The sequence below is a fragment of the Anabrus simplex genome, chromosome X (assembly GCF_040414725.1).
Source record: "Anabrus simplex isolate iqAnaSimp1 chromosome X, ASM4041472v1, whole genome shotgun sequence".
Taxonomy (NCBI): Eukaryota; Metazoa; Arthropoda; class Insecta; order Orthoptera; family Tettigoniidae; genus Anabrus; species Anabrus simplex.
Window position 1 is genome coordinate 125,376,533 of NC_090279.1, and position 144,179 is coordinate 125,520,711.

General features: G+C 39.6%; 1 protein-coding gene and 1 long non-coding RNA gene across 2 annotated transcripts; both read right to left on the bottom strand.

The window, feature by feature from the left end:
- Positions 1 to 47,714: 47,714 nt before the first annotated feature.
- On the bottom strand, positions 47,715 to 105,897 carry LOC137503102 (uncharacterized). The gene is made up of 4 exons (XR_011019050.1): positions 105,882 to 105,897; positions 100,877 to 100,972; positions 65,418 to 65,500; positions 47,715 to 47,806 (listed from the first exon to the last, which is right to left on the bottom strand). It is a non-coding gene; the product is annotated as an uncharacterized lncRNA (long non-coding RNA).
- On the bottom strand, positions 53,088 to 53,705 carry LOC137503142 (zinc finger protein 248-like). Its single transcript, XM_068230616.1, has one exon. The coding sequence runs from the start codon at positions 53,703 to 53,705 to the stop codon at positions 53,088 to 53,090; it is 618 nt and encodes a 205-aa protein (XP_068086717.1).
- Positions 105,898 to 144,179: the final 38,282 nt, after the last annotated feature.

Below are 144,179 nucleotides of genomic sequence, written 5' to 3' on the forward strand. Positions count from 1 at the left end.
TAGCGATTTAAACGAACACACAACAAGCCAAGCTGGTTTTGTGTAAAATTGTGGCGCAACAGGAGCAACACACGCTGCAAGGCTGTTACGTGAGAGGTATTTCGAAAAGAATAAGAGGCTTCATCATGACTTTCTGGACCCTGATAAGGACTTCCATCCGGTACATAATAACCTAATCAGTCAGCGCTACAAGAGCATGGCATTACAGAGCACTTTGTTGAGAGGGAATAATTGATCTATGTAGAACCGAGGAGTTATGCTGAAGCTGTCGCAAGAGCGTCTGATGACGTCCGCGAAACTGTACAATTCCACCAAGGCCCTTCCGTATCACCACTGCTGTTCATTCTTTTGACGGACACCATTACATAAGACCTGCACATTCCAATACCATGGACACATCTGTATGCAAATGGTGCGGAGAATAAGCGCCAAACGGAAGATTGGAACAATCCACTAGCGCAATACGTCCCGCGTCTCAACAAAAAGGATAGAGAATATATGACATTACATCGCCGAGAAGTTGGAAGCATGCATGATGACGGTGAAAATATAGTACGAGAAGAGAAATTTAAGTATCTTGGTTCCAAAATCTCTGATGATGGCCGATTTACTGATGAAGTCAACTTAGGGATAAGCAAACCCTGGCTGAAATTGCGAATGACAACGGGCGCCCTTGCGACCGTCGGATGAAGGACCACCTGAAATCTAATATCTACTGAACTGTTATCCGTCCTGTCGTTTTCTATGGCAACGATTGCTGGCCAGCTAAAGAGGAGGTAAACGCCAACTAAGCATCATGGATACGAAGACGCTTAGGTGAACGGCTGACATAACTAGACTAGATCACATTTCAAATGATGTTATTAGAAAACGTTCCAACATTGCACCGATAAAGAAGAAAATTTAGGAAAGGTGTGTGCGCTGGTTTGGGTATATTTGCGTGCAAAGGACGATATATTGAAAAATTTAGCGTATACACAGAAAGTAGGTGAAAAGAGGCGCAAGGGACAAACAAGACAGCATAAGACGAATGACCTGAAAGCTGTGAGACTACATAGAAACATGGCCCGTGACCGAACTAACTGGAGACTCACACCAGGCAGGACTAATTTTAAAAGAGCAGAATAACAAGAAGCAAGTTGATGAATGATCTGTTATAGAAATGGGATACAATGGATATTTTGCACATCCTAACATTTAACTTACTATGTTCAAATTTTCTCCCTTAAAGCCTATGTCTAATATCTATGTTCTTATTTTCATTAAATAGTGTTTGAATGACAGAGCACCTCTGGATTACGTGTTTAAGGTATTCATAAACGTTTGAAATGGCGTATTTAGACAGAATTTTTACTTTTTCATTTTTGTTTCCTGATGAAAGATTTATTCTTCTACTTTAAGAAAATGTATAGTACTTATATCTTTCGTGCATAAATATGCTCAGAAAATTGATATAAAGGGAACAGTGCACCCGTGTCTCGGTCTAAGAAGGGCGTGGCTTCGCTGCACGGAGAATTTCATGGTTCCTTTCGATTTAATTCAAGTTTGGCGCTCGTTGTTACAGAATAGCTTTCCATAGATGGCTCCCCATGCGTATTCTTTGTATGCAGCAGTAATACTATTTGGTATTGAGAGCTTCCATGGTTTCCATAACTGCGTGTTTTTAGTGAAAATATTGTCATGTTGCCTGTTTGCCTGTGTGCCTTTGGATGTATATTCGTTGTTGAGATAATGTCCAGAAACTGTATTGGATGTAAGAAGCATTCAAATGATTATATGCATTCCCCATTCTATTTAGGTTGGAAAGCTGGATCATGCTACAGTCTTTGCCAAACATTACAGTGAGTCTTCGCCTAATATGGAACAGTAAAAATATTTTCTCGCTCAGGTGAGAGTAGAGGTCTGGTGTATGTAGATTTCTATGGGGATGGGGATTCCAAAAGTTACAAGATAGTGTGTGATTCCAATCCATACAATGGTAAAGAAGTCAATAAACTGGAATGTGTGGGCCACTATAAAAAAGCATTTAGGAACAGCTCTTAGAAAAATTGTACAACATAACAAACCATGTGTGGTAGAGGCAAATCAACTGGAACACTGAGAGACAAGTGTCAGAATTATTTTGGAATTGCTTTGCATTCCAACTACAGTTTCATAAAAGATATGACAAATGCTCTAAGGGCAACATTGTATCATTTGACTGCCCATAAAGTGCCTCCCCACCACAGGTGCCCTATAGGAACAGACAGCTGGTGTTTATACCAACGAGCCACAGCTGGCAAACTACTTGAAAATTATAAGCATAAAGCAGGAATACCACTGGAAGTCCTAATGCAATGGTAAGGTAAGGGTTATTCTGCCTAAAGGCAGGTTCGAACCTCCGCAGAGGTGTTCCTGAGCTGGAGTTTACATGCAGAAGAGGGTCCAGTTCCTTTCTGCTCCTCCATTCTCTTACCCCCACCAACAGCGTGTGACACCCCATCCAACTCCTGACCACGCCCAATGTTGCATAACTTCGGAGATCGTACAGGATCTGGGGCTTCAAAACGGCTACGGCCGTTGGCACATGCAATGAAGCCTGTGTATGAAAGGCTCTGTAATTCAAAAATGTTATTGAAATGTTTTCATGGTTTGACTCAAAATACCAATGAGTCATGCAACGGTACGGTATGGAAGAGGTGTAGAAAAGATACATATGTGGGGCTATCCACTCTCAAACTGGGTGTAATGGATGCTGTTTTACACTTTAATTGTGGATACAAGGTTCAAATAGAGGTTTTAGGAAGAATTAAGTTTGTGCCTGATATGTACTCAGCATCAGGAGTGTCACAAGCTGATGAGGCATGTGTATGCATAAGTCAGCCTCAGAGCACTTCTGAACAAAGACAGCGGAGAAGGTACCTCAGGGGAAGAAGAAAACTGAAATAGGACAAGAAACTTGAAGGGGAAGGTCGCACCTATGCAGCGGGAGAATTCTAATACTTTCAGGTGAAAAGAAAGAGGTCTAATCATAATACAACCCTTTAAATTTACTCAAAATTAAAAGCTATGTTTTCTTTTTAGGTTCGAACAACGAGTCGAGTTCTAAGTCAGATATCTACCTCGAAAAGGTCTCAAATTGATGATAATTAATTTAGGAATATCTTGTACTAGGACTGAGAAAAAATATATCCCCGTTCAAAAACTGAGAACGAAGAAATGAAAAATTATTTTGGAAATTTTGAATTTTTGAAAGAAGGTGTTAAAATTCTTTGTGAAATGGTGATAAACTAATACATTTACTAGGAGACATCAAGAACACTAACGATGATAGTTCGGCGAAAGAAACATTAAAATAAATGCATTTTTGTAGTTGCTAGATAGTCTCAAAAAAGTGCCATTTTTGTTAACAAAAAATTCTTGGACAGCCCTTGAATGATAAAGTGGGCAATCCTATAGTATAACAGTCTTCATTTACCTTCCTGTTAACTACTAACACAATTTTAAAATTTTTGTGTAAAATTATGGATTTTGTAATGAAGCGAACATGAATACCGGGGACAAACAAGACAGCATAGAACAAATGAACTGAAAGCTGTGAGACTACATAGAAATATGGCCCGTGACCGAACTAACTGGAGACAATGAATCACAACACCAGGCAGGACTAATATTAAAAGAGCATAATAACAAGAAGCAGGTTGATGAATAATCTGTTGTAGAAATGGGATACAATGGATATTTTGCACATCCTAACATATAACTTACTATGTTCAAATATTCTCCCTTAAAGCCTATGTCTAATATCTATGCCTTATTTCCACAAAATAGTGTTTGAATGGCAGAACACCTCCGGATTACATGTTTAAGTGACTCCTATAAATGCATCATAAAAAATAATATATAACTAACAAAATAAAAAATCAGGAGTATCTGTTTTTATCGGGAGTGACAGATTGAATATCCGGTGAAATTGTACGAGTAACAACAAGAGGGTAGACCTTCAGTGTATTCTAGCCTGATTGGAATTTTGCAATTCATATTTCTGCTGACATCCGTCATAGATAGCAGACGATCATAATAATTTATTTTCACCATAATCACGTCTATAAATATGAAGACTATGGAGGAGAGACAAAAAGAGGTCGGCTCAGGGCCTTGTGACACTCGACATCTACAAGTGAAAGGACACCGCATCACTACATGTTTAGTTCAGGACTATGTGTCTACACAAACTTAAGTTAGCCTCATCACTAATTATTTATTTCAGGGTGATGTGTTGTTCCAAAAATGGAAGGAAATCTCATCAGTAATTGTAAGCTCATAAACATGTGCCTTTCCACATGTCAGGAATTAGGAAATTTTATGAACCTTAAAATCTGTTCATATGTAATTCAGTACCAAACTGACAAGGCAAGAAGTCATTAAAGTTGCTGCTTGATATTTGTAGAATGCTGAAATGAGTCAGGATAACATAGCACATGAGGTGAGATATAAAACAGAGTGGTATGCAGTAGATAAGATCCGGTCAACTGAATCATTCAGAGCCTTATATACCAAGGAAAAAGCATACACACAAAATGCTTGTCGCTTTGCTGGTTCGAGACTGCATCTGCACAATATATATTTAGGAAGAAGAAAGCTATTTAAACTCCATCCAAAAACAGAAATGTGCATTTTGCATGTGAAAAGTATTCATAAGGAACATTTTTATTGGTGGCCATAATATATGATTGTTCTCTAACAGCCTATTGTGTCCAGTCACACAAAAATTACAAAGAAACAGCAGAATTTCCTCCTCAAAGAGTTGTATTTGGGCGATCTTCAGTTGTGTGCATGGTTCTACTCTGACTAATGAAAGCATGTAAGCTGGTACTGGGTAGTTCTGAGGACTGAAATGAATATTTTTTGCTACTGGTTGCAAATGTACAGTAAGAAGAAATCAATGCGTCATATAACAGTCAAGAAGACTCTAACCACACACAAAATAAAATAAACCTTTCAGAATTCATAGTTTCCATCACTAATCTGGTCTGAAGTCAAATCATAGGCTATGACTAGCCATTGTATGACCTGCCGATACAGGGGCTCAGTTAAGATTACCAATCCAAGATTATACCATCATCTCCCAGGTATTATCAAAGATCGTTGCGCACAGTAGCGAACAAAGGTGTGACAGCACAAAATTAATTAGCATATAGTCCAAAGGCACACCTACAGTTCAAACAAACTACTGCATTAAATGTTTGAAAACAGGATGTACACTTGTGCTACTTTTTAACCTCAGTGATAAAAATTACTATTTTGAAATAATATTATATCATTGCATTATTATTTACCTACTTTTATGAGATAATAAATTCACTTACTTGAAGTATTCTGAATTCTTTAGGCAACCTGCACAAATTAATGGTTAACTTGTAGCTGTCCATTTTATTAGTTCATACTAATTGTGTAAATGTGTTTGCAATCAACATGCTACAAGCACTTGACTGACAATGAGCACTAAAATGAAAAGTGGGAATTGGCAACAAACACCTAGTGTGACCACAAAACTGGAAAAAACATAAATTAAATGCCACAAATTTCCTTTGTTTACAAAAATGTGGACGTTTTATTTGAAAATTATGATACCTAAGATGTAGCACAACTGACCTCAACGTTTCATTCCTACTACAACTTATCTCTTTTGGGATCTACAAATGGAGGAATCTTAATTAACACACAAGAGAACAGAAAAGATCATTAGAAAAGAATCTATCCAAATAAATACTTGAAAATGGAATTTTTGAGTTATCACATTAATGAACTCAGGCATCATTATATTGATTAATGAACCTAATTATGTTGGTTTAAAATTATTTTACTGTTTACAATGTACATAAAACTTAACAGCTTCAAATTTGTATGTTTAGTTCATAATCTACAAAAATGGCTATTTCTGTGTGTCACTGTTAGTACTGTACCAGGAAAAATTAAGGATATGGGCATAAAAAACTTGTGAAGGGGGCAACGGTCCTTAGGGAGCAGATACAGAGAGATTTAGATGCAGAGCGAAATAATGGATATATTTTAAAACTTAATGTATTCACCTGGAGAATTTGATGAATAAGTTCCCTATTATTTCTTTCTCGTAGCATTAAACCAAATTAAAATATTGTCTGAGCAAGTTCATGTCGCCTGGCTAATTGAAACAAAATAAATATTTATGATCGTCAATCTTTTAACATGAAACGATTATCTTTCGTTGAAAATCTATAAGTTCTTTCCTGATAAAGTTCATAAAGTTCTTCAAGTATTGGTTCAAACGATAAAATTTGAAAATGAATGTAACACCCTTACACGTGTAAAATGAATTTCCCTACACCACTTTCAATATTTTAACACTTCAAAATTTGGCAAATTTTATCTTCTTCTAAAGTTCGGTGCTATAGTCTATTTTATAACTGTCACTCAACATTTATAAAATTTAATGTGGAATCCAATGAGCGAAATAGTTTGTTGAATTATGAATGAAATCACTGATTCTACAGTTCAACTTGTAATATAGTCTGTTTAAATCTCAAGTTTGTTTACAGTGGCACTCATGTCACCAGAAACATCCAAATATCAAACTGAAAAAGTAGAGAAATGCGGTTCAACGAACATCATATGAAGTCCTCGACAGCTGGTGTTGTGATGCTATCCCCACGGTACCACGTCTGATTCCCGCGTAGTAACCACGTTCCGAAACGAACCTCAAACCGCGTTCCATGTTCCGCGTAGTAACCACGTTTAAATTCTATGAAGTCACCACGTTCCAACTCCCACGTAGTCAAAATGACAGCAGCTTTATATGACAAAATAGGCGATGTCAGGGTTTCAGATGTAATTATAAAATTTATAAACATGAAAACGTTCAACTGACAAGATTAACTTCTGAGTGTTCTATGCTTGTAAGTCATAAAATTGGCACTGTATTTTACTACGTGAATATCCTCTAATATTTAATCACTGGTAGATAATTGTTATTGCTCATTAGATTGGATTCACTGTTTATGTTGAAGCACAGTTATAACATATTTACACACGAAAATAAGTCTTGTCCACCATAACGAAATACTTAATTCGCGGATATTTACAAGTTCCTATGACGGCAATGTCATACAATGTCAAATACTGTTCACTTGTGATGAAGGTTTAACCATATTAAAACTTCAACCAGTAATTATTACACACGTACTTAAGGTAACTTTATGAAATAGATTAGTTTGACAGATTAAATGTTTAATTATTTCACTTGAAAATCGTCTTAATATTTATACGCTTATTTCTCTTGAATGTTTAAAGTCAGTTTCATTTGAATATGAATAGAAGTTTAAATCAATTAAATTTGTTCGATTTGCAGTGGAAAGTACTAAGTCTGTACAGTGATTAAATATCATAAATCTTTGACAACACTTTGAAATTATTAAGTTAGTATCATATCACTAGAAAAGTTTCTAAGTTCCAACACGAGTTATTGTTTTATAAGTCTTGGCGAAAACTTTACCGTAGAGTTCGTACGATGTGATGTTTCAAGTTCGAACCTCGCGAACCCGTTCATGTGAGACAGCATGACTACACGACGGCAGCGATTTGAGAACTGAACTGACTTGACCTAGCAAAACCCCGTTCTTCTATACCAATCTGCCGAGCTCAGCTTCCTCCTCTCGTGGAAATATCAAGTTTCTTTATACCTGAATTACTCTTTAAGTCCGTAGGACGACATTAATGAAATTGCAGTATGTTTGCCTTCAAATAATGGGCTATACGATGGCGTATCTCATTAATTGATATATCAGAGGGTTCCAAAGTTAGTACAATTTCTTGTTGTATGTTCGACAATATCAGTCGGTGTTCACGTGATAGCTGCATCACGCTCTGCGTGACGATTCTTGATTGCTGTATGCATGCTCGAACCGTTCTGTTGCGCTACATCGCATGCTAGGGTCCCCGCGCTGCGCTGACTTCCATTAAATAAAATTATGTTCCAGGCCACACAAGTTCCTGGTACAGTACGAACGTACAAAATTACTGAGACTATCTGGAGGTAATAGTTGCAGACGGCATTTCAGATAATAAGAATGTGATGAACAAATGATGCATTGACAGTGAAGGAAAGAACACATTTTACATGGTTGCTTAAAGGTATTGTAAAGAAATACACTACAAAAATATCTAGCTTTCCCAGAGATTATTTTTGTATACATATATATCATCATTTAATATATATTAATATATATTCAGTATAACTACATGACGGAACAAAAATATGATCTTACATTTCCTGAATATTGTAGATAAACATAACCAACAGAATTTTAAGATATTAGCATTTAAATGAAACTTTGTAAAGAAACGATTAAACTGATGAAAATGGCCAGCTTTTGGACATAAACCAACCACTACTGAACACAACTGTGAACAGGTACAATATATTCCATATAGGATTCGTAGTGCACGTACTTTGTTTCTTCTTTGATGTACGGCAACAGCTGATCATCAGTGTGTTCTTCTATGAATATTTCCTCCTTAATATCTTCAGAAGGCTGTAAGCAAGAAATAAGAAAAGTAGAATAAAGAAGTAAGGGAATAAAATATATAGGCCTAAACAAGAAACAGCTGAGAAAATAAATTTCACAGTGGCACAAGGAGAGTATAGTTAATTTATCTCCCATTTAAAAAAATATAAGAGCGGAAATGAACAATCAAATCAAAATCACTTCAAATGCAATGGAGGTGTCTACCTTGGTGGCAAATGGCACACAAAAATACCTTACTATCAAGCATTAAATTGTCAATGAACAGACAGGAACACAATTTCCTAAAATACAGTATTATACAATTTACACTAACTTTCTTCTTTTAAACACACAGCTCATCATTAATAAATTTACAATATTTACAAAATTTAACTCATGATGATGATGATGCTTGTTGTTTAATGGGGCCTAACATCGAGGTCATCGGCCCCTAATGGTACGAAATGGTATGACAAATTAAAAGTCCAAAATTCTCCACTGACCAGAACTCAATACGTGAGGACGAAGAATGAATGAATGGACATGAATTTAAAGCAATCAGTGGATGCGACCCGCAATGCCTTACTTTCACAGAAACTTACGTAAAACAATAGGATTACTGACCAAGGGACTGTTGCTATAGCGTAACACTGAATGGATGATGCTTGCAGTCTAAAGGGGGTCGAAAATCCAAGTTATCGGCCCCGCATAACGCTACTTACCTCTAGGAAGGTAGAATATGGTATTTGTCATGTTGCGATACTAATCAAAAGTAGCAGAGACTTGCGGTATTCCACACATTATGGTACTACACACAGGTTATGAAACTCGACATGCAATACAGACCTATGGGTTTTCTCACCTTGCGGCGCCATTTACAGGCAACGCAAACCTATGGTGTTCATCACATAAGAGTACTAGCCACAGGGACCTGCACTATCCTGCGGTGTTCCTCATAGAGTGAATACTAATTACAGACAATGCAGGACCATGGTAGCTATCATCTCATGGTCCCGCTCATATGGTGGTACTAATCACAGGTACTGCAGAAGCCGATCGCACGGTGCTCGTATGATACTAATCACAAACCTATTTGGTACCTAATATAGTGGTACTACGCGCAAGTAAAAGCGAACCATGATGTTCTCCGCATGGTGGTACTAATCACAAGTAGTTTCGTGGTTCCTTGGTCGCCCCTTACGACAGGCAGGGAATAACGTGGGTATATCCTTCGTCTACGTCCCCCACCTAGAGGTGGGTTGTGTGTTTGGTCCGCGAGAGGTATTTTATTTCCCTGAAGTCCGCCAGCAAGCCGCTTATGACCCCCTATCCGCCACCTGGGACGCGCCACGTGGGAGTATCACATCTCCCCCTGCTACGCCAGCGTAGTAGGTTCGTGGAAATTTTACTCATAATATCCTCTGTATTTAAAAACATTATCAACTCATATACAACATGTGGAGTTATTTCAAACAATAATATACAACTGCTATTAGATTAAAATTTACGTTGCATTTATATTTTTATCTCATACTTTTTGGAACCTAAATTGCATAGCGACCTGCTGCGTCTTAACCCAAGTCCTTTCGCCACTGCTTTTTAGACAACTGATAAGAGATAGGAATGTGAAAAGGGACACACTGTAGGATAGCACTAGACAACTTAGCGTAGAAAAAGCGGAACATTTGTAAGTATGTAAATTTAAAATTACCTATATATTTGTGAATATTCAGCAGAGAATATGCACACATACATACGGGGATGGAGGCACTTCCGTGTATTTGTACATGTACAATTTTAGGAAAATAAATAAATAATAGTATTAATAATAAATACTATCCCCAAAATATTACCCAATACTATTCCTTGCTTCCTTTTTCCTTTCTGCTTATCCCTATTTCAACAATGACTAGCTATTTTATTTATCCTCTTATTACCGGAGTAATAATGTATATCCTCTCTGTGAATACTTCAGTGCTGGCGGCATGGCCATTGAAATTCGTGTATTTAATGTGGTTTGCCGCTGCGTTATTCATCAAGTGATTCATGGTCACAGATACTATGGTTTTCAATATTTATAAACATTAAATTCCACCGGCTTTAAAGTTATTAATGAGCCCATCTGTGGTGTATGGCCTTTTCCAGTATTCTTCTGCATTCTAGTGTCGTCGGTATGAACCATCTCGCCACTCTCCCCCCCCAGCGAGCGAGTATGCGCACGTAAACATTGCGACTGTGGTCTGACATGTAGGCTTCTGGGTTGTCGCCATTAAGGTTTTGCTGTGATGGAAGGACGGCGTGCTTCTCGCTTGGCGGGGTGGATAGAGTGATTATCATGGACCCAGGGTGACGTTGGTTCATAGGGCTTACGCCCTCGTGAACTTTGCAATTTCCTTTCAAATTTTGTCATCATTTAATGCACCTCGCCTGGAATTTTTGTGTGCACTCTAAGGGTTACCTTTACCATACGTAAGTAAGTACATGATGCTGAAGCGAACTGACGACTACGGCAAGATACTACACTGTAAGTGGTTTTGAACTCATCTTTAACTTGTTCCAACTGGTGAACTGAATATTTCTAAATGCCTTGTTCCGCCATTGCGAGGCAATCTTGAAACGTGAAATTTCTGAAGCTATTTCGAAGAATATAAGGATTACGGAATTTCATGAGCTTGTATTATCAAAATTTATCCCTTCTTTAGCACTGCAAAATTTGTTTCCTCAATATTGTTTTAGGACTCAACTATATCTTAGACTCGAGGTTTTATTGCATGGTATTTCGAATTTCGGTGCCAGAAGAAGAAATGGTGGCACATATTCTGAAAGGTTTTCCTCCCTACAACCGATCCTACCTCTTCCTCAGGAAGAGCCCGACTAATTTTGTGGAATTAGAGGCTGCTTGTACCTTTGCTGAATATGTCAAGCACGGGGACGCGGCCAGACCCATCTGTCACCCTTCTCCTTTTAACCCGGCCTCGCCTCAATCTAGGGATAGTGGAAATCTTAAAAATGGTATAATTGTGGATTACGTGACCACCTTCGGAATGCTCGCCCGTCAATAAAGCGTAGTACTGGTCCTTGTTCTTATTTGTGTGGGTCGAGGCAGCACATTAAGAATAATTGCCCAACCTCTTTCAAAAAACGCAATCAATGACTAAAGGTTAATAGTAATACTTGTGAATCTTGCCCCTGAATTTTCTGTGGATTCAGAGAGAGTTATTTGTCGGCAGGAATGTAATAAAATCTCCGATTTGGTTGAGTCTAAACGTACCTTCGCGAAGGCAGAGCTGAATAATGAACCGATTGTTGCTTTAAATGACTCGGGTAACGTTGTCACTTTAATATATGATGATGCTTGTTGTTCTTTTCTATTTGCTTAACGTCGCACCGACAGAGATACGTCTTATGGCGACGATGGGATAGGAAAGGAACCCACTATCTCCCGATTACTGGATACTGGCCGCACTTAAGCGACTGCAGCTATCGAGCTCGGTGCTTACCGTCTTTCACCTCCTCACATCGAAGGTCAACGGCCCACATTAATTGATGCCAGTTGGTATGATGAAATAAGGTCCTCTTGTAAACTGCCTCAGTTGCAGAAAGTCAAAATTGCATGTGTCACGGCTAATAAGGATAATATGGAAATTTTTGGATTTGTTGACGTGATATTCCGTATTGGTAATTTTACTTGGAAGGTTCGTTGCTCGGTATCTCCGAAGCTAGCTTGTAGTATTATTTTAGGCACTGACTTCTTGTCAAGGACCGGATTCGTTTTAGACTCAAGGCTAGACAATTCTACTTTAAATTTTCCTCAAATTGTAACGTCGATATTATTGATGCTCCTTTGGGTACCTTCAGAATTTCTTGTGTAGGTAGGCCGCAACCAGGGAAGAACAATGAAATCGATCAGTTGGATCTTGATCATTTGGATTATCAACAAGCTAATAAAGTCCGTAACTTGTGCCATCAATTTCCTGAGGTATTTACGAACAAGTTAGGACTGACGGATGTATTGGAGTACGATACTGAACTGTCTGACAACCAACTTGTTAGAACTCCTCCTTACTTCTTTCACCTCCTCGCATGCTAGAACTCTAAAGGATTATCGACCAAATGCTTGCCAATGGTGTCATCAGACCGTCCATTTCTCCTTATGCCTCTCTGGTTTACCTGGTACCTAAACCCTCTGGAAGATACCGTGCCGTTATCAATTACAGATTCCTTAATCGCACAATCATCCTGCAATCCATTCCTTTGCCAGATTTACATGTTTTGGGTGGTTCTCCGCCCATGTTCTTTACCGTGTTAGATCTAAATCAATCGTATTATCAGATTCCGCTCTCTAAAACTTATATTTCCCTGAACCGCCTTCATCACGGACTGGAATATTTAGGAGTACCTCAGGTTGATGTTCGGACTATCTTGCGGAGCAGCTGTTTTAACTAGATTTCTGAATTCTATTCAAGGGGATATCTAGTTTAAGTTAGTTTTCAATTACCTTGATGACTTGTGATCTTCTCGAATACCTTTGAAGAACACGTGGATCATGTCACGGAAGTCGTTGAGCGTTTGAAATAGGCTGGTCATACTGTGAAACTATCCAAGGTAACCTTCACCAAGCTATATATATCCTTTCTTGGCCATGTCGTGTCGCCCGACGGAGTCTCCGTTGATCAATCTAGGACCCAGGCTATCAGGGAATTCCAACCACCTAAGGACGTAAAAGGTGTTGCACGCTTTGTGGGTACGGTAAATTTCTTCCGCAAGTTCATCCCGAATATTGCTGTGGTACCTCACCCCTTAACTATCAGAGGCGTAAGGATGTCATGTTCATCTGGGTCCCTCCCAGCAAGAAGCCTTTGAAACTCTGAAACTTGCTTTATCGAATGCTCCTTGTTGGCCATACCCGACTTTAGTAAACGTTTCATTGCACAAACTGATGCCTCTGGAGAAGCTGTTGCTGGTGCACTCTTTCAGGACCATGACGAAGGTCGTAGACTCGTTGCCTATGTGTTTAGGATACTCAATAACCTGGAGAGTAAGTACTCAATCTATGAGTTGGAATGTTTGGGCGTGCTATTTGCACTTGAGAAATTCGGACCACTTAATGAACATGTAAATTTCGACCTTGAACCGACCCAAAAGAACGGGCAGAATCACTAGATGGGCACTTAGGATACCCGCTTTTAGTTTTCAGGATAAGCGTATCAGAGGTTCGGAGAATGTCACCGCTAACAGCTTAAGTAGAATGTTTGACGGGAGCTTTTGCCTTGATGTAAAATCTGAAGTTGAAGACATTGATGAAACTAATATTGTTAGTGTGGGCGCCATTCTTCCGGATCTACCTTTGTTATACCATGAGTTTGGCGATCAAAAAGCTGATCCTGAGTTGTATGAAATCACCGACAAGATTAGTGACGGAATGGTAGTAAAACCTTATTCTCTGGTGAAGGGTGTTCTATGTTGAAAAGGTCGAATTGATGCTAATTTCATTATTGTTGTTCCCAAGGTCCTAGTGCCAATCATCTTCAAATATTATCACTGTTGACGCATTGGTGGTCACTTAGGCACATTTAAAACTAGGCAGAAAATTAGAAAATTCTTCATTTGGAAAATGGTTAAGTCCTGTAAAACTTGTGCTATCAGTAAACCCAACCGGAAGAACCGTGTTGGTTTATTTTCATCTTCAGAAGCCTCTCGGCAGATGGAAAGGTCATTCATCGATATTGTAGGTCCGCTCCCTCGCTCTACCTTGGTAAACATTCATATCTTTGTGTGTATTGATGCGTAATCGGTTTTCCGGGATTATTCCCACTAGATTTATGACTTCTCGTACGTCTATTAAGTTGCCTTAATTCTATCTTCGCATCCTTTGGTCCTCCCAAGTTTCTGGTTTATGACAATGCCAGGGAGCCACTTGTTTAAGAAGTACCTATTCGAGTTGAGCATTTCCCATGCTACTACAACTCCAAACTATCCAAACCCATCTTACGCCGAGAGAATGAACAGGAACCTGAAATTTTCCCTGATTGCATATCATCACAATAACCAATCCAAGTGGGATTATTGCCAATACTGGTTAGCCCATGCCTTCAATTCTGCCACACACGAATCTAATAGTAAAACTCCCATGTTTCTTATGTTCTGTTACACCCCGTATTCTCCTATGTCCAACGAACTTGGTATTGATAATCTTCCCGACCTGTCTAAACCCAACTATGTTCAGAAGAAGAAATTGTCGGTATCCTGTAAGACAGGCAGAGATAAGTACAACGAATGTAGAAAGTCAACTAGTTTGAAAGTTGGTAATCAAGTTTTTGTCAGGTCCTATACCATTAGTAAAGAAATTAACAAATTTTATGCTAAGCTTGCTCCTACGTATCAAAGTCCCTGTACTATTTTACAGTTTTTATCTCCAGTATCGGTACTGGGGAGTGACCCCATCACCAAGTGGATTAGGCGAGTTCAATTTTCCCAGTTAAAATCAGGTTATGTGTGATCCCTCTTCTCTCTTAAGGGCTTCTTGAAAATACGTATGGTATGTAGTTCGGACCTGCGGATGAGGGCTACATTTCAGTGAGAAAATTTGTTTAATTATCTTTAGATTATTTTGTAACTATTCTGGTTGCGTGTGAATTTTATTTAGTAACTTTTCCATGTATAGTATTTTTGTTTTGAGTATTGCTTCCTGACCGTATGACCTTTTTCTCTCCAGAAATTGTTGTTTAGTAGTGTGCGAATTAATTACAACGTGTTATGATTTTCTGCACCAAATCTTCTGCATTCATGTCTCATGTGAATCTTAATATCACTGTGTAGTAGCTTACTACCGTGTACTTGTTACCATTGTATTTTAAAATGTGATTGTGGTTCGTGGCGTGTGGAAACTTTCACTTGTGCTATTGGCACCTATTTATTTAATCGTTAATATCTCATTGCTCCTTTGGTTTGGGCGCATGCCTGCTCTGTCCATCATAAATTGATTCTATCCTGATCATTGAAGATTACTAAATTTTGATCATTAATTTAATTATGTTATGTAGTAGCCTTTGTCTTGTAGCAAATTTTGGAAAATTGTATATAATATTAGGTCTGTGCATTGTTGTTCACTGGTATGAAAACTGTTAAGGCGTCCTAACCTGGATTTATCTTGTAACTGTTCTAGTATTCTATTGCCTATGTCTTGTTATCCGACTTTAATTTGGTGATATAACTGTCTATTCCGGTTGTGGTATTGTTAGGTGTGCATTAAACGAACCGAGTAATCTGTTAGGTTAGTTTCTTTATTTGGGGGGTTGACTTGGAACTGGATAGTACCCGGTGTTAGATCCTATTTGTTGAGTTTTGGATTTGCCTGTGGATATTGGTTATTGCGGAACTCTGTCGATCGGACTTGGTGGTGGTTGGCTGTTTGCCTTTACGGCATGGACTTAACTGTCTTCACTGCTTTCGGTCTCCAGCTTCTGGTAGTACGATTTCCGAATTTCCGATTGGTCTCATGCTCAACTTTTAATCATTAATCAGTTGTGAATTACCCGTTAACTGAGTGATCTATTTCTAGTCATTCCTGTCCTTTTGATTTTCTGGTGAGTAAAATTTTACCCAATCTACCTTCTCAGAATTAGGCATCAGGGTTTTTCTTTCTAGTAATGGTGGTTAACAACGTTGTTATTTGTTGTATTTTCGGGGCGCATGTGGTATAAATTCTGCATTCTTCTACAGAACTTACTTGCCTGGTTTCTGTCTCTAAATTGGTGTATTATTCATGAAGTGTGTTAATCTATTGAGTTGTAACGTCCATGTCGTCCTACCTCGTCTACTTGTTATGGTGGTGTTATTTTTCACAAACTTCACCAATGGATCCTCTCCTTTCGAACCCAGTAGGTAATGGTTTTGGTCCTGAGTTAGTTATGTTGTAACGGTACGTGATTTTGTTTTAAGCTTGCATTGTGAGGTGGCATGATTGCTTCACGACATGTCGTTGAGGATAGTTAGTGCTCCCTTCCCCCCTTTTTTGCTAACGCATGTCCATTGAGAATCATTAAGGTTGTATTGTTATTGTGTTGTATAATTAAATGGTTATAACACTTCGGTATGGTCGGTATTGCATTTAATTTACCCCTGTGTGCCCGTAGATTGGGAAATAAATCCTGGCATGGGTTTACCACTCTTCTTAGAAAAACCTGGTCTGCTTGCATGTAATTTGTGATTCCTGTATGACCTGGTCTATTCTTGTTTTGTTTTAATTTTCTGCATACCCAGGTAATCTGACGTCATCATGTATTTATCCTGTACTATAAAGTTCATTTTGGATTAACCTGCCAGTCTATTGGTCCTTTTCTCTCCAGAGTGTTAGTATCCGTTGCTATTAATTTTTGGTCATCTTGCCGTTCTGCGGGGCACCAGTTGAGTATGGGATTAACTAGTGGTTCATAGGTGGTATTGAAGCCCCCTACTATTCGATGATCGGGTCTTTTCGTGGTGTTTTCTCCTTCTTCACCGTTCTATTGAGCGTTTTCCGTCGTCCTAGTTCAAGATCTAACATTTAAATTTTATTTACCTTGTTTCATATATATTTCGCAAGGTACCTGTGGTTGTGTGGCTACAATGTGAGTCTATGGATGTCACTTGTTACTATTCCGGATTTGTCCGAGATCCCTTGTGGATAACCGGTAGGGAATTGTGTCAGGTCTCTGCTCTCATTTCCAAATTGGCCACTTAATTGAGGGATATTTCTAAACCATTTATTTAAATGAGTATACCATTGTTGATGTATATGTTTGAAAATTCGGTGAAGTTGTGAGGAATATAATTTAAGATTGGGTGACACTTCTGAATTTCTTTATGCCATTTTCTGTCCTGCTCCACCATGGTGTTAATGATTGTGTTATTATGAGTTCCTATATCCTAATACTAATCTTGACTTGGTGTTGCTGATACGCGTATCCACCATCTGAAAGATCTTGAAGTCTCGAACTGCAGCTAACTATATTCATCTTGCCTTGAGTAATTATTTACCGTAACCCATGGATTTTGATCTTTTTCTCATATCCAGTTTCTCAGTGTTTCTCTTATTTGTGAGTATAACTATATCTGATCTTATCTCTTCTTTAGACGGGTTATGCATGGAGTGTATACGTAGCATTACAATTGATTAATTGCAAAATATAATTTCTAGATTTTGGTCGTGTATTTAATGGGTTTAAAAATTTATTTATTGGCTCACTGATAAGTGATTCTACTCCACTGATTTAAAAAATTTATTGTAATTTTAATTAACTTGGATTACTGTGTAATGTGTTATTGCTTCGCAACATGTTCTCCCTTGGTCAACGTCTGGTTATTTTGAAATTATGTGTGGATTGCTGTTCTCTTAGTATTTCAATTCTGGAAATGATTTGACATCTCTGGGTAGGTTATCTATATGAAGAGTACTGTCGGTGTGGCTGTGTTCGATAATTTGATGTGTTCCTTGCTGTGTTGTTATCATGCATTGCTGGATCAGCTGTTATGATCTGTAGCGTGTTCTTACTTGATTGATGTCTGGACTTATTGAACTTACCATGTTTGTGGTTTGTTGTATTCTGTCAGTATCTTCTTTCCTAAGCTTAACTTATTTCTGTGTATTGTGTATGTTTGAAGTTGTATGTCTATGCAACGGTAGCTTCTCGTTTTCATTGTTGCTGGTGGTGTCTTTATTATGTGGCATTCCGATAGGGTTGCTGACGTGCACAGAAAACTAATTTGAGGAGATGACTATCTTTAATTTTCAAGTTAATTCTTTTCCTTATATGTTGTGCATAAAATTTCTGCGATATATTTAATTTTAGCATGATATATTTATGGTTATATATTACTTAGTACCTGCTCAAGGGTTGTTTAGGTAATTATTGTATTCTATTGCAATCCTGTTCTCCTTTTGCTCTTACTAGTAGTTGTATCCAATGCCATACTGTAGTCTTAAGTCAAGTTAATCCAATTTAAGATTATGTAAAGGATTTACCTGTTGGATCTTGTGATCTTATTACACGCTCACCAATTTTGTTTTCCTATATTTGTTCATTTCTTTTCCTTGCCTTTCTGGGCGTTTTTAATTTGTTAAATTGGTTTATGCCACCCTGGCAATAATAATAAAATTGAAACCAAATAAAGGCGTTTCTTAACTTACGCAAGTCCGATAAACAATACTAAAATGAATGTATAACATGTGATAATCTCAGTTTGGGTGTATAATCGCGTGCATTTAAATCTAAGAAGGTTTATTATTCTACCAGTGCACATTTAGGGAGTTGTTCAGTTGTGTGTGTGTACCACAAAGTAACGAAATCTTTGAACAGTTGATACATATGAACTTGCGATACTTGTTTATTGGAATTAAAACTTAGCAAATGATCTGGAGCATGAGTGTCACCATTTATCTAGAACATTAACAGATTTACCTGCGACTTGCGTGTAGCACCCCTTTAATGCATGGGACTTCTTAATGATTGAATGTAACTGGACAGCTAGTGTCATTTAAATGCACTCAATTGTTTTTTACTCAATTCATGTATGTTTTGGTTCCTAATTGACTACTGGATTCATCTTGCTGGTGGTGCATAAACTGGGACATGTGATCGGTGGTCATTTTCTTATTCGGACTATTCCATCAAAAACTCAGCTTGTATCCAGACCACTACCTTATGAAAGTAATTATATGTTGTATATGTGGAGCTTCGGGGAGGGAGACTATTACCGGATTAAGAATTTATACCTCTCTGTGAATACTTTAGTGCTGGCTGCATGGCCATTGAAATTCGTGTCCTTAATGTGGTTTGCCGCTGCGTTATTCATCAAGTGATTCATGGTCACAGATACCATGGTTTTCAATATTTATAAACATTATCTTCCACCGGCCTTAAAGTTATTAATGTGCCCATCTGTGGTGTATGGCCAGACAGTGCCTTTTCCAGTATTCTCCTGCATTCTAGTGTCGTCGGTATGAACCATCTCGCCACTCTCCCCCTCCACCGAGCGAGTATGCGCACGTAAACATTGCGACTGTGGTCTGACATGTAGGCTTCTGGCCAGTCGCCATTAAGATTTTGCTAGTGAGCTGTGATGGAAGGACGGCGTGCTTCTCTACTTACCGGGATGGATAGAGCGATTATCATGGACCCAGGGTGACGTTCGCTTGATACGGCTTATGCACTCTTGAACTGTGAAAGTTAATTTTCAATTTTATTACCATTTAATGTACCTCGCCTGAAAATTTTGAGTGCACTCTAAGGATTACCTTTACCATACGTAAGTAAGGATATGACGCCGAAGCGAACTCACGACTATGGCAAGATACACTGTAAGTGTTTTTTCATCTCATCTTTAATATGTTCCAACTGGTGAACTGAATATTTCAAAATATGAAGTGCGTACCACGACAGGATGTAACTTTGCATCAACTTAACTCTACGTTTTAGCCCTGCGGTGTTTGAACATTATTCGAGTCAAAAAACTTATATGAAAACTATTTTTGTTTACCAGGGACTTGCACCTGCTGTGAATTAATATTAATTCTAGTAGTATAATTGGACAGTTCGGCCGCCACCGCCACCGCGGGCTCCCAGAGGCCTCCTCCACCGCCACCGCAGCCAGAGGCCACCCAGAGGCCACCTCCAACGCCACCACAGCCAGAGGCCTCCCAGATGCCTCCTCCACCACCACCGCAGCCAGAGGCCTTCCAGAGGTCTCCTCCACCACCCGCGGGAAATTTGAATTTATAAACAAAGCCACGTGATTTTTGACAGCTAGCATCGACAACAACGCATCGCTAACCTCACTACTGCCATCTTGACGGGCCTAAACCTCAGTAGTGCCAACTTAATCTAACTAGCGCGAGGTGAACAAAGCCACGTGTTTTTTGACAGCCACGTGCTTTTTGACGGACAACAACGCATCGCTAACCTCAGTACTGCCATCTTGACGGGCCTAAACATCAGTAGTACCAACTTAACCTAACTAGCGTGAGATAAAAAAAGCCACGTGCTTTTTTTGACAGCTGTCATCCGCCATCTTTAAACCACAGAGCACTGTGCTGCCCTCTTTATCGCAGTAGCTGCAAATTCGTCACCTGTCATCCGCAGTGCTGCCATCTTGGCGGACCTAAACCTTAGTGCTACCAACTTAACCTCACTAGCGTGAGATAAACAAATCCACGTGCAGCTGTCATCCACCATCTTTATTCTATAGAGCACAGTGCTGCCCTCTTTAGCTACTTACCTTTGAAATGTGGTGGCGGATAATTTGAAAAATGCTTCTTGACAGCAGCCATCTTTGAGCACCGTGCTGCCCTCTTTAGCTAGATACCTTTGAAATGTGGTGGCAGGCAATTCCACATGACAGCAGCCAGCTTTAATCCAGAGAGCACCGTGCTGCCCTCTATGTGGTGGCGGCAATTTGAAAAATTCTACATGCTCCTGTTTGGAAACAAACTCACGCGCTTTTTTGACAACTGTCATCCGCCATCTTTAATCAACAGAGCGCTGTGCTGCCCTCTTTGTTGTGGCGGCAAATTCCACGTGCTCTTGTTAGGAAACAAAGAAACAAGCTCTTTTGAGAGCTGTCACCCGCCATCTTTAATCAACAGAGCACCGTGCTGCTATCATGCGGGCAATTTCATCAGCTGCCATCCGCCATCTTTAATCCACAGAACACCGTGCTGCCCTCTTTATGGCTACTACCTTAAGCATGTAGTAGCGGGCAATTTGAAAAGTTCTGTTAGCTATCATCCGCCATCTTTAATCAAGAGAGCACCGTGCTGCCATCTTTAGCTAGATACCTTCGAAATGTGGTGGCGGATAATTTGAAAAATGCTTTTTGACAGCAGCCATCTTTGAGCACCGTGCTACCCTCTATGTGGTGGCGGCAAATTCTACATGCTCTTGTTTGGAAACAAACCCACGCGCTTTTTTTTGACAGCCATCATCCGCCATCTTTAAGCAACAGAGTATGTGCTGCCCTCTTTGTTGTGGCGGCAAATTCCACGTGCTCTTGTTTGGAAACAAAGCTACATGCTCTTTTGACAGCTGTCACCCGCCATCTTTAACCAACAGAGCACTATGCTGCTATCATGCGGGCAATTTCTTTAGCTGTCATCCGCCATCTTTAATGAACAGAGCACCGTGCTGCCGTCATGCGGGGCAATTTCGTTAGCTGTCATCCACCATCTTTAATGAACAGAGCACCGTGCTGCACTCATGCGGGGCAATTTCGTTAGCTGTCATCCGCCATCTTTTAATGAACAGAGCACCGTGCTGCCCTCATGCGGGGCAATTTCGTCAGCTGTCATCCGCCATCTTTTAATGAACAGAGCACCGTGCTGCCCTCATGCGTGGAAATTTCGTCAGCTGTCATCCGCCATCCTTAATCAAGAGAGCGCAGTGCCGCACTCTTTAGTTGAAATGTGGTGGCAGACAATTTGAAAAGCTGCCAAGAGAGCATCGTGTTAGCATCTTTATTCTTCGACATGTGGTGGCGGCAAATTCCACATCCGCAATCTGAGAGCACCGTGCTGCGCTCTTGATCGTAGTAGCGGGCAATTTAAAAAGAACATGTCAAGGAATACCTTTGTTCTAAAAGAAAACAAGACTACAGTTCTGAACGGCTTGCGTAAGATAGCGATTGTTATAACCTCCTTTTCCCTGCTCTGTTAAGGCATAGCTTTATCGAATACTTGAAGATTATATTACAAAAGAAGTGATTAAGAATATAATCGATACAACATATGATCAGAACATTGAATGATGTGTTTGCAGTGAACCTTCGTTCTAAGAGAATCGAACCCGAGACTGCCGGGTGAGAGGCAAGCATATTAAACCATAACGTAGGTGCTGGCAATTCTCTTTCTATATAATAATTTCGTGTGGCTATTTCTAGCCAAGTGCAGTCTAAAAATAAATCCTAGTCTTGTTACATCAGGAAGGGTAGCTGGCTAAATCCTGGTCTTTCAGCGTCAGGAAGGACAACCGGTCATACCGTGAAACAATAGTGTATGATGTAAGAGGCTAGATACTGCTTTTTAAAATCTAAGAAGAGCATCTAGCTGTAAAACCCCGATTCTCGTGTTAGAAAGGGCAACTAGTTGTAAAACAGATTCTTAATCCCAGTTCTTTGACGTCAGGAAGGGCAACCGGTCGAAAACAATAGTGTATGATGTTAGAGGCTAGATACTGCTATATAAAATCCTAGAAGGGCATCCAGTTGTAAAAAAGATTCAAGTGATTTAAAATCTCACGTCAGGAAGGGCAACCGACCGTAAAACAATAGTGAATGATGTAAGAGGCTAGATACTGCTATTTAAATTCCTAGAAGGGCATCCTGTTGAAAACAGATTCTTGTGATTTAAAATCTCGCGTCAGGAAGGGCAACCGGCCGTAAAACAGATTCTTGCGATTTAAAATCTAATGTTAGGAAGGGGGTACTCGGCTGTAAAACATTTTTAATCCCGGCCCTGTTACGTTAGGAACTACATCTAGCTGTAAAACAGGAGCTCCAAACATTTACAGTGTTAAGCTTTAGTAGCATGCTATGGGTTACATTTTTTGTTCTACCGCATAGAACACTATCTTTGAAGTTGTATCGGCGCAGTCATTCAGAGCGATGTGCGGAATGCATGTGTTGACTGAAATTGTACACTCGTCTTCCGGCTGCACTAACCTTGAACGAGGACACTGCGTGCTTATAAGCCACTTGTAACTCACGGGACGTTTTCTTAGCTGTGTAGCATTTAGCTCGTGTAAGTTCCTAACATAAAATATTATTATTGTATGGAGAGGTTAAAACACAGTGCCAGAACATAGCCTACCCCTATCGAAAGAGCCTGCACGTTGCCGGCATATAGACTACTCCTGTTGAAGGAGCCTGTACAAGGTTTAACGCCCCCATCAACAGCCCTTACTTAATGCTGGCTTTTTTGCACGCCCTCGAAACTACCTAAGATAGTAATATACTACAGTAGGGAGAGGGTAAAACTCGGTGCGGCACATAGCCTACTCCTACTGCAGAAGCCTGCACACAGATTAACGCCTCCATCCGACAGATGAATCACCCTCAACATCTTGTACTCACAATCATTTACGAAGGAGTTTGCACAAGGTTTAACGGCCCCATCAACAGCCCTTACTTAATGCTGGCTTTTTTGCACACCCCGCCTCTTAGATCATACACCATAGTTTCATGACCGGTTACCCTTCCTGACGTTAAAGGACTAGGATTTTAAATCGCAGTATACGTGATAAATCTGTTGTAGCGGGTTTTATAACTAGATATCCCGGTACCGGCACATAGCCTACTCCTACCGAAGAAGCCTGCACACAGCTTAACGCCTCCATCCGACAGATGAATCACCATCAACATCTTGTACTCACAACCAGTTTCGGGGAAGCCTGCACAAGGTTTAACGTCCCCATCAACAGCCCTTACTTAATGCTGGCTTTTTGCACGCCCTCGAAACTACCTAAGAATGTAACATACTACAGTAGGGAGAGGGCAAAACTCGGTGCCGGCACATAGCCTACTCCTACCGATGAAGCCTGCACACAGCTTATCGCCTCCATCCGACAGATGAATCACCAGCAACATCTTGTACTCACAATCAGTTTCGGGGAAGCCTGCACAAGGTTTAACGTCCCCATCAACAGACCTTACTTAATGCTGGCTTTTTGCACACCCTCGAATCTACCTAAGAATGTAATATACTACAGTAGGGAGAGGGTAAAACCCGGTGCCGGCACATAGCCTACTCCTGCCGAAAGAGCCTGAACACAGCTTATCGCCTCCATCCGACAGATGAATCACCATCAACATCTTGCACTCACAATCATTTTCGAAGGAGCCTGTACAAGGTTTAACCCCCCCCATTCAACAGCCCTTACTTAATGCTGGCTTTTTGCACGCCCTCTAAACTACCTAAGAATGTAATATACAATAGTAGGGAGATGGTAAAACCCGGTGCCGGTACATAGCCTACTCCTGCCGAAAGAGCCTGCAAAATGCTTATCGCCTCCATCCGACAGATGAATCACCATCAACTCTCTTGTACCCGCAATCATTCTCGCTACTTCGGGAGATATAAGGTTCGAACCCCTACTGTCGGAAGCCGTAAAAAATAGCACATGCTAGGCGAGGGGCCTGCGCGATCGTCATAACGTGTAATTACATGATCTAGCTAAATGTAGTTTTAGCTCAATACCTTTAAGTGCCTACAGGTAAGGAATACCGCGGATGTCGATTTCTTGCTTAGCTTAGTTCCCTCCCGTTTAAGTCCGGAGGTCGAGGATCGCGCGCTAACTTTCCAAGGCTTGATCAGCTGCAGAACTCTTAAATTCTGACACCTCGGCAACAACAGCAGGCTCGATCCCGGCTTAAATACATCAGCCTGCGGAACTCAGCGTAAGACCCTCAGGAGAGCTCTTGTTGCATAAACATTTCGTTCCGACTGTACCGCAAACGTCTGCAATTCTTGATATACGCTTGGCAACAAGGAGCATATTAACTCACTGCAGTCTGCGTGAAGCGCTCACAGTTCTCTGTATGCGATTATTACGTGTACATCTCCCGTCTAAGTACTGTCTGCTGTGGATATTATTCTGCAGCCTTTATCTTAAGGTAAGCTAGAACTGTTAGTTACTGTTTGCAAAGCAACTTCTACGCTAGGTAATAGACATCTACATTCATATATGTTTGTTCTTTTCTTTTTTAGGAACCGTTCGAGTTACAGGCTTGAAAGTACGCATTTTATTCATCCAAGTAACAGTTTGCAGTGCGAAGATTTTAAGGTATGTCTGACCTCTATACGTTGAAACTTGGTTTCTTCCGAACATCTTAACTTTAAGCTAATCATAAATAGTTCTTCTCTTCAATCCTCATGCTATAGACGAGGTTAATCTTATAATTATCGGGCGAGATGGCCGTGCACGTAGAGGCGCGTGGCTGTGAGCTTGCATCCGGGAGATAGTAGGTTCGAATCCCACTATCGGCAGCCCTGAAGATGGCTTTCCGTGGTTTCCCATTTTCACACCAGGCAAATGTTGGGGCTGTACCTTAATTAAGGCCACGGCCGCTTCCTTCCAACTACTAGCCCTTTCCTATCCCATCGTCGCCATAAGACCTATCTGTGTCGGTGCGACGTAAAGCCCCTAGCAAAAAAATCTTATAATTTCAAACTCACAGCAATGTCCGACCTCTATACGTTGAAACTGGGTTTCTTCCGAAAATCGTAACTTTAGTCTATTGATAAATAGTCGTTCTCTTCAATCCTCGTGCTATAGACGAGGTTAATTTTATAATTTCAAACACACATAGCTATGTCTGACCTCTACAGGCTGAAACTTGGTTTCTTCTAAAACATCGTAACTTTAGTCTATGGATGAATAGTTATTTTCTTTAATCTGCATGTCATAGAAGAGGTTAATCTTATAATTTCAAACTCACAGCAATGTCCGACCTCTATACGTTGAAACTTGGTTTCTTCCGAACATCGTAACTTTAAGCTAATCATAAATAGTTGTTCTCTTCAATCCTCATGCTATAGACGAGGTTAATCTTATAATTTCAAACTCACAGCAATGTCCTACCTCTATACGTTGAAACTTGGTTTCTTCCGAACATCGTAACTTTAGTCTATTGATAAATACTTGTTCTCTTCAATCCTCATGATATAGACGAGGTTAATCTTATAATTTCAAACTCACAGCAATGTCCGACCTCTATACGTTGAAACTGGGTTTCTTCCGAACATCGTAACTTTAGTCTATTGATAAATAGTCGTTCTCTTCAATCCTCGTGCTATAGACGAGGTTAATTTTATAATTTCAAACACACATAGCTATGTCTGACCTCAACAGGCTGAAACTTGGTTTCTTCTAAAACATCGTAACTTTAGTCTCTTGATAAATAGTTATTTTCTTTAATCTGCATGTCATAGAAGAGGTTAATCTTATAATTTCAAACTCACAGCAATGTCCGACCTCTATACGTTGAAACTTGGTTTCTTCCGAACATCGTAACCTTAAGCTAATCATAAATAGTTGTTCTCTTCAATCCTCATGCTATAGACGAGGTTAATCTTATAATTTCAAACTCACAGCAATGTCCTACCTCTATACGTTGAAACTTGGTTTCTTCCGAACATCGTAACTTTAGTCTATTGATAAATAGTTGTTCTCTTCAATCCTCATGCTATAGAGGAGGTTAATCTTATAATTTCAAACTCACAGCAATGTCTAACCTCTATAGGTTGAAACTTGGTTTCTTCCGAACATCGTAACTTTAGTCTATTGATGAATAGTTATTTTCTTTAATCTGCATGCCATAGAAGAGGCTAATCTTATAATTTCAAACTATATAGGTTGCAACTTGGTTTCTTCCGAACGTCGTAACATTCGTCTAATGATAAATAGTTGTTCTCTTCAATCTTTCATGCTGTAGAAGAGGTTAATCTTATAATTTCAAACTCACAGCAATGTCTGACCTGTACAGGTTCAAACTTGGTTTCTTCCGAACATAGCAACTTTAGTCTATTGATAAATAGTTGTTCTCTTCAATTTTTCATGCTGTAGAAGAGGTTAATCTTATAATTTCAAACTTTCAGCAATGTCTGAACTCTATAGGTTGAAACTTGGTTTCTTCCGAACATCGTAACACTAGGCTAGCACACTTACCCTTTTATATCCTATTATTACTATGTGTGATGCAAGTGCTAACGCTACATTTATATATTTGTTCTTTTTAGAAAATCCATGGAGAAGATTAACCAGCTAGGTCATATTTCATCTCCAACTACCAAGCCGCTAACAAGTCTACCGCTAAATGAGCAATTTAAAGTAATTTCACTACGAAGATTAAAAACGAATTTTGGAGAAAGGATTTTATGTGTCTGCAAAGACTTTCAAGTTTTTTTACCTAACAGATTTAGCGTGCTAACTGATTTAGAAATAGAAGAACTAAATCAACGTTCTATTTTCATTATATATCGCGGCATAGAGAACAAATCTTGTGTTATTAGTTTTACTGACGCGTAAAAGCATGTACATACAAGAATTACATCGAGAAAGCAAAAGTACGCAAACATCACTACAAGTAAAATAATTCATGATAAAACTAGTACATACAAGATGTTAAATAAATACTGTAGAATTGGCATATTCTTTTATTTTAGATGAGGTATTACCTTCTCCTCCTACTCCTTCCTCTCGAAGAAGAATAAGAGCAAGAAAGAAGATGTTGATTAAATTCGTAAGTATGTTATCCTCTTGCACAGTAAGTATGTTGAGACTGGGCGAGTTGGCCGTGCGCGTAGAGGCGCGCGGCTGTGAGCTTGCATCCGGGAGATAGTAGGTTCGAATCCCACTATCGGCAGCCCTGAAGATGGTTTTCCGTGGTTTCCCATTTTCACACCAGGCAAATGCTGGGGCTGTACCTTAATTAAGGCCACGGCCGCTTCCTTCCAACTCCTAGGCCTTTCCTATCCCATCGTCGCCATAAGACCTATCTGTGTCGGTGCGACGTAAAGCCCCTAGCAAAAAAAGTATGTTGAGAAGAGATTTTTTTCCTAAACAGTGCTTGATTCTCGTCTTGCAATGTAGTGTACTACAACATCGCACTATAGTATGTGTATATATGGTTTTTTTTCGAACGGTAGTATGTATTCAAGTCTAAACTTGCACACTCTCGCTTTGCAATGCATGTTCGATAAAGATGTACCTTGGCAGAGTAAGTAAAGGTAAAGGAAGTTATACACATCAATTAATGTTCTGATGTCCGACTCGTTGGCTGAATGGTCAGCGTACTGGCCTTCGGTTCAGAGGGTCCCGGGTTCGATTCCCGGCCGGGTCGGGGATTTTAACCTTAATTGGTTAATTTCAATGGCCCGGGGGCTGGGTGTTTGTGATGTCCCCAACATCCCTGCAACTCACACACCACACATAACACTATCCTCCACCACAATAACACGCAGTTACCTACACATGGCAGATGCCGCCCACCCTCATCGGAGGGTCTGCCTTACAAGGGCTGCAATCGGCTAGTAATAGCCACACGAAATTATTATTATAATGTTCTGATCACATGTTAAAGTTAACAACATCGAGTACAGTGTTCGATTCTAGTCTTGTTGTGTTTCAATCTGATTTTCTTAGAACAAAGGTATCCCTTAACATGTTCTAAATACATGTTGTATCGAGTACAGTGTTCGAATCTAGTCTAGATCACTTATCTAGTGTTTTGAACACATCAATTAATGTTCTGATCACATGTTAAGGTTAACAACATCGAGTGCAGTGTTCGAATCTAGTCTTGATCACTTATCTAGTGTTTTGAGCACATCAATTAATATTCTGATTACATGTTAAGGTTAACAACATCGAGTGCAGTGTTCGATTCTAGTCTTGCTATGTTTTAATCTCATTTCATGTTCTAATCACATGTTGAAGTTAGCAACATCGAGTGCAGTGTTTGATTCTAGGCTTGTTATGTTTTACAATCTTGTTTTTTGCAAAGCATGTTCGATAGAGGTGTACCTTGAAAGAGTAGGAAGAGTTCGATTCTAGTCTTGCTATGTTTGAACCTGATTTAATGTTCTAATCACATGTTGAAGTTAACATCAAGTGCAGTGTTCGATTCTAGTCTTGTTATGTTTTACAATCTTGCTTTTGCAATGCACGTTCGATAGAGATGTACCTTCACTGAGCTGGAAGAGCAGCTCAGTAAGTATGTTGAGAAGAGAATTTTTGTTTTTCTAAACAATGCTTGATTCTAGTATCGCAATGTTGTGTTCTGCAACAACGAACTATAGTACGCGATTCTAGTTGTAATAGGTTTTAAACAGAAGTATGTGTTCAAGTCTAAAATGCATCACTCCAGTTACGCGATATGTATAAAGGTATTCTCAAACATATCGTATAGTGTTCTATTCTAGACTTGATCACTTATCTAGTGTTTTGAACACATCAATTAATGTTCTGGTCACATCTTAAGGTTAACAATATCGAGTGCAGTGTTCGATTCTAGTATTGTTATGTTTGAATGTTCTAATCACATGTTGAAACTAAGCAAACAATAGCTATGTTACGCAAGCTATTCAAAACTGTAGTCTTGTTTTCTCTTAGAAAAATCGATGTTCTGATCATATGTTGTATCGAGTACAGTGTTCGATTATATACTTAATCGCTTCTTTTTAAATGGTTCGCTACTACGATCAAGAGCGTAGCACGGTGCTCTCAGATGGCGGATGTGGAATTTGCCGCCACCACATGTCGAAGAATAAAGATGCTAACACGATGCTCTCTTGGCAGCTTTTCAAATTGTCTGCCACCACATTTCAACTAAAGAGTGCGGCACTGCGCTCTCTTGACTAAGATGGCGGATGACAGCTGACGAAATTGCCCCGCATGTGGGCAGCACGGTGCTCTGTTCATTAAAGATGGTGGATGACAGCTAACGAAATTGCCCCGCATGAGGGCAGCACTGTGCTCTGTTCATTAAAGATGGCGGATGACAGCTAACGAAATTGCCCGCATGATAGCAGCATAGTGCTCTGTTGGCTAAAGATGGCGGGTGACAGCTGTCAAAAGAGCATGTAGCTTTGTTTCCAAACAGAGCACGTGGAATTTGCCGCCACAACAAAGAGGGCAGCACTGTACTCTGTTGCTTAAAGATGGCGGATGATGGCTGTCAAAAAAAAGCACGTGGGTTTGTTTCCAAACAAGAGCATGTAGAATTTGCCGCCACCACATAGAGGGTAGCACGGTGCTCAAAGATGGCTGCTGTCAAAAAGCATTTTTCAAATTATCCGCCACCACATTTCAAAGGTATCTAGCTAAAGATGGCAGCACGGTGCTCTCTTGATTAAAGATGGCGGATGATAGCTAACAGAACTTTTCAAATTGCCCGCTACTACATGCTTAAGGTAGTAGCCATAAAGAGGGCAGCACGGTGTTCTGTGGATTAAAGATGGCGGATGACAGCTGATGAAATTGCCCGCATGATAGCAGCACGGTGCTCTGTTGATTAAAGATGGCGGGTGACAGCTGTCAAAGGAGCATGTGGCTTTGTTTCCAAACAAGAGCACGTGGAATTTGCCGCCACAACAAAGAGGGCAGCACTGTGCTCTGTTGATTAAAGATGGCGGATGACGGTTGTCAAAAAAGCGCGTGAGTTTGTTTCCAAACAGGAGCATGTAGAATTTTTCAAATTGCCGCCACCACATTGAGGGCAGCACGGTGCTCTCTGGATTAAAGATGGCTGCTGTCATGTGGAATTGCCTGCCACCACATTTCAAAGGTATCTAGCTAAAGAGGGCAGCACGGTGCTCAAAGATGGCTGCTGTCAAAAAGCATTTTTCAAATTATCCGCCACCACATTTCAAAGGTAAGTAGCTAAAGAGGGCAGCACTGTGCTCTATAGATTAAAGATGGTGGATGACAGCTGCACGTGGATTTGTTTATCTCACGCTAGTGAGGTTAAGTTGGTAGCACTAAGGTTTAGGTCCGCCAAGATGGCAGCACTGCGGATGACAGGTGACGAATTTGCAGCTACTGCGATAAAGAGGGCAGCACAGTGCTCTGTGGTTTAAAGATGGCGGATGGCAGCTGTCAAAAAAGCACGTGGCTTTGTTTATCTCACACTAGTTAGGTTAAGTTTGTACTACTGAGGTTTAGGCCCGTCAAGATGGCAGTACTGAGGTTAGCGATGCGTTGTTGTCTGTCAAAATGCACGTGGCTGTCAAAAAACACGTGGCTTTGTTTACCTCGCGCTAGTTAGGTTAAGTTCGCACTACTGAGGTTTAGGCCCGTCAAGATGGCAGTACTGAGGTTAGCGATGCGTTGTTGTCGATGATAGCTGTCAAAAAGCACGTGGCTTTGTTTACAAATTCAAATTTCCCGCGGGTGGTGGAGGAGACCTCTGGGAGGCCTCTGGCTGCGGTGGTGGTGGAGGAGGCATCTGGGAGGCCTCTGGCTGTGGTGGCGGTGGAGGTGGCCTCTGGGAGGCCTCTGGCTGCGGTGGCGGTGGAGGTGGCCTCTGGGAGCCCGCGGTGGCGGTGGCGGCCGAACTGTCCAATTACACTACTAATTCTTATTCTTGGAAATAGTAAATTTAATACTCAATGTTTGGTAGCGGCTTTCTAGCCCTAATAAGTAGGGGTTAATGCAATGTTTTGGCAGGGTTATTAACCAAGCGAGTTGCTGCAAGGATGTGGAACAAACGTTCGTTTTCCGTCTTAATTTTCCTACTTCTGGGTTATATTATTAAATTAATTTGTTTGGTATTTTCGTGATTTTTCGACGTCCTGTTTTTCTTTTGTCTCTTAATATGTACATGCCTATTGTTTGGTGGCCTATGATTGGCCATTTTCCTTAACTACCTAGCGTGTTTTTGTTGCCATGGGAATATTATGTTAATTGATGGTGATGCTGATTGTTGATGGATGATGGTGGAAATGAATTGATTTCCCTGTTATGAATTTAGTATTGTGAGTTGTTTAACCTGTTTTTCTTTTAATTAATTTAGGCATTTTTGTCTCCCTGTTGGAATATTTTCCTACCCTGTGTCGTGGACGTTATTATTATTATTTTGGGGTAAACTAATTCTTGGAAAATTGATCGTAATATTACACCCTTCCTTGTGGGAGCTCCTTGGAATATACCCCAAATAACGTTTCAGTATCAAGAAAATCACTATTTAAGTACAACTATATTACCATTCTCTAAAAGAGGGGGTGTTTCACTGACATGGACATGACACATATGAAAAAGATTTCAAAGAATTTTACGACTTACTGGAATCAAAAATGATAACCTCCATAAAACCAGTAGCTAATAATAATGAAACTGAAGCAAAGATTTATTTAAATCAAGAGAATTGGTCAGACAGACAAAGGTCTGCCTTCCTAAAATTAAAATTACCAAGTTTCGACAGAGACATAATGTTGTGACTATACTTCAAGGGCAATTTTTGAAATAAGATCACTAGAAATTAAGGCCTAACTGGAATCAAATGTTTCAAAATATCACCTTGTCCCTGAAAGTTTAGACAAAGAAAACCCTAGAAAACATTGCCATGATTGAACCAAATATAACCATACTGTAGAACTTAATTCATAACCACTACCACTGCCCTAAGCTGATTGCATTGGAGTATGCGAAGCACATCTTTGAATGTATAAATAAGCTCTGCCCCACTTGTAGCATTATAATGAAGTTAGACATTATTATCAGCATCTCGACATGTTCATTAAGGCTCGGCTCTACCCCATTTAATACTTCTAATCTGAATGGGTTGCATCGACCCAGATTTAATATTCAATTGCTTGTAACTGACAAAATATGAACTGTATATGCCAAAAAACTTATGTATTTTTTCATCTCCTTTAGTAGGTATTGACATGATTTAAAAATATTTTTCAGTTGCTGACTACTCTACCAGTTCAAAAAATTACATATATGATGAATGGATCAAATGGACATATCCATTAATATCAATGATGCCCTACCTGCTGGTCACTACACAAACAATGTTCAACTACCTCCACGACTAGGGAGTGCTGCATTGTTTCTGTGATCAAATATGGCTGGTCATCAGCGGTTAATGAGAAATCTATATGAAATATATTATACGAAATTAGGTGAGAGTAAACATGAAGAGGAAGCTGATGATGCATTGGCTGATCCTTAATTTGTGTTTTCCAAAAAACTGATGACGATCACGTTTCTCTGGAGGGAGAAGAAAATGACGAGCTCCAAGTATCTGGTTATAAACTACAAGATGAGATTGACTCTGTACTAAAAGAAGTGTACATATCTCGAAATGGGACGGAATGGAGAAAACAACCATATTGACAATCAGGTGTAAGGTACGTTCCACATTCAGCAGAACCCCTATTTAACGTTTTTACAGGGACCTGAATTTTTATTGTTAAATGGGGGTTAACATAAATTGTGCCATCATACATTATTTACACAATGACAGCAATAAAAGATGGAGATATCTACATTATACACTGTACTGTAGTTACAGTTTGTGCTTCATTTTAACAATTTTCTGTTGGTGAATGCAAATCTCTTCAGTTTAAGGTTTTTCTTATAAGGTTATGCATGATTTTTCATAAAAGGCAGGAAAGATACTGAACTCACACAAACCTATTAAAATTACTACAGAACAGCAATCAGTTTGTTTAAACATTATTGCGGATGTTATCCAAGCAGCAGCCGCCTGATTAGCATGTATTTTCTAATTCCAATAGACTGAACACCCATTATACATTTCCTTCTTAAGAACTGCAATAGCATCAGTCCAGAGGATTGTTGCAAACATTGCCAGTTTCCCATTTCAAGCGGCATCACCTAACCTAGGTTTCAATTGCAAGAAATCAGCTTCATTTCCCGTATCAAATCCTATTTACAAAGAAACAGTAACAGTAAAAATTTCCACCTATTTGATACTTATATTTGCATTAAGCAAATCAATTAATCACACACAGTACATGTTTCATTCCATTTTGAAACATCTTAAGTATTTACCTTTTTAAGAACATCTCAAGAGTTAACAAGTGCTGTCATTGCACTTATTGCAAAAATATGTTATCCTGATGTTTAATACACCAGTCTGTGTTGTGAGAAGACCTCAGACTCACTCAAGATCAATTCACTCATGCGTAGCTATGAATCAACACAGAAGAAAATTGATCGCATTCAATATAAACCCTGGAGTAGAGTGTATGAATACTGGTAATGGATGAAAACTAACATAACTGAATTTGCCTGTGATAATGGATGAAACGGTAAAAGGATTCTCATTGTATTGTAACTAAAGGATATTCCACATATTAATACCGGAATTTTCATAGATTATAATAACATTGTCATTAAAACGGGGGTTCTGTTCTACTACATCGGCCGCGAACAGATGTCAATCAGAGTCAGACATCTCATTTTAGCTGTAAGTGCCCATGCTCCAAATTCCTCTTCTGCCTTGAATCATCCTTAGCAAGCTTATGATGTCTTTTGCAGTGGTTCTTAATGTCCCATAACCAAAATATAGGAAAATTTTAACATTTCCTTAATGCTGAATGCGAGTTTTGCCCTACAGTATTTTGAATTATATAAAATTGAGTATAAAATTGCATTGCTCTTATGGAATAATTTTCAGGACCTGAAATTTCTTCCATTAAATGCGAGTTTATGCTAAAACGGGGTCACACAAAACTGGGGTTACACTGTAATATGAACAATGCTATTGCTTCATTTACATCATGCACCTATATCTATAGGCCTATATGCTCTTCAATATTTTAGTTGTTTATATTAATGATACTTCAGAGAAACGTAAATTTCAATTATGCGTATTCCAAATTGACTAACATAATGAGAATTGCACCTGGACCCACGAGATATGCTCTTCAGAGGACAGGTGATCCCAGATGTTGGCAATGAAGTTATTCATCATTTATAAAATGCTGGAAACCACTTTATGGGAAACAAATTTTGAAATGAAGAGGGTTTTTGCAGATAAAAGGAAAGCTACAATCCCATTGCTTTGATAGAGTTTGAAACATTTCTAGATATGTACGGTTTACACAATTTGGAAACAATAGCAGTTTCTGTCTTTTGTTAACTGCTAATAATCACAATCAACAATAACAAACAGTTATCTATATTTGCAGGCTTGATTTTGCAGGAGTCTACAAATCAGTGGGCAAATCACTTCGAGAAGTATGGAATGAAGCAGACGGTCACCCTATCCTTCGAGCTACAATATCTCTTCAATGGTCCCAAATGATAACCCAGTTTTGAGCTTCGATAATAAGGAAGAGAGACCAGCCCATAGATGTAATGGCAAGTTAACAACAAGAAGAGATGTTCATGACATGTTCGTTTCACAACTACCTAAAGTGTTTGTTCCATTTGAAAATAATATTGTGGATGAACATCTGGCTTCCTTTAGGGAAAATACCTCTTTAAGCAGTATTTATCTACCAAACCAAGAGGAAAATATGGAACAAAATTATGCCTCCTCTCGGATTTGGACACGGTTTATGTGTGCGCCTCTGCAGTTGACAATGCTACATCAGTAAACAGAGAGAGAGAAGTGAACAATGGAAGGAATGTGGTATTGAGACTTGTCAAAGATATTGAGGGAACAGGGAGAAACGTCACTACAGACAATTTCATCACCGACTTTACCCTGGCTAGTGAGCTTCTGAAAAAGAACCACAATTTCAACAATGCCAATTTCCTACCGGAACATTCCTAGAGACTTAACACTTGGTGATCCCATTTTGCATACTCCTCAAATGGACCTATTCATAAGAACTCAAATTTTCATACACCATTTAATAATGTATCAGCAAACTCATAAAAACTAACCAGTTCTCCAAAACACAAAATTGAGATGAATCTCTGATGGACAGGTTAGTACAATTACTTACGAAAGATAAAAGGTAAACATCAAAGAGACATATGCACGTGCTGGCCAAGAAAGGTTATACTATGGATTGTACACAGGGGTAAGATATAAATAATGCACAAGCAGTCAGGAAAATACAAGGACACTAGTGCATGAACAAGAACTGGCTACTTCAGATATATTGAAAGCCAAGGCACAACAACTTACAAACAGTACAACACAAAAAAAAATCAAAAGGTAATTCACAACCAAACACAAATGAAATACTACAAAGATCAGTGAGAGTGTCACCAACATTTACAATTAGTTACATTAAACAGAACAGACATTTCCTAACCAACAGCCTTTCTCTTGACAAGACTATTCAAAGAAAACATTAAAGGCTCCCAGTTTGAATTTGCTAAAGATACAAATGAGTGGCACCATGTGCCGTCCAAAGAGAAACCCGCTGACTTAGTGTCTCTATAGAAAAAATATATGAACGGGTGACTGAATAAAAGATCAGCATTTTCAATTACAAAATCTGGGCATACCGTAAGAATTGAAATGACTAGAAAATATGAGCAAAGCAAGTTCAAGATAAGACTATTATGCAGTTCAGGAATGTGAACAAATTTTTAATTCCGGGATTTTGGGGAAAATTGACACAGAAAGTTCATTTTCACATAAATTCCAAAAGCATTCCAAATAAAGGAATTACACATGCAGCTGCACCTTTATGGATACATAATCAAATATTACCATTCATGAGTCTTGATGATGATGATGGTGATGATGATGATGATGATGATGATGATGATGATGATGATGACGATGCTTGTTGTTTAAAGGGGCCTAACATCTACGGTCATCGGCTCACTCGAGAATCAAGCGCAGTTTACAATACCTTATGGTCACGAATAAGTCCCATACCAGTGTGAAAATTTACACCAGCATAAGACAAAGATTTTGCCCTCTGTCCAGCAGCCAAAGAGTGCATCAAGGTAACAGGTAAAGACAAATACTTGTATAGACGACATGAAGAGGGGACGTAGAGGAAAAGTCATGACACATGGCACTAGAAACGCCGAAAAAATCCATGAAGAGTGTAGAGTGTACAATCTAAACGGAAGATGCCATCCATGTTTGATGCAGGTAATCGGCTGACTGCAGCAGTGTGCACATGTCAAATGCCAGGAAGAAAGCAGTGGTAAATGACGAATGCGCCAGAGGTGAGTTGACAAGATAAAACCTATGCCTCATCAATCTCTACTCGTATGCAACCTACAAAACAAAATTCACTATTTTGGATAACATAAGAGAACAACACCAATGGAAAAACAGCATGAAGCAAACTTCCAGCAATACATGATGAGAGACACGTCAGTTAGATACACTGTATAACTCCCTGTGAAGAAATGCTTTAAAACTTGGTTGATCTAAACAAATGGAAATTAAGCATGTCCTGTCCCTGGAAAGAAACGTCTGAAAAATAAGAAGTTTTGCCAGGAATATATTAAATTCATGTTAGAATTCAAATCACTTGATAACATGAGAGGAATGTGAAAACCTGCAGGAAGAAAACACTATTAAATTCCACATTACCCTGTCATAAATCATTCAAGTAAAACAGCAAAAACACTTGTTAATATCAATGCTTCAGTCAAGACTGACAATGGCATTAGTCTCAACTGCATACACCATTAAGGGTCATCCACTCAAGAACATCTCTTCTCTATAATCATCTGACTGCGGGCTCAACAAATAGCATTTACGTGTGCATGTCAGATTGTTTAGCAATAAAATGTTGCTCTGTGCAAAATGCGAGGCAGCAAAGCTTTAAAAACAAATTGGTTTTTCATAACTCTCCCTTCAAAGTCTGAGATTTGCAGAGCCTTTCTCTTGACAAGACTATTCAAAGAAAACATTAAAGACTCCCAGTTTGAAGTAGCTAAAGATACAAATGAGTGGCACCATGTGCCGTCATAAGAGAAAACCGCTGACTTAGTGTCCAGACGACCACAAATGAACACAATTGTCAAGAATACAGTTTGTTGGCATAGTTCTGGATGGATGAATCAAGATCCTATGAGAAGGAATAAATGAAAACGTGATGTTCGAATTAATCTCCCAGTTCAAAAAATGCTACAAATGCTTCTTAGAGACTTGATGATGACTTATTCATAACAAAAGTTTCAAGATTAAAAAAGGTACAGAGAGTAGCTGCATATTGTTTTTGATTCATCTCAGATTGTTATAAACAAGAGTGAAATTCAAGTCCACTGTTCATATCGGAGTTGAACCCTCCACTCAAATGTTGCATTAATGTTCTGTAGAAAATATTAAAACATATTGATTATAACCATAATAATAGATCAAGAAGCCATCTCCTTGTCGGCAGAAGACTGCACAATATCTTAATTCTAGTGGGGAGGAAATATTAGATCATTCTGTATATATATCATCATCTCACTAATCTAATTATCATTGCGAAACAACTTCGACTACTTCATCATGGCACTCAACCCTTAATCACATCTCTGAGAGTCAAGTTTCGGATCTCTTCAGCAAGGGGGGCGGTAAAGAAGCAACATTTATGCACGTCTCAAGGGTCATAAGTTGAATGCATATACTTCTGAACAGTTAACGCGAAATACACAAAGTGTGCGTGTACCCATTTCTTAACACTAGAATAGACTATGCTGGCTCAATTCTCATAAACATTGGCGTGAGATGGAACAAGACCAGACTGCCTAGCTACCTAGTCTCTCTACATAGACATGATACCTGATCTCACAACAACTACATTGCTCGCCTCTCTTTGTTCACTTATTTTCACAGAGGTCACCCCCTGAACATTTAGAGTGATAATGGCACAAACTTCTTCAGAGCAGCTAAGGAAATCAAGGCCTTTCTGAAAAACAATCCTGAGAAAAACCAGCTCTTCCCTGCAACTGCAGGCATGGGACTGATATAGCATTCCATCCCTCCTGCAGCACTACACTTTGATAGAAAACGAGAAGCAGCTGTCAACAGTCTGATATATCACCTTAGAAGAGTGATGAATTCTTATTTCTTGACCAACAAAGAATGGACCACTCTTACAACACATACTCTCATCTCCTCACTAAAGTTAAATGACGACCCTTTTGACACTTCTTACCTAACTACATCCAATTTCCTTGTAGGAGAGAAAAATACTACACTCCCTTATCATGATTATACTTCCTCTCTCATTATCCAGATGGCTGTATATTGAGCAGTCAAGCCAGAATTCCTGAAAGAGATTGTCAATTAAATATCCCAATAAATAGCCCATAACAACACAGTGGACGATGGCAGTGATCCTAATGTTCAGGTGAGTAATGGGGAACATACAAAGCCTGTCCTTTACCACACATGAAACAGAAAGGCAAGATCACTCTTGAAGGGCTCATTTATTCATTGAAAGTTATAAGTCACCATAGACTAGTATCATCACAGACCACATTAGGAAGGATAAGAATGTTTTCTACTTGTAAGTGAATTCTGACAGTAAGCAAGCAATCACCTGCAACTTGTATCTACAAATAATTGTATTATCTAGAAGTCAATAATTAATATAATCAACAAGATTACAATGGTGTTTCATTTGGAACAACTAGTAAAATACCCAGGAACAGTAACAATAAAGTGCTCCTTATAGCAACTCCGTGTTTGAAAATATTCACTAAGTCAAAAATATTAGTAGCAATGATACCACCTCCCAAATGATATACAGTAGAGGTCTTTGGATCTATCCCAACTGCTGCGTGATACATAATGCAAGATCTTAAAGAACATGAAGGAAAGGTGAAAATTAGGTAAGTAAACAGTCAATCTCATAAAAAAGTGTATCAATCATATGTATTGAAATGAAGGGTCAACCATTGATATCTGATCAGCAATTTTCTATTTTCAGTACCTAACAATGGCTTATCAAATTATGTACATTACTTCAAGTGAGTTTTCCTGCATTGGCCCTGGCTCTGTTATCTCTGATTTGGCTTCTTTTTCAGTGGTATCATTTCTGATACATTTTCAATATTTTCCTGTGGAAAATAAGACACATAAGTCATGCACGTAACACACATCTACAAATACTGTCACCAACAAATGAGCATGATAATTTACTACTTCCAAGTATTACAGTTACTTTCAAAATTTTACTACTGTTTAAGAGAGATTTCTACCAGCAGAGGATTTCAAAACCAAAGGCTGCACTGAGAATGGTGTTATCATCCTTGTTCAAACCTAATGTCAGAGAAAGCATGAGACTGAGAACCAAATATAAAGTGAGAAGCATTTTCTAGCCATATCAGAAGATATCCCACCAGAGATGGAATTGGGACCATCTCGCACAAAATTTTGGAAGGAATCTGCCACAGACATAAACACTAAATTATATTAAATGACTTTATATATCCAATTACGTCTATCAAATCATTGAGGTTGTTTGAATCAAATCCAAGTATTAAAACTGTCCTAAATCTTTTGCCATACAGTGAGAAATATTAATACTCTGCTCTTAACATACATTTTGTTTAGACAGACAGATCAAAATCCCTTGAAACATTTTAATCACTTTCTATAATCTGGTTTTGCCAAGCTCACAGGGGATAAACACTGCATTGAGACAGTTCTGTTCATCCAAGTGTAAAAATAAAAAATGAACATGAAAGAAGCAGGCTTATCACAGTCATAGACCAGGGAAAGATGTGATGCAGGTCAAACATAAAGCAACTACAAATGAAATGTTTTACTACTACAAGGATGTTATGCAGTGTTCTGTGAAGAACTGTGGGGATGAGAACACCATCAGTGTTGGAGTGTACATCTGCAGTTACAGAAGCTCTTTCATGATCTACGAAGGTCATCCAATAAATAAGTTTCCTTATTTTTTCTCTGCAAACCACATGTTTTAGAATTAAGTTTGCACTGTAGGAACTTCCACTGGCATATGGCTGGGGTAAGGTGATCTTCAACCGCACGTGCTTGCTCTGTGTTCACCAGTACGGCGCTACCTGCCATGAAGCTACCACTTGAAAGCGTTTCCACTTGTGAACTCTGTTCTGTTATTCGCTTTTCCACGGCAAAAAATGAAATGGCTACCAATATTCATTGCCATTTGGTGTGAGTTTATAGTGAAAGATGCATTCTGGCATTCATGGTTCCTGGAACGGCAGCAAGATGTACATGATGACAAGCGCAGCGCCAGGCCCATTACAGCCACTGTTGGTCAGAATGTGGTGGACAAAGATTAATGCGTCAGCACTGATGAGATAATGAATCTACTGCCTCCCGGCACGGAAACTGGGCAGTCCTTTATTGCAATGATATTGTTTAATGTCTTGCAGTATTGAAAAGTCTGTGCAAGATGGGTCCCAAGTTTTCTTACTGATGCTCACAAGCAATAACAGAACGAGGTAGCCTGAGCTTTCCTGCAAATGCTTCAAAGAGAGGGAGATCAAATGTTTTCCTGCATTGTTACTGGAGATCAAAGCAGGGTGCATTATTCAACTCTAAAAACAAAACCACAAAGCATGCTATGGAAGAAACTTGGCGAACATGCTCATAAAAAAGGGCCAAGACCTCAGACCCTTTTTTACAATTTACTTTACATCGCACCGACACAAATAGGTCTTATGTTGACAATTGGAGAGGAAGAGCCTAGGAGTGGGAAGGAAGCAGCTGTGGTGTTAATTAAGGTACATCCCCAATACTTACCTGGTATGAAAATGGGAAACCACGGAAAATCATATTCAGGGCTGCCGACAGTGGGGTTCGAACGCACTATCTCCCAGATGCAAGCTCACAGCTGCGCGGCCTTAACCGCATGGCCAACTTGCTCGGTTAGACCTCAGCATCTGTAGGCATAGTTTTGGCTACTGCCTTATGGGACTGTAATGATGTTGTATTGGTTGACTGACTGCCCCAATGCACTGTGGTCACACATGAGAGGTCCTGCACGGTCCTCACGAAGCTCAGAGTTGAAATCCAACGAAAACGTTCTGGTCTTGTCTCAGAAAATATTGCCCATTCAGCTCAAAGGACGCAGGATTTGCTGCAGAACTTCAAAAGGGACCTTTTTCCCCATCCACCTTATTCTGCGGAACTTACCCCGAGTGATTTCCACCTCTATCCACAACTCAAGTTGCACCTTGTAGGTAAGCGGTTTGCAACTGATGAAGAGGTGGAAGAGGAAGTGCACCGATGTCTACAGAGATGGGACCCGACCCGGTATGATGAAGGTATCAAGAAACTGCTGCCAAGATAACAAAATGTTTGGACTGAAATAGTGACTATGTGGAAAAGTAGTGTACGAGTTGTAGAATGAAAATTAAATATATCTCAAAGGTAAATAAAACCAAGCACCATGGGGCAACAGCCCCCGTAGGGCCATGGCTTACCAAGTGACCACTGCTCAGCCCAAAGGCCTACAGATTACGAGGTGTCATGTGGTGAGCACGAACAATCCTCTCCGTCGTTATTCTAGACTTCCTAGACCAGGGCCACCATCTCACTGTCAGATAGCTCCTCAATTTTAATCACATAGGCTGAGTAGACCTCCAACCAGCCCTCAGATGCAGGTAAAAATCCCTGACCTGGCCAGGAATTGAACCCGGGGCCTCTGGGTAAGAGGCAGGCATGCTACCCCCACACTGCAGGGCCAGCACAAGTGTAAATAGCCTGCTTGTATTTTTCGTAAAATAGGGAAACCTATTTATCGGATGGCCCTCGTACTACGAGACCTTTAAATTTTTCACTTGGATTCATGAAACATTTTGACACTACAGGGGTGCAGGAGGGACTGTGACCAAAAGCTTACATTCTATTCCAAGTTAGTTTACTAATAAAAGAGAATTAAATTATAAAATTCCAGAATATACTCACTTATCCCATTTAATACAGAATAAATCGAACAGTAGCTGAACTAAGGAAAGGAAGAAAAAATGACGCACAAAATGGAGAGTTTGTTGAAGATGAAGCCATACTTTCCATTGTAGACTTAGTTAAATGTAACAAAAAACGTTCTAGTTTGTCAAACATACAATTTTACCATAAATTATTACACTATAAACATACCCGTAAAAAATAAACACTCTATTATACAAAGAATGACATGTTTCATTCTACAAGAACATCCTCAGATTCTATGAAATCACACAAAATATGCATATATGTACAGCATTGTTTACGTTGCATAAACTTGTCAACGATAGAGAGTTCAGTGATAATATGAGCCAGTACTGACAAATAAGAAATTTTCAAGTATTAATATATCGAGAAAACTCCCGAACATATCTAGACTGCCAATATCAACTTTGTTGTCACCAAATACTATTTCGGGACTGTGGTCATGGAGAGGTAAATGGAAAGTTTTGAGTATAGCACAAACCTTACGGAGAGGGGAAGGGAAGCATGAGAGGGGAGTGCAGAACATTGTGGATCCCTCCTACTGGATGTTAAAATCTAGTACACAGTACCATAGAGAGGAGAGGGGGAAGTAGGATGGAACGAGTAGAGCACTGTGGAATACTCTTTCCACACTGGAGAAGGGAGAGAAGGTTATTAACCTACTTCATGTTATAATGTACTTTTATGTAAGATGGATGAATGCAACTGAATGATTTTAGATGAATAATGTATGGAATTGAAATACAGAATATCTATAGGATATTATTGTGATAAATGCCAATTTAATGAATAAGTATGGTCCAGATATTATGTGAGTAGAGCGATGTGCGGGGAATTTTTTAAGTGTGTATGGTCATTTAAGTTGGTTACGTTAGCACTTTTTGCGATGTAGATCTCGATTGCTTCCCTCATATTCGAAGATTTTATTTTATTTTCAATGTGTAAAATTTTTAGATCTGTGTTGCTGTCTGTGAAATAGTGTGAACTGTCGTACATGTGCTCCCCAAAGGCTGAATGCTGATTATATCTGATCGTTTATTGTGTTCTTTGAATCTTGTGTGGAAATTTTGTTTTATCTGACCTATATAGGTGGCATTGCAGTTAAGTTCTTGGCACTTGAGTTCATAGAATCGTGACTTCGAGATAGGGTCTTTTTTGTTTAGGTGCACTTGTTGATGTGTCTCTGCAGTGTGTTGTTCATCCTAAAGGTTAACTAAAACCCTGTTTCCTAAAGATATAACCTACTTTTTATGTGTTATTATTAATGTAGTTGAGAACCAAGTTTGGTGGTTTTCCAGGGACTTTCCTTTTGTTTGTTTAATATTTTATCTACTGTGCCTGGAGGGTGGTTGTCTTCTTTCATGATTTATTTAACAATTCGTGCCTCTTCATTGAAATCCATTGTGCTCATTGGTATGGAAACAGCTCTGTGTATCCTTGTATTCAATCCTGCTATTTTAGTGTGTACGCATGGTTAGACTCGTCAATATCATGCAACACCTGAGTGGGCTTGCTGTACACTTTGTAAGACAGGTTGCCATTATTCCTGCTGATTGTGGTGTTATTTTCTTATTATATTCTTGCTCCATTGTGAAGCTGGTGGAATTTTGTAAATAATTTAGTGTGTTTAATAACTGGTGTGCATTAGTGAAGTCATTATCATATGCACATGATGTCAAATACATACCTGCTCCAGTATAATATTCCTTTTGAATGCTGATACGTTCAGAGGATGTTTTCAAAGTCATTCAAAATAATGTTTGCTATTATACCTTATAATGGTGAACCCATGGCTAACCCTTCTTTGTGGCAATACATCTTGTCAGTGAATGCAAAGCTATTTTGGTGTATCATTGTTCTAATAAGGCTAATTATTTCTTTGGTTTCCTGCAGTGAAGTATTTTCTTTATGAAGATTTTCGATAATTTTAATGGATTCATCTATTGTTACGTTGGTGTACATGTTAGTGATGTCAAAGGGTATCTTTAACCCTTTACCACCCACATTTTTTCTCAGCTTATCCCCAGGTTTCAACCTATTAATTAGGAAACATTCAAACAGAGCACACCGTTTCAGAAAAGGTTAAATATTATAAAAATTATTGATCACAATGTATTCACATTTTCAATAATATTAGAAAGTATGCAATCATTTACAACATTTAACATACCATCATGTCCATTTCTCTATTCATTGAGTCATAAGTTTGTCGGTTCAAACCCCCACCCGTGCTGGAGATACTCAACACTGAGGTAGGCTGTATTTGTCACATTCTCATGTTGTCTAAATCCCCCTAAGCCAATACAGATGAGATTCTGGAAGTGTAATGGTGACCTTGTATATCAACTTTCATTTCCTCTAGCAAGTGTCTTCCCATTCTATTTCTATTTTACTGAAATGCACCTGTTTAATTGCTGCATTGATATATACGCAATCGGTAATGTCACTGAATAGATTGTCTCCGCCTAACATATGTAAAAATATAATCTATTTCTCATAATACTCTTTTGAAATTATTGATAGGTTCAACATCATCCATATAATCACTGAGTAATGAAACAAAATGTTTGTGTTACCTGAATTGCAGCCGCATCATCATCAGGTCCGATTTCTAGATATCCGTTTTCACTTATATCACAGTTATCAGTAAAATTATCTTTGTTGATATGTTATTTACTCACTAAAAATTTACCTCCACCCCTGCTCAACAATTCTGTGTCATTTCTTATGCCGTCATGTTTACGAACTAAACAGCTGACCAGCACTCGCGGAAGTTCAAGACCGTTGCCTAGACAACTTCAAGACAAATTCTCACTCTTCTTTTACTTCTTTTATTTCCTAAGGCTAGTATATTGTACTGCATGTTCATCAATGCCTAATAAACAATTCACCACCAAAAAATACAAAACTATTGCATAGATTGCACACGTATGCAGATAATGCAGCTGGGTGTTTTCGGGCAATAAGGACCGTAAGGCAAAGTGAACAGTCGGGCGCTTTCGGGCGAGAAGGGGTTGATTAGTTCTAGGCTGGTTTTAATTTATCTGTCTTCTTTATGTGAGACTTTCTCTTTTAGGATTTTTTCAGTTGTTAGCTTAAATTGTAATTTGGCACATCATAATATACTATTGGTCTAATGGGACATGAGCTTTTGTGTATTTTGGGGATGGTTCTTACTGTGGGGAGTTTGGGATTTGTTGATGGTGAGGCTTTCTTTTTCTTGTTCTGTGAGAATGAAGTCTGTTTGCTGGATAGCTTGTTTTATTTTGTTTTTAAATTTATTTGTAGGGTCACATTGTAGTTCTTGAATTCTGAGGTTGTTGATGACAGATATTGTTTCTTTCTATATACCCAAGAATAGAACATAACAAGAAGTGTCAAGAGTATAGATCTTGAATAGCAGTGCACTCGCATCTCAGATATGTTCAGACACCGTTCTCTTCTGTAGTGTCTGTAATTTAGAACTCAACCAGCACACATTTATTCAGAGAACAGTTTGCATAAGCTGCAGAATTTCACCTTTAAGCAACTCCTGGACAATGTCACATCTATAACTTAGCAGTTCACAGTGTTGGGAGTAGATTTTTGCTGTCGAGTCACAATTATTCATTGAATATCCCTCTTCCAACTCTCAAGGTTTTCCAAGACTCTGAGGTGCAAGAATGATGTGCAGGAATTCACTTTTATGCCAGTATAACTACAGACGTGTGCTGGGATATTCAGCTTCATCAAATACCTGTAGAATGGACCCAAATTACACTCGCCAACATGAAAGTAGAATGTTATCACATCACCATGTAAGCTATCAGATGAAGAGAGACTGAACTGTAAGCCACACATTCAGAAGATTACAATTTACTGTGTTAACAGTAGCAACAGACAGAGCAAGGAAAGATGATGACAATAAGTCGCTTCTTCTCCAAAATTATTTCACAGCTTCTCCGCCAAGGCAGAGTTTTACTATGAGATCACCCAACATTAGTAACATTGTAAAGAAGTTTAAATGATGCAAATCTTACCTGGTATCTCTTTTGGAGGAAAAATATGTTCACTATGAGATTCAAAGACCTACTGGCCATAACCGAATTAAATCCAGCACCCACAATTGTCCTTCAGTTCAGCAGCTACTAGCACTAAAATTGGATAATGTATGATAGGAGATGATGTCAATCCCACAACGATACCATTACCAAACCATGGAGAATAAAAACATAACCATACAACCTACAGAACTCCACTTCAATAAATGCCAGAGGTAATCAATAAACAATAAACAGTCATTTGATGGGTACTTAGCTCATGAAATGTCCTGATGCCTCGATCTTGAAACGCTGCCTGTCACAACTTCATTGGTAGCTGGACCTAACCAAGGTTCCTTCACTATCAAGTCCACAACTTTAATTCAGCTTTTTGCCACTATCAAACATAGCATGCACTGCCATCTCCCTAGTAAATGCTAGAGGCCAATTGTCCACTTGGCGACCATAATCTGGGGGCATGTGCCACCAGAACCCCTTTCCTTGCCCCATGAACAAAGTTTCTGTCACTAGTTGGACCTATAGATGTATATAAATACTGTTGTTTGTACTTCCTAAGAGTTGGCTGCCTTGCGTAGCATATTATCACATACTCCCAGACAAAGAAACAAAAGAGAGACATACTTTGCCTAGATGCCCATGTAGCAAATGGCGACTGCTGGGGTTAATATTGGGGAAGCACATAGTAAATTATGCCCCTGCCAAACTTATTCAGCTACTAAGGGTTAAATTCTGATCTCTATAAAGTTATTTGCCATGAGACTCACAAGTGATGCATTTGTTATTCTTTCAAGCCAGGCTGGTTCCTCTTTGATTTTTACTTGCAGGTCCATTTCACACTGCAACTGAAGTAGTTAGAAGGTAGTGGGGTTCTTGATTACTTCCAATGATTTTACACTGAAACATAGCCCAGAGAAATATATTACCTTATTGCAGTCATTGCTACTTAGGTTATCTGTCAACAGATTAAGCAATATGCTTGAAATTTTACATGACTGTCAATATTATGAACATGCCAAGAAGACTCAAAATTTTACATGACTGTTAATATTGTGATCATACCTATTGGACCTCAAGTTTTCTATGACTGATACTATGCAGAAGAATCTCCATAACAACACTGATAACCATAACAAGAATTCTACATATGATATCCTAAACGGAAACTTCTCAAAATTTCGAACCGTACTAGCATATGTCACAGCCTACAATGTAAGGAACAACTCAACATTCACAGCGTCACTATTAAATTGCAAACATAGGTAAATAACACAGCAACACAATCATTAAAATTATGCAATACATATTGTAATTTCTTTCTGAAACTAATATCCGCAATTCTTCACCTGCGTAGCCCTTCAGAAAAATTCTTCACTCCAAAAAATTTTGATAGGTAAGGTAAGTTACGTTATATTGCTACAACACACGAGGAACAGATTTGCCGGCACTTGTGACACAAAGGCCAGGAGTTTTCAAAAATTATGCCAGTTAGATGTGTATACAGTTTTAATGCTTAAGTAGAAATAAAATTTAAGAAAATTAAAAATATTAAATATTAAAAATATGTAGAATGCTGAAACTGAGAAAGATTAGTATTAACTTCTTACTCTTCCCAATTGAGATGTATAATTTTCGCAAAAGTAAATTATAGAACTTGAACCTTACCGACAATAGAGATTGTGGACACAGTGTAAATGATAGAAATCACAATTTCTCAATGAAGAAAATCTGTAGCACAATAAATTAACGGAATAGGCTGTACAAATGGGTAATACGCGTCTTATGTATCACATACCTCACACCTAGAGACAAAACCTGATATTTTAATTCAGTGTAATCACTTAAAACAAACACTTAAAGAACGGATTTGATTTGTATCAGTCAGTAGAACGGGATGAATTTAGGAAAGGATGAATTAACAGTGACAACTCCAGAGTACACGACACTTCTTGAAAACAGCACTGGGTGCAATGTCCCGTTATATTTCTAACTATCAACTATCAATACAGTCCTGCTCTAGTGGGCTTTACGCGTGGTCAAAGAGAATGAGTAAGAGATGACTCTCAACGTTATTTTTCACTTCTGTACGCAACGGCTGCGCAAAGATCGCCAGGAATTATACACCAGCGCCTCTAGTGTAAACAGGGCTGAACTAAAATTACCGGGCGGGTGATTTAAATCGTTTAGCACGCGGAGGGTCCACAGGTTCTCGTCCCCCTCCACTCTTAAATATTATATTAAATATATTTTTTTCAGTTTTTCTTTCTCTTCTATTTCTCATTCATTTCCTTTTCTTTCTTTCCTTCTTTCTGTTACCTTTTTCTGAAATACTGCATTCTGAACAACAATACACCTGGAGGTTGGGCTGTGCTTTATTATTATTATTAATAAATTTTTGCTGGAGAAAAGAAGCTTACCAGCTTGTGCTGCTTATTATAATTATTTCAATTATGGAGCTATATTTTATTTTTATTAATTCACAAAGCCTTGAAGGATCGGAGTGACTGGCCTTGCCTGTGCTGCTTTTGTTTTTTTCTGCTGAGGAAAAAGGAAGCTAACTCACAAAGGGAGCAAGGAAGTGACCTGAAGGTGAGTGGGATTGGCAATCCTTATCTCAGATTAAGACCTATGACAGAAATAGACACTAACATCCCCTCGTATATCAGTCCTCTTTAACACTACTTAAGCCAACTGTAACAGTCAATAGTATCAAGATATGCCACTTATGCAGGAAATAAAATATAAATACAATGTAAGAAAGAAAACCATATACAGGAACCAAAATGATGAAAGGAAACTCATATGCTAAGGAGGGAGTTTGTAGGATTCAAAGGTAAATTGTAATGAAACATGATCTTCTGATTTATGGAGCTATATTCTACCTACTATCCACAGTGTTACAGGTATAAAATTGTGTAGAAATTATATTCAGCAGTGTTAATCATCAATTAATATTCATCTGCCAGAAAACTATTCAATACAACACAAATACAAGATCATTCATTTATGAAAGAAAGACTGGAACTGCCAAGGTACAACATAATACTTTTCTCTCTTATTGCAGTTTAACGTTGCACTGACATTGCAAAAGTTTTCAGCAACACCATTTGTATTTTCCCAAGGAACTTACTATATGATACATCTTTCAGTCTGTCAAAAGAGACACCTTGGGCCACACACTGAAAAATATTGAGATTTGTACTTCTTTTGCATCTACTAGAGGATGGCAAATCTCTGGCAGAGTAGTGTTTGAAGAAACCAAGACATGATAGCACATACTCTGTTCCTACATACTGCACCAAAACACAGCATATCATTCAATCAGTCATCTGCATTTAGATGATAAACAATGTCAAGCTACAAAATTGTATGCATCCCTTGTATTCATTGATCTACACTATTTAAAATAAAAAAATGTTCTATTTTATGTTACAGTAGGATATATCAAAAATTTTCTGCTACATGGAAAAGGATGGAATCATGAATATATTTGAGGGTTTAAAAGACAAGAGAGAGCTTACAGATTCTGTGATTGCTCGCTCTTACAACATGCAGGAGGTACAAATAATGCTTCCTTTCAGTCCATCCGCAGGAGAGTTCTAATAAATTTACAGAAATATGTAGCATCAGGATCTACATACAATAATATGGCAGCTGATCCAGCACAAAACATTCCCATGCCAAGTCACAACATAGCTCCACCTATTAAGAGCTATGTCCAAGGAATCGCTTGCTAATTTAGTACAGTATTATGAACAATATGCTGCTACTTCCACAACATTACGGTGTGCAAGGGACTTTGCTGTGACCTAGACGAAATGCCAGTTGAAGACAGAGGAAACTCACTTCAGACAGTGCCATTTGTACCTACTGTATATCGAAGGCAGAAATGTATGTTGGTGGTTGCAGAGTAGGCTGATCTGTGGTCTGAGAGCATGCACTCCAACTGGCTAACCACCGTGTTTCTACACCTCTGCATTTGGGACACAGAAACGGGCTGTTCCCCTACCACCGGCTGTCCTGAGATTGGTTTTTCCTTTCGCCTGCAGTAAGGCGAATGATGGGACAGTTCCTAGTATATGTCATGGCCACCAAATATCTTGCCCTCACCACAAATCTCATGCTTAAGATGATGATGCCTGTTGATTAAAACTGCCTAAAATCTAGTTCATTGTTTTAAGAGAAAGTACAACTAGGCAACCATCCCCTATATATATTAGTAATCAGAGAGAAGAAATGGTAGGGGGCTGACACTAGGAAAAATGATGGTATCAGCTAAGAAGGACCATGCCCTTTGAGGAAAATAAGACTCCCTAGGCCTCCATACATAATACAATCGGGGGAAGAAAAGAACAGGTCGTGATCGAGGTAGATCAGATAGAATAGATGAAAGTGGGGAGCCTGGCACAAGTACGCGGAAGCAGTGCCAAAATTCAATTTAAGGCTCCGTGATCGCCTACCCAAGCTCCCAAGTACAGAGCCCACATGGGACCCCTTTTAGTAGTCTCTTACAGCAGGCAGAGGATGCTATGGCTGTTATTCTACTGCCCCTACCCACAGGGGGACAACTATGATAAGGCTAGTTGCTTTACGTTGCACCGACACAGATAGGTCTTATGACGATGATGGGTAGGAAAGGCCTAGGAATGGGAAGGAAGCAGCCGTGGCCTTAATTAAAGTACAGCCCCAGCATTTGCCTGGTGTGAAAATGGGAAACCACAGAAAACAATTTTCCAGGCTGCCGATAGTGAGGTTCGAACCTATGTTCCGAATACTGGATCCTGGCCGCACTTATGTTTCAAATTATCCGAAATTCATTTGCATTGGTGTGGTGTTTTCATGTTCTGGCCTCAGGAGATTAGTAAAACAAGACCAGTAAGGATGCTTACCTGAAATATCTTGTAATTTTTCTTCAAACACGCAAACGAAGATAACAGATACACGCATACAAATCAAAGTAAAGCAAAATGTCACACACGTCAAAAACGTGGTCGTCCCACGTGGTCCAAGTTGTCAAACTCAAATCGACCTATAGCAATGGGGAGATGTTTCTACCAATAGGAGCTGCCGTATTCGTCACGTGGGCTTAGGGTCAGTGACGTGATGTACAACAGCGCGCCCACGCGAGTGGAGGGCAAAAGTATTCAGTCTGAGCCGGGCCCTCGGAAGGGTAGGACCTATGCCGTCGTCAAACCCTTTCACGTGGTAGTTGTGGGGGTAAGGTTCGGCAGTTCGGTTCACTGCCGTCTCAATCCTACATATATAGATTGAGACGGCGGTGGTTCGGTTATTGATGTTGGGGAGGAAGGGACGTTATCGTTGAAGGAGGGATTGGATATGGGTGGGGTATAGTAGCCATTACTGAATGAAAACAGCTCATTTGCGAGCTTTAATCTGAAAATGCAACAACCCGACAACATTATAGAGATCATTTTGCAGTTTCTCACAATATTGTAACTTATTTATTACTCTGTACAGAATAACATCATCTGCGAAAAGCCTTATCTCTGATTCCACTTCTTTACACATATCATTGATATATATAAGAAAACATAAAAGTCCAATAATACTGCCTTGAGGAATTCCCCTCTTAATTTTGACAGGGCCAGATAAAGCTTCACCTACTATAATTCTCTGAGTACTATTTTCTAAAAACAGAGCCACCTATTCAGTCACTCTTTTATCTAGTCCAATTGCACTCATTTTTGCCAGTAGTCTCCCATGATCTACCCTATCAAATGCCTTAGACAGGTCATTCGCGATACAGTCCAATTGACCTCCTGAATCCAGGACATCTGCTATATCTTGCTGGAATCCTACAAGTTGTGCTTCAGTGGAATAAACTTTGTAACAGTATGGCTTCTCGTCTGTGTGTGTCCGCATATGAACAGTTAGGTCGGACTGCCTTTCATTGTGAATGATTTGCCACAGACATTGCAGCAGTCAGGCTTCTCGCCTGTATGGGTCCGCATAAGATCGGTCAGACTGCTATTCCTTGTGAATGATTTGCCACAGACATTGCAACTGTAAGACTTCTCGCCTGTATGGTTCCGCATATGTTCGGTTAGTTTACCCCTCTTTATAAATGATTTGCCACAGACATTGTCGCTGTATGGATACGCATACGATCGGTCAGACTGCATATCTTTGTGAATGATTTGCTACAGACATTGCAGCTTTACGACTTCTCCCCTGTATGGGCCCGCATATGTACGGTTAGTTCGCTTCCCTTTATGAATGACTTGCCACAGACATTGCACCTGTACGGCTTCTCGCCTGTATGGGTCCGCATATGTTCGATTAGTTTGCCTCTCTGTATGAATGATTTGCCACAGACATTGCAACTGTATGGCTTCTCGCCTGTATGAGTCCGCATATGTTCGATTAGTTTGCCTCTCTGTATGAATGATTTGCCACAGACATTGCAACTGTATGGCCTCTCGCCTGTATGAGTCCGCATATGATCGGTCAGATTGCTTTTCGTTGCGAATGATTTAACACAGACACTGCACCTGTAAGGCTTCTCGCCTGTATGGGTCCGAATATGATCGGTCAGACTGCCTTTCAAAGCGAATGATTTGTCACAGATATTGCAACTGTATGGCTTCCCGCCTCTATGGGTACGCATATGGCGGGTCAGACTGTGTTTCGTTGCGACTGATTTGCCACAGACATAGCAGCTGTAAGGTTTCTCGCCTGTATGGGTCCGCATATGTTCGGTTAGTTTACCTCTCTGTATGAATGATTTGCCACAGACATTGCAGCTGTATACCTTCTCGCCTGTATGGGTAAACATATGAACGTTCAGACTGCTTTTCGTTGTGAATGATTTGCCACAGACATTGCACCTGTAAGGCTTCTCGCCTGTATGGGTCCGCACATGATCGGTCAGATTGCCTTTTTTTATGAATGATTTGCTACAGACATTGCAACTGTAAGGCTTAACACCTGTATGGATACACATATGATCGGTCAGACTGCCTTTCATTGCGAATGATTTGCCACAAATATTGCAGCTGTATGGCTTCTCGCCTGTATGGGTCCGCATATGTTGGGTTAGTTTTCCTCTCTGTATGAATGATTTGCCACAGACATTGCAACTGTTTAGCTTCTTTCCTGTTTGATTCAGCTTGTGATTAGATAAACTGCTTTTCTTGACAAATGATTTGCAACATGCAGTGCAAAAGAGAGGCTTGTTGCCTGTGTGAATGCTCATGTGACCGGCTAGTTTTTTCGAGCTGAAGGATTTTCCACAGACGTTGCAGCAGTTTCGGTTCTCGCCCGTGTGATACCACATAACGTCCGGCCTTTTCCTGAAATTTTTATGAGATACTGAGCCTTCGTATATAATTCCACCTTTATGCAATCGCGTGTCCCCAGTCAGCATTTTCCTCTTTGTAAAGCAATTATCAGAAAATCCGCACACTTGGAGCGGGTGGATCCTGAGGTGTTCTGACAAGCTGCTTCGGCTACGTAACACCTTTCCGCAGTGATCGCATTTGAAGGGTCGATTTTCCTTGTGTTTCTTCAGATGTTGCAAGAAGTCCAACTTCCTAGCCAGGACTTCACTGCACACACTACACTTAAAACTAGATGATCCACCGTCCGGAGGTTGATGATCTCTATAGCTCACCTCGGGTCTCGATCTACAGTGACAAATTAAAACCATGTGACCAATAGTTCAACAGCCAAATCCACTACAACTCTCACACAGGGGATTTGCTACTGGACATTCCAATCACTGATATCCAGTGCAGAGAGCTCGTTACTCATAAACATTACATTCCTGAGAGTAAACATCATCTGAGGTTAAATTTCAAAAGCTCTCACTTGTTACGAGAATATATTACGTCTTTTCTTAATCACGATATCACGCGCAAGAAACTTGTCACGGTTTAGAAATGTACGAGTTAATTTTGAAGAAAGCATGAGAAGTGGTCCAGACTAAAAGGGTAAATACTCGCACAAGATCTTTAATCCAGCACATATTATTCTATCGAAATCCGTAGTCTGTTCTCCTACATAAAGAACGGCATATGCTTTGGAGTTTTGATCTTGTTGAAGCAGTCTGCGCTTTGTTGCAGGGAAGTAATAATTTTTGTAAAGGACCTTCTTCTTGAGGTTGTTTGAGAGAATGTCTGTGCTGTAGATATTAATAAAGTTGAGAACGTTTGCCGACATTCAGCAAGATCTGTTGAAACACGGCTAATCTTTTGTGAATGTTATTTCACACAAATACACATTTTGTATTTGTACATTGTCATATCACTATAGCATTTTATTATGTCACTGTGTCGCTTATCCGAAATATGTATCTTTGATGTGCAATCAAACATAGCCAACCTATATATAGGACGGCAGGTTTATACAAGGACGTTCATACTTACTACCATGTACTACAACAGTCTACGTCTTAATTCCTGTATTTAACACGGTAGCCACTAATCCTGATGGAATCCTGGCAAAGCTGAAATATAACAAGTATACGACGGCTCTCTCGCTAGCATTGATACTGTCTTTTCTCCTCAAGACACTGCTGTTAAAGACATTATGAAGGCAACACAGAATATGGCATTGGTGGTAGCGTTTTATTACAATGTCCTACTATCCTAATTTTGAAGCCAAACGCAACCTATCATGCCCCCTGAATATTCTTACAAGTATTACTTTAACAATACGGATAGAAGGAGCATGAAAATCAAGGCTTGAGCCAAAATTCGACATGACAAGACGTTGAATTGCACCTTAGTGGATATTGCTGCTATGTAAAAGAAGGAATATTATTCTATTTATTTCAAAAGATCACCGGCAACGTGATTATTTTTAGTGGATTCATAACATAGTTGGATAGCATCCCATTCTGAGCCTGTCTCCCCACCACAGAGTAGTTCTACATATTCTACGGAAGAAGGGCGGGAATTGCAAATTTCTTGGTTAAAGGTGAGATCCGCTTACAACAGCGACATGGGAAAATCGATCACGCAGGCTAAAATATATCGTAACATGGATTGGTACTTTCCAATTCATGCTGTATGAACTGAATTCACATGGCCCAGTCGAATGCATGACTGGCTCACAAGCAAAGTAATGGGAGGCTCGAACATGTATTGTTACTGCACTCTTTGGAGAAAATAAGTGGACAAAGGAAAGGGGGACATTCATTCCAGATATGACAGACTAAATCTCTTGATCATCAAACAAGATATTGATGTTGACACCACTAGACAACAGGGGGCAGAAAATACGACACTGGATGGTATGTCATGCGTTCTGTGGCATATCACACCAAGCAAAGGTGCAAAAGTCTGTAACCCTTCTTCTTTACGTGAATACTTGATTCCTGTGACAAGTAATTTATCAGGTTCACAATTAGTTTTCAGTAAAATAATGTTTCATTTTGCATTGATAAATATTCTACACCAACCAGCTATACTGCTGTAACACGTGGCGCTTCCCAGGTGACGGATACGGGTTCCCCGCTGGCATGCCGATGCACTTGAGCAAAATATAAAAGCTCTCGCGTACCAAACATGTACAAAGTCTTTAATGGCAACTTTGGCGGAGATGGAGACGTTCACTAGGGATCAGATTGCGGAAGAGGTACATTAAATTTCTGGAAGTATGCAGAAAAGAGAGTAGCGTTTCTTCTCTAGAGGAGTGGCTGCAAAAGGCATCTGTTCTCCATCTCCGCAACTGCGTTACTACCTTCCGTCATGAGCACCTAAATGCTTCAAGACAAGCCGGCCGTAAAATAATGCCGTTACATCATTACAGAAATATGTCTCATGGTATCGGAGCCAAGGTTAGTGCAGCCAATGGAAGGGACGCGCATTGGCAGTGCCCAGTCAGCATGAAAACTATGCTAGGGTTACCGTCGCACGGGCTGTGACGGCTAACCATGCTAGTACTCCCATTTTGTACCCTATCATTGAATTATGCCTGGGTGAAGTAGCGAATACGCCACTGCACTTGAGAGAAGGCTTGTAGGCATCTGAGAGGTGCGGGAAAAAAGATGGAATGGAGAAAAGGCATGTGAAAAGAGGTGTGGTTACTAACTGGTGTACAACAGAAACCGAAGAACAGCTCATGGTGTTGACATTGTCATATCAGCTAAATTTGACGGTTCAGTTTCCGAGGTGCAAAAGTTTGACAATCGCTTGATGTAACTCGTCCGCATTGGGGAGAGAAGGAAATTCCAATTATTCAGCGCAACGCTCCACAAACTGACGTGCGCATGGAAACCAAAGATGCGTTCTGGGCACTGCCTGACAAGAATACCGCTGACTATCTTATCGCTGCCGCTGATCTGAATGGACGTGTCAGACCGAGGAAAGAAGAACTAACAGTCCATGGCGTTCATGGATATGGAGAAAAGAACGACGATGCCCAACAAATTCGCGATTATGCAGAAACTGATCACCGCAAACACACGGTTCAAAAAGAGTGATATTCATCTACTCTGTACTACAGTGGCTCCCATCCGATTCGCATTGACTACATCCTTGTGAGACGGTGAAATCTCAAAGATGTTCTAGAGATAACAGTTGTCCCTTATTAAATCCTTGCGATGCAACAACGACCAGTCATCTAAGCTGTGGATAAAGTCACCAAGAGCCCAATACTTCACAGGAAATAGACAAATTGGGATCAAATGGTAGCCCCTGAAGGAGACTAACGTCGTTGCAAAAGTTACAGAGTCACAAATCACCATAGTTGAAGTGAGCCGGACTAAACTGAAAGACGCCTTTCGCTCTATTCCTGGAACAATTAAGTCAGGGCGACGACAACGAAGGATTAAACATGATATATGGCCAAGGAATGAAGATGTTAAATATGCAGTACGCTTGAAGAAGCAGCTGTACTGTACCACGAGTTTCTTGCTCCGTGGAATGCCTACAAGGCAGCCACTCGTAAAATGAAGGAGGTATTTGCCGTAACAAAATCAAACCGGTAGGCAGGTCTATATGTGAAACATGACATGCGCGAATTCGAGCGGAATTTTTAACGGCTAGTCCAATCGAGCCATCGCAAAACATCAGAAGACCAACGTTTTTACGGCATCAATGAGGAAACAGACGATTTGCTACTGGACAGGCGGGAAGCGCGAGTACACTGGTGGAACTATTTTGACAACATTTCAATCACGGAATTTCCGTATCTACCAATCCTAATCACCTCCGCTGTTGAAGGTCCAACGTAGGAAAATGACGTCACTAAAGTCCAGACTATGCTGAAGGAAATGAAACCAGGGAAAGCCATCTGTCCCGATAATCTTCCAGCAGAGTTTTGTTTCTCTCAATGGGGGGATGCAGCAGTGTGGCTAAAGCAAGCTTTTCAACCATATCATCAAAGAAGGTCAAAATCAAACAGACTAGCGACGGAGTATCAATTCAGAAATAAGGGAAGCCCTGCCAATTTTTCTAATCACGGCCCGAACATACTTCTGAGCCTCGCAATGAGACACTTAGAACAAATCTTCGACAAAAGGATTAGCGATTTAGACAAACATACAACAAGCAAAGCTGGACTTGTGTAAAATTGTGGCGCAATAGGAGAAACCCATGCTGCCGGACTATTACTTGAGAAACACTGTGAAAAGAATAAGAGGCTTCATCACAAATTTCTGGACCTTAGAAGCCCTTTTATCGGGTACTTCATGACCTTATCAGTCAGCCATACAAGCACATGGCATTCGAGAGCACCTTGCTGAGAGGGTATAATTGCTCTACAAAGAACAAATGAGTTTTGTTCAAGCTGCCGCAGGAGCGTCTGATGACTTCCGCATAACTGTAGGAGTCCATCAAGGCCCCGGCTTATCACCACTGCAGCTTATTCTTGTGATGGACATAATTACCACAAACCTGCGCAGTCCAATACCATGGACACTTCTCTAAGCAAATGATATCATTTGGCTGAAGAGAATAAGCTAGACCTGCAGCGTCAAACAGAAGACTGGAACAATCGACTAGCGCAATAAGCCCCGCGCCCCAACAAGAAAAAGACAGAATACATTGCATTACATCGTCGAGATCTTGGAACCATGCATGTTGACGTTGAAGATATTGCACGAGTAGAGATATTTAAGTATATTGGCTCCACAATCTATGATTATGGCCGACTTACTGCTAAAGTCAACTTAAGGATATACAAAGCCTGACTGAAGTGGAGAATGACAACAGGCGCCCTTCCGAACTTTGGACGAAGGGCCATCTCTAAACTAAGTTCTTCCAAACTGATATCTGTCCTATCGATATCCATCCTGTCGTTTTCTACGGCAACGAATACTGACCAGCTCTAGAGGTAGAACGCCAACTAAGCATCATGGATACAAAGTTGCTTAGGTGGAAGGCTGGCATAATTAGGCTAGATCACATTTCAAATGATGTTATTAGAAAACGTTTTGGCATTGCAGCGATCCAGAAGAAAATTGGGGAAAGGCGTGTGCGCTGGTTTGGTCATGTGTTGCGTGTAGAGGACGATACATTGGGAAAGTCAGAGTATTACACAGAAAGTCGGTGAAAAGAGGCGCTAGAGACGAACCAGACAGCATAGACTGATAAAGTGCACAACGGCCTGATAGTTGGAAGACTACATGCAGACATGGCCCGAGACCGATCTAACTGGAGTCAATGAACCACAACACCGGACCCTGCCACCAGATGCGGACTGATGAATATTCTGTTACAAAAATGGAATGCAATGGATATTTTACACATCCTAACATTCAAATTAGTTTATTGTATGTTCAAATTTTCTCCCCTAATGCCTATGTCCGATATCTATAAAAACTTATTTTCACAAAATAGTGTTTTAATGTCTGGACGCTTCTGGATTTCGTGTTTAAGTGACTCCTATAAATGCATTGTGAAGAAAAACTTATAACTCAAAAAAATAAAAAATGGGTATATCTGTGTTAAATGGGAAGGACAGTTTGAATATCCGGTGAAATTCTACGAGTACCTACACCGTCAGTGTATTCTAGCCTGAATAGAATTTTGCAATTCATATTTCTGCTTACATACGTCACAGACAGCAGACGATCATATTAATCAGTTTGTTATTTTCACTCCGATCACGCCTATAAATATGAAGACCATGGAGGAGTGGCACAAAGTGGTCAGCTCAGGGCCATGTGACACTCAACGCTCTAAAGCTGGAAGGAAGCCACATAACTAAGTGGTTAGTTGAGGACCATGTGTCTCTACACAAACGGAAGTAAGCCTCATCACTATTTAGCTCAGGACGATGTGTCTCTCCACAAATGGAAGGTAATCTCATCACTAATTGGTAATCTCAGAAATACGTGTATTTCCACAAGTCAGCAATTAGGAAATTTTATGAATCTTAAAATCTTTTCTTATGTAATTCAATACCCAACTGGCATGGCAAATAGTTTAGACATTTTAAAGGAAGTCATTTAAGTTGCGGCATGATATTTGTAGACTGCTGAAATGAGAGTGAGGAAACAATAGCGCCTGAGGTGAGATATAAAACAAAGTGGGAAGTAGCAGATAAGATCCAGTCGACTGAATCCTTCAGAAGCATCTAAAATCTATGATGTAAAATGGACTAAGCTACGTAGACAATGGACTGTCCTCTGACATATATGCCAAGAAAAAAGAGGACACATAAAATGCATGTCGCTTTGCTGGTCTCTGCACAAAATATGTTTAGAAAGTAAAAAGCTAACTTAGACTCCATCAACAATAGAAATATGATTTTGTGTGTGAAAAGGATTCATAAGCAACATTTTTACTGGTGGTCATAATACAAGATTGTTCTCTAACGTAGCCTATTGTGTCCTGTTACACATCAATTACAAAGAAACAGAGAGTGTGAGCTGGTACTTGGTAGTTCTGAGGACCGACATGAATATTTCTTGCCACTAGTTGTGAAAGTACAGTAGGAACAAGTCAGTGCATCACATAAGAGCCGAGAAGACTCTAACCACTCACAAAATCAAATAAACCATTCAGAATTCATATTTTCCATCACAAATCTGGTTTGAAGTCAAACCTTAGGCTATGACTAGCCATCGCATGACCTGCTGATACAAGGGCTTGGTTAAGAGCACCAATCCGAGACTACAGAATCATTTCCCAGGGATTATCAAAGATCATTTCACACAGTAACCAACAAAGGTGTGACAGCAAAAAATTAATTAGCAATGTCACAATTACAGTTCAAAAACACTACTGCATTAAGTGTTTTAAAACAGGACATACACTTGCGGTACTTTGTAAGGTCAGTGACAATAATTACAATTTTGAAAGAATATTATATCACTACGTTATTTACCTATTATTATTATTATTATTATTATTATTATTATTATTATTAGCATAGGCCAACAAGTTAGATACATATATACAAATATATAGTATTTACAAATGTACACAGACAAGAAACATGTTTTATAGCAGAATGTCCAGTTGAGTGATCCTCTGTATGGCTTCCTCTGTTGGTTCCAAAAAGTCACTCGGGCTACCTGTGTAGGAACGTCGTGTACATTCACTTACAATATGGGGATCATCTGTCGAGATGCACCACAGTCGCACTCTGGTGATGAGATATATTTCCACTTATAAAGGGCATCCCTGCGTCGTCCATGATTTGTTCTCACCCAATTCAGAGTGGTCGAAATCTTACGTGGTAGATGATGTTCACCAGGAAGATGTTGTGTAAGGAACTGTCTGTGGCAACTTTCCAGCGACTTCTCCATTCTTCTAAAGGGTGAAAATTCCCATCAGCCAATGCGACAGCATCATGCAAAGATGGATGCCGTGACTCCAACCTCGTTACCTTGAGAACAGGAATACCATCCAAAACAGGCAGTTGAGGCTTCATTTCTATCTTCTTGAACTCTCGGATGGGAGCATTTTATCTTTCTAAAACAGGTGGCATTATACCTGACAGAATTGGGAGCCAATAAAGGGATGTGGACTGGACAGTACCAGATATTAACCGCAAGCTAACATTCAGCTGAGTACCAATTAGTCTTGTATATGGGCTATCCAGCCAAACTGGTGCACAGTACTCACCACACGAGAATACCAGTCCCAAAGCAGATCATAAAGTCTTTGCTGATGAACCCCAACTTGAGCCATACAATTTCTGAAGGATAATGTTACGTGTTTTGAGCTTTTTTGACAGATTCATAAGATGTTGTTTGTAAGATAGTGTGCGATCAAGTGTAATCTACAAATATTTGGGATAGCTGCTATGGCGAAGTTCTTGGTGACAAAAACGTATGTGAAGTTTAATGCCAGCTTGGCGATTATTCAGGTGAAAACATGACACTTCTGTTTTGTTAGAGTTAGGACACAGTTGCCATTTCTTGAAGTACGTTTCAAGTGAAATCAGGTCTCTTTGTAGCACTTCTTCTGTCACACTAAGGTATCGATTTTCAGTTGCTAGTGTTATGATATCAGCATAACAAAATGTTTGCGATGATGTTTCTGGGAGATCGGAGATATACAAATTGAACAGTAGGGGAGACAGTACCGATCCTTGAGGTAATCCATTTTTGAGCTTCCTTTCTCTACTCATACTATTTCCCATACACACTCGAAATCTTCTGTCATTGAGCATATTGCTTATAACCTGCACGATGGGCCTACGGGTTGCAATTCGGAGAAGCTTGTAAATTAATCCTTCCCTCCAGACTGCGTCAAATGCTGCTGTAAGATCAATGAATACAGCTGAGGTCTTGAGTTGTTTCTGGAAACCTGCTTCCATGTGGAATGTCAGTGAAAGCACTTCATCGCGGCAGCTGCGATTTGGCCTGAATCCAGCTTGATCAACTGTAATACGCTGAAAAATAGTTGGGCTGATTCTGTTGTGGAATGGCCTCTCAAAAAGAAGGGCAACTGGTCTATAACTGCTTGGGTCATTGGCAGGCTTACCTGGTTTCAAGATGGAAATCACTTTCGTTCGTTTGAATTCTGGTGGGAGTTGTCTGTTCTGTAGAAGGTCGGTAAAAAACCTTAACAGCCAACTTCTTGCATTCTTCCCTAACTGAATGCGAAATTCTGGATGAATGTCGTCAAAATCTGGAGCTGTACTTGGTTTAACGTCTTTGAGAGCAGCATTGATGTCTTGCACCGTAAGCGGTTGTGAATACCTTGGCGTGCGTGGTGTTCTTGATTCCAGAGTTTGGAGCTGGCGCCGTATGTATTTGGTATGTTTCTTATCTGATGGAGTTTGGGAAGTTGTGACGATGTGAGATGCTACTTCATCCGGAGTAACTCCAGGCTGTTGCTTCACCAAAGGTGTCCTTCCTCCAAGTTTTCTGCGGTGCCCCCAAGATCTTCTACTGGAATGAGTTAGGTCAATATTCTCCACTGTCTCAATCCACCGTTCTCTCCGGGTAGTATCCATGCTGGAAAGAAGTTCATCAGCTATGTCTTCATCACCAGTATGCCGATATTCGTTATAGAGTGCATCAGTCTCTACATTCCAACCAGGGATGTATTCTTTTCTATGGCATACTCTTCTTAGCCGCCATCATAACTGCATCTACGAAACGCTTGTAATTGTGCTTGGGAGCAATCCACCGAACACAAATATCCAGTTCAGTGGTGAATGTTGATGAATTTGCTTTTCTGAAGTTCCTCAGAGCATGTGGTATTGACCGTACAACAGGAATGTTGATGCCAATGTCCGCTATAATGTGGCGATGTTGACTGTGGGGAAAATGTATTACCACTTTACGACTGGTGTGTAAGGACTGTCCTCCCTCATTGCAGCTAACAAAACACAGGTCAAGGTTGGAATCCCTATTCCATGTAGCTGATTGGAAACTACCAAGATCTTTTGGGTCAAAAATCAGATGGAGATTGTTCATTTCTGTCCATTCTATGAGTTTCGTTCCACATTCACTGTTATTCGAGTACTTCCATAGTTTGTGATGGCTGTTGAAGTCGCCTATATAAAGTGCAGGGTGTTGAGCAGTAGGTAGAACGGTACCTGACCACTGTGCGTTTGGGGGTTTATAAATGTTAAAAATAGTAACATCTGCCACTCGCACAGCAACACAATGGAAGTCTTCGTCTTCGTTTTGAAAGAGCAGTGAGGCATCTTGGATATTATTACGAACATAAGTAGCTATACCATGTGCACTGTGATATGTTGCACCAAGAGCTGTGTAACCATTAATGCGGCCCCTTTTCCGAAACTCTTCTTCATTGGCTGTATGGGTTTCCTGTATAGCCACAAAATCTATCTTATTATCCAGGATAACTTTGGATAGGTAGTCACATCTATGTTAAGCTGGAAGACACGGATGAAAGGTCCAATCCTTCTTGTCTGGTAGCTCTGAGAACAGCTATTTCCATGAAATACTTTAGTCATTGCTGGGAGATATTTAAAAGATAGGTCCAGCAGCCATAGTTATTGCTTTCTTAGTACCACCCGGGGGTCACGTGTAGGGCAATTGGAGGTTAAACCTACGGACGTGAAGCAATAATGTACCCCCTATTTATCTACTTTTACGAGATAATAAAATCACTTATTTAAAGAATTCTGAATTTTTTAAGCAACCTGCACAAATTTAAAACTCCACTTGTACCAGTCTATTTTATTAGATTATACTCATTGTGTAGGCATGTTTTTAATCAACACACTAGAACCACCTGACTGACAATGAACACTAAAATGAATCAGCAAGTGTGACCACATCACTGGAATGAACATGAATTCAATACCACAATTTTTTTACACTTGCAAAAATGCATAAGTTTTATTTGCAAACTATGATATCAAAGATGTAGCATTAATGATCTCAACGTTTCATTTCTACAACACATTATCTGCTTTGGCGTCCACAAATGGAGGAATCTGACTTAACACACAAGAGAACAGAAATTACCAGAAAAAAGGAATCTAACCAAATAATTTTAAAATGACATTCTCTGAGTTACCACATTATTGAACTCAGCCATAATTATATTGATTAATGAAACTTATTATGTTAGTTTGAAGTAATTGTTGTTTAAAATGTACATAAAACTTAACAATTTTGAATTTGTAGATGTAATTTATAATCTACAAACATAGCTTTTTCTGTGTGTCACTGTTGGTATGAACGTAAAAAAACTTACACAGAATATCCGGAAGCAATAGTTTCAGAAGGCATTTCAGATGATAAGAATGTGATGAACAAATGATGCAGAGAAAGTGAAAAAAAGAACACATTTTTCGTGGTTGTTTAAAGGTATTGTAAACAAATACACTTCAAAAATATCAAGCTTTATCAAGGATTTTTTTGTAGATATACATTCAATAAATCTACATAACGGAACATTAATTATGATCTTAAATAACCCGAATATTTTAGATAATTTTAACAGGTGGAATTTGAAGATATTAGTGTTTAAATGTAATCTTGTAAAGAAAGGATTAAACTGATGAAAACGGCCAGTTTTTGGAGATAAACCAACCACTACTGAACACAGCTGTGAATAGGTACAACATATTCCATATTGTATAGAATTTGTAGTGTACGTACTTTGTTTCTTCTTTGATGTACGGCAAGAGCTGATCATCAGTAGGTTCTTCTATGAATATTTCCTCCTTAGTATATTCAGAAGGCTATAAGTAAGAAATAAGAAAAGTAGAATAAAGAAGGGAAAAATATATAGTCCTAAACAAGAAACAGCTGAGATAATAAATTTCATAGTGGCACAATAAGAGTATAATTAATTTATATCCCATTTAAAAATTATATAATTGAAAGGATCAATCAAATCAAAATCACTTTAAATGCAAGTGAGATGTCTACCTTGTTGGCAAATGGTACACAAAAATACATTATTATCAAGCACTAAATTTTAAAAGAACAGAGAAGAAAACAATTTTGTAAATACAATATTATACAATAAATGCTATTTTTTTCTATTAAGCACACAGCTCGTCCTTAATAAATGTATATAATTTAAAAAATTTTACTCATAATATCTTCTGTGTTACAAACATAATCAACATGTATACAACTTGTGCAGCTACTTCAAATAATAGTATACAATTTCTATTAGATTAAAATTTACATTGCATTTATTTATTTTATTTTTACTGTTTTGGGGACCTAACTAGCATAATGACCTGCTGCGTTTTAACCCGAGCCCTTTCGCCACTGCTTTTCAAACAACTGATAAGATAGATAAGAACATGAAAAGGAAAACACTGTTGGATAGCAGTAGACATGGTAGCACAAAACAGGAGGAACATTTGTAAATATGTAAATTTAAAATTATCTACATATTTGTGAATATTCAGCAGAGTATATGTACACATACACGTATGGGTGGAGGCACTTCTGTGTATGTGTACATGTACAATTTAAGGAAAATAAATAATAATAAATACTCTCCAAATCATAACCCAATACCATTCCTTGCTTATGTTTCTCTTTCTATTGATCCTAATACCACAATGATTAGGTATTATCTTCATTGTCTTATATTCACATTCCACTGTTCCCATTTTTCTATACATGACTTGACTTGTTACTTCTTCGTTCATTTTCATGTTCCTATATATATTCTTTCCGAAACACTTCACTGTAATATCAAATAATCCCACATTATTCCCACCACTTTTCCAACAAGAGGACAATGTTTATATCACAAGCATAGAAATCTCCATCGTCCCTCTCTGTACATCACATTAAGACCAGAATACATAAATCAGTCAATGTCCAAATCAATGAATAAATCAAACAACAGCATTTAGGGATGTTGGTTGTTTATGTAGAAAAAGATTGTGGAAATTTATGAAAAAACTCTCACGGTAAATTATTTCAATCACTAAATCATCTTCCTATAAGTGAACATTTGCCAAAATTAGTCCCCATGAATTCCAACTTATCTTCATGTTGTGACCTTTCCTATACTTCAACAACATGACTTAAATGTATTCATCAGCTAATGTCATTCCAAGCCATCTCTCCAATGACATCTCAGAATATACTGCTTAATTGACGACCTTGTCTCCTTTCTCCAAGTCTTCCCAGCTGAATCCTTGCAATATCTCTGTAACACAACTCTTTTGTTAGAAATCAACCACAAGAAATGGAGCTATTCCTGTGAGTATTTCCTATTCTCTAATCAAGTAATACTGGTGATGGTCTCATACTCTCATTGTGGTTTTGCTGCAGATTTATATGCCCTCTCCTTTACAACCCCTAAATAACCTCATAATCATATTAAGAGACCTGCAAATTTTATTTCTGATACGTTTATGTGATTACCACAATGAAAATATACCCTTAATAAGAATAACTAGGTACTTACAGAGATCCCCATGAACAACTTTCACCCCATCAACACAATAATTAAATTAGAGAGGACTCTTTCTATTTGTGAAGCACAGAATCTGACTTTTCACCCCATTTACCAATATAGCATTGCCCGATGTCCATCTTACAATATTGTCAAGGTCTTTTTGCAGTTACTCACAATCCTGAAACTTAGTCATTACATTTTTTTGGGTAGTTGTTTTACGTCGCACAGACACAGATAGGTCTTACGGCGACGAAGGGACAGGAAAGGGCTAGGAGTGGGAAGGAAGCGGCCGTCGCCTTAATCCTTAGTTATTACAAAGAGCTTCATCAGTTTTTCAGTTCATTATTCATATTGTTTATATATATATATATCAGAAAATAGAGGTCTCACAGTACTGTCCTGTGGGACCCAATCCCATAATTGTTACAGGATCAAATAAAGCTTCAACTACTCTAATACTCTGAGTTCTATTTTCTACAAATACACCATACGTGGCCAAATTTTCATGGTAAATGGTATATTTCTATCTTTATGTAATTTATCGACCTTTATAGTTTAATCCTTGAACATTGTTTGGTGGTAAAGTTACCACTTGGGATATCCCTGCCAACATTATTGTATTTTTTCATATAGTGGCTACAGTGAGAACCACAATGTAATTTCATTATTCACATGGTTTTGTGTCATATTTTGTTAGTGAACATATTCTGTTGTTTATCGTCTATATCTGCATATTGTTGTTGTATGGAAGTAAATAATGTGACCTATTGTTAATACTGTGCATTCTGTAAATTACGTGCGTTATTGATACTATTCACGAGTTCAGTTGATATGTCTTAAGAGTGGTACTAGAGAACTGTCAAATTTTGAGGTTATGGGGAGACAAAATGACTTTTCGCCAAGAAAGGCATTGTCAGAGAGCTACTTGTTGAGAAACGTTATTCACAGCAAGAGGTAGATTCTAAATTGCAAATATTACAACAATCTGTAAGTAGAATTTTAAAATGTGAAGATAAGGGGAAGGCAAAATGTCAACAACGTGTTGGAAACTGTGGGCGAAAGAAGAAACTAACCCCAAGCAGGAAGCAAAACTGTTTAATTTGTCAGTAAACAACCGCAAGGTTACTAGTTTGGATTTACGTATGAAATTATAAGAGTATGGGTCATTGGTACCAGCCAGGACTTTGAGACGAGAGCTGTTTAATGCTAGATTGAGAGCAAGACGACCTCTAAGAAAAGCGAAGATTACTCCTGCTATGGCTGAAAATATGTTCCAGTGGGCCAGGACTCTCCAGAATTGGTTATGTGAAGATTGGAAACAGGCAAGTCCATGACAATTACTGTAATTCCTTAATTATCATTCATTATTCAATTTTGACCCAATCTAAGTGATGTAACTGTACAGTACAGTAACTGTGTGAAATTTTTCTTCCAAACCGTACAGCCTATTGCATTTAATGCTAGGCTTATTTGTTTCATTTATTTCAGGTTTGTTTTAGCGGCGAATCGGTATTTCCTGTAGAATAAGAGACAAGTCCATGTGTCAGAAGGTGAAGCATTCCATCCAGATTGAGTGAAGCAGAGAGTGAAACATCCAACTTCAGTGATGGTCTGGAGTGTGTATTCTTGGTACGGCTGTGGACAATTATATATTGTAGAAGGAACTATGGGGCGTGAACTATATAGAATTAAGAACCCGTTTGGTACCTCAAATGCAAGAGTGGTTTGGCCAAAGTGAATTTATTTTTATGCAAGATGGGCCTCCTTGCCACAAAGTCTAAAAACAGTCCAGACATGAACCCCATACAACATCCTTAGGTGATAGCAAAGAAAAGTACGAAAAGCGAATATAACGACAGAAATTGGCTTCATTGAGAAGCTCGTTCAGATCTGGTGTCATGATGACGATTTAAAGAGTCAGTGTAAAATACTGTTTGAGGGTATGCCCAGTCTAATCAAGTCACACACGAAAGCTAAGTGGGTGCTTACCAAGTACTAAAGTCATCATCTTAAAAATTGGTAACATCTTATGTTTTCAATTCTCAATTTTTAATGTTTAATAATTTGGCCTCGTCTTTATAGTCACCCATTTAGCCACAATTATATCTATCCCAACCACACTAATTTTTGTCAGTAATTTCACAAGATCTACCCTATGAAAATCCTTATAGATATGTCAATCGTGATACATTAGACCACATGAATCTAATATATCTGCTATATCTTGGTGGAATCTACAAGATGAGCTTCAGTGGAAAAATATTTCTGAAACCTGAACTACCATCCATCGAAGCAGTTTGTAATTTCGTAAATCTATATATATAAAATAAGAGTTTTGTCTGTACATTGCTCAGAATTTTAAAAGAACGGTATTTCTGTATCGGTCATGTCCACAGTAACAAGAAAATGCATTTTTTACTTTTCCGCAATTTCTGTCTGTCTGTCTGTCTGTATGTATGTATGTATGTACACGCATCACGAGAAAACGGCTGAATAGAATTTAATGAAAATCGGAATGTAAAGTCGGGTGATGAACCGCTACAATCTAGGCTATAAATTATTTTAATCACGCTGAGTGAAATGGTAGTTTAGGGGAAGGTCTGAAATTTAATTCTCAAATATTTATGTTATTAGTGGTCGTGTCTTAATGAAAATCGCTAGACAAAGATGGGAAATAATTCGCTACAATATAGGCTATACACGCTGAGAAAAATGGTAGTTTAGGGGAAGGCCTAAAATTTAATTGTCAAATATTTATTTTATTAGTGGTCGTATCTTCACGAAAATTGGTATGCAAAGTCGCTATAATCTAGGCTATCAATAATGTTATTCGCACTGAGTGGAATGGTAGTTTAGGGGAAGGCCTGAAATGTAATCTATATATAAAATAAGTGTTTTGCCTGTGCATTGGTCAGAATTTGAAATGAATGATATTTCTGTATCTGTCATGTCCACAGTAACAAGGAAATGCATTTTTTAATTTTCCGTAATTTCTGTCTGTCTGTCTGTCTGTCTGTCTGTACATGCATCAATAGAAAACGGCTGAAGATAATTTAATGAAAATCGGTATGTAATGTCGGGTGATGAACCACTGCAGTCTAGGCTACAAATTATTTTATTCACGTTGAGTGAAATGGTTAGGGGAAGGCCTGAAATGTAATTCTCAAATAAGTTATTTATGTTATTAGTGGTCGTATCGATAAATACTACATAACTAACATAAGTTATGCCGTAAGTTAGTAGTAGCTATGTAAGAAGTTATTAAATTGCCGATCACCTATGTCTTATACATTGTTACCGTACCGCATATAATCAGAGATATTCATGAATTTGGATTTTTGTTACTAAGTCCATATCAGCGCCGAGTCACGAGAAAATGGGTAAACAGAATTTAGTGAAAATCGGTATGTAAAGTCTGAGAATAAGGAACTACAGTGTACGATATAAATAATTTTGCAGGACACCCTAATATCACAGAGTCGAAAGAAAACTAATGTGAAGGCCTGCAATATAAAAGCTCATAAACTTTTCAACAATAACATTACATTGACCATTGTTTGTTCTGATGTGCTTTTTGTCTTCTGTTTCCTCTCATCCCCGATAGATAGGATTACTGCAGCGTACCGAGTTTTTTTTTATTTGCTTGACGTCGCACCGACACAGGTAGGTCCTATGGCGACGATGGGATAGGAAATGAATAGTGGTGTGAAGGAAGCGGCCTTGGCTTTAAGGTACAGCCTGGTGTGACTGGTGTGAAAATGGGAAACCACGGAATACCATCTTCAGGGTTGCCGGCAGTAGGGTTCGAATCCACTATCTCCCGGATGCAAGCTCACAGCTGCGTGCCCCTAACCACACGGGCAACTCGCCTGGTCGTACCGACTGTAACAGCCTGCCTGTATATTGGCGGGAAGTAGCTGGGGATTAAGATAACTTCCTTCTTTAGCATGCCATTCCTCTGGTTCATACATTTTCTGATATATCTGGTACGTAACACACTGGTTCGTCATGGTATTCGAGCTATTCAATCCCTACTCTGAGGCACTGATTGGAATGAGTAGTGTGCATATTTAACGGAATAAAGACAGGGGAGTGTTCACGGCAGTCTGCGACCTGGTTATTCCAGCTCTGGAACTTTGGACTCTTAGATCGGCACCATAGTACTGTTCGTTGAAAGTGAGAAAGTGTGAGGTTTTTAATTTGATCGAGTATTTTATATGATAACATTGCTTTCAATCGCTACATTCCTACTGACGTTTTTGTAAAGACCTATGTTGAATTCAGTTAGAAAAACCACCAAGTCAGTCTTTCTGAGAATCCCGTAGCGAAGCACGGGTACATCAGCTAGTGTGTATTATATGATCAGAAAGAATGCATTCCAAGCGCTTGCATGCAACACCAGTCAAGTTGACTAGTGTGTAATTACTGGCTTTATGTTTAGCACATGTTCTTTATACACAGGGCGCTACTACACTAATTATTAATTCATCTTGTACAGCTGATTCACACATACACTAATCAATATCTCAAAGAACTGACTTTCGTATATGCCCAGAAATTTTACCAATCCCAGCAGCATTTCTAGTTTTAAATTTTTGTATAATATTGTCAATGTCTTTTTATAGTAGGTCCATGTGGACATTGCAAAGTAATTTCAAAAGATTGGATGAAATTGCCAACTGCGTCAGGTACAGCAAAAGGACGCCGAACAAACCATTGGTGACATATTCTATGCTCATTTGCTGGTGAACGGTGTCTTTTCTTTCTTACGTGATGCAGGACTGCAATGCCCATCGACTAATGGCGTACACACATTTCCATGTTGTGTAATTGCTACTCCATACCTTTCTCAGTACGTCGACATTCAACACCGTACACAGCAACAAGACGTACTAACATGCATTATATTCTGAACTTCAGACGTAGTGTTATACTTCAGTCACAGTGTGTGCCTGTGAATTCCCTTCATCTCATCCACGCTGCCTGTATCATAAACCGCACTTCAACATCTACCCCACTAACAGTCTGTAGGCAAGATCCTAGGTACCTGAATCAATTTGGATGGAGCCATTAGATGGTTCGGATGACTCCAGGTATTCACTCGTCCTTTAGTTCATTCTAAGTTTGTATTGTGAAAAACAGGTATTCAGTCTTCACCTTGATGCCGCAGTCCCATTCCGGGTCTATCAGCAAATGCAACATCATCTGCATATAACAGAGTCCTACAAACACCCCTTTGCAAGTCCCATGTGGTGGTGTCCATGCTGAGGACAAAGAGCAATGGGGACAGAGTGGAAGATTGGTGTACACACAAACTTTCAATGAGAAGCTCTCCGAGACGTTGACAGCGCAACATACACAACCTCTGGTGTTCGGGTATAGCATCCTGATCTAAATTATAAACATTTCTGGTACACCATGGTCATGAGTGCAGACCAGATCACACGGTGTGGAACACGGGCTGTCATCAAACAACTCTCAATAACTATTGATCTGCATTTAGGGCTGTCGCGCAGGTGGCGGATTCAGCATCTGTTTCTTCCTAGCCTTCTCTTATATGATTCCAAAGAAATTAGAAATTAATCGAACATCTCCCTTAGTAAGTTATTCCACTCCCTAAATCCAATTCATATAAACGAATATTTGCCCCAATCTGTCCTCTTGAATTCCAACTTTATCTTCATATTGTGATCTTTCCTACTCTTAAAGACACCATCCAAACTTATTCGTCTGCCGATGTCATTCCACGCCATCTCTACACTGACAGCTCGGAACATACCACTTATGATGTAGATGTTGATTCCCATAGGGAACCTAAAATATTTGTCCTGAATGAGTAAATTTATAATACCAATGTAATGGTCCGTTATTGGACATTATAAATTTTCCAGCTAACTCATTCTTGGTTGCCTGCGTTTCGCCCTCGTGTGCTAAGTTAGGCTCGTCAGTTGGGACTTAGCACACCACCCAAGACGCAAGGCTAGTGCATACCATAATAATTTATAATGTCCAATAACGGACCATTACATTGGTATTACATACCACTTAGTCGAGCAACTCGTCTCGTTTCTACCAAGTTTTCCCAGCCCAAACTTTGCAACATTTTTGTTACGCTACTCTTTTGTCGGAAATCACCCAGAACAAATCGAGCTACTTTTCTTTGGATTTTTTTCCAGTTCTTGAATCAAGTAATATTGGTGAGGGTTCCATATACTGGAACCATGTTCCAGTTGTGGTATTACCAGAGATGTATATGCCCTCTCCTTTACACCCTTACTACAACCCCTAAACGCCGTCATAACCATGTGCTGAGATCTGTATCCTTTATTTACAATACCATTTATGTGATTACCCCATTGAAGATCTTTCCTTATATTAACACCCAGATACTTACAATGATCCTCAAAAGGAACTTTCAGCCCATCAACGCAGTAATTAAAACTGAAAGGACTTTTCCTATTTGTGAAACTCACAACCTGACTTTTAACCCCGTTCATCATCATACCATTGCCTACTGTCCATCTCACAACATTATCGTAGTCATTTTGCAATTGCTCACAATCTTGTAACTTATTTATTACTCGGTACAGAATAACATCATCTGCAAAAATCCTTATTTTAGATTCCACTTCTTTACACATATCGTTGATATATATACAAACATAAAGGTCATATAATACTGCCTTGAGGAATTCCCCTCTTAATTATAACAGGGACAGATAAAGCTTCACCTACTCTAATTCTCTGAGTTCTATTTTCTAGAAACATAGCCACCCATTTAGACACTCTTTTGTCAAGTTCAGGTGCACTCAATTTTGCCAGTAGTCTCCCGCGATACAGTCCATTTGACCTCCTGAATCCAGAATATCTGCTATATCTTACTGGAAACCTAGAAGTTGAGCTTCAGTGGAATAACCTTTCCTAAACCCAAACTACCTTCTATCAAACCAGTTATTAATTTCACAAACATGTCTAATGAAAACAGAATCAATGCTTTACCAAAGTTTACATGCAATGCATGTCAAACTGACTGGCCTGTAATTTTCAGCTTTATGTCTATCACCCTTTCCTTTATACACAGGGGCTACTATAGCAACTCTCCACTCAACTGAGAGTGTTCCTTCATGCAAACAACAATCAAATAAGTACTTCAGATATGGTACTATATCCCTAACCATTGTCTTTAGTATATCCCCCGAAACCTTATCAATTCCTGCTGTTTTTCTAGTTTTCAACTTTTGTATCTTACTGTAAATGACATTGTTGTCATAGGTAAATTTTAATACTTCTTTAGTATTAGTCACCTCCTCTATCTGGACATCCTTGTAACCAACAATCTTTACATACTGTTGACTGAATACTTCTGCCTTTTGAAGATCCTCACATACACACTCCCCTTGTTCATTAATGATTCCAGGAATGTCCTCTTTGGAACCTGCTTCTGCCTTAAAGTACCTACACATAGTCTACCATTTTTCACTAAAATTTGTACGACCGCCAATTATGCTTGCCATATTGTTATCCTTAGCTGCCTTCTTTGCTAGATTCAATTTCCTAGTGAGTTCCTTCAATTTCTTCTTACTTCCACAGCCATTTCTAACTCTATTTCTTTTCAACCTTCACTGCCTTCTTAGTCTCTTTACTTCTCTATTATAATATAGTGGATCTTTACCATTCCTTAAAACCTTTAAGGTACAAACCTATTCTCACATTCTTCAACAATTACTTTAAACCCATCCCAGAGTCTGTTTTCATTTTTATGTACCGTTTTCCACCTATCATAGTTACTTTTTAAAAACTTCCTCATGCCTGTTTTATCAGCTATATGGTACTACCTAATAGTCCTAATATTAATACATTCCTTTCTCTCGCATTCATGTTTAACTAAAACAAAAACAGCTTCGTGATCACTAATACCATCTATTAGTTCGGTTTCTCTATAGAGATCATCTGGTTTTACCAGCACCACATCCAGAATATTCTTCCCTCTAGTTGGTTAAATCACTTTCTGAATCAGATGCCCCTCCCATATTAACTTATTTGCCATTTGCTGGTCACCCTTCCGGTCGTTCGCATTACCTTCCCAATAGACATTTGGTAAATTGAGATCACCCACTACAATCACGCTCCTTTCCTTATCGTCTCCCACATAGCTGATTATCTTATCAAATAATTCTGAATCAGCATCTGCGCTACCTTCCTGGTCTGTACATTCCAAAGACATCAAGTTGCCTATTATCTTTAGAGATGAGCCTTACACCTAGAACTTAATGTTTCTCGTCTTTGACTTTTTCGTAGCTTACAAATTCTTCTTTCACCAGGATGAATACTCCCCCTCCTACCATTCTTATCCTATCTCTATGACACACATTCCAGTTCCGTGAGAAAATATCTGCATCCTTTATATCGTTTCTTAGCCATGATTCAACTCCTATTAAAATATCTGGTGAGTATACACTGACTGAGGAAATTTCACGGGATAGCGGAGCACTGATGCGCAGGTGTGTTGTCTGCGCACCACAAGCCCCCTGTGCCAGCGGCAGTTGTATAGGAGACCTTGTGAGCAGTGGCTGTGCATGTGACAGGTGTAACATGGAACGTCGTCGTGAGATGACACCGTTCGAACGGGGTATGGTGGTCGGTGCCCGACGGATGGGAAGTGCAATTTCGGAAGTGGAGCGGGAATTCGGCTTCACACGATCAACCATGTCCAGGGTGTATCGTGAATGGTTGAATGCGGGTGACACCGTCCACAACAGACGAACGACCGGCCATCCAGCCACTTTCGATGACCGTGACCGGCAACATCTGAGACGGATTGTCAGTAGTGACAGACCGGCAACCGTGCAACATATCACGGCTCAATTCAACACAGGCCGTGCTAGACATGTCTCCCACTGGACAATCCGTAGGAACATGGGTTCTATGGGGTACGGGAGCCGGCGCCGCACACGGGTGCCACTGTCAACCCAACGTCATTGGGCACAACGACGCGCATTTGTCGCCAGTCACCAGGGATGGATACTGGAATAATGGCGTAACGTGATATTGTCGAACGAATCATGATTTCAACTGCACTATGCCGATGGAAGGCATCGTGTATGGTGCAGACCACATGAAGTGATGTATTCCGCCTGCCAAGAAGGTGTGGTCCAGGGCGCTGGTGTCTCTGTTATGGTGTGGGGTGCACTTTGCTGGTATGGAATGAGCCTCCTAGTTGTTCTGGAAGAGACTTTGAATGGTACGCGGCATGTTGAGCTGCTCGGAGACCATCTCCAACCATTCTTGACCTTCCAGCGCCAAGACGGTTCTACGGTGTTTCAAGATGATAACGCGCCATCCCATCGCTCCCACGTCGCCCGGGAATGGTTCCAGGAACATGCAGCGGAGGTCCAAAGACTGCCATGGCCACCCAGGAGGCCCGATATGAACCCTGTCGAGCATATCTGGGATGTCGTGGAACGCAGGCTCCGTGCCATGGATCCTGCACCCTCGAACAGACCAGCTTTGGCGGCCGCTCTGCAAACGACTTGGTGTCAGTTGCGTCCAGAGGACTACCAGGGACTTGTCCACTCACTTCCACGGCGTCTCATTGCAGTTCGCAGGGCCAGAGGAGGCCCCACACGCTATTAGGTGACTATCCCATGACATTTGCTAAGTCAGTATATATATATTCAATTACTTAATTCAATTCTTTTCTTTACAATACTTCTACAGTTCAGCACTAACAATTTTATGTCATCCCTACTTGACTTCCAGTTCCCTGCTCCCTTATCACCGCTCCCCGTTTCCCTGAATTTACCTCCCTATAACCCTCCTAAAAACATTTCCTAACTTATATGTACCACTGCGGTGTAAGTGGAAGCCATCTGAGCGCAGATCCATATTTCCTACCCAACCATTAGGATCTAGAAATCTCACACCCAGTTTCCCACATACCCACTCCATAGTCTCATTTAAATCCCCAATCACCTTCCAGTCAGTGTCACTCCTACACAGTATTCCACTGATAACAATATCCGCTTCCGTAACTTCATGCGTGCTGCATTTACCAGATCCCTAACTATGTTGGTACTTATACCTGCTTGTCCTACGTTGTTAGTACCAACGTGAAACACCAAGACCTTCTCCTTTCCCTCTTCCTTTTCTACTTTCCTCAACATCTGCCTTAACCTAATTCCTGAATAACACTCTACCCTGGTTCAATTTCCTCCACACACATTCCCCACATGTCTAATGATGGAAGCCCCAGGACCAGAGCCTCAACCCTACCCCACCTCATTTGATCCCGTCTCCTCATGGACAGGCCTATCATCCCTGACAGCTGCAGAAGCTACTTCCTCCGCCCTTTTCACCATCCCATGACCCTGTTCCACCTGTCTTTTCCTATCCACTACTCCAGATTTCCCTTTCCTACCTTTTCCCTTCCTCCTACTTTCACACTTCTCAGCAACAGTTCCCTGTTCATCTTCCCTCGGTTATTCTACCTGCAGTGACTCATACCGATTTCTCACAGACACCTGTCCTGAATTCTGATCCTGAATGGAGCCCTTAGCCTGCAATCTCCTTCCACTTAAAACATTAAACCACCTGTTTTCTATAGTTCCACCTTTCTTTCCCTTCCATTCCCTCATTTACACCCACTGTATCCTGTACATTGTTTGAGGGAGGCCTACTTTCAGTCCTGTCCTCTGAGAGAATCCTAATTATCTCCCTCAAACTCTCCAATTCCTCACTCACACTCCTTAATGCCCGGCCACATCCACAGTTCCTACACTTGCACTCCTTAGCCATTCTTTACTGAATAATGAAAAGAAAAGGAAAAATAAGATGACTTATTCTGTGCAAAATAAAAATGAAAGGAAGGAAATATTGTCTACGATAGTTCACAAAGATCACACGACAATAAGGGAGTGAATATAGGCTACTACTACACTACAACACTACTTAGTTGTACGATTTTTTTTCCTACAACACCCTAAGAGGATAAAAATTACTGTTAATTATTGAACACAGAAAATAATACACAAGAATTACACAATTCTAAACTGCAGTTAAGTCTACCATAATGACTACAACAGAATTCTGGTAAGAGAGTTATCACAGATACTACAGACTCTATACTACACAAATACTCGTATTTCAAAATAATAAAATAAACACACTAATATCTAATAAGATACTATAATACACTACAATAATTTTAAACTATGTTCAGACGTATCCTAATGACAACAGGTTATTACTAAGCACAAACAGAAATGGAAGTTACAATTAAAGTTTGAAATTCGCAAGACTACTCAAAATAATAGAATAAGCAATCTAATTTCTAATAAGTTACTGCAATACACTACAATAATTTTAAACTACGTTCAGACATATCCTAATTACAATAGGTTATTACTAAGCACAAACAGAAATGAAAATTGCAATTGGGCCTAAAGTTTAAAATTCGCAAGAACTACTCAATGATTACAAACAAAGTCAAACGCCTAGACAGATTATTATTAAATTAGTACTATCTTATCTTTCTATGCTCTAACAGAAATGAAACCTGCCATTTGTTAAATGCTAGAGTATCGAAAGGGTTACCGAACACAGAGATACACACGAATATAACAGAAACAATAGAATTCTAGTGATAACTAAATTTCTAAGGAGAAATCTCCCCTACAATGAAAAATTTAGTAATAGTAAAGGAAGAATGATATTTACTAATAAAATAAATATTGTACAATAATTCTAAGCCACATTTAGATGTATTCTAATTACAATAGTTTAACTGAAGCAACAAATATTCCTAAACTATGAATCTATGGAACTTATGAGAATGTAACTTTTCATTGACTACGTACATAACATTTAGCTTCCTTGGTTTATGAAAGAGACAAAAGGTGAAAAGTTTGAATGTAATTATCAGTCAAAGAACAGCGGCCAGTTATTATCATAAATTTAAGCCTTATTAATGAAAGTTAATTGAACATAACCTACGGCATATTGTTATTTGATGGTTCTACCATTTCCCTTTCACACCAACACAGATAGGTCATATGGCGATGATGAACTAAAAATGGTTAGGAGTGGGAAGGAAGCAACTGTGGCCTTAATTGAAGTACAGTCGCACCATTTCTTTGCTGTAAAATGTGAAACCATGGAAAACATGCACTTCGGGGCTGTCGACAGTGGGTTCGAACCCAGCATCTCCCAAATTCAGGCTGATAGCTAAATGACCAATTGCTCAGTATCACAAAGAAGCAATTTCTTGAATTCCTTCTCTTCCAATACTTATTGTGAGAGTATCTTTATATGTAATTTCAAACAATACAATAAAAGTAAGTTTCTATTTTTAAAAATCGGTGTTTACAGTTCCCCATATTTACATGCACATTTGGACATAAGTTTTCATATACATGTCCAAAATTTTGCGATACATGGGGTTACTTTGGAAAACTAAAGAGTAAAGTAGAACCCCAAGTGCACATCTTTCAAAATTCTATACAGAGCATGCTTTCCTCCCTTGAAGGCAAGATGGGCTGGCTACCTATGTTCTTCGTTTCTAGGATCGAGGTAGCCCTTACTTTGCAGCTTCTCTGTATGCCACTCACCAAGAATCCCTTTACGAGACTTGTCAAGCATATCGGCATCGTAATTACGATAGACCACGCTTCCAAGTATATGCTTATATTCTTGCAGCACAGTCCGAAGAAAACTGCACGAAAGAACTCTACTCAGAAAAACGGACAAGATATTATTCTTGAGGTGATCAAACCAATGCCAGTTGAACCTAACAGAACTTCAGTTAGAGTGAAACACTCAAAAACAATTCACTTCAACTAACATTGGTTGACAATGTGAACATTCAGTACCACACGATACAACAAACAAATTCCCCCTCTGATGTACAGAAAAAAGTGACAACAATCAAGAAATAGGTTCATCACAATAGTTCTATGAACTTTGACTGCCCTATATCACCACAGATCTATCCATATTAAGAAAAAATGTATGCACTTGTTTGAAGATAAACCGTCGTAATTATTCCATGGAATATTTGGAAGCTAACACTCAGAGAAGTGTAAGAAAACACTAGTAAACTGCAGGGTATATGCTGTAAACGGGAATCATGGTTCAAAGGTATCTAAGCACAGAGAAACGGTCATGGGTCCATTTATCTCCAAAGGGAAGAGATTGGATTGGATCAAAAACATTTCAACGACACTTGGGTAAATTATCAATTAACAAATAGTAAATGAAATGATTATCACTATTTTACTGTAAAACCAGTTACAGTATTAAAATTAACAGCTAAAAGATCGCTGGCATGTTAGAAAACTGTTAATAATGTAGAATGACACTGAGTAAGCACTGTACAAATCTACAGATAGTTTCACTTTAAAGTTCTACACAACAATTGAATCCAAAAATGCAATTATCACATCACACATAGGATTTCAACAAAATATCAACGCATCAAAATATCAAAATAATACACTTTTAATACTTCTGTATAATTTATACAGTAGTATATACTGTGGAAAGGAATTCTTCGTCTACAACATATTGTATCCGAATATGGCATAATTACAGTTAACATTGAGACTGCCGCAAAAAACTTAGAGCAAGTTGCCTTTAAGCTCATAGCTGCATGACCGCGTGGCGATCCGTTCCTTTTCTCGTACTGGTCAGGAGCTTTGCATGCGACAGATATAAATAGCTAACATTTTCAAGGCTAGCACTGCCCAGCAAGTTTTCAGAACTCTTCAGAAGACCAGTTTCGAACCATGATTTTTAAAGAAGACGTGAAGAAATTTAATGACTGGTTTCCAACTCATCACACGTTCTAGGCTGAGAACTGATAAAGGCAGTGTGTAATCGACGCTCAACTTTCTCAGCTCTTACTCTACTGCTTTCATACAGGTCTACTTTAGAGCACAACTTCGCTTCGCTTTCCCACTACAATCCTACAAGTTATTCTACGCCAAGAGACGTTTATTAGCTGTTATGTCTTGCAAAGAGAACACTTTATTGCGTCTTCTGCAAGACATAACCACTACAATATTAATTCAGGAACACGTGGGGTATGCTTAAATCATCTGAACCCGCAAGTTAAGTGTCGACTGACATTTAAATAGGCGGGGTTGGAGCACATATTAATGTGCTGTTTTAGTTTCAGTGTGTGTGTGTGTGTGTGTGTGTGTGTGTGTGTGTGTGAGCAAGCCTAAAAGGAAGCCTGCAAGGCAAGGAACAAGGGGAATAATCATGTTGTTTGCAACAGAAATCTCTACATCCATCACGGTGCACTTTGCAAAGGATATTCCTTCCAGAATGTGCTACTAAAAGGGGTGATGCCACCACAACCTAAAGGGTGGTAAGGGACCAATCATGAGACGTTGCCAGCAAGGACTGAATCAACATACATACATACATTATCATTATAGACTGTTATGCCTTTCAGCGTTCAGTCTGCAAGCCTCTGAGAATTTACTAAACGTCGCCAAAATCCTCGATTTGCAACTAGTGCTGTGGCCTCATTTAGTTCTATACCTCTTATCTTTAAATCGTTAGAAACAGAGTCTAACCATCGTCGTCTTGTTCTCCCTCTACTTCTCTTACCCTCCATAACAGAGTCCATTATTCCCCTAGGTAACCTATCCTCCTCCATTCGCCTCACATGACCCACCACTGAAGCCGGTTTATGCGTACAGCTTCATCCATCGAGTTCATTCCTAAATTAGCCTTTATCTCCTCATTCCGAGTTCCCTCCTGCCATTGTTCCCACCTGTTTGTACCAGCAATCACTCTTGCTACTTTCATGTCTGTTAGTTCTAACTTATGAATAAGATATCCTGATTCCACCCAGCTTTCGCTCCCGTAAAGCAAAGTTGGTCGGAAAACAGACCGATGTAAAGATAGTTTCGTCTAGGAGCTGACTTCCTTCTTACAGAATACTGCTGATCGCAACTGCGAGCTCACTGCATTAGCTTTACTACACCTTGATTCAATCTCACGTACTATATTACCATCCTGGGAAAACACACAACCTAAATACTTGAAATTATCGACCTGTTCTAGCTTTGTATCACCAATCTGACTTTCAATTCTGTTGAATTTCTTACCTACTGACATCAATTTAGTTTTCGAGAGGCTAATCTTCATACCATATTCATTGCACGTATTTTCAAGTTCCAAGATGTTAGACTGCAGGCTTTCGGCAAAGTCTGCCATTAAGACCAAGTCGTCAGCACAGGCCAAACTGCTTACTACATTTCCACCTAACTGAATCCCTCCCTGCCATTTTATACCTTTCCGCATATGATCCATGTAAACTACAAACAGCAAAGGTGAAAGATTACAGCCTTGTCTAACTCCTGTAAGTACCCTGAACCAAGAACTCATTCTACCATCAATTCTCACTGAAGCCCAATATTGTCAACATAAATGCCTTTGATTGATTTTAATAATCTACCTTTAATTCCATAGTCCCCCAGTATAGCGAACATCTTTTCCCTCGGTACCCTGTCATATGCTTTCACTAGATCTACGAAACATAAACACAACTGCCTATTCCTCTCGTAGCATTTTTCAATTACCTGGCGCATACTGAAAATCTGATCCTGACAGCCTCTCTGTGGTCTGAAACCACACTGGTTTTCATCCAACTTCCTCTCAACGACTGATCGCACCCTCCCTTCCAAGATGCCAGTGAATACTTTGCCTGGTATACTAAGCAATGAGATACCTCGATAGTTATTGCAATCCTTCCTGTTCCCTTGCTTATAGATAGGTGCAGTTACTGCTTTTGTCCAATCTGAAGGTACCTTACTAACACTCCACGCTAATTTTACTACTCTATGAAGCCATTTCATCCCTGCCTTCCCACTATACTTCACCATTTCAGGTCTAATTTCATCTATTCCTGCTGCCTTATGACAATGGAGTTTATTTACTATCCTTTCCACTTCCTTAAGCATAATTTCACCAACATCATTTTCCTCCTCCCCATGAGCTTGGCTGTCTGCAACACCACCATGATGATTTCCTTTTACATTGAGAAGATGTTCAAAATATTCCCTCCACCTCTCCAGTGATTCCCTGGGATCTATTATGAGTTCACCTGAATTACCCAAAACACTGTTCATTTCCTTTTTCCCTCCCTTCCTAAGATTCTTTATTACTGTCCAGAAAGGTTTCCCTGCTGCTTGACCTAGCCTTTCCAGGTTATTACCAAAATCTTCCCATGACTTCTTTTTGGATTCAACAACTATTTGTTTTGCTCTGTTTCTTTCATCTACGTACCCATCCCTGTCTGCCTCGGCCCTTGTTTGGAGCCATTTCTGATAAGTCTTCTTTTTACGTTTACAGGATGCTCTCACTTCATCATTCCACCAAGATGTTCGCCTTTTCCCATCTTTACACACAGGTGTTCCTAGGCATTCCCTTGCTGTTTCTACTACAGCATCCCTATATGCCACACATTCACTTTCTATATCCTGAACTTGCTTACTGTCTACTGTTCGAAACTTCTCAGTAATCATATCCATGTACTTCTGTCTAATTTAATCATCCTGGAGATTTTCTACCCTTATTCGTTCGCAGACAGATTTCACTTTCTCTACCCTAGGCCTAGAGATACTTAGTTCACTATAGATGAGATAGTGGTCTGTATCATCGAAAAATCCCCGAAAAACTCGTACATTTCTAAAAGATTTCCTGAATTTGAAGTCTGTTAAGATATAGTCCATTATAGATCTGGTACCCCTAGCCTCCCATGTGTAGCGGTGAATAGCCTTATGCTTGAAGAATGTATTCGTAACAGCTAAACCCATACTAGCACAGAAGTCCAGCAAACGCTTCCCATTCCCATTAACTTCCATATGTTCCCCACATTTACCAATCACCCTTTCGTATCCTTCAGTTCTATTCCCAACTCTCGCATTGAAATCGCCCATTAGCAATATTCTATCCTTGCCGTTGACCCTGACCACGATGTCACTCAATGCTTCATAAAACTTGTCAACTTCATCCTCATCTGCACCCTCACATGGTGAATACACGGACACAATTCTTGTCCTAATTCCTCCCACTGACAAATCTACCCACATCATTCGCTCATTTACGTGCCTAACCGAAACTATGTTGTGTGCAATGGTATTTCTGATAAAGAGCCCTACCCCAGACTCTGCCCTTCCCTTTCTAACACCCGTCAAGTACACTTTATAATCTCCTATCTCTTCCTCCTTATCTCCCCTTACCCGAATATCACTTACTCCTAGCACATACAGATGCATCCTCTTTGCTAACTCAGCCAGTTCTACCTTCTTTCTTTCATAAGCCCCATTAATATTGATAGCTCCCCATCGAATTCCATTTCGTTCGCCAAGTTGTTTCCAAGGAGTCCCTCGCCTGTCAAATGGGAGTGGGACTCCATTACTCCCAAAGGTCCGAGGCTTGTTTAAAGTGTTCTGAGCTCGGTAAATTCATGAAACAGGATGCTGCCCTACTTGCAAATAGTCCAAGTGAGGATCTCTCCTCTAACGGGTTAAGGACCACCGGTGAATTGTATAGTCCTAGCCGCCTGAGCACAAGGAGGGCCACGACTCAGAATATGTCCGAGATGCCCACTCCCATTCCATAGCAACTGGTATCCCAACTCTCAGGACCACTTTCTAGGCCACTCAGCCGTTGCCCATGGTTCACGAACTAGGACGTGACTACAGTAACCCACAAACAAGAACCAAGTGAATCAACTTCCATCATAAAAATTTAAATACATTTTTTAAATATTAATTTCCTTTTCAGAAGGACTTCTTTCTTGTAATAATATTATGGATCATTTTGTGTTGTTACAGATCCTTACTGCTTCTCATCTACTTATTGGTGTTGGTAAATTTTGTGTGTGACTGAAATACACTCATGTCCTTAAAATACATAACAGCTTGAAAGACTAGAGATAGGAAGTTCATATTCACAAGACATGTGGACTAGTATGTTCTGAAGAAATGATTAGCATTTGAACCATGTCGAATATCAGGTACAAGGTCCTCATCGATACATCTGTGCACCACCATTGGCTGGTAAACTGTACCTGCGGTTCTCATTGTCGCTGTAAACCGAAAGTACTGGATCAGTGTGACTTTAGCAAATGTGCAGGATGCCTCGCAGACGTATGCAAGAAAAGTACTGTCAGATGAGTGATTTTCAAAGAAGCATGAGAGAACGTGATATACATATATCTGGGAAATTGTAGCTCGCGTACGAAAAAGTGCGTCGGCTGTGCAAAGGGTGTGTACAGAACGTTCACAGGAGGCTATAGAACACGACCAGATGTGTCTGGTCGCACCGCCCACAACCCTCCCCAACCCCAAGAAGATCGAAACCTAATCGGAATAGCATTGCAGCACAGATCACAGATATTCATCCTCCTCGGTTCTGGCGCAACAGTAGAACAGTGTAACATATCGTAGTTTCAAGAGTGAGAGTCCGTCCAAGTTTATTACGATCTGGGTTAACGGCGCATCGTCCACTCCTCCCCCTACCTTTGACTAATGTGCATAAACATGCCAGACTGCAATGGTGTATGGAGTGACGTCTCTGGGGACGGGAATGGCAGCAGACACTATTTTCAGACGAATCCAGGTTCTGTCTGTTTGAAAACGTTGGCCGCAATTTCGTTCGCCGCAGACTGGTGGAGAGACATCACACTGACTGCATTCACAAAAGACATACACCGCCAACTCAAGGCATTATGGTGTGGCGTGCTATTGGGTACAACTACAAATCACAGTTGGTGCGTGTCCAGGTCACTGTTACCAGTTTGACCTACGTAAATGACATACCCTTTCTGCACGACGCCCCAGACACCTTATTTCTGGAGGGCACATATCGCTGCACGAACACGTGCTTTCTTCTTGTCACAGAAGGTCAGACTGTTGCCCTGGCCCACCTGATCATTGGACTTGTCGCCAATTGAAAATGTGTGGGGTATGGTGAAAGGACGGGTGCTTCGCTGTGACACAATGCCAGCCACCACAGATGAACTGTGAAACGAGGTGAATAAAGCATGAATGGCTATACCCCAGGACGCCATTCGCGCCTTATACATGTAGATGCCATCACACATGGAATAAATTGTCAGTGCCTTTGGAGGACCCAGTGCCTACTAGGCAACGGGACATATGCCGATTCTGGGTGACTGAAACGCTACTCGTTTCAGCAGAACATACTAATGAACACGTCTTGTGAATAAGAACTTCCTGTTCTAGTCTTTCATGGTGTTCTGTTTTTTATGAACACGAATGTAGTTCTATCAGATAAAATGCGTTGATATTGTAAGTCTTCAATTATTTGAATTTCATTAACAGTGTAGTGCACTAGCAATCAAGTGTTAAAAATCATAGACCAATTTGTTAAACTTAGAACCCAAAAGACGAATTGGGATGGATATGATGTATTTATTTCCCAATGTTTATAGAATATGACACCTCATCTTACATAATTTCATCAATGAAGTATAAATTGTCACCTAAATGTTATTCATGTATTGTATATTAAGGACTAAACGTATGATATAAAAATAAGTTATGTTGAAAGTAATGAAAGTGGATGTAAACGATTGAGTGTTAATAATAGGCCTTAATGACATTGGGTGCTCTATTTATGAAGGCAGCTAGTGCTAAATGCAAATAGCCTAGCCTTGTCAAGTGACAGAATGGTACCATAGCACATATTTATGATCACTGAGGAAATAGCTTTTATTATTATTATTATTTTTTTGCTAGATACCTTACGTCGCACCGACACAGATAGGTCTTATGGCGACGATGGGACAGGAAAGGGCTAGGAGTGGGAAGGAAGCGGCCGTGGCTTTAATTGAGGTACAGCCCCAGAATTTGCCGGGTGTGAAAATGGGAAAAGAGGGAAAACGATTTTCAGGGCTGCCGACAGTGGGGTTCGAACTTACTATATCCCGAATACTGGATACTGGCCGCACTTAAGCGACTGCAGCTATCGAGCTCTGTGAGGAAGTAGCAACGAATACTGCATTATGGAGAGTATATTGCAGAGCACATGAATCGACAACCGCAGTTTAAAATAATAATCACTCTCTGTGCTCACTCAACAACCCCAAGCTTGTCTAATTAAAAAACGTATCTAATTAATGCAAATTTTAAACCATTATTAGTCTGTCTTCTATAATGAGTGAAGATAGATTAACAAATCTTCGCACTGCCCTAAAGTGATCGTTCTTCTAGTTAATCGATCATGATTCTTATAGTGAGAGTGACATAAGTTCTCGAATGTTCATGAAGTTAAAGTTTTCAATAAATGATGAAGATACGTAATGTCAAAATTATGCCTAAATAAAATGATTAACCTCACATGACCATAAATTGGGGGGGGGGATTTGAAAGTAGGACTTGGCCAAGAGTGCAAGCTTAACCTAACGAGCACGGATTCGACTCGGGGCCTAACATCGCAGGCCCTGGATTCAACCCTAGGCTTAACCTTACACGGTCATTAGCTTTACAGACAAGTTTGATGTCTAAGAGTACTGGCTGAATCTATCAGGCATGGATTTGTTGCCCGGTTTAACCTTGCAAGGGCGTTATAGACTCGAGTTTGAGATTCGATCCCAGGCTTAACCTAGCTAGACAAGATGAGATATGGTCCATGGATGTTAGGAGCTGAGGTTGGAAATGGATGGCGGCCATTCACATTACTTTAATAGGACAAAGGAGATGGTGTAAAGCTTAATAGGTGTGCTATATTCGTAGGGGCATAACGCTCAAAGGTGACATCAGATCATGGAACTGAGTGACTGCAAAAGGCCAAAAGCGCAAAAATGATACAGATCAACATGGCAAAGGACAAATGTGCAAAAGTGTTAAATGGCTAAAGAACAAAATGGCAATAGGGCTAAAACTAAAGGGCGAAAGGGAATGAGGTACGGTCTAGGACTCAAGAGCTGAACGTGGAACAAGATGGTGGTACGGGACTACGGAGATGGTAAAAGGTTTAATGCATGTGCATTATTCTTAGGGACATACCTTTATATAGCTACCTCAAGCTCCTTGAACTGAGCGACTGCAGAGTCAAAGATGCTAGCATGTAGGCTGATGCGTAATGTGCTGTTGGTATTTAGTGCTTGGAACCCCAATTTTCTTATTGTAACAATTCGAGCTCAGAGATTTGAATTCTGGAGGCTTATAGTAGCTTATAATACTGTTGATATGACTCAAGGGATTAAAATTTAAGTGTTCAGAACTGGAAAAATATGTTCGCACTATATGTGACCGGGAACTGAACGCAGAGCTCATCCCTTTGGACTGCTGAGTATCCTGCTAAGTAAAAGACTGCACACTGAAAGTGTCCATTTAATTCAAAACACCTAACGTTTGAGCTGAGAGAAATTAAAAATCCCCACACCGACTGGGAATATAACTCGGCAATCTTTCCCTTGGATTGCTGACTACCATAGTAACTAAATGATTGTGTGTTGAATCTAAAACACCGAACCTTTCAGCTACAAGGAATGAAAAATTCGCTGACCCGACTAGGATTCGAACCCGGTAATCATTTACTTGGGAAAGAAACAAGCGTGCTAACTAAATGACTGTACATTAACAGCTTATGTGTTTCATTAAAACACCTAGCTTTAGCCTTACAAGATTCAGAGGAAAAAATCACCTACAGAACTAGGATTTGAACATGGAGCTCGCTTGGACCCAAAGCTGAAGTGCTATTCAAATATCTAACACCAAAAATTAAAACTTTTAATTCTGAACAAAGAAAACAATCGCTGAATTGGGTTCTCAAACCTGGAGCTAACTTCGAATCAGAACTTAAAGTCTTGAGTTCACAAGAAGAAAAAATATTAAAAGTCCTCAACCCGACCCAGAATCCATGACGGGCTTTTCTTTCACTAAAGACTAGGTGTGAACGATTAGCACAAACTATGTCAATTGAATGTGGAAAGAGAATGCAACAAATTATGTACTAAGTGAGGTCGTGACATATGTGCGTCTTAGCAAAAAAAAAAAGACTGATTCCAAGAACATTCTGATTAGACTTCGAAATATTTGCTGTGATATGAAATACAAAGTTCATTGTTTTTGCAATTAGCCTAGTATGCACATCTCAGCAAAAGAACATTGGCGGTACAAGCAAGTTGACTAGACTCCGAAGTAACTTATTTAGTAAGACAGGGAGTACAAAGTTTATTGTTCGCGCATTGAGCTCTAGGCTACAGATTTGAACCCTGGAGACGTGTAATTGCCTGATGGTTTACATCACTTGGTAACTAACATTAGAGAAGCGAGCAAATAAAAAAATCACCAGGCCGCCTGGGAAACAAACTAACATAACAGCTAAAGGAATCAAAACCCACAACCTTCAGGAATAACACAAGTAATTAAACATTGTCAATAATATGTGTACTGTACCATTACGTTACAATTGACGTCAATTGACATGAAGATAGATCGGATGAAAAATGGCGCAGGTCAGCTTCAAGCGTCAAGAATGCACGCAGTAACTTTTTATGACAAGTTGATCGCAATTGCATTGCCCGGCGAGAAGGAAAGGAAACTATGAAAAATGAACAATTGTACGTAAAAAAATTGAAAACGTCCTATTCTTATCTACTTTGGCAAATAAAAGAAAGATTACACCAGAAACGTGCTATAAAATTCTGATTACCTAACCAGAAGGACAACTATTATAATCGAGAAAACCGTACTAGAATCCGTACGCGGGAAGAATCCAATAACACACTATTGAAAACTAGTTTTAAAAACGGCAGGGAAGCACGTATAATACACTCCAAGTACTGTGCTGAAGAAGAGGTGTCGGATTAAGGCATTCATAAATAAGGCCAATAGTAACTTAATAAGCGGCCAGATTTTCTCAAACGATACGAATAATCCATCTACAAGATTCAAATAACATTGTTTAGGCAATTTATTTCACCAAGAAAGAACCAATTTATAAAGATATAATTAACTCTGACCGTTATCCTTAAAGAATAAGAAGCATGAATACAATTAGTCAATGTACTTGGTAGAGCTTTGTATACGAAAAACTAAGATGTATTCTGTGAAATTAACAATGTCTTTTCGTTACATGGAATTTGGACTCGAAATGGAGGAAGGCTGACCAGATCATCGTAAGCTCAGGCCCGGTGACTTAGAGAGATCCAGTATGGCGTAATCCAGCACGAGGCTAGATGTTCTGAGATGCCATGAGGAGGAAGAAGAAACCAACATCGGACATAAAAATGGCTTGAGATAAGTAACATTTTCAAGAAATTTAACTATCAAATTACTTCATTTAGTGTAGTATAATTGTAGAAGTGCTGAAGTGCCAAAATATAACTTGTTTGTGCCAATATGTGAATTCTAAGGCATATGCCGGAGAAAATAACCACAGATATGTGTTATGTATGTATAGTAATATACTGCCGTGCTCATAAGTTGATCTTAGGTTAATGTGAGCAGTATCGGGAAGTGAATGATGATGTTTTTGAACCTATATGCTTAAGAGAACGTCGTATATCAAACTAGGCGAGGCTAAGATAAGAAAGTGAAGTGTATAGTAAGAAGCCTAGGTTACCCAACGACCAGATCGACTAACAAGGCCAATATCGTTCATATTTCCGAAGAATTGGAATAAAGTAGCAGCTTGCAGTGTTATGAATAGATACTGAGGTAAAAGAAGTGTTTTACTGCGACGTAGTATTAAATATGGGGAAGTTGAGTAAAGATACTGATTGTATGCGGAGGAATCGCAGTAATTAGATGCGATAATAATATGTTGTTGGTGTTTTTGAAATGTTGAATAGTTATTGTGTAAAGAATGATTGATTGACATAGGCGCGAATTTATGGCCTAGCTACGGTTATGTTATGATTGAAAATGAGGCAAGCAATGGAATTAAGGCCTAGATACGTGAATATTAAGTATAGCATAGAGGTTAGATGGTCGATTGGTTGAACTTAAATCAAATATTGAGATAGGTTGATCGTAATTTACATGTGTTTTGAAGCACATATGGGAAAGAGATATAGTCGCCTAGCAATATATTTGTCTCACATAGTGAATATATAATATTGGAGTACGTTTTAACCTAAACATGGCACATCGGTAGGCAGTAAAAGGATTCATTTTAATTGAATATACACATAGTATTTAATTGATCTGTACGACTCTAGCAGGTTATGACGATTGATGAACATGGATATGGCACTCGTAAATGAAAAATTTTGATTTTATTTAGGCACATATTTTTTAAAATATAAGGATGTTGGAGTTGATATTAATATGGTTAGGATTAATTTCTTTTAATTACTTAAGATGGCATTTTGAAGCCATAGTTGGAAAGGAGTTACTTATCTCATGCCACAAACAAGTCAATACGTATTTCCAAACCAATCCTAAAGAAGACTGCAAATAGACCTAAAGGAAAGAAAGACCACTCCCTCATTTAATAAAGAATAAACCTTATTTATCCCCATGATGAAATAAAATCATGAAATGTGGTCACACAACAAAATAATAATGCCTAAATGAATTAATGAAACCTACCCAATTTTAATTGTATTAATTCAAGAATTTGATTTGTCAAGAATGATAATGTGTTACATTTGAGTTTATTTTCCTCTATTACCAGAGATTGATATTATTTTATTATTTGTAGTATTAGCATGCTAATAAATTAGTTTTAAGATTATTTAAGCGTTTATGTTCCAAGGTAGAGATAGGAAGATTAGTTATAAGATAATATATAGACTGGTATTTCGGAGTTATGATATATTTAGAGGCTCATATTGATTTTACGATAGGATTTTGGGGGAAAATGAGTAACTTATTGAACAAATTCACCCTCTTCAACGGAACTTACGAAGGTAGATAGTATTATCGGATATATATGGATGTTTTACCCTGAGATGCTGACTAAACATTGACATGCAACCACCACGCTTGATCTGTATATTCGTCCCCGATTTCATATAGTTAATTAGTAGCATTTAAGAGGAAAGATAGCACGGACAACAACATATTAAATTAGTAATACAACATGAAGCAAATTGAGAGGAAGTACAGCGCGATGGTTATACATACATTGTTGTCGGTCCAACATGGAACTTGATGCCAGCACAGGTTACAGTACACAGACGACATACAGATATATACACATGCACATCATTGTGACTTACCGACTGCAATAAATAATATGAACGACGACCTAGGAAGAATATGTAGGTGGACCGATGACCATGCACTAAAAATCAATGCCCAAAAATCGCAGTGTATTCCTTTAGCTACCCAAAAAATCCACGCACGACTTACAGATATCCATACCCACTCAGTAACATTAAGAGGCACTCAGTTACAATTCAAAGACACAGTTAAAAACCTAGGGATGATAATGGATAAAAACCTTAGTTGGAACGATCGTATAACAGGTATATGTCAGCGAGTGTTTTATTCCTCACATTCCCTTAAAAACCTCAGAGATTTACTCCCCCAAAATGTAAGAAAACTGCTTATCCAAAGTAATGCCAATATTCGACTACTGTGACGTAGTATACAGTAACCTGAACGCCTCACTTTCCATCAAGTTCCAAAAGGTACATAAAGCATGCGTTCGATTTATTTCAGATATACCATGGTTAAGCCATATTTCTCCCGCATTTGATAGGCAGTAGGCAGGTAATTCCAGATTCTTAGCCTGATATTTGACTTTCAAACAACATTCACTGCATAAGATTATATCAAAGGACAGTGGTATGAAAATCGCTTTTATTTCATCTATACGAGTTTGAGAAACTAAACTCTCGGCATTAAGGTGACATGTCAAGTGCGCTTTTATGTCTATTTAGGGCTGACTAGAGAATGTGTGTTGTAGGTTCAAGGGGTGGAGTTTGGGTCAATGGACTAGCAGGTAGACAGTTTGAAGGGATGGGTGGGGAAGGGGAAGTGTGACAAGGCAAGTACTGCTATGGTCACAGGGATTACGGCTGTTTGTGGTATGCATTACCAACTGCTAAAATGAAACTAACTAGAAAACAGCATGCGACTACATCCTAAGAACGGTCAGCAATTTATGTATTTTAGATAATTAAATTGTGAGTAATAATAATAATAATATAAATAACAATAATAATAATAATAACAATTATAATAATAATAGTGATAACGTGCAACAGCAGATTAGGCGTACAGAATACTCAAGTAGGAGCTTACTCTATGTAGTGTTGATGTTAGATCTATGTAGACGTAATACAGAGGCCCGACTTAAATTAGATCCAGATAGGAAAATTTTATTAAAGAGTAAGTGGATGGACAGGTGGTAGGATAAGAAAACAGATAAGCAAATATATATTTAGATAAGTAGATAAATCAATTTGGTAAATGGATAGATACGTAGATAGATGAAAGATACCTAGATAGATAGATAAGGTTACTTGAAAAAAATTTTAAAAGCTAGCTTCTCAGCTGCGACTTACGGTAAAGGATAGGAGTTGACTCACATTGTCAAGTGATAAGGCAGCCCTGCAACAGAAGCTTATGCCATAGGAAGTTCCTTTAACTGGCACACTCTTAATTCCACCCTGTCCGCCTTCTTGATTACGATGTCTCCTGAGTCAGTCCAAGTGTTTGTAAGAACAAAACACTGGATTGCTGTCTTCAAGATGGACATTCTGATAGCCGTAAAATCTTCATGGATTGTTGTGGATAAGCCTTTCAGTTTCATTTTCCTAGTGAAAACATCCTGCTGTGACCGATAAGACATAAATATCACTAGGATACGCCTTGTTTTCTCTAGTAATCAAGGTCCTACTCTGTGACACCTATCAATGTCATTAAGTCTAACATCTGCACCTACTACTTTGCACACGTTGAGCACTAGTTCATCACAGTTTCCGTTCGAACATTCAGGGATGCCGAAATTTCTTACATTACTTCTCCTTCTGTACTACTCCAATGAATTGCACTTGGCATCCATATCCTCCTTCAGTTTGCGGATTTCTGCCTCCTTGTTACCATGTTCTTCAGTTAAATCTGAAAATGCTTCGATATTAAAATTTGAAAACTTTTCAAATTCTTTTACAACCAGTTGTGTCATGCGGGTCGAAATGGCCTGCACAATTTTTTCCAAGAAGCTGTCCGAGTTATTGAAATCATCCAGCACACACTTCACGAGGCAGTCTAAGCTGGCAGCACTGGTAGTGGCTGGGCTTCCAACTCCATCGTTTCCAGATTTTCTTTACATTGCAAATTTGGAAGAAAAAGATCAACACCAACAAAAAATATGGGTATATCGATTCGTAAATACAAACATAACACTTCCGCAAGTTTCTAGCACTTCCACTGAAGTACAACACCTTCAAATCACTTGATTACTGTGGAGCCTCACTCACTGACGTCCGTCACCAACCATTTCATCAGATAGGTTAGAAACTCAACATGGCGCGACTCGAACAGTGTCACATTGCTGGTCACATTTACACAAGGTTTACCTACATCAGCACATTTAATAACTGTAATAATAATAATAATCATAATAATAATGAGCACTCGAAGGAGTATTAAGTTTAAGCGAATTTCACACTTTCCTGCATTGAGTCAGTGTCTTTTCTCTTTTTACATTTTATGAGGTAGTGACTATCGCACACGTCATTACATAGTAAACAAACAGTAATTTGTTGGGTAGTGGAATTTTGTCTATATGCATATTTTGCTGTGGAAGCCATACATGTAAGCGATTAGAAAACTGAGAACGCAATATAGGCCTCACCATTCCTCAACAACACAGAATATACAATAGTAAGCAGATCAAAACATTGAAAATTCGATCGAACATAGTCGCTACTGCTTGCTATATGCTATTCATATAGCTATTGAAGATATCAGTTACTTCATATTCGCAATCACACTTGGTTTTGTTAATGTTTACTCAGGTTTCTTTACAATTTATTCCTGGCATAAAAGACATGCCCAAGATTAATCTTACAAAAATTGAAAAATATGCTTCTATTAACGGACAAATAGGGTATGTCCATTTTATCTGGCAGAAGAACGAATTTCCAGATTGTTTTCTGAATTTCCTGGTTTTCCCACTATTTCTGGAATTCTCTGACATTCCCCGGTTACCAGTATTCCCTATGGGTGGACACCCTGTTAATCCCGTATTTGTTTGGTGAGGCCACAGTCTTCTTATTTTTGTTGAAAACGTGAAAAAAGGTTCACGACTGTGTGTTGCCGTGTGTGTCTTTACTAGCTGATGTGATAGCCTCCTCTTGTCCTATTATTCAAATGGGGATGCTTGTGCTAGAAGTTGGCTACAGCTTCATTATTGAAATTGAATATTGAGGGATGTGTGGTGAAGAATCTGTAATGAGAGGAGGCTAGAAGGATTTTTAAGATTATAGCAAAAAGGGAAAAATTTGACGAAAAATGCTGTGTACAAAATTACTCACCCCATCGACCTTTCTGGTGGGAAGTAGTTGCCTTTGCAGCATCAGAACCAATGACAGTTGCACTTCTTGTATTGTATCTGTATGTAATTGATGGAAGGGGGTGTGGTGGAGGAGAGAAGATGGGCGGAACATTGAGCTTATGCGCTGCAGGCTGTAGGCTGAACATTTACAGTGATAATGGCACAAACTTCTTTGAAGCAGCAAAAGAAATCAAGGCCTTTCTGCAAAACAACCCTCAGAAAACCAACTCTTCACACAACTGCAGGCATGGGACTGACATGGCATTTCATCCCTCCTGCAGCACCACACTTTGGTGGAATCTGGGAAGCAGCTGTCAAGAGTCTGATATATCACCTGAGAAGAGTGATGGATTCTTATTGCTTCACCAACAAAGAAGGTACCACTCTTATAACACATACATCCTCTCACCAAGGATTTTTTTAACGTGTCTTAATTGTGTAAATTGTTGTTTGTGAACTTACAAGTTTCCTCATTTTTATAAAGACACATACCTCTATGTAACACCTTGACTAGAGTAATCAGGATCCTGATTATAATCCATTAGGCATGAGATCATGGCTGATGATGCCCAAACAATGGGCGGAACATGTCCCCTTAAATTAGTATTACAATATATAAATCTTAATTTTAAGACCCCAATGCATATTGAATACATGGATTTCAATAAACTTTTTTTAACATTGTTGAATTAATTTACATTTCAATATGGACCAGTCATGTATGGTTAGAACTAGGGCGGTATCTGATCGCCTTCGAACCTCTAACTTTCGTTCTTGATTAATGAAAACATACTTGGCAAATGCTTTCGCTTCGGTCCGTCTTGCGACGATCCAAGAATTTCACCTCTAACGTCGCAATACGAATGCCCCCGCCTGTCCCTATTAATCATTACCTCGGGTTCCGAAAACCAACAAAATAGAACCGAGGTCCTATTCCATTATTCCATGCACACAGTATTCAGGCGCAGCCGGCCTGCTTTAAGCACTCTAATTTGTTCAAAGTAAACGTGCCGGCCCACCTCGACACTCAATGAAGAGCACCGCGGTAGGATTTCATCGGGGTCCGCCTACGGCGCGCAGGAACCGCACGCGGATAACCACGGCGGCCGCGCGCTTTCGACTCGCCACCACCGGCAGGACGTCCCACGAACCATGCCAGTTAGACACCGACGAGCGATGAACCGACAGCGTGGGACACAAATCCAACTACGAGCTTTTTAACCGCAACAACTTTAATATACGCTATTGGAGCTGGAATTACCGCGGCTGCTGGCACCAGACTTGCCCTCCAATGGATACTCGTTAAAGGATTTAAAGTGTACTCATTCCGATTACGGGGCCTCACCCCGATGAAATCCTACCGCGGTGCTCTTCATTGAGTGTCGAGGTGGGCCGGCACGTTTACTTTGAACAAATTAGAGTGCTTAAAGCAGGCCGGCTGCGCCTGAATACTGTGTGCATGGAATAATGGAATAGGACCTCGGTTCTATTTTGTTGGTTTTCGGAACCCGAGGTAATGATTAATAGGGACAGGCGGAGGCATTCGTATTGCGATGTTAGAGGTGAAATTCTTGGATCGTCGCAAGACGGACCGAAGCGAAAGCATTTGCCAAGTATGTTTTCATTAATCAAGAACGAAAGTTAGAGGTTCGAAGGCGATCAGATAGCGCCCTAGTTCTAACCATAAACGATGCCAGCTAGCGATCCGCCGAAGTTCCCTTGATTGTTGTAAACAACCCACGGAGTGAAATTAAAGTCCACTATTTGTATCAGAGTTGAACCCTGTACACAAATATTATATTAATATTGTGCAGGAAACTAGAATGCCATCTTCTTGTTGGCGGGAGACTCCAATATTAGTGGAGTAAAAAATTTAGAAATTCTGTATCATCTCACAAATATAATTATGATGGCGGAACACCTTTGACTATTTCATCCTGACACTCAACTCTCTTAGGATCTCATCAGCAAGGGGGACAGAAAGAAGCCTCACTGATACATGTCTCAAGTGTTCTATGATGAATGCAGATACCTCAGAACAATTAACGTGTAATACACAAATGGTGCCTGTAACCCAGAATTACCCATGCCTTAGAACCGCTGGCCAAATTCTAATGAAAAATTGTGTGAAACAGAACAAGACCAGACTGCCTAGCTACCAAGGCTGTCTACATAGACATGATATCTGACCTCACCACAACATTTCTCTCTGCACTTTATAGACTTAGTTCTCAGAGAGGTCAACCCCTGAACATTTAGAGTAATTACAGCACAAACTTCTTCAGAGCAGCTACAGAAATCAAGGCCTTTCTGCAAAACCACCCTCAGAAACCATCTTTTCACACAACTGCAGACATGGGACTGATGTGGCATTTCATCCCTTGTGCAGCATCACACTTTGGTGGAATCTAGGAAGCAGCTGTCAAGATTCTGATATAACACCTCAGATGAGTGATGGATTCTTATCACTTCACCAAAAAAGAATGGACCATTCTTACTATACATACTCTCACATCCTATCACCAAAGCTAAATGATGACCCTTTTGACACTTCTTACCTATCTACATCCCATTTCCTTATAGAAGAGCCAATTACTACACTCCCTGATATTGATTTTACTTCCCCTCTCATCACAACCTTGCCCACATAGCTATATTTTCAGCAGCTAACCCAGAACTCCTGGAAGAGATGGTGAAATGAATATCTCAATAAATGGGCAATGAAATACCCCATAGCAACATAGTCATACTGAAAGAAGATGACACTCATGCTATGAAGTGGACAAAGACAGTGATCAAATGTGCATCCTGGTAATGACAAATTCATTCATGCAACGAATTTTCAGGCGAGTAATGGTGAAATTATAAGGCCTATCACAAACACTATCTCTTATGAAGTATGAAACCTCTTGCATGTTTAACCACTTGATGTACTTTGAAGGATCTCTCCGTCCTGGCTCTCGACTGCACTCCGGTACAAAGACGGATCGCTCCGTCCGCGCGTACTGTTTATTTCCGGACCCACTCCAAGCAGGTTTCCTTTGTGAAGGATTTGATATTAGTTAGGTAACCTCCTGACAGATGGAATCACTGTTTTATTCCACTGATGTATTCGATAAACACGCCTGTGCATTTATTCCGTGGAAAGAATAACCAGTATCTTAGCAACCCCATCGTAAGCGAAATCATGGCTGCCTCCATGTTGAGTGGCGAAGCGATTATATGGGAATTTTTAGAAGAGAATGACATTGATATAGAAATAAGTGATGAAGAATTTAGTGGATATGGAAAGTAGTGAAAGTAGTTCATGTGATAGAAACTTCAGCCCTCGTACAGGTGAACAAAGTGGTGTTTTGCCGTCAAATACGTCACTTTTAGGCCTACAACTGATGCCGCACCAGCGGCTTCTAATCATGTGTTACAAGATAGGGAATCGAACTGGGAGCACGTAAGTAATACTCCAGAGTATCATTCATGCATCGCAAGTGGTGAAATAGTGTTTTCCACAGGCACCTAGGACAATGCCCGAACGAACTACAAGTTGTGAATGAATTTCTAACAGCAGACTTTTCGGGAACATCTAACCAATGAGGTAAATGCTTATGCAACTAAATGTCTTGTATCGGCTGCCGAGGAAATAAATGGGGTAATGTCATTTGGAAAGGAACTCTGGTTTCCTGTATCTGTGGATGTAAAGAAGGCCAGATTACCTTGAAGTGGTAAAGTATGATGGCAAGAAGAAGTACAGACCCAATCTTGTTTTTGACTACAACTGTGGAAAGGGTGGTGTTGATTCCCATGACCAGAGACCCGCATCATTCCCCTTGATGAGGAAGTATGCAAAAGGATACAAAAAATATACTTCTACATGCTAGACATGACACTTCTGAATTCCAACATCACTCATCCCCTCCTCAACCCTGAAAAGAAGCAAGTAGGCTTTACCACCTTCCGGATCAATTTGGCCGAACAGCTGTTGGCAAGTGAGACCTGCCTGACTATCCAAAATAAGGCACCCAAGCCCTGGGGATACACCACTGAGGCTTCAAGAGAGTCACTGGGGACACTTTCCGACCAAAGGTTATCCCATCACAGAGATGCAAAGTCTGTGTGACACGGGGTCTGAGGAAGGAATCTTTATTTGAATGCCACCGGTGCAAGGTGGCGATGCACGAATGTGACTGTTTTATGATCTACCATATTCATAAAGACTTCACAAAGTACATCTGACAGTAGTTTGGATATATCAAATAATAATAATGTTATGTGCTTTACGTCCCAATAACTACTTTTTAAGGTCTTCGGAGACGCTGAGGTGCCAGAATTTAGTCCCGCAGGAGTTCTTTTACGGGCCAGTAAATCTACCGACACGGGGCTGTCGTATTTGAGCACCTTCAAATACCACCGGACTGAGCCAGGATCGAAGCTGCCAAGTTGGGGTTAGAAGGCCAGCGCTTTAACCGTCTGAGCCACTCAGCCCGGCAGTTTGGATATTTCCTCTCATTATTTTGCAGTAAAGCATGCTTTTTCAGTGTCAGTGATAATATCATGTAAAGTAATGAAAATAAATGGTACACCAAGGCATAAATAAGTTCAGTTAAATGGTATGTGAAAGGGTTAAGTAAAATTATCAGTCACAATGGACAAGTAACATAACAGATCACATTAGGTCAATTGCCACGAGATGGCTACAATGTGTGTAGTATATTAAGCGAACACCCATAGTAAACAAGCGTATCACCAGCAACTTGTATCAACAAATTACTGTATTATCTCGAAATCAATAATTAATATAATCAATAAGATAACAAAGGTGTTTCATTTGGAAGCAACTAGTAAAATATCCTGTAACAGTAACAAAACAATGTACCTTATAAATACTTTGTGTTCAAAACTATTTACGAATTCAAAAATATTAGTAGGATTGATACCAGCTCTCAAATGATAGAGAGTAGAGGTCTTTGGAATAATCCTAACTGCTGTACGATTCATAACGCAAGATCATGGAACAACTCAAGGGAAAAGTGAAAATAGGTAAGTAAACAGTCAATCTCATAAAAAAGTATATTTTCTGTAGGACTATCAATCATGTGCAATGAAATGAAGGGTCAAACACTGATATATGTTGAGCCATTTTCTAACCATTTCAATTACCTGATTATGGCTTATCAATTATGTACATTACCTCAAGAGGGTTTTCCTGGATCGAACCTGACACGGTTAACTCTGATTTAACTTCCTCTTTCAGAGCTATCACTTCTGATATATGTTCAAAATTTTCCTGTGGAAAATAACATATATTAGGTATGCTCATAACACACATCAACAAATACAGCCACTAACAAATGAGCATATTATTACATTAATTTTCAGTATTACAGTTAGTTTACAGCGATAATGGCACAAACTTCTTCGGAGTAGCTAAAGAAATCAAGGACTTTATGTAAAACAACCCTCAGAAAACCAACTCTTCACACAACCGCAGGCATGGGACTGACACGGCATTTCACCCCTCCTGAGAGCACCACACTTTGGTGGAATCAGGGAAGCAGCTGTCAAGAATCTGATATATCACCTCAGAGGAGTGATGGATCCTTATCACTTCACCAACAACGAATGGACCACTCTTATAACACATACATCCTCTCACCAAAGATTTTTTTAATGTGTCTTAATTTTGTAAATTGTCGTTTGTGAACTTACAAGTTTCCTCCTTTATATAACACACGGTTCTCTACGTAACACGTTGACTACAGTAATCAGGATTGTATTTTAATCCATTAGGCATGAGATCACGGCTGATGATGCCCTAACAATGGGCGAAACATGTCCCCTTAAATTAGTATTACAATATATAAATCTTAATTTTAAGACCCCAATGCATATTGAATACGTGGATTTCAATAAACTTTTGTAACATTGGTGAATTAATGTACAATTCAATATGGACCAGTCATGAGATTTGTAACATATAATTATCTGAGATTGTTGTAAACAATCCAGGGAGTGAAATTAAAGTCCACTGTTTGTATCGGAGTTGAACCCTGTACACAAATATTACATTAATATTGTGCAGGAAACTAACAACTTGTATAAACACTATTTATCCAATCATAGATTAAGAAGGCCATCTTCTTGTCAGTGGATGACCGCACAATACTCCAATACTAGTGGACTGGAAACATTAGAAATTCTGTATCACCTCACAAATATAATTATGATGGCAGAACACCTCGGACTATTTCATCCTGGCACTCAACACTCTGAGAGACAAGTTTAGAATCTCTTCAGAAAGGGGAACGGAAAGAAGCCACACTCATACACATCTCAGGCGTTACATCGTGTCATAATAATTTATGTTTCGCCCATTGCATGGGCATCATCAGCCGTGATCTCATGCTTGGGGGATAAAAATCAGGATCCTGATTGCTGTAGTCAAAGTGTTACATAGAGGAATAATTAATGAGAAATACACAAATGATGCCTTTAACCTCGACATACCCATTCCTTAAAACTAGAATAGACTGTGCTGGCCCAGTTCTAATAAAAAAATGTGTGAAAACGAACAAGACCAGACTGCCTAGCTACCAAGGCTGTCTACACAGACACGATACCTGATCTCACCACAACAACATTTCTCTCCGCACTTTACCAACTTAGTTCTCATACAGGTCAACCCTGAACATTTACAGCAATAATGGCACAAACTTATTTGGAGCAGCTACAGAAATCAAGGCCTTCCTGCAAAACAACCCTCAGAAAACCAACTCTTCGCACAACTGCAGGCATGGGACTGACGTGGCATTTCATCCCTCCTTCAACACCACACATTGGTAGAATCTGGGAAGCAGCTGTCAAGAGTCTGATTTAACGCCCCAGACAAGTGATGGATTCTTATCACTTCAACAACAAAGAATGGACCATTCTTGAAACACATACATCCTCTCACCAAAGCTAAATGATCAACCTTTTGACACTTCTTACACAACTACAACCCATTTCCTTATAGGAGAGCCAATTACTACACTCTCTGATCAAGATTATACTTCCTCTCTGATCACAACATTGTCCACATGGCTATATTTTCAGCAGTTAACCCAGAACTCCTGGAAGAGATGGTGAAATGAATATCTCAATAAATGGGCAATGAAATACCCCACAGCAACATAGTTATAGTGAAAGAAGATGACATACATGCTATGAAGAGGACGATGACAGTGATCAAATGTGCATCCTGGTAATGATGAATTCATATATGCAACGAATGTTCAGGTGAGTAATGGTGAACTTACAAGGCCTATTCACAAACACTATCCCTTACGAAGTATGAAACAGAAAGGCAAGGTAACTCTTGTATGGCTTATTTATTTATTGTGTGTTTAGGTAATATTGTTGTGAGATTACCTGTGGAACGCAGAGAGGTGAAAGAAGGTGTCAGCTTGAATGGGTCTATCTACGATATCGAAGATTAATTAAAACTTTAAAACGAAGGTTATACTTCTTTTCAGACCTCAAATTTAACACAATTCCTCACTAAGTCAAGGAGCAAAATGTCAGGTACAAAATAGCAAACAAGAATAGAAATCCAAGAGTTGGAAATTACAAGTTTTGAGCTTCCAGCTCCAATTTACAAGTTTACAACTTCATAAATGTTGCGTTTGGTTAGATAACGAGAGATATCTCCCAAGACACAGTTCAAGAGCACCTTGCTCCAAAGGTTACACATACGGCCTTCCAAAGGCCCCACTCAAAATTGTACCAATATCAGACAAGAGTTTACATGCTCTTTAAATTCAACCAAGGAGGCTGTGCTCGCAATTCTTTACAGCCTACTCAAGGAAACATTACACAAAACCTTACAATTTCTGGCATCTCTAAGCACAACCTACAATTTACAATTCCTTTACACAGGGGTATCTAGTACCCATAATACTGGGCCTTCATGGAAAAGAACAACAGGTTGTATTACTGGCCCAAACTCAAAATGTATTCAGTCGTAAATTTGCGCTCCTTGAAAACCAAGTTTTGAAACCCTACTTGGGCTTGTGGCCCGATGATGCAGAGACAAATTTTACACAATTGAGGTGACGCAAAAGAGAAGTTAATGAGTGATTTACAGGAGAAAAAAGTTACAAAATCGTAGTCACCTCAAGATAAACTGAAAGGGATTTTGAGAGGTAAACTCACTCTCTATCCCCAATTTACAGTTTAAGTCTGTATGAAATTTTACATTAGCAGAATGAAAGTTTACATTTTTGAAAACAGCTGTGAGTTTGCGGAGACAGCTACAGATATAGAAAACTGGTGGCCATTACCTGGGCTGACGTTCTGCCTGCCAAAGAATTAGGCACCCCACATCCTGTCTTAACACACACACTCAGAAATTTGACAAGAATAAGACAAGGTAATTAGAAAAGGCCGCGGCTTTTATACCCAAGGGGTGGGTTCGAGAAGGCTCTGGGCTAAATCCGACCACACCCTCCCATTTTATTTGATACTCAAAAAGTTACAAGAAGCTTATGATTGGCTGAAAAATAAATACAGAAAATTTGTGATTGGCCAGACTTCAAAGCTGGCAGGATGAGAAGGAAGTGTTGTAAATCATTGAAGTATCAAAATAAATGAAAGTCAATGTAGTTGAGGAAATTTATAAACCCAAAACTTCTTTAACACGTTGAGTGCCAGACCGATTTTCATAGGATTGCCGTCTAGTGCCATGAGCTAATAACATCGAGTTACTCCCTGGTGCCAAAACGTTCACAGGCTTAACCAAGCAAATGATCGCTGAAATTATGATGTATTTATGATATATTAGGTTAAATTATTATGTATATTAGGTAACATATTGCGACCCCATATGGGGTCGTATTGGTCATTACGAACTGTACACGTACACACGCCCCCATATGGGGTCGTACTTATACAGTAGTTACTGACACGAACCTCGGTAATATTTACCTTTTCCTGTGCAGGGACGCGTTAAATGCTGTTGATTATGAGAGATGTGTTAGCTTGTTCATACTGGAGCCGTAAAAATGTACAATCCCCGATTTTAGGTCAGGAAATGTTTGTAAATGACGATCTTCCGATTTTAGGTTAGGAAATTTTCGTATGGAATATAGTTATATAAAGTAATGAAAATCATGTGAATTTGGTAAATTAGAATGTAACAGAATAATATTATCAGAAGAATTAGTAGTTAAAAAATACTGAACAAGTATATAAATTTGTTTGTATAAATTTTAATTTGATTAAGAGAACCTAACAGCGATGATTGTGCAACATGGGAAACCAGTGACTATATCATTGAAGACGGTCATAATTTTTGCAACAGCTGGCTTAGAAACCCGGATTACAGTGGGGATACGTATGCTGAAGACAGTAACATCAATGTGGATGAACGTGCAAGATAGCTATTGGCTCTGTACTGGGTTCAAAATCACTGTAACTATATACTTCGTCTACACCATCATTGTCCGACTTGTTCGATATATCGTCCAGACTATCTACACTAAATCTTTTACTATTCGATTTATTCGTAATGACTTAAAAAAGAAAAGGAAACTCACAGCTCTGCACACTTACATAAACAATCCGTGCGCGAGATAGACAATGACTTTGTCAACCTACAAAGCACTTTGACGTACCCATATGGGGTCGCGCCAAAACAGGAATTGAGGAATGGGAGGTGGACTATGCACGTACTGAAATAGACGACCAGCAGATGGCAGGAAGAAAATTTATAGAGCTTCGAAACACATACCTACTGCGCACCCAAATGGGTTCGCACAGTTCTCGAGTTAGAACGAACGTACGACCCCATATGGGGACGTGAAGTTCAAAAACTTGACTACTGTCACGTACCCAAGTGTTGTAAATCATTGAAGTATCAAAATAATGAAAGTCAATTCAAAAGTATTAGTAGGAATGATACCAGCTACCAAATGACATAGAGTAGAGGTCTTTGGAATAATCCTAACTGCTGCACAATTCATAACGCAAGATCGCAGAACAACTTGAAGGAAAAGTGAAAACTAGGTAAGTAAACAGTCAATCTCATAAAAAAATATATTATCAGTAGGACTATGAATCATGTGCACTAAAAAGATGGATCAAACTCCAGTATCTGTTGAGCCATTTTCTACCCATTTCGATTATCTGACGATGGCTTATCAAATTATGTACATTACCTCAAGGGAGTTTTCCTGCGTCGACCCTGGCTCTGTTAACTCTGATTTAACTTCTTCTTTCAGAGCTATATCTTCTGATACATGTTCGAAATTTTCCTGTGGAAAATAAGATATATTAGGTATGCTCATAACACACATCTACAAATACAGTCACTAACAAATGAGCATATTATTACATTAATTTTCAGTATTACAGTTAGTTTACAGCGATAATGGCACAAACTTCTTCGGAGTAGCTAAAGAAATCAAGGACTTTATGTAAAACAACCCTCAGAAAACCAACTCTTCACACAACCGCAGGCATGGGACTGACACGGCATTTCACCCCTCCTGAGAGCACCACACTTTGGTGGAATCAGGGAAGCAGCTGTCAAGAATCTGATATATCACCTCAGAGGAGTGATGAATCCTTATCACTTCACCAACAAAGAATGGACCACTCTTATAACACATACATCCTCTCACCAAAGATTTTTTTAACGTGTCTTAATTTTGTAAATTGTCGTTTGTGAACTTACAAGTTTCCTCCTTTATATAACACACGGTTCTCTACGTAACACTTTGACTACAGTAATCAGGATTGTATTTTAATCCGTTAGGCATGAGATCACGGCTGATGATGCCCTAACAATGGGCGAAACATGTCCCCTTAAATTAGTATTACAATATATAAATCTTAATTTTAAGACCCCAATGCATATTGAATACGTGGATTTCAATAAACTTTTGTAACATTGGTGAATTAATGTACGTTTCAATATGGACCAGTCATGAGATTTGTAACATATAATTATCTGAGATTGTTGTAAACAATCCACGGAGTGAAATTAAAGTCCACTGTTTGTATCGGAGTTGAACCCTGTACACAAATATTACAGTACCTGGCCACATTATGAGACTCAAGGACCTTTTTAGCTTTAATTTCATTTGACACCCTAATTCTTGGATTTATGTGACAGCAAACCCATTGTTGATACTTGCATTGTAGGACATGGTATAGTTGATAATAATGTGAGTTTTGGAACTTATTATCTTTACAAATTCCCACCTTTTTTACTTTATTAGCTCAGTAGCTACCTTGCCATAAACATATGAGGTAATAATTCCCGCGGGTTTTTGTGTCAGATATGTGTTTGGTTTACAAATAATTAACTTTAACAGTTTGTCTTGCTGTATTTTAGATATTTACGCTAAATCTGTGTTGATAACAGGAACTTTATGAGGTAGCAGTGGTTTTAAATTTGTTACTTGGGAAATCAGACAATTTCTTGATAACAGAGTTATGGGGAAGTCTAAGGACCTTTCTCCTCGCAAAATTGAGTTTGTGAAGGGACTTTTGCAACATGGAAATCTGACACAACAAGAAATTGCTGCCCGTTCAGGAATATCGCAGACTTCTGTGCGTCGTATAAGCAATACAAATATAATTAAGAGAGATTACCCGAAGAACAGAAGAGGGAAATGTGGTAGGAAGAAAATTCTGACTCCAAGAGCAGAACGTTTGCTCATCAAAATTGTGAAAGGAAACAGAAGGGCATCTTATGCTACTATAACCCAAGAACTGAACAACAGTGGCATCAAGGTTTCTGAGAGAACAGTGCGTCGACGTACTTGCAGCATGGGGTACCGATGTCGTCGACCAGCTAAGAAAGCCAAACTTACTGAGCGAATGATGAAACGGAGGCTACAATGGGCAAGAAAACACCAACATTTCACAGCAGAAGACTGGAAAAGGGTAAGTTCCTTATATAAATTCCTTAACAAATGGTGTTTTAGCTAGGAAAATTCTAACGAGTATTTACAACTTTAAATATCATACACATCATCTTAATTTCTAGGTTTGCTTCAGTGATGAATCAACTTTTGAGGTGTTAAGCGAGAAATCCCAGTTTGTAAGAAGATTGTCTAGTGAAAAGTATGAGAAGAATTGCGTCCAGCAAACAGTAAAACATCCTACCAAGGTCATGATTTGGTCAGTGATAAGTGGAAAGGGAATGGGACGTCTTCAGATTGTGGAGGGTATAATGCGTCAGGATCAGTACAGACAAATACTTGAAAAGAGACTGATCCCGCAATTGAAGGACTGGTTTAGTGAAGGTGAAAACAAGATTTTCATGCAAGATGGGGCTCCATGCCACACAGCAAAATCTATTAAAGCTTTTCTGAAAGAGAAAGAAATTCCTCTTTTGTATTGGCCTGGTAATTCACCCGATTTGAACCCGATTGAGAATGTGTGGCAATGTCTGAAACGTGAAATTGGTAAAGAGTGTATCACTACCAAGCTTCAACTACTTGAAAAGATCATATTTCATTGGAACCATAATGAAAAGTTGTCAGCAGCAGCTTCATCTTGCATTGCAAGTATGCCTCGCAGGGTGCAAGCAGTCATAAAAGCTAAGGGTGGACTGACTAAATATTAGAATATCAGTCTTAAAACTGGGTATGACATCGCAAATTAAACATACTGTAATGGTATCTGTTACGGAGATATCCGTGGTAGGTAGAGGTGAAAGAAGGTGCGGGTGTGAATGGGTTTCAAGCTACGAATTTAACGTGCAATGTAAAATTAATTTAAAAATTTAACTAGGTTATATTTTCTTTTCAAAAACAAGAGATAACAATCATAACAGGTACAGAGTAGCAAAAATGTAGGTACAATATTACTGGATTCGGGCTCAGTGCCCTTACTTCATAACTCTTGGGCCATCAGCCCCGCCTTACTCCAAAAAAAATTTTAGCCAAGGGGCAGAAAACCCCATTCATGCCCAGGAGCACTGGCTCCAAACATTACACATAAAGCCTGCACGAGGCATACAGAAACAAATTTCAAAGAGCGATCCGCTCTCAAAATTGTAAGCCTATCACAAGGCCACACCAAACTCTACCTTCAAGCTGTCCTCTAAGGACGTATTCACAGGGGTAAAATACCCAACCTACGGAGGTCTATTACATGAAAAGAAGGTTGATTACATGACCTCTGAAATAACAATTTGAGAGGAGGCGAACTTGCACTCCTAATACACTTTGTTTTTAAAACCTAATCTGGCTCTGGGCCACTAACGCAAGGGCTAATCCCATACTACAGAGGTGACTTAGAGAAGAACACTTTACATTACATAAACGAAGAATAGTTTGAGAAAATAAGTTCACCTCAAAACAAATGTGAGTGGGAGCTCGAGAGGGTAGCACTCTCTATCCCAATATGTAGCTTTACAAGAAAAAGGTGAAAAGAGTAATTACATTTTAGGAAAAGGTTACATGATGGAAATGCTTCGAACCCGCCGCGAGTGTTAAACTGCCGACCTAGCAAGAAAAGAAGTTATTAATAGGCCATTACCTGGTGTTGAACGGCAGAAGAAGAAAGAGGCGCTTCCCGCCTCCTGCTATGTACTTAATACACTGAAAGATGGAACAGAAGTGGCCCGGAGACCCCAAAATCAGCAGTTTATATACTCTCGCGGAAGTTTCTAGGCGTTAGGGGAATGAAAACACCCGCCCACAATGTTTTTATTGGATAGGACCCCGCAATCGATTCAAGTTGGGGGAAGATACATCTGATTGGTCAGAAATTACTAAAAGAAATTCGGGATTGGATAAATCTAAAACAAGGGGAAAAAGAGGGGTATACAGCCAACTTAAACAATAACAGAAAGAAATTTAACAAGAAACAAACTTTTGAAATAAAGATTTCTCCAACAAAATAGTTCTTTGACTCCGCACTAGGGTGCGCTATTGTTGATCTTCAGTAGTGTCCTCTAGAAGAGAAAGTTCACACTTCTTACTTCAAGCGAAACAAAAACACATCAAAGGTGACACAGTTCAAAAACTCAAAATTTTCCACGTGGTGACATCTTCTGAGAAAGTAGAGAATTAATAGAATAGATAAAGTTCAACCTTCCTCCAGAAGAGGAGTTTCAACTGGCGCAACTTTTAAATAAACGGTGTAGAGGTGTACCGCCCGGTACAGACCTCCCCCCCCAAAAGTTCCTCCAGGGGTGACACATGAAATCAGTTTGAAACAAAGTCCAAGTAATGATGTTGATACGAAGATAGATAGCAGAAGCATTTACAAGATTTCTTAATTCAGTTTCAAAATATTGTTGTTGCAGGTGAATGAAAGTCTTTATGTTTGTAGAATTTGAATTTCTGAAGATAAACTTTTAATACTTAAAGGTGAAGAAAAATTTTGCAATGTCCACCAAATATTGTTGTTGAATTCCCAAGTGTAGTTATTGCTTATGGTGACTGTCCATGTAGTTGATGTAGATTGAGTCGGATGGCCAGACCGGCCGTTGCAGCTTGCGTCCAACGGAGGCCGCTCGGACCCCTCAAGTACCCTGAGATACCGCTCGCCCGCACTATGAGGGGAGCAGAGGTGTTGAAGTACGCCGCGCCCGCGGTGAACAGATACAGGCTGCGGGCATGTAGCAGGTCGTGCGCCGCACATCAGCCTTGGCCGGGAGGAGAGCTCCGGCTCGCCGTTCACATGTCGTCCTCGCTGGAGAGGAGGGGGCCCATCCCCCTCCCCAGTCGCTGCACGGCGCTGCGCGGCTGCGGGGGCGCTGAAACATTAAAGCTAGGCGGCAGAATTGTGTTGGACTATCATCTTCTTTGAGGGTACAGGCTTGTGGAGAGGTTGAGGGGCCAGCGGCGTGTAGATATCCATGGCATTTACTATAATGAAGCCACAGTGTAAGGTGGAGCAGGAGACGGGAGCGTGGTAATGGCCGTGGCAAGAACAGGATGGCAGTTTAACGGGTCGGGGCAGGTTTTACACAAGGCTTACATCTAAAACCAAAATATTACAGAAGGGGCAGAATGCCTTAAAAGTGAAACTCAAAAAAATATAACCTTCATATCCTTTCAAAATAATATGAAGCAAGTTAACACAGAAATTACACCGGTTTCACCTGGGACAGGTGAACTCTAAATATCCTCTCGGTGGCTGGATTACTTAGCAATAAGGTAACCGGCGTAAGAAAATCGAGAATGATACAAGGCCCATGAAATCTGGGGGCAAGCTTGCCCGCGGGAACAAAATTTTTGACCATAACCTGGTCACCTACCTTCAAAGTGGTGGGTCTCCGTCCACGATCATACCTTTCCCTAACCTTTTCATGAGACACTTTAAGATTGGCTTTAGCCTTCTTCCAAAGATCTTTAATGTTATCCGGATCTATTGTCTCGGGTAGAATGTCATTCAAAGACCAGAGGTTAGAGAGCGGCGAGTTGGGAACAAACTTGAACATCAAAGAAGCTGGAGTAAATTTGTGTGATTCATGGACCGCCGAATTCAAAGCAAAAGCTAACCAATGCAGGGACGTGTCCCACCTAGAATGATCTTCATGATGATAGGCAATAAGTGCGGACCTGAGATTACGGTTAACCCGTTCAGCCAGAGATGGTTGAGGGTAATAAGCGGAAGTAGTTACATGAGAGATGGACAAGTCAAAACAGAATTTACGAAATAAATTAGATGTAAAAGCCTTAGCATTATCAGATACAATGTATTGGCACGGACCAAAAGAAGCGAAAATAGAATTTAAGCAAGTAATGGTTGACTGAGCGGTAGCCAGCTTAGTCGGAAATAACCAGGAAAATCTTGTAAAACCATCTACACACACAAAGATGAACTTGTTGGCATTACCCTTTGACTGGGGGAAGGGTCCCACATAATCAATATCCAGGCGTTCCATGGGGCGCGACGCTTGATGAGAAGACAAAAGGCCTACTTTAGTGGACATGGTGGGTTTACTGATCAAACAAGATTTACAAGCTTTTACAAGTTCCCGAATTTCACCGTCCATACCTTTCCATATGAACATTTCACGAATCTTTTCACGAGTTTTAAAGATTCCAAGATGCCCCCCCAATGGGGTCTCATGATAGTATTTGAAGATCATAGGTACAAGAACCGCTGGAACAACAACTTTCATCAACTTATCATGCCTCGAAGGGCAACATAAAACACCATTCCTCAGAACATAAGGGACGACATGTTCCCCAGAAGAAAGGGTTTCCATTATCGGACCCAGCGTCGGATCTTCACGTTGGTATTTCTCAATATCCCTAAAAAGCATGGGAGCATCTGTTAAGATGGCATTAACACCAGATAGTATGGACTCAGAAGGTGATGAACTGTCGACCGGTTCGTGGGTCTCTACGTCGTTATGAAACATACGGCTGAGTCCATCAGCAACAACATTTTCGGTACCTCTGATATGTCGTACATTGAATTGGAAGGCAGAAATACGGATGGCCCAACGGGCTATACGACCAGTACGACGCGGCCTACCTAAGACCCAGCTTAAGGCTTGATTATCTGTCTCCAAGTCGAATTTGACATGTTCCAGATAGAGACGGAACTTTTCTAAGGCAAATAAAACTGCCAAACTTTCAAGCTCATATATGGAGTACTTTGCTTCTTGAGCCGAGAGAGTCCTAGATGCATAGGCGATGGGGCGCCTCCCTAGTTCAGTCTCTTGAAGAAGGACTGCAGCTACCGCCGACGACGACGCGTCGGTTTGGACGATGAATTTCTTCGAGAAATCAGGCATAGCAAGTACAGGGGCATTACAGAGAGCTAATTTAAGGCCTTCAAAAGCGGCTTGTTGAGACGGTCCCCACTCGAATTTGATGCCTTTCCTACGGAGAAGGTTTAAGGGCGCCGCTCTATTAGCAAAATTAGGAATGAACTTCCTGAAGAAATTCACCATGCCAATGAACCTGGCGATACCTTTAATGTCCTTGGGAGGTTTAAAATCACGGATGGCCTGTGTTCTAGAATGATCGACTGCTACACCATCAGGTGACACAATATGCCCTAGGAATGACATAGAGGGCTTAGCAAAGGCAACCTTGGACAACTTAACAGTTAACCCAGCCTTACGAAGGCGATTGAGAACTTCTCGCAGATGATCTAGATGTTCTTCAAAGGTTTCGGAAAATACGACGACATCATCCAAGTAGTGATATAAGTACTCAAATTTGATGTCGGAAAAGACCCTATCTAGTAGCCTAGTGAGCACAGCTGCCCCCGTGGGGAGCCCGAAAGGCACGCGGTTGTATTCGTATAAGTTCCAGTCCGTGGCAAACGCTGTAAGATGTTTAGACTCTTCGGCAAGGGGAATTTGGTTGTAGGCCTGATTCAAATCCAAGATCGTGAAGAACTTGGCCTTACGAAACCATGAAAAACAAGAATGAAGGTCGGGAAGGGGCACAGATTGCAACACCACCTTCCGATTGAGAGCCCTGTAATCAATGACAGGCCTGAAGCCTCCTTGGGGTTTCGGGACTAGAAAAATAGGCGAAGAATACGCAGACTTAGAGGGCCTAATAATACCATCCTTCAACATCTGATCGATGATTTCTTTCAGAGCCTTCATTTTAGGTGGAGATAGCCTATACGGTGGAAAACGGACAGGAATCGAATCCGTGACCTCAATTTTGTATTCAATAAGGTCAGTAACACCAAGAGTATCAGAGAACACCTCGGGAAACGACTGACACAGTTTCCGAATACTATCAGCCTGCTCCTCAGGTAGATGTCTAAGGTCTAACAACATCTCATCCTGGGTAGGCGAAATAGATGAACATGATACAGAATTACACTTTAACAAGGGAATTCTACAATTGGACGCAAATTTGAATGTGCACGACCTACTCTGGAGATCGAGCACAAGACCAGTGTGAGAAATGAAGTCCGCTCCCAATATGATGGGGCAAGACAAGTGCTTAGCCACAAACAATTTGATCTTCCATGTAAATTTAAAAACCCGAATTTTGACATGTAAGGAACCTAGAATTTCTAATGGAGATGAATTAGCCGAAACATATTTAACAGGAGATGAGTCATAGTCAGGGAGTTTACAAACAGATTTCACTTTAGAATACCAATCAGCCGAAATAATGGAACAAACACTGCCTGAATCTAAGAGAGCTGTTATAGGCTCGTTATTTAACTCAATCTTAAGAAAAGGAACAGGTGCGGGGGTATCCGCCGCAATCCTAAGACACTCTTTAGGGCATTCAAAAGATGAATTTGAAGGCTGGTCGTTCTCTGCATTTACAACCTGTTTACTAGGGGCTAAGTCTCGGGAAGATGGATTAGTCGGCTCAGCCGACGCCACTAGTCACTTTTTATTATTGGCATAGCTGGAATTTGCACCAGAAGTTGAGCAGGAGGGGGTGCTATTTGAGTTTGGGCAATTCTTGGCGATATGTGAGAAGGCCCCACACTTAAAACAGCCTTGTGATGAACCAGCTCCATTATTTGCCCTACTAGACTTGATCAGAGGACACTTATTGCGCAGATGGTCAGGCGACCCGCAAGCATAACATTTACGAGGGGTGACTGATCGGCGAGGTGGAAGCCGAGTATTACTAAAAGAAGGCGGGGGTTCTTTTGCCACACGCAAGGAATCGGCATACCTAACTCCTTCCGCAGAGACGGCTAATGCTTCCAGTTCAGAGAAGGTTTGCGGGCACGCCGCGAAACACAAATATGACCTGTAGGGTGGTGAAATCCCTTCGATAATAGCTTGCACGATCTGATCCTCAGGGAAGTGGAGAGCAAACACCCTAGTATAAAACTTAATATCTTGGATGAAGTCTGCCAGGTTTTCATCCAAGCGCTGTACCCGATAATAGTATTTCTGAATAAGAGATGACCTCGCGCGGGCAGGAATAAAATTTGCAAGCAGATGTGCATGGAAATCTTCGATAGATGACTGTTCAGCTATGGCTCTTACTATTTTATCTGAGAGAACCCCAATAGCATAAGGATAGATAATTTGCAAAATTTGACATGGGGAAAGAGAAAACACAAGGGCATGATCCTGAAATTCCACTAGAAATCTTAAAAATGAAATTACGTCACTGGTGGTATTAACGGAAAACTTGGATATACCTCTGAGCAACATTGCCAATGGATGAGGCAAGCTGCTAAACCCGGGCGACATAGTAGGTAAAGGTTTCAATGGCAAGGAAGTTAATTCAGCACGTACATTGTTCAACGATGTGCGGCGTTCAGACTCGTTGTCCAATGGGGCAGAGATAGTTTGAGCAGCAACGGTTATCCTATTGCCTTCTCCCTTAGCAGGTTCTTCCTCGTTACCTACATTCACCGTGGCGGGTTGATCAGTTTTGGGAGGAACTTCGCCGGTTAGCAATTGAGTGACCTTATTAGACAATTCAGAAATAGTTTCAAGGAGCGTATTAGCGTCCTTCCTCTGAACGTCATTCACCTTTAGAGACAACAGATCATTAACTCTATTTGCAAAGTGATACAGCCTGCCTTGCACACGCTTAATTTGATTAGGAGACGGATCGTTTTCATCAAAAAAGCTGACTACAGATGCTAGCCCAGTAATATTCTCGACGATCGTGGAAAGAGAGTCATCAATTTCTTTCTCTCCCAAATTGGGGATGGAAATGGGCAAATCAAGGGACTCTCTAAGCTTGTTGGTGTCGATTGCAACCGTGCCTCCAGATTGCACATTTCTGATAGTTAACTCGTATATCAACTCCTCTTTGCGCAAGTAGTTAAGGAGGAGAACATCGCGAGGGCCGGGCATGATGACAGAACAATTTTGAAAAACTCAAAAAATTCCAGCAACTGAGAAAATTGTTAGAGTTCGAATTAAAGCAATGTTTAGCCGTCAAAAGGGGCTAAATTGAGACCCATTCAACCACGCTCTGCTACCACTTGTTACGGAGATATCCGTGGTAGGTAGAGGTGAAAGAAGGTGCGGGTGTGAATGGGTTTCAAGCTACGAATTTAACGTGCAATGTAAAATTAATTTAAAAATTTAACTAGGTTATATTTTCTTTTCAAAAACAAGAGATAACAATCATAACAGGTACAGAGTAGCAAAAATGTAGGTACAATATTACTGGATTCGGGCTCAGTGCCCTTACTTCATAACTCTTGGGCCATCAGCCCCGCCTTACTCCAAAAAAAATTTTAGCCAAGGGGCAGAAAACCCCATTCATGCCCAGGAGCACTGGCTCCAAACATTACACATAAAGCCTGCACGAGGCATACAGAAACAAATTTCAAAGAGCGATCCGCTCTCAAAATTGTAAGCCTATCACAAGGCCACACCAAACTCTACCTTCAAGCTGTCCTCTAAGGACGTATTCACAGGGGTAAAATACCCAACCTACGGAGGTCTATTACATGAAAAGAAGGTTGATTACATGACCTCTGAAATAACAATTTGAGAGGAGGCGAACTTGCACTCCTAATACACTTTGTTTTTAAAACCTAATCTGGCTCTGGGCCACTAACGCAAGGGCTAATCCCATACTACAGAGGTGACTTAGAGAAGAACACTTTACATTACATAAACGAAGAATAGTTTGAGAAAATAAGTTCACCTCAAAACAAATGTGAGTGGGAGCTCGAGAGGGTAGCACTCTCTATCCCAATATGTAGCTTTACAAGAAAAAGGTGAAAAGAGTAATTACATTTTAGGAAAAGGTTACATGATGGAAATGCTTCGAACCCGCCGCGAGTGTTAAACTGCCGACCTAGCAAGAAAAGAAGTTATTAATAGGCCATTACCTGGTGTTGAACGGCAGAAGAAGAAAGAGGCGCTTCCCGCCTCCTGCTATGTACTTAATACACTGAAAGATGGAACAGAAGTGGCCCGGAGACCCCAAAATCAGCAGTTTATATACTCTCGCGGAAGTTTCTAGGCGTTAGGGGAATGAAAACACCCGCCCACAATGTTTTTATTGGATAGGACCCCGCAATCGATTCAAGTTGGGGGAAGATACATCTGATTGGTCAGAAATTACTAAAAGAAATTCGGGATTGGATAAATCTAAAACAAGGGGAAAAAGAGGGGTATACAGCCAACTTAAACAATAACAGAAAGAAATTTAACAAGAAACAAACTTTTGAAATAAAGATTTCTCCAACAAAATAGTTCTTTGACTCCGCACTAGGGTGCGCTATTGTTGATCTTCAGTAGTGTCCTCTAGAAGAGAAAGTTCACACTTCTTACTTCAAGCGAAACAAAAACACATCAAAGGTGACACAGTTCAAAAACTCAAAATTTTCCACGTGGTGACATCTTCTGAGAAAGTAGAGAATTAATAGAATAGATAAAGTTCAACCTTCCTCCAGAAGAGGAGTTTCAATTGGCGCAACTTTTAAATAAACGGTGTAGAGGTGTACCGCCCGGTACAGTATCCATTAGTGAATGTGTAATATTCCATTAAAATTCCGTTAATATAACATTTTGTTAGAAAAATGAAGATATTTACGTTGAGTCTAATAAAGTGGCCAGGTACTGTACATTAATATTGTGCAGGAAACTAACAACTCATATAAACACTATTTATCCAATCATAGATTAAGAAGGCCATCTTCTTGTCAGTGGATGACCGCACAATACTCCAATACTAGTGGACTGGAAACATTAGAAATTCTGTATCACCTCACAAATATAAGTATAATGGCAGAACACCTCGGACTATTTCATCCTGGCACTCAACACTCTGAGAGACAAGTTTAGAATCTCTTCAGAAAGGGGAACGGAAAGAAGCCACACTCATACACATCTCAGGTGTTACATCGTGTCATAATAATTTATGTTTCGCCCATTGCATGGGCATCATCAGCCGTGGTCTCATGCTTGGGGGATAAAAATCAGGATCCTGATTACTGTAGTCAAAGTGTTACATAGAGGAATAATTAATGAGAAATACACAAATGGTGCCTTTAACCTCAACATACCCATTCCTTAAAACTAGAATAGACTGTGCTGGCCCAGTTCTAATAAAAAAATGTGTGAAAACGAACAAGACCAGACTGGCTAGCTACCAAGGCTGTCTACACAGACACGATACCTGATCTCATCACAACAACATTTCTCTCCGCACTTTACCAACTTAGTTCTCATACAGGTCAACCCTGAACATTTACAGCAATAATGGCACAAACTTATTTGGAGCAGCTACAGAAATCAAGGCCTTCCTGCAAAACAACCCTCAGAAAACCAACTCTTCGCACAACTGCAGGCATGGGACTGACGTGGCATTTCATCCCTCCTTCAACACCACACATTGGTAGAATCTGGGAAGCAGCTGTCAAGAGTCTGATTTAATGCCCCAGACAAGTGATGGATTCTTATCACTTCAACAACAAAGAATGGACCATTCTTGAAACACATACATCCTCTCACCAAAGCTAAATGATCAACCTTTTGACACTTCTTACATAACTACAACCCATTTCCTTATAGGAGAGCCAATTACTACACTCTCTGATCAAGATTATACTTCCTCTCTGATCACAACATTGTCCACATGGCTATATTTTCAGCAGTTAACCCAGAACTCCTGGAAGAGATGGTGAAATGAATATCTCAATAAATGGGCAATGAAATACCCCACAGCAACATAGTTATAGTGAAAGAAGATGACATACATGCTATGAAGAGGACGATGACAGTGATCAAATGTGCATCCTGGTAATGATGAATTCATATATGCAACGAATGTTCAGGTGAGTAATGGTGAACTTACAAGGCCTATTCACAAACACTATCCCTTACGAAGTATGAAACAGAAAGGCAAGGTAACTCTTGTATGGCTTATTTATTTATTGTGTGTTTAGGTAATATTGTTGTGAGATTACCTGTGGAACGCAGAGAGGTGAAAGAAGGTGTCAGCTTGAATGGGTCTATCTACGATATCGAAGATTAATTAAAACTTTAAAACGAAGGTTATACTTCTTTTCAGACCTCAAATTTAACACAATTCCTCACTAAGTCAAGGAGCAAAATGTCAGGTACAAAATAGCAAACAAGAATAGAAATCCAAGAGTTGGAAATTACAAGTTTTGAGCTTCCAGCTCCAATTTACAAGTTTACAACTTCATAAATGTTGCGTTTGGTTAGATAACGAGAGATATCTCCCAAGACACAGTTCAAGAGCACCTTGCTCCAAAGGTTACACATACGGCCTTCCAAAGGCCCCACTCAAAATTGTACCAATATCAGACAAGAGTTTACATGCTCTTTAAATTCAACCAAGGAGGCTGTGCTCGCAATTCTTTACAGCCTACTCAAGGAAACATTACACAAAACCTTACAATTTCTGGCATCCCTAAGCACAACCTACAATTTACAATTCCTTTACACAGGGGTATCTAGTACCCATAATACTGGGCCTTCATGGAAAAGGACAACAGGTTGTATTACTGGCCCAAACTCAAAATGCATTCAGTCGTAAATTTGCGCTCCTTGAAAACCAAGTTTTGAAACCCTACTTGGGCTTGTGGCCCGATGATGCAGAGACAAATTCTACACAACTGAGGTGACGCAAAAGAGAAGTTAATGAGTGATTTACAGGAGAAAAAAGTTACAAAATCGTAGTCACCTCAAGATAAACTGAAAGGGATTTTGAGAGGTAAACTCACCCTCTATCCCCAATTTACAGTTTAAGTCTGTATGAAATTTTACATTAGCAGAATGAAAGTTTACATTTTTGAAAACAGCTGTGAGTTTGCGGAGACAGCTACAGATATAGAAAACTGGTGGCCATTACCTGGGCTGACGTTCTGCCTGCCAAAGAATTAGGCACTCCTCCTCCTGTCTTAACACACACACTCAGAAATTTGACAAGAATAAGACAAGGTAATTAGAAAAGGCCGCGGCTTTTATACCCAAGGGGTGGGTTCGAGAAGGCTCTGGGCTAAATCCGACCACATCCTCCCATTTTATTTGATACTCAAAAAGTTACAAGAAGCTTATGATTGGCTGAAAAATAAATACAGAAAATTTGTGATTCGCCAGACTTCAAAGCTGGCAGGATGAGAAGGAAGTGTTGTAAATCATTGAAGTATCAAAATAATGAAAGTCAATTTAGTTGAGGAAATTTATAAACCCAAAACTTCTTTAAATCATTAATCATTCCACCTTGCACCAGAGTGCATGACCTCCACTTTTTGTAGGGATATCTATGGATAAAAATACAAACTTTTTGATGTACACCAAAACAAACCAAAGATATACAGTCAGTTTAGGAAACTTTAAAATAACATATTACTCAGTTATTCAGTAGTGAGGTCTTCTGATCAATGTCCCAACTTTATGCATTAGCGGTTTCAAGTTTTGTTCGATAGATAGTGTTCCTTAAGGCGCTTCTTTTACATGTGCGGGGTTGAGGTGCACCTCCTGGTACAAATATTATAAGTCACAATGGACAAGTAACACCACAGACCACGTTAGGTCACTTGCCACGAGATGGCTACAATGTGTGTAGTATATTAAGCGAACACCCACAGTAAACAAGCGTATCACCAGCAACTTGTATCAACAAATTACTGTATTACCTAGAAATCAATAATTAATATAATCAATAAGATAACAAAAGTGTTTCATTTGGAATCAACTAGTAAAATATCCTGTAACAGTAAAAAATGAATGTATCTTTCAGCTACTTGGTGTTCGAAACTAATTTACGAATTCAAAAGTATTAGTAGGAATGATACCAGCTACCAAATGACATAGAGTAGAGGTCTTTGGAATAATCCTAACTGCTGCACAATTCATAACGCAAGATCACGGAACAACTTGAAGGAAAAGTGAAAACTAGGTATGTAAACAGTCAATCTCATAAAAAAATATATTATCAGTAGGACTATGAATCATGTGCACTAAAAAGATGGATCAAACCCCAGTATCTGTTGAGCCATTTTCTACCCATTTCGATTATCTGACGATGGCTTATCAAATTATGTACATTACCTCAAGAGAGTTTTCCTGCGTCGACCCTGATTTAACTTCTTCTTTCAGAGCTATCACTTCTGATACATGTTCGAAATTTTCCTGTGAAAAATAAGATATATTAGGTATGCTCATAACACACATCTACAAATACAGTCATTAAAAAATGAGCATGTTAATTCATTAATTTCCAGTATTACAGGTACTTTCGGAATTTCACTAATGTTTAAGGAAGATTTCTTCCAGCAGAGGATTGTTATAAACAAAGGCTGTACTGAGAAAGGTGTTATTATTCTTGCTCACTCCTTATGTCAGAGAAAGGATGAGACTGAGAACAAAATATAAAATGCGAAATATTTTCTAGCCATATCAGAAGATATAATACCACCGATGGAATTAGGACTATCTCACACAGAATTTGGAAGGAAGCAGCCATATGCATAAACACTAAATTGTATGAACTGTTTTCATATGTTCAATCATATCAGTCAAATCATAAAAGTTGCTTGAACCAATTAGAAGCATTACAACACTTCTAAATGAGTTTTTGTTCTCAGCACAGAGTCTGTTTAAAGACAGATTAAAATTACTTGAAATAATGGAATCACATTCTCTACTATGGTTTTGCTGCGATCATAGGAGCTACATAAAACATTAATACAGTTCTGTTTCAATGATTCCAAGTGTCAAATAAAAAACATAAACATGAAAGAAGCAGACTTATCACAGTCATATAACAGTGAAAGATGTGATGAAGCCCAAAGTTAAAGCAGCTAGAAATGAAATATTTTACTACTATAAGCATGTTATGTAGTGTTCTGTGAGGAGCTGAGGGGATGAGGACACCGACAGTGGAGAATCAGCAGTGTTGGAGTGTATATCTGCAGTTTCGGAAGATCTTTTATGATCTACTACGAGACATTCAAATTTCACTCTTGGATTCATAAAATCTTGTCAGCATTAAAGGGGGGAGGGACTGTGACGAAAAGCTTATATTCTAATGTAAGTTCAGTAACTAATAAAAGTGAATTAAAGTAACAAGTTCTAGAATATACCAACTTAACCCATTCAATACAGAAGAGAACAGTGGCTGAACTAAGGAATGGATGAAAAGAATGCACAAAAAGGACAAGGAAATAATGACAATGAGGAAAGAAAAAATTCTGTTTAATGTGCCTGAAGTCCTTAAATTGTCAGAGCCCACTAAGAAGGGGCATATAAAAGAAATTATTCTCAGAAATCATACATTCTAGAGCCATTAGACATGGTTCTCTACTGTATATATCATAGAACCTGACCTGTATTTGAGGAATAAAATGAGCTAATCACTATTCCGTCTTTCTAGAAGAATTCAACATATGAGCAAAATATTTATTTTGAGAGAACGTACATTCAGATTTTGAGGTATTTCATCCCTCGTATGTCATAGGCAAATCTATCCATTCCTTGAAACACGTAATATCTTCCAGCACATTGTGGGCGTGAGGGTAACCCAGAATTATCACACCAGTGTTGACATTTTGTTTAGCAGACTGGTGTATCCAGGCTCAGAAACACTAATGAAAGATTTGTGATTTAACTTCTTCTACACTAATTATGGTAGGAGTAATAATTCTTAACATGTGGTGCTAATGGTGGTGCAGTACTGTAGGAGGACGTTAGTTTCCTAAAAAGTACGATCGGTCAACCATCATCTATTATAATCAAAGGGGAAAAATAAGAAAGGTGCAACCCCTAAACCAAAGTAATTTCAATACTGACAGTAAAAAGTACAGACTAATCCAAGTCTAACCTTAAGTTCCTAAGAGTTGGCAGCTTTGTGTAGTGCGTTGTGGTGTATTCCCAGACAAATAAAAAAAAAACAGAGTTTACTACGCATAGATGCTCATTCAGCAATTGGTGACTGCTGGTGTTAATACTGAGGAAGCACATAGAAAATTGTGCCCCTGCCAAGCTTATTCAGATATTAAGGGTTAATTTCTGACCCCTATAAAGTTATCTGGTATGAAACTTACAAGTGATGCCGTTGTTTCTCCTTCAATCCAGCCTGGTTCCTCTTTGATCTTTGCTTCCAGGTCCATTTTGCACTGCAAACTGAAGTAGTTAGAAGGTACTGGAATGGTTGATTACTTCTACTGACCTTACACTGAAATATAAGCCAGAAAAATATATTACCTTATTAATGTCATTGATACTTATGGTCTTTGTTAACAGACTAAGCAACAACCTTGTCATTTTAAATGACCATCAATATTATGATCATACCAAAAAACCCAAAATTTTACATGACTGTTGATATTGTGATCATACCTATAGGTCCTCAAGTTTTCTATGACTAATATTTCAATCAACGCTAAGGACCTGCAGTTTTACATGATTTCTAAAACAGTGATCACATCCGTAATATAATTTAACTTATCTGTCGATATCAAGACCATAGTCATAGGACCCCTAGTATTATATGACACCTTATATCATATTAATAGCTATTTAACATACAGTTTTATATGGTACTGAAACCGCAACAAGATGACCTTTCTTGAAAATTCAGTGACTGTACGGTTTGCACATCACTCTGATCACCCGGGTCCATATACTGGAAACTTCCTACCACTTTTATCTTTTGTAATCAACTTCAAAACTAACTGAAAAAGTTCACAGTTCTTTGAGATATGTTCTATCAAAATTTACCTGCCCAGGATCAAATTCTCTCAAACCATTCTCCTCTCATTAAGCTTATTCACTATCTCTTTATTTGAGACATGTTCTATCAATCTCATCTTCAAGAACTTCTGATAACACGGCATCTAAAAGGCTTCAACTCTGTTTTTTCTTGGCACCAGTTATTATCTGTGTTTCACTTCCATACAGTGTCATACTCCTTGCTCAGTGTAAACATAATTTTAAAAATTTTCAATCTGTTGAACCTAAAGAACGTGATAGAGAACAGATGGGAATTTAAGCTGGATTCAGTGATGATATTTATCGATATTGAGAAGGCATATGTCAGTGTACCATGGCAAGGGGTCTCGGATGCATTGATAAAAAAGAAGGCAGGGAGAGGTGAAGAGCCAAATATAAAAGCCTTGAACGAAGAGTAAGTAGTATGAATACTGCGATAGGACAAACAAACTTTTTCAAAGTAGAATCAGGACTTCAAAAAGGATGTGTTTTATCCCCGCCAATCTTCATTACAATCATGGATGAAATCCACAAGAGTATACAACAAAAAATGGGAACAAAGGAGGCAAAGGCCTCACACTTTGCAGATGAGACAGTAATGTGTGGAGAGGATGAAATGGAAGCACAAGAACAAGATAATGCAAGGAATCAGGAGATGGAGGAATATGGAACGAAAATAAGTATGGAAAAGAGTATGATAGTAGTGGTGACGAGAGGTAATAGAGAAGGAAGTGGGAATATTGCAGTAAATGGAAGACCATTAGAAGTTGTGGAAAGCTTCAAGTATTCGGAGAGAATAATTGAAGAAGATGGGTAAATAAAATAAGAAATTGGATAGGGACTTGAACAAGCCAATGAGTTTTACCAATGTGTGAGATGTATAGTCTGTAACTGGGACATCCAATGGATTGCAAGAAAATTTTGCACCCAATGTATTACACACCAATTTGGACATATGCACCAAGCACATGGACAACAACAAAAACATGATAACACAGAATGTAACAGGCCAAGATGAAATTCCTTAGAGAAATATAGGGAGGGCATAAAGGGATAAAGTCAGAAACATAGAAATGAGGGAGTGAATTGGATACCCTGAACTGAAAGGCAAGATAGAGACCCGTAAGCTGAAATGGTATGGACAAATGATGAGAATGGAAGAGGATAGAGTTCCACAGTAAGTATTTACAGAGGAAGACATAGGAGAAAGACATCGAGGATTGCCCAGAAAGGCGTGAATGGCTACGGTAAAGAGAGTACTGAGAAGAGAAAAAGTAGAAAAAAAATTCGAGGTAGGAAAGGAGTGGTGGAGAGAGAAAAACTGAGGAGGTTCTTGAATCACATTTCTACCCAGAAGACTGGAAATGGAAAATGAAGAATATTCTGTTGAAATAAAGACAAAAATTTATACAATACTGCTATCAGCTCATTTCATTGAACAATGCCACCAACCTTTACTTAAGTGCCTTTTCTTTATTTTTCTATGCATGTCTTGTCTAATTACACAATCGAGTGGTGTTTACCAGAGTGCCCCTTGTAGGGATTTCCATGTCAAATGAGTGGTTTAAATGTTTAGCAGCTTTTATTGTTCCCCAGGTAGCAAAAAAATGTATATGTTGAATACCTCGAGTAGTGCCTCAGAATTCATTTCACCCAATAGCAGTGTTCGTTAGTCACTTTGTGATATATTACTGTAAACGTAAACATACTGCACTAACAATGAATACTAAAATTTCTCCTACAGGTTATACAAGCTTCGTTCCTGTGGCTAATCGAGTTGATTCTTATGCAATGCCAGGGAACAGATTTCTATGTAAACACATATCTATTCAGGTAACTATGATCAATTGTATTTTGTATATTTCATTGGAGGGGACAATACTGAAGAGTGCCATGTTTACTTTTTCTGGCCATCACAGGTTATTCTAATAATATGTTACTGAATTCACTTTCAAGCAACTCCCTTTTATTGTTTCCACAGCCAGAATTTATTCCTGAAGATTGTTCTTCCATTCCTGCTAGCAGTTTAATGTTGCACAAACAACTCCAAGGGAAAGGGATAAGATTACATATGCTGCAGCATTAATTATGGTTAATTAATGATAAAATGGGGAAACCACAGAAAAGTATTTCAGAACTGAAGATCATAGGATTCAACCCCATGCAAACTCACCGTCACTCACCCCTGAAAATCTTTTACACACCAATAAATCAGAGAGGCAGCCTACTGTTACCTAAATCATCACGAATAAATACCGGATATAGCTGCTGTTGGGTAATGATGAGATACAGGAGAATCTCCATAACAACACTGATGTAACAAGATACAGATATCCTAAATAGAAACCTCTCAAGATTTTGATTCCTACTACCATATGTCGCAGGATACAGAGTAAAGAACAACTCAACGTTCACAGCATCACTATAAAATTGCACAAAAAGGTAAGTAACAGAGCAAAATAATAATTAAAATTACATACTACATATCACAATTTCTTTCTGAAACTACCATCTGCATTTCTTCATCTGCGTTGCTCTTCAGAAAAAAATCCTCATTCCACAAAATTTAGATATAAGATATACTGCCACTACCAGAGTGTGAAATCAGAAAGAAGTGGTGGGAGGGGGGAAGAAGGAACATAGGGTTTAAGTACTAATTTTTTTCAGGCAGTACCTGGTGGGGGGGGGGGGTTAAAATTCCCCTGTATTTTAATTACCCTCTCCACCCAAAAAAATGTAAATTTGAGATATTTTTGTTCGAATTTTGCTGTTATAACAGGAATGATAAACATTAGAACGTTATTCCAATCAGCTGAGAAGTTTATGAGAGACTCACTATCTTAAGAAAGGCCAGACGAGGCGCGAGTTTCCATGGTTTATTGCTTTTTTAATGGAACTTTCCTCTACCAGGGCTATGTGTTGACTGAACAAATTTGTCAGTTTGTACCCTGCTCAAGTGAATATTGTCCTATTGATACCTATAGGAAACACACCCACTCCAAGAAGTACAGGAGTGGTGTAAACTCGAGCTACTTATAGCAATGACAAGGGAGGATGGACTTGGCAGGGTGAAACATCAACAATAGGCCGCAGGTGCGGAGTTGTCACTGCTGCGTTGTTTAATTGCTCAAGGTCTGGCAGTCACTTGAATTATTTCTGTTGTTTTTATGAAAATATGCCCAGTTAAAGTCATTAATTTCAGTAATAAATTATCGGTTCTACATTTTCCTGTTTATTTCATAATGAAATGTACCCCCGGGCAATTTTAGTGGGGGGGGACCTCTGAGATAAAATCATCGGTGGGGGGAGACATCCTACCCTTCCCAACCCCCGCGATTTCGCACCCTGGCTACTACACACAACTTGCAGGCACTTGTAACGCAAAGGCTGGGAGTTTTACAAAAAGCAAGCTAGTTATATGCGTATTCATTTTTCATGCTTAATTTAAAATAAAATTTAAGAAAATTAATAATAAATATTAAAAATATGTAAATGCTGAAACTGAGAAAGATTAGTATTAACTTCTAACATTCTCAATTGAGATCTATATATTTAGCAAAATTTAATTATTGAATTTGAACATTACCGAGAGTATGTTAGAGGTTGTGGACACAGAGTAAAATGATAGAAATCACAATTCCTCAATGAAGAAAATCCATAACTCACTTAACGGAATAAGCTGTAGAATAGGCTAATACGCGCCTTATATAACAACATACCAGCCACTTAGAAACAAAACCATGTATTTGGATGCTGCTTAATCACTTAAAACAAACTCTTGAAGATCAAATTTCATTTGTAACAGTCAGTAAAACAGGCTGAATTTAGGAAAGCATGTATTACTAGTTACACTGCAGAGTATGCGACACTTCTTCTTCTCTTGAAATATGAATGGATTTGTTATATCACCCAGTTCCAATAATTGTAATAAATCACACTGTAACACTCATATATACCAAAATACAAAACTGTGGGGAGAGTTGTAGCACTGGCAGCACTGGGTGCAATGTTACGCTACGTCCGGCTAAAAGAGGATGTATAAGAGAGGTGTCTCTCCGGGTGTTTAAAAAAAAAAAAAAAAAACTCGAAAGCAAGTCCATGGGTCTTAACGTACCGTGGACAAACATGGATGGAGCGATCAACTGACTGAACTATACGATCCAATTCTTCGTACACTAACGGAAATAAAATCTTACGGTTTTTCTACATATATACATGCATTATCATTACAGTCCGCTATGCCTTTCAGCGTTCAATCTGCAAGCCTCTGTGAGTTTACCAAAACGGCCCGTCGCGGCAATCCTCTATTTGCAACTAGTGCCGTGGCCTCATTTAGTTCTATACCTCTTATCTTTAAATCGTTAGAAACTCAGTCAACCCATTGTCATCTTGGTCTCCTTCTAGTCCTCTTACCCTCCAAAATATAGACTATTATTCCCCTAGGTAATCTATCCTCCTCCATTCGTCGTATATTTCCCCACCACCGAAGATGGTTTACGCGTACAGCTTCATCCATCGAGTTCATTCCTAACTTAGCCTTTATCTGCTTCCGAGTACTCACCTGCCATTGTTCCCACCTATTTGTAAAAGCAATAATTCTCGCTATTTTCACGTCTGTTACTTCTAACTCATGAATAAGATATCCTGAGTCCACCCTGCTTCCGCTCTCGTGAAGAACGGATGGTCTGGAAACACACTGATGTAAAGGTAGTTTCGTCCGGGAGCTGACTTCCTTCTTACAGAACACCCTTTATCGCAACTGCCAGCTCACTGCATAAGCTTTACTACACCAAATACAGTGGAGACGATACGCGACACTCTGCGAGATATTGAGGGACAGCGATTTGAGTTCCCTCTAGCGGGGTGACCTGAGAGTTACTGATTCTGCCATAAGAGCACGTGTATTTGTTTGTGAAGTTTTTGGCGTTATTTATGCCTTTGCATTCAGTTGACATAAGTAAATAGTAGCGAGTGTCATTCCTTTATATCTCCTCTCAATATGAGTGGAAAGATATCTGCAGTGTTTTGCTGCAATAACTATGAAGTGCAGAAGAATTCGCGGTCTTTCTTCCGTTTCCCTCGTGACAAGAAAATGTAAGTAGATATTGTGTTTGCATATATATTCTTCCAGTTACAAACAGATTTGTATAGTACTTCCTAAACTTCTGACCTGCGCGACCGACATTTGAATTGGCTAAAAAGTATAATAAGCTTATTTTATTGTACAGCGTAGCAGTTAACCTTCAACACCGATGTGTTGTTGTAGGTGTGATCTGTGGGTTTGATTTAATTAAGGAAAATACATACGCATATATGTGTGGTTAGTTGTGTTCCAAGTTACCCCATTTGGAATGCCGTAATGCGTTGTCAAGAACTGAAGAAAATATGGGTGATTTAAGAAATGTATATATTTTGTTGAAACAATACGATGATGCAAATTTGCTTTACCATACTGAAATGGCATTGTGCCAAGTATTGCTTATAGGGAAAATTTGAATGTTTTTGAGGCTAAATTTATAGATTTTCTTTCTGTTAGTAGGCTTCAAGTTAAAAGGAAAATTGTCCAGCTCATAAATGTAAATTAATTGAATCATGTGTGTAAGGTATGTGCCGATATTTTTGTTGACAAGCATTTTAATGTGATCATACTATGCTTTTAAATGAGAAAAAAGACAAATCTAGCCTTGAACGTTCAGACAGGAATGCTAAAGCTAAAAAAGTTATGCTTAAATGAAACATCAAGGCCATTCACAGCAGTCAACTTCACATGCCTAATTTCAGTCTTTAAATAATAATGCATTAAATAATTCTTCATTCATTTATCCAGAATTGCTTTAGCAACTTTGAAGTTAATATCTTAGTAGCACTTTCTTTAAGGACGTAATTTATTTGTCCATGTCCGTATATACATTTCCATTGATATTTGAATTTAGCGCGAATTTTCAGGTCACGCCACTAGGAGCCCCACTTGCAACTTGTCTCCCATTTAAAAAAGGCTAAATCCGGAAGTGTCGCGTATTGCCTCTGCTGTATTTGATCAAATACAGTAGAGACAATACGCGGCACTGCGCAAGATATCGAGGGACAGCTATTGGAGCTCACTCTAGCGGATAGACCTGAACGGTACTGATTCTGTCATAAGAGCACGTGCATTTTTGTGTGAAGTTTTTGGTGTTATTTATGCGTTTTCAGTGAGTTGACATAGTGAAATAGTAGCGTGTGTCATTCCTTGAATAGTAGCGTGTGTCATTCCTTGATATCTCCCCTCAACATGAGGGGAAAGGTATGTGCTGTGTTTGGCTGCAGTAATTACGAAGTAGAGAAAATTGCGCGGTCGTTCTTCAGGTTCCCTCGTGACAAGAACATGTAAGTAATATTGTGTTTGCATATATATTCTTCCAGTGACAGAGATTTTTATAGTACTTCATAATCTTCTGACCTGCTCGACCCATGTTATAACGGGCTTAAAATATAATACGCATATTTTATTGTATAGTGCAGCAGTTAACCTTCAGTACCGATGTGTTGTAGGTGTGATCTGTGGGTTTTGAAATCTCACAGATGTGATTTGGATAAAGTGTACGAGAAAGAAGGGACGTTACGCTTGTATAAGAATTATAAGATCTGTTCAGATCATTTCCAGGCCAGCGACATTAAAAATCCTCGACTATACAGCCAAGGGTATGTTACATTTTTACTCTAATTGTACATAAATATTCCTCAAAGCATCACTATCGACAACATTTTCAAATTTTTCTTTCTTTTATCCCTCTTCTCAGATTAAAGCCGGGATTTTATAGATTTTCTTCCTGTTAGTAGGCTTCATGTTAAGAGGAAAATTGTCCAGCTTTTAAATATTAATTCATTGCATCATATGTGTAAGGAATGTGCCAATATTTTATTGACAAATGTCTTAATGTGATGATACAATGTTTTTAAATGAGGGAAAAAAGACAAATCCAACCGTAAGATTTCAGGCAGGTACGCTAAAGCTAAAAAAGTAATGCTTAAGTGAAAGATCAAGCCATTTCACAGCAGTCCATTTCACACCTTGTTTATATGTCTAATTTCAGTCTTTGAATAATAACCTTTTAAATAATTCTTCATTCATTTATCCAGATTTGCTTTAGCAACTTCGAAGTTAATATCTCAATACCACTTTCTTTCTAGACGTAATTTTTTTATCCATTTCCGTATATACAATTCCATTGATATTTGAATTTAGCGCGATTTGTTCAGGTCAAGTCACTAGGAGCGCCACCGTCGAATTGTCTCCCATTTTAGCACGGCGGAATCCGTAAGTGTCGTGTATTGTCTCTACTGTATTTGATTTGATTACATCTTGATTCAATCTCACTTACTATATTACCATCCTGGGGGAATAATAATAACAATTTAATTTATTAATTTGACCACCTCATCAATACAATAAGTCTTGTCTTTGTTGATATACATTGATATGAAATCCTGGGAGAACACATAACAAAAATACTTGAACTTGTCTACCTGTTCCAGCTTTGTATCACCAATCTGACATTCAATTCTGTTGACTTTCTTACCTACTGACATCATTTTAATCTTGGAGAGGCTAATTGTTATTCCATACTCATTGCACCTATTTTCAACTTCCAAGACATTAGACTACAGGCTTTCGGCACAATCTGCCCATTAAGACGAAATCGTCAGCAGAGGCCATACTGCTTACTACATTTCCACTTAACAGAATCACTCCCTGCCAAATTATACCTTTCAGCAGATGATCCACGTAAACTACGAAGTGCAAAGGTGAAAGATTACAGTCTTGTCTAATCCCTGTAAGTATCCTGAACTAAGAACTCATTCTACCATCAATTCTCACTGCAAGCCAATTGTCATTATGAATGCCTTTGATTGATTTAAACAATCTACCCTTAATATCACCACCCCTCCCCAGTACGGTGAACTTCATTTCCCTCGGTACCCTGTCATATGCTTTCTCTAGATCTACGAAACATAAACACAACTATCTATTCAAATCGTATCATTTTACATTTATCTGATGCGTACTGAACATCGGATCTTGAAAGCCCCTCCGGGCTCTGTAGCCACACTGGTTTCCATCCAACTTCCTCTCAACCACTGATCGCACCCTCCCTTCCAAGATGCCAGTGAATACTTTGCTTGCTATGCTAACGAACGAGATACCTCGATAGTTGTTGACATCCTTCCTGTTCCCTTGCTTATAGATAGGTGCAATTACTAATTTTGTTCAATCTGAAGGTACCTTACCAACTCGCCATTTTAATCTTACTCTATGAAGCCATTTCATACCTGCCTTCTCACTATACTTCACCACTTCGGGTCTAATTTCATCTATTCCTGCTGCTTTATTTCAATAGACTTTATTCACCATCCTTTCAACTTCCTCCAGCGTAATTTCACCAACATCACTTTCTGCCTGTCCACTTGCTTGGTTGTGCGCGACACCACCAGGAAGATTTCCTTTTACGGTGAGAAGATTTTCAAAATATTCCCTCCACATCTCCAGTGATACCCTGGGGTCTATTATGAGTTCACCTGAATTACCCTAAACACTGCTCATTTCCTTTTTCCTTTACTTCCTAAGATTCCTTTTTACTGTCCATAAAGGTTTCGCTGCTGTTCGACATAGCCTAAAGGTTATTACCAAAATCTTCCCATGGTTTCTTTTTGGATTCAACAACTATTTGTTTCGCTGTTTTATTCATCTACGTACAATTCCCTGTCGGCATCGGCCCTTGTTTAGAGCCTTTTCTGATAAGCCTCCTTTTTACGTTTACAAGCTGTTGCCACTTCATCATTCCACCAAGATGTTCGCTTTTCCCCACCTTTACACATACCGTAGCTGTTCCTAGGCATTCTCTTGCTGTTTCTACTACAGCATCCCTGTTTGCCACCTATTCTCTTTCTATATCCTGAACCTGCTTACTGTCCACTGTTCAAAACTTCTCACTGATCATATCCATGTACTTCTGTCTAATTTCCTCGTCCTGGAGATTTTCTACTCTTATTCGTTTTCAGACATATTTCACTTTCCTTATCCTAGTCCTAGAGATACTTAGTTCACTACAGATCAGATAGTGGTCTGGATCACCGAAAAATTCCCGAAAAAAAAAAATACATTCTTAACAGACTTCCTGAATATAAAGTCGGTTAAGTCATAGTCTGTTTTATGGATCTGGTACCCCTGGCCCCCCATGTAGGGATGGGTCCAGTCAGTTCATTTGCTTGAACTAGTTCATTCGATACCGTTCATCGCCTTGAGTCGTTCAAATGAACTAGTTCAAATGAACGAGGTAGTTCATAAGCAGGTGAGAAATTTGCTGTCACGTGACCATTAACATGGCACGCCATTGGCCATTTTTGAGTGAGCTTAGTTTCTCGTTCAAATGAACGAGATAGTTCATTTGTGCTCTCGCGGCATTTCGTTCAAACGAACGAAGTCGTTCAAATGAACGAGGTAGTTCATTTGTGCTGTCTTCATGGAAACGCTCTCGTGGCACGTCGTTCAAATGAACGAGGTAGTTTATTATGAGCTCTCTTGGCAACAGCACTAGCGGCGTGAGGAGAGGTAGTTTGCCGTACCGCACGCGAGCTAGTACGTAAATTTTACAACAGATGGTACTTGCGTACGTCTTCGTCTTCCTTTAATTGAATGGCAAACCATACAGTCTTGACCCCACCCCACCTACGTTGTTTAAAGCTCGGTGGTTTTAAGGGGCGTATGAATCAGCTGTTTGAGAGAGAAGAAGCTACTGTATTTACCGCCTTTATACACGGGAAAACATTGCTCTAAGATGATAATTGTCCTTTTTATCTGTTAAAGAGCTGGGAGGACGAACCGTATGAAGCGTCCTGTTAATAAGTGATGTTCCTGAATACCTGACTAATAATGTCAGATGTAAGTCCTTCAAGGCGTTTGCTGTATAAAACTAGAGTTTCGTCTTAGGCCTGACATTACACTCATCAGAGTGGAATGTGTCAGGCCCTATCCACTGACGATGATAGGTGTATGCACATAAATTTATCAGAAGCCCATTAACTTATGATATGCTCTATAGGTATAAAATATCTAATTCCCTCATCGATAAACATTCCCCATTTATATTACAACATATTACAGTGAGTTGTGACTGACATTATGAACTAGAAATGCGGTCAGCTGATTCTTAACCCAGACGTAATTAATAGTTTCGTTGTCAGGGAAGAAATGTAGGAGATACACAATTTCAATTTATCTTCATCACACCATTGTAAAAGCGTAGTTCTTTGCTCTATTCACTTGATCATAAGAATGTATGGTAATTTCGAAGGAATATGATAGAAAAACATTTTGTATACGACAAAGTGACAATAAATACGTACATAGGTTAATGGGAATGAAAAACTCCCTCTGTAGATCAGTAATCTGCTTCCGATCCGCAAGACTGGGGGTTCAAACCCGGCAGAAATACTCGGATGTTTGAAGGGCGGAAAGAAATCCGTTCGAAACTATATCGTGCTTTATCGGCATATAAAAGATCGCTGGTAACACATATGGTGTTTACCTTAAGTCAGTCAGATCACCCTCCTGCTGAAATAAAACAGAACGTCAAATCAAAATGCCTGTACATGGTAGCTGAAGCGTACTTAAAATAATATTATGAATAATAATAATAAATTTGGGAGCCTCCATGGCTCAGACGGCAGGGCGTCGGCCTCTCACCGCTGGATACCGTGGTTCAAATCCCGGTGACTCCATGTGAGATTTGTGTTGGACAAAGCGGAGGCGGGACAGGTTTTTCTCCGGGTACTATGGTTTTCCGTGTCATCTTTCATTCCAGCAACACTCCCCATTATCATTTCATAGCATTTATCACTCATTAATATAAATCACCTTGGGAGTGGCGACCCCATTGTAATAACAGCCTATATATGTTTCATTCATTACATCCCTGACCCGGTCAATGACTGGAAAACAGGTTGTAGGTTTTCATTTTCAATAATAAATTTATTTATCTGTTTACCCTCCAGGGTTGGTTTTCCCCTTGGACTCGGCGAGGGATCCCACCTCTACCGCCTCAGGGCAGAGTTCCGGAGCTTGAGACTTTTGGTCGGGGGATACAACTGGGGAAGAGGACTAGACCTCGCCTAGGCGGCTTCACCTGCTATGCTGAACAGGGGCCTTGTGGCGGGGAGGGGGGGGAGATCAAAAGGGATAGACAAGGAGGAGGGAAGGAAGCGGCCGTGGCCTTAAGTTATATACCATCCCGGCATTTGCCTGGAGCAGAAGTGGGGAAACCACGGAAAACCACTTCGAGGATAGCTGAGGTGGGAATCGAACTCACCTCTACTCAGCTGACCTCCCGAGGCTGAGTGGACCCCATTCCAGCCCTCGTACCACTCTTCAAATTTCGTGGCAGAGCAGGGAATCGAATCCGGGCCTCCAGGGATGGCAGCTAATCACGTAAAGCATCACACCACAGAGGTGGACATTATTATTATTATTATTATTATTATTATTATTATTATTATTATTATTATTATTATATTTTTGCTAGTTGCTTTACGTCGCACCGACACAGGTAGGTCTTATGGCGACGGTAGGACAGGAAAGGACTAGGAGTAGGAAGGAAGCGGTCGTTGCCTTAATTAAGCCCGGTGTGAAAATGAGAAACCATGGAAAACCATCTTCAGGGCTGCCGACAGTGGGGTTCGAACCTACTATCTCCCGAATACTGGATACTGGCCACACTTAAGCGACTGCAGCTATCGAGCTCGGTATTATTATTATAATATAGCAATTGAATGAGTGCACCTTTTACACACATGACCACTTCCTTTTAAAATTTAAAATTTGGTCTTTGAGCTGTAAAAACGGCGGTAGGGTGATAGTAATTACATTTTTATACAGGAAAAACTGAACAGTTTTTAAAGCCCGAAACTGAAATATTGATAGGCCTATTTGAACGGAAATAGCCAAATTTTCACTCCTGTTTCACCTTAGCGTAGTTTACGGTTATATTTGCTTAAGATGTATTTGTTTAAAGAAAATATTCTTAAGGCTTATTTTTTAATGTGGTTTATGATGCTGGAAATGGTGAAAACTCTCGCGTATTCTGTGTCAATCGCATCTTAAGATAACTTATGTGTACTGATTATAATACTGATGTCTTGTATCTGTTACCATGTGCTAGCATGGTTTTACTACTCCGCTCCAAGTGCGTGTGATTTCGTTGTTGACATTGTTTATTTTGTGTGTAGACAGAGTATTTATTTACCGGTGCCCCACAACTGTCGTGTATGGTAGAACGCTTACGTAAGTGCCAGACAGTGAACACGTTTTTTATTTTTTCGTAATGGAATTCTGAGGGACCTCGAATACGGTATTGTTCGATATTATGTGGGATATCGTTGTTATAAGAGGTACACGAGCGACATTATCACCCCATCGTGTGTTTCGAGGACCGTATCTTGCATAGGACCGGACTCGAACCAACATGCGCTCAGTTACAAAGCTAGGCGGCTAGTACGACATTCTATGAACTTGGTACTTCATCGTCTTGCGGAACGCCTAGCACGAGCAGAAAACAGCTGCCCAGTGCCCAACGGCATCGCCAGCCTGCCTAGGTGGAGAAAAGGCATCTACGAGAGACAGAGAAACAGGTAAACTTTCTAATTTTTTATAACTCTTCTCCCTGCTCCATCACCAGTTGAGAAATGTGCTGTCATGTGATCATTAACACGGCACGCCACTGGCCATTTGCGTGCGTGCTTATTTTGTCGTTCAAATGAACGAGGTAGTTCATTTGTGCTCTCGCGGCATTTCGTTCAAATGAACGACGTAGTTCATTTGTGCTGTCTTCATGGAAGCAGCCCTCGCGGCATTTCGTTCAAATGAACTAGGTAAAGCTATCTTAGCAACAGCACCAGCGGCGCAAAAGAGATAGTATTCCGTGCTGGACGTGAGCTAGTACGTAAGTTTTACAATAGATGGTGCTTGCTTACGTCTTCGTCCTTTAATATGCTGTATGCTCGCGTGAACGACTCGTTCAAAATATTTGAACGAACTCGTACTAGTTCAAATAAACGAGTCGTTCAAATGAACTAGTTAGTTCATGAACGACCCAACTCTACCCCCCCCCCCCCCCCATGTGAACAGCCTTAAGCTTGAAGAATGTATTTGTAACTGCGAAACACAAACTAGAACAGAAGTCCAACAAACGCTTCCATTCCCCTTAGCTTAAGTGTATACCCTACATTTACCAATCACCCATTCGAATACTCCAGTTCTATTTCCAACTCTCGCATTGATATCGCCCATTAGCACCCTCCTCATCCTTGTTGTTGACCCTGACTACGATGTCACTCCATGTTTCATAAAACTTGTCAACTTCATCCTCATCTGCACCCTCACACGGTCAATATATTGAGACAATTCTCGTCGTAATTCCTCCAACTGCCATATATACCCACAGCGTTCGCTCATTCACGCGCCTAAAAGAAACTATGCTGCGTACATAGTTTTCCAAATAAACAGTCCTTCCACATACTCTGCCCTTCCCTTTTTAACACCCGTCAAGTAACTTTTATCACCTCCTGTCTCTTCCCCGTTATCTCTTCTTACCTGAATATCACTCACGGTACACCTAGTATAGCCGGATTCGTCCCGTTTGCTGAAGCAGCCAGTTTTACGTTCTTTCTTCCACTAGCCCCATTAATATTGATAGTTCCCCATCGAATTCAATTTCGTTCGACATGTTGTTTCAAAGGAGTCCTTCGCCTGTCAAATGAGAGTGGGAATCCATTACTCCCATAGCTCCGAGGTTTGCTTCAAACGTTCTGAACTCGGTAAATTCATGAAGCAGGATGGTATCCTACTTACACATAGTCACAGTGACGATCTCTTCTTTAACGGGTTAGGGACAACCAGTGGAATTTTAGTCCTAGCCTCCTGAGCACAAGAAGGGCCATTGCAGAGGTTATGTCCGAGAACCCAATCCCGTTCCATAGCAATTGGTATCCCGACCGTCAGGACCACTTACCAGGGCACACAGCCCTTGCCCATGGTTCACGAACTAGAACGTGACCAGAGTAACCGACACCACTAACCATCAATTATTATTATTATTATTATTATTATTATTATTATTATTATTATTATTATTATTATTATTACTCACCAAAAGGTGACAGGAGAAAGGAAATCGAGTATAATGCAAGTTCCTTGAAATCTGGGAGTAAGCTTGCCCGCGGTAACAAAATGTTTAACCATAACCTGATCTCCAATTTCTAAATTGGTGGTTCTTTGTCCACGGTCATACCCAAGTTTTACTTTCTTATGAGAGGCCTTAAGGTTATTTCTAGCTTTTCTCCATAAATCCCAGATATTGTCTGAGTCTGTTGCATCTGGCAATAGCTCATTGATCGACTACAAATTTGACAAAGGAATATTTGGGACAAACTTAAAAGAATGAAGAAGTGGAGGATACTTGTGGGACACATGAACAGCCCAGTTAAAGGCTAATGATAACCAGTGTAAGGAAGTGTCCGAACGAGAATGATCTTCGTGGTGGAAAGCAATAAGGGCAGTTCGGGGATTATGATTAACCCGCTGGGCTAGAGATGGCTGTGAGTGGTAAGCAGACGTCATGACATATGAATAGACAGATCGAAACAGAACTCATGAAATTACTTAGAGGGGAACGCATTAGCGATATCAGAAACAATATATTGTCAGGGTCCAAAAGATGGAGAAATAGTGTTGAAACAAGAAACAGTGGACTGATCAGGGTCATTCCTAGTCGGAAACAGCAATGAGAACCGTGTGAAACGATCCACACACACAAGAATGAATGTATTCCCATTCCCTTTAGATTGAGGCTAGGGTCCGGCGTAATCGATGTACAATCGCTAATTAAACACGACTTACATGCTTTCACCAGTTCCCTAATCTCGCCGTCCATACTCTCCCAGACAAACGCTTCCCTTATGTTTTCTCTTGTTTTGAAAATGCGTAGATGTCCATCTAATGGGGCCTCATGGCAATACTCGAAAATCATAGGCGCTAGAACAGCTGGAACAACAATTTGCATCTTGTGATCACGCCTCGAAGGGCAACACCGAACCCCATTCACCAAACACAATAGACAACATGTTCCTCAGAAGCAAGTATTTCTGTAATAGGATATTCACGTTGGTATTTCGCTATATCATGAAATAACAAAGGGGCATCAGTTAGTATCGCACTTATAATAGGAGGTGTGGGAATAGAAGACAAAGGGCTTTTCTTCGAGTCAACAACATCAGAATCGCCGGGAAACATTTGGCTTAATCCAGCTGCGACCATACTTTCAGATCACCGAATATCTCGCACGTAAAAGTGAAACGATCATATCCGGTTCGCCCGGTACGACGGTGCCTAGACAGAACCCACCTCAGTGAATGATTGTCAATCTCTCATTGAAATTTAACATGCTCAAGGTAAAGACGAAAAATTTCTAAGCGGAATGGGAAGACCAGTCCTTCTAACGCGTACGTAGCGTACTTGGCGTCTTGAAGTGGCAAGGTTCTAGACGCATTGGCCATTGGCCGCCATCCTAGTTCAGATTCCTGAAGAAGAACCGCAGTGACCGCGGATTGAGAGGCGTCTGTGTGTACAATTAACTTCTTGGAGAAATCTGGCATAGCCAAGACCGGGGCGTTACACAGAGCAAATTTCAGATCCTCTAACGCTGCTTGCTGCAACGGCCTCCATTCAAACTTGACAGCTTTCTTGCGGAGACGGCTTAGGGCTGCCGCCCTATTGCCGAAGTTGGAGATGAATTTCTTAAAGAAATCTAACAACCCCATTAGCATCATTACAAGGCCTGAAGTTACGGACTGCATGCGTTCTGGAATGATCGACTGAAACTCCATCAGGTGACACAATATGCCCCAAGTAGAACAGAGATGATTAATCAAAGGATACATTTTACAACTTCACCGTCAGTCCAGCATTACGAAGGCGTTTTAGAGCTTCATCTAGATGAGATAAGGGTTCTTCAAAGGTCTCAATAAAACAACATATTGTAGATAATGGTACAGATATACTAATTTAGTATCCCAGAAGGCCATATCTAGCAGCCTAATAAGGACCACCGTGCCCATGGTGAGGATAAAGGCACGCGGTTGTATTCATACAGATTCCAGTCGGTAGCGAAGGCAGTCAGATGATGTTTTGGTTCTTCCACCAGACGTATCTCATTATAGGCTTGGTGGAGATCTAAGGTGGTGAAGAACGTAGCCTTCCGAAACAAAGAGAAACATGAATGCAAGTCGGGAAGGGGGTACTGCTTGTAGAACAATCTTACTATTTAACGCCCTGTAATCAATTACTGGCCTGAAGCCACCTGGAGGTTTCGACACCAGAAAAATGGTTACAGAATACGCCGACTTGGAGAGTCAAATGACACCATCCCTCAGCATTTGGTCAATGATTTAATTGAGGACCTACATTTTCGGCGGAGAAAACCTGTAGGGAGGAAATCTTACGGGGATCGAATCCGTAGCCTCAATCTTGTATTCACTTAAGTCAGTCACACCTAGATTTTCCGAAAATACGTCGGAAAATGACCGACATATTTTAAGAATGCAACTTGCCTGATCCTCAGGTAGATGCCTAAGGTCAAACGACATCTCACTCTGGGGAGGCGAAATAATAGAAGATGCTACAGAATTACATTTCAAAAGAGGTACCGAATATGAAAATTACTCCTAGATTGGAATGTGCAGAATTTAGTTTGAACATCGTGCATAGAGGAATGTGACAGGAAATCTGCTTTTAATATCATAGGGCATGGCAAACTTTTAGCAACAAATAACATAGATTTCCACGTAAATTTTGAAATACGAATTTTGGCATAGATGAATCCAAAAATTTCTAGGGGGAAGAGTTAGCCGAAACACATTATAAAGATGAAACATATTCAGAAAATTTACAACGGTACCACAGATTCGAATGTCATTCTATCAAAATAATGGGCATAATATTTCCTGAATCTAAAATGACCGTGACCAGTGCGTTATCTCAATTTTGTGGAAGGGCACGAAGTCTGGAGTATCGGAGGCAATTTTGAGGCATTCTTTATGACCTTCGAAGATTGTCTTCCTTCTTCATTATGTGCTCATAGTACCCTCAGGTACTGAGCCTTCAGATGCAGATATGGGTGAGGACGCAACCAAGCACCCTAGTTATAGTAATGGCCACTTAAGGCCCTACATTAAAAAGTAAATATCACCGCCCGAATCTCTTTCTTAAGGCTCATCACTCCCGCCAACATGACAATAACAAACTAACCTCACTGTAAATTATTCGTAATAAATTAATAATAATAATAATAAGTGATAATTCAAATAAATATTTCCTTTCTTTGAAAAATAAATTATTTCGTGATCAAAAACCGGTCAGAAAAAATATTTTTACTATCAAATCTGCATTATTTTAGAGAGGTGGTGTTCCCTATGCTACATATAAAAATATAGGGCCTTATGTACAATATTACAGTTACAATATTTTTTAAAATTATTATTATTATTAAATTACCGTGAAATTTTCTAATCCTACATTATATGCAAATGCTGCAGTTCCTGGTTCGTTTTAAGTAAAAATGATTACTAATGTCTATTTCACACAGATTTAACGCTCAAAAATTCATTTTTGCCGTAAAATTATGACACAAAAATTGTTTAATAATATTTACACATATTCATTACGTGTTCTAGCAAATGTGCTTAGGGAGGAACAAAGGGTTGTACACCCTCCTTACATTGTTCACAAATGTATCTGGACTTTGTCCATTTACCATCTTGACTAGTACTAATCTTTCTGAATACGGAACAGTGGCGTTCCTTTTTTTTCGGTAAAATAGTAAGGGGTTCGTTACCCACCCGCGGGAGCTGAATTGCCGCTCGGCCACCAAGCTACTCGGCAGCCAAGTTCCTCAACCAAACTTGTTGTATGTAGTCTTTTTTAATCCAATACTAGTCCAAAACATGTATTATACATTATTAAAACGAATAAATAACTTGGAAAGTATTATTTTCCGGAACGTCCGATCAATCGGATGTTGGCGATTTTAGACTGAACATCGAACGCCTGATCAATCGGACGTTGGCGATGAAAGGGTTAAGGAAATAAACACACATTCTCACTCCTGCTCAAATTAATTTACATATCAATCAATCAATCAATCAATCAATCAATCAATCAATCAATCAATCAATCAATCAATCAATCAATCAATCAATCAATCAATCAATCAATCAATCAATCAATCAATCGTTCAATGAATCGCTCAATTAATCAATAAATAAATAAATAAATAAATAAATAAATCAATCAATCAATCAATCAATCAATCGTTCAATGAATCGATCAATTAATCAATCAATAAATCAATCAATCACTACTGATCAGCATTTAGGGCAGTTGCCCAGGTAGCAAATTCCCTATCTGTTTTCCTCCTAGCCTTTTCTTAAATGATTATTAATAAAAAAATTGGAAATTTAATAAACATCTCCCGTTGTAAGTTATTCCAATCCCTCACTCCCCATCCTATGAACGAACATTTGCCCTAATTTTACCTCTTGAATTCCAGCTTAATCTCCATGTTGTAATCTTTCCTACTTTTGAAGACACCACTGAAATTTATTCGTCTACCGATGTCATTCCGCCCCAACTCTCCGCTGACAGCTCGGAACATACCACTTAGTCGAGCATCTCGTCTCCATTATCTCAAGTCTCCCCAGCCCAAACTTTGCAACATTTTTGTAACGTTATTCTTTTGTCGAATAACATCCAGAACAAAACAAGCTGCTTCTCTTTCAATTTTTTCAGTTCCTTTCTCCCTTAAATAACCAGTAAGAGAGATTATTCGGCATATTCTCAGTTTTCAGGCTGGTTGTATCTTCAAGCTTATCCAGGAAACATAGAGGAGAACTAATGTGCTCAGCTATGTGGATGGAAATTATGTCAGCTTTCAGACTCATTGCTGAATTGAGATTGATAATTTTAATAGTTCTACTAACTACTTCTATGGTTTCCATAAACGCCGAGGACCCAAAATTGCGTCCCGCAAGAATTCTTTTACGTACCTGTAGTTCTGCAGACATGAGACTGTCGTATTTGAGCACCCTCAAATACCGCCAGACTCTAACCCACCAACCCGAGCTAGTCAGACATTCTCTCCTTCGCCAGCTTAAATTAAATTTCAATATTTCCTGACTTTATTTTGATGTACGCATTACTATAACCGTATTCTCAAAGGGAGGGGCAGGGAGAGAAACCGAGATTGTATATTTTATTGCAATTTCCATAAGTTCAAGGACTTGCCATGTAGGTCCTTTTGCTTGGATGTTGTTTTCTTCTTTCTTTAATAAGCATTAGGGGACGGGGGATACATTTTAAACGTATGTGTGGCTTGCAAGTTGGTGTATCTCGAGCTTCCCACATTAGGGAAACCCAGAAAACCTACAGGGGCAATAATGAGTGAAACACAATTACCAGATTTTTATATATATTGGCTTAAATCACTCTGATTAAAGACAAGTTGTAAGGCAAGAATGGGATAGGAAAGAGGGCTAGGACTTAAATGAAAGGAAGCGATCTTCGCCTTAATAAAGGTACAGCCACAGAATTAGCCAAAAGTGAGAGTGAGAATACCACGAAAGGAAAAGAACTTCAGATCTACTGACTGAGGATTTCGAAACCACCACCTCCCGAATCAACCTCTCAGCAATGTGATCGAACTGCATAGACAATTCACTCAGTTTTCTTGTGACGCGCAATACCACATGGGCTTAGTCTCTCCCAAATTACACAGTTTGTATTTATACCATTTACACCTGTATATGGATATTCAGTTCTTGAGTTATACCAGGTGGCTCTCGAACGCCGTACTTTCTACTTATAAATGCCCCGCATGCACAAATGAAGAATGGGATGCCTACGAACTGATTTTCACAGGGGAACTCCTGACAGCGGGCAGGTTACGTCAGAATATCAAGAGATATGAAACGGAGTGTCGCTCGCAGCATGTTACTCAGCGTTCCCGGTCTAATTCACCCCTTGCATTAGTAAACATCGTTTTTGACCGCATAGTTCTAGGGTGGTGTATGGTACAGCCGCACTATATTTATTTTCTGCATATCAGCAATGGCTACTGTGAATAGCAATGGTGAATACACAGACATTATTTTAACTGAACAACCTAGTCGGAGTGCAACAGAAGCTCCAAACGGACGTACGCCTTCTACACTAATATTTCGCCGAACAGTATTAGTTTTTGTTCCATACAATCAACTCTTATTTCGAGTTGAATGTCTACATGTGTATAAATTAATAAGTTATTAGATTCCATTTACTGCATCTTTGGCGTGTCTACAAACAGTAGCGGCGGGACAGTCGCTCCCACCCCAACTTTGTAGAGTAAATATAACATTTTATTCCACTTTAGTCAGCTGGAACTAGGAATCATTTTAGGAAAGCTATTTGTACAAACCTTGTTGTCTTATATGCTAAATCTTTGCTTTATTGTATAGCGCTACGGCAAGTGGCCCCGTTGTGTAGGGTAGCGTGCGTGCCTCTCACCCGGAGGCCCCGGGTTCGATTGCCGGTCAGGTCAGGGATTTTTACCTGGACCTGAGGGCTGGTTCGAGGTCCACTCAGTCTACGTGATTAGAATTGAAGAGCTATCTGACGGTGAGGTAGCGGCCCCGGTCTCGAAAACCAAGAATAACAGCCGACAGGATTCGTCGTGCTGACCACACGACACCTCGTAATCTGCAGAACTTCGGGCTAAGCAGTGGTCGCTTGGTAGGCCAAGGCGCTTCCAAGGGC

What these genes read in the sequence shown, in the direction of transcription:
- LOC137503142 (XM_068230616.1), bottom strand. Translation starts at nt 53,705, where the DNA reads ATGTTTACCCATACAGGCGAGAAGGTATACAGCTGCAATGTCTGTGGC.